Source organism: Gastrolobium bilobum, unplaced genomic scaffold, assembly GCF_033153095.1.
Source record: "Gastrolobium bilobum isolate Gb01-03AN ecotype WA unplaced genomic scaffold, APGP_CSIRO_Gbil_v1 utg3870, whole genome shotgun sequence".
In the NCBI taxonomy this organism is placed as follows: domain Eukaryota; kingdom Viridiplantae; phylum Streptophyta; class Magnoliopsida; order Fabales; family Fabaceae; genus Gastrolobium; species Gastrolobium bilobum.
The window spans coordinates 849,296-962,922 of record NW_026895180.1 but is presented as its reverse complement, the minus strand read 5'-3'; the positions used below and the strand labels follow the sequence as shown (position 1 = coordinate 962,922).

Here is a 113,627-nt window from a genome sequence, read left to right as displayed (position 1 = left end):
TACGCTTAGGTCTTAGACATAACTTAACCCTAAGCCTCATGGGCTCAAGTTTCACTGAAGCCCAATAGGACTTTAGTGACCAAAAGAGCATATATCCAACAATTATTTGGAAGTCAATTAATTACTTTTAACAGATGAAAAACTCGGTTTCTTCTTAGACATGTCATGCACGAAAATAATATGGTTGTTAACTTGTCATTGATTTTACGACGATCTAAATGAAAAACTATCTAATAATAACTGTATGTCTTGATTAACAATATAGTGCAAGTAAACATCAGAAAGTTGAGTAATGATACTCTTTTTCACCAATACTTTCATCATTTAAACCTTCATATAATTTTTTTTTTATCTATACCATGGTATTTACATAAGTTTTATGAATAAATGATCGCCAATAAGAACTGAATGTAAGACAACGAATTATAATCGAATTTACTTTTTTTGGGAAAAAATTATTAGAGTATATGAAAATATCTCATAATATTTCAATTGTATTTTAGACAATTTCTATATTTTATGATTTATTCCCTTATTTATTTAAGATTTGAAATCTAATATTAATATAAATAGGTATTAGCCTTTGTATTTTATATCACATCATAGCATATTACAATTAGATCAATACCAATTTCATATTATTCTCTCTTTTCTTCGTTCCATACTTAAATTTCTATAATTTGAACATAAACTAATCATAACTATAGCAATTATTGAAAACAGGATTACATTAATCATATTCTTTTAGGATGAGGAAGTGGAGATCCGTCTAAGAAATATTTGATCAAAGAAAGGGCTCTTGCTGGTTGGTAACTTGGCACTTGATGCCCTGCTCCTCTCACCGTAGCAAATGTTAGGCCTCCCTCATATACTTGTGTATAGCCACCAACCTGTGTCACACCAAAGTTCTTCTGAAAATGCATTCTTATACTAATAAGTAATAAAGCATGATTAAAAACGTTTGTACAGACACTTCATATGGTTATTCTTTCAATTCAATTGTTAAGTTTTTGTGTGATATTATTAGGCAATTACATTAGCTAACATTTATTTACGGGAAAAATTATATTTATAAACTTTTTGTTTATCAACTCTTACAAACTACACTAAGTATGACCGGTCATACTTCAATCAAGAGTGTATGACTGGTCATACTTAGTGTAATTTGTAAAAAAAAATTGTAAACAGATGCTTCTCCTTTATTTACAACAATTAAAAAAGGAAGGGAAAATTAACATTGACATTCTAGTGTAAGTAATAGTTTCTAAATTACCTCTCCATAGGCGAGCCAAGGGTACCAAGTAGTTTTAATGGGAAGCTTCATCTTATTAATGGAATACTTGGTTGAAGTAACAGGCACTCTTCCATCTATGTCACCACTGTATCATACAATAAATAAATAATTAAAATTTGTATATGCTCACATCTACAGAAGCTAAAGGATATATGTTTGGCAGGAGAAAAAGAGTAATGGGAAAAACAGGAAATAATAATATTATTATTAGAAGACAAAGGAAAAGGGTATGTTAGTTGCAAGTTTCTATAAATATTATATAAAGGGGGAAGGAAGAATTTACCTGAAAATCCAAACCCTAAGGCTATTATTTAGGAATTCATGTAAAAGGGGAAGGACTGTTGAAGGGGCATCAACCCACTTTGTAATGACATTACTGCAGGGTTCCCAGTCATATTTGAGCTTTGTGACATTGGCATGGAGGGCCTCTTGAACATCTTCTCTGTTAAGATATGCATACACATAATACTCACTACATGGATCAATCACAATCTGCAAAACAAATAAACAAGGATTCTATTCTTGTCAAGTTCATACAATTATGGATTTTCTTAAGTTAACTAGACCTAATATACCATAGTTGGAGAATGATCCGTTTAAAGTTTTTTTTTACAAATTACATTAAGTATGACCGGTCATACACTCTTGATTGAAGTATGACCGGTCATAATTAATGTAGTTTGTAAACAAAAAATTTATAAATATAATCTTCCACATTATAGTTATCTAAATTAATAATTAATGATTTTTTATTTTGAAAAAAGGGTTGAAATTTGAAGCTTACAGAGTTCTTCTTGGGCTGGGCCGTGAGATTGAAATTTTTGCATTGGGGAGCATAAATGTTGTATAAATCAATGAATGCAAGATCTCTGTCAAGTTCATCCGAGGCTGCCTTACATTCACTACTTGTCTCATTATGTGATGAGAAATCACAAGCTTTGTTGATATCATACGCTGCTTGGTCTGATATGATTGCATGGCTAGCAAGAAAATCAACCATTCCTTTCACGTCAGTTTCATCGTTGATCACTGCATTCCCAATCTGCACAGTGGAAAAAAGAGATGCATATTCTTCTTTGTTTTGCTTAATTTTGTTCTATTGTAATAAAATTCACATCAAACCTTAGTAAGAAACTTAAAAGCCTTTATCATTTGACTCTTTTGTGGTACCATCTTTTTTTAAGGATAATAGATGCTGAATTTGTTAAACATTTATTGTTTTTAGAATTTTTCTCCTACCCAAGTTTTTTTTTTCTTTTTTTTCAAGGGTACACTTACAAGGGTGAGTTTTTATACGTTTATTTTTTTTATTACATGATTAAGTTATTTTTAAAAGAGAATGTTATACTTACAACCTTTTTGTTTACAAACTACACTATGTCTTACCGGTAAGACATAGTGTAATTTGTAAGTTTATAAAAAAAAATTTGTCAATATAACCCTCTTTATTTTTAAAAACTAAAATTAAGTAAATTAAATAAGACAAAAATATTTCTGCAGTTATGGCATAAATACTTTATCTACAACAGACACAAAGCTATCAAATATGATGTCGGATCCTGATTTTTTTTTTTAAATAAAATAAAATTGGTGGGTCCCATTTTTTGTCTCCAAAATAGACACTACTTTTCTGTGACTTGCTGTAAAAAAAGTAATGCTCATTAAATAAGGGGGGAAATTTTCATGTTATTGAAGACATCTTGTCTTATATGATATAGATAAACATGTGGCGGTCACCTTTTATAAAAATAAAATAAAATAAAGGGATCCACATAATAAAATAAAGGGATCCACATATTTATTTTTATGACATGATTTTCAACAACATGAGATCAATAAGTATAGGTTATAACTATGGGAGATCCATACCCCTAGCACCCAATAATGAAAACTGAAAAGACATATAAACAAAGGGAGAAGGAATTCGTGTTGTAGGAGAACCCTTTCTCATGTTAGTGAGAGTTTGTTTTGTGTGCAATAATTTTTTTTATTTTTTATGTGTAGGCCTCACTATAAATTTGAGTGTGTAGAAAACTTTCCTCCTCTCTAATAACATGAGAAATTGCCCATAAACAAATGAACAAATAGACCATGGAGATGATTGTGGTCCACCAAATTACCCAAAAATGGTTCGGTCCTAATGGCCTTTACTCATCACAAATCCACAATGTCTCACTACCCATACTTGGGAAGGGACCACTTATCATAACTGGTCCTTAGTCAATAAAAGAAAAAGCCTTTATATCTCGAGAATCATGTAACTAGTGGCATGATCACCAAGACCCAAAAACAAAATGATATCATCACATACCAAGGATCATAATTCCACAATTTAAATTTAATAAGCCAATCATGAGCCATAAAATAACTAAAAACTTGGACCCACCCACAACTAGCTTGTAAACCCAGCTAATCAGAAAAAAAAATTTCTTCACCATCGTGAAAGTAACAAGAATTTTGAAAAAGCCTACGCACAGAGGCTATAATTATTGAGATAAGACCCATCAAATTATGTTTTAGAGCTAATTAACACGTGAGTTAATAATAGTTCTAATATTTATTAAAAGGATAAAGGATTTCTCCAGTCACCGGAGATAAAGTTATCTCCAGTGAATTCAAAACGACGTCGTTTTGGGGCGAAAATCAAGATATTTTTGTAATTATAATATATTGCAGGGTTATATTAGTCTTTGTCATTATAATTTTTTAATCTTATAATAAAAAATGATGTCGTTTTGAGTTCACTGGAGATAACTCTATCTACTCCGGCAACTGAAAATACTTTTCCCTTGTTAAAAAGAATAAAATAATAGTTCTAATTGGTAACCAAAGAGTAGGAAGAGGATTGCACATACCAAGATTCCTTTGAGATTGATGATTGTCTTATTTGCCATTTTGTTATGATAGAGAATGGTATGTGCAAGTTGAGGGACATAATGTCCAGCATAGCTCTCCCCACAAATATAAAACTCTCTATTCTTATATTCTGGAAACCTCTCCAACCAATTGACCAAGAGCAAATAGTTATCTGCAGCTGTTCTCCTATCTCCATTGGTATCATAATCTGTTGATCTGTTTGAATAAGAAAATCCTACCCCAACAGGTGACTCGAGGAACAAGACATTTGCAGCTTCAAAAATCCAATTAATTAAGCAATAAGTGACATACTTAAAAATGATAATTTCTTTTGTTGTAGTAAAAAGATTCAATTAAAAAAAAAAAAAAAAAAAAAAACCAAAAAGAGAATATGATTATTGGTATACCATAGTTCCACGAATATCTATTTATGTGTAGTGTTTTGCCGTCACTATTTACTCGAAAAGGTCCAAGTTCTTGCATTGCTCCATAGGAAAGAGATGAACATCCGGGACCTGAAATTAATTAAAGTGAAATCATAATTAATGTAAATTATCCACAATGAGATATTAAACAATGAAATTTATTTAATTTGTTTTCTTCTTGACTTTTTTATATTCATGCTTGTTCGCACATGCACCGTGCTACCCTACCAATTGAACAAGCACATGAGGCTCGCAATTGTTGACCCAGAAGAGCATCACATCATTATCCCTAGTGATGAACAATGTCTATATAAATTAAATGGGAAAGATTTGTTTACAAACTTTTTTTTTACAAATTATATTATGTCTGACCGGTAATACTCTACTCAAAAGTGTATTATCGGTCAGACATAATGTAGTTTGTAAACAAAAAATTTATAAATATAACATTCTCCTAAGTCGGCGTATTTTAAATTATTATAATTGTATCGCAAGCAAAGATTTTATTAACGGAACTACAGCTACTTGGCACCTTCGTGAAACCAATTATAAATAGTTGTATTGCATAAATATATTATGGTAGCTTTTTTATTTATAAATTTCTTTCATATGTTAATTTGTAATTCTTTTCGAGGAGGTTACAATATATGCACGCCTTAAATTACGGGATTTGAACACCTACTATCCGGCAAAACACTGGTTTTATAATTCGCCTTAAGAACCGTTAATTAACTGATTTAACTTAGTAAATAAAATAACCATGGCTAGCTGTTCATGTGAATATATAAATCATCTTGTCCCGCAAATTAATGAAATCAGTTTATACTAAATAAATATTTATATAACAGTTCAACATTATACGAAGTCATACAAAGCAAGCAATTATGAATTTCATGAGAGAGAGAGAAGAGCTGCTCCACAAGATGATGGGGGACAATTATATGTTAGTTGAACAACTCTTGTACAAAAAAAAACATATATACAATATTATATGTGCGGTTATAAGGTTGTGCAATTAGCATTGTGATGTTGACACCTTTGTTGCGATTATCATTCATCTCTAATTGTTGCACCACTTGCAACAAAATGAGTAACTTGTTGACAAGGAAATCAGATAAAATAGATCATTGCGAACTGGAAATGAAATAATGAAGGTAAATTAAACCGCTATAGGATGTATTTAGCTAGGTTTTTTGGCCAGATTCTTTAGGATTTCTTTTAGCATATTTTCAAAAAAATTTAATAAAATCCTATTCGGGAGACAATTCTATTCGAAGTGGGTCCAGTTTTTTTGTTTATCTATAGGTGATGTCTGGAAAAAAGCATTTACATGTGCATGCGTGTGGAAACTGGACACACTCTTTGAAAGAAAGTGTGTAAATGCAAGGCTTTCAAGTAATTAAACTACATAAACAGCTTTCATGTTTGGGTGTCTAACACTTCAACTGCATCAAACAAGATGCATTTTCTGCGGTTAGACCGTGGCCACATTAATTGTGGTTGAAAACAAGGACTAATTATATAAAAATTAATCATATTAATTAATGGTATTTTACCTCCATTGAGCCAAAGAAGAAGAGGGAGTGTTTCTTTAGAACGTTGAGCTTCAACAAAGTAATAATAAAAGGCACGACCAGCCAATTTATTCACTGTGACATACCCTCCATATTGAGAAAACTTCACTTGGGGCTGTCCTGGAAGCCTCAAAATCCTATCTTTCTCTTTCATGCCATCCTGAGAATGAACAATGTTATCATGCTCAAGCTCTTGTACCTCAAACTCACTCATATCAATTTGTGAACTTCCTCTGAACTTGGACTTTTGAAGATTCCCAAGAGCTCGAACTTGTCCATTTCCATGGATTTCAACCACAAAGAATGACAGAATGAGAAAGGATAGAAGAACAGAACAACTTGTTCTGCCCATTATGTTTTAATTGTACGTTGTGTCTTTCTATGGACACACCTTAGTGAAGGAGAGTGGCAAGGTATATATAGGAGAGTGAGAATAGATAGGTATGGGGCTAATGGTTGCATATATATATATAAGAAGGGTCTTATAATTCTCATCTTAGGAGAATTGAAATCTCATGTTGTATAGATAAAAAGCATATGAGATTCATGTGTTAGAAAAAATTATATGTAGGATCCGTGTCAGCACGGAAATCGAAGGGTGTGTAGGAAAATTGTAATTCTCATGTTAAATGAGAATTATAAAACTCGTATAAGAATCCAAAACTAGCTAGCTGTTTTAGATCAACATAACATATATCGTGGAAGAGAACTGTTACAAATTTTTAAGTTGCAACAACCAAGAAGCTAGGGGTTAAAAATATTGGGGAGCACAAAATATTATATGATAAGGATGCATGTGGACCAAAATTGAACGTTTATTAAGAGTTGTGTTCTTGGCCACCAATCATGCATGTTCGACCATGTGAGTGGATTTTTGGGTGCAATTTCAATTAATAACACATGCAATGAGGAGAATAAAAATTTTATAACAAGAGTCAAATTAATGACACCGCAGAAATGTTTTAAAAAGAAAATAAGTTTCAATATTTAAATGTTTCTTTATTTTTTTTTATCGTTACCTACCCTTAAGCTAAATATGGGTATGGGGGAGGAGAAAAATTGTTTTACCGCAGGAGAAGGTTAAAAACGAAACAAAAGTGACATAAGGAAGATTCCATATAGGAAATAATTAAAACATGTGAAACTTTCTGCCGTAGCTACTAGCTAATGATATCTAATCAATTTCAAATGACTTTATTTATTAAATTCAGGATTAGGATAATAATCATGTACACTTTTGACTTTTAATTGTATCATTTCAATAAGACTGCTTTTTATTTTATTTAATTAATACCAATTTGCTTGAAATAATTGTGTCACTTATGGACGACACAATAAAGAGTGTGAAAAGAAGGAAGTAGGAAGATTAAGAATTGCTGAATCATTGGTCATGCACATGCGAAGTGAGCCCCATTACATTAGAAATTCCAAATAGTCAACATTTGGCTTCTCAGTTTTGATGCCTAAAAAATGAACATATGAGCTCTTTTTAATTCCTTCTTTTTTTCTATAACGATCATATATAATTCAATTTAAAGTGGCTGGCCAGACAATGACATGCAATTTTAGGTTCCAAATCTTCAAACTCAGTGCTGTACATCACCTTTTGTATACATAAAAGTCAAATTCCATCAAAACAAAGAACTAAATTATTTCATTATCCAAAAAAAAAAAAGAACTAAATTAAATGGAATGCATTGATTTTGAGATTGGAATTAGGCGCCTTTGAGATTTGAATTATTAAAATGTACTTCAAGCTAAATTTATTGGATCCTTTACAAAAACGGACGGATTAAGTAGGTTTTCATTTTATAAGTATATCATTAGTAGAATGAAAGCAGTAGGTGAGTGATTCCCTTCATTTTCTCTGTAAGCTTCTCAATTGGCATTTAACAAAATTTTGGAGGATAAAAAAAAAGTGTGAGATCCCTTCTTGTCTATGCAATTAAGTATGAGACAAGTTATATTTATAAACTTTTTTGTTTACAAACTACACTATTTTTTCCCGGGAGAACACTAATTTCACTATGTTCTCCCGGGAGAAGATAGTGTACTTTGTAAAAATTTATCAAAAAAATTTGTAAACGAATCATTTCCTGTTAAGTATATATAGACATGAAGGGTGACACAATAGTGTATGTAATTATGTTTCTTGGGCTTTATATATAAACCGGTAGGTAGTTTCTTCTCCAACGTCTAACCAAAAATGCTTCATAAGATAACTCTGCTTCGCTGTGAATTGTTTTTTGTTTATACTTGATTGAACCTACATTTCCTGAATTTAAGTATCTTTGGGTCTAAAAAAAATGCTTTCTTCAGAAAGAAAGAAAGAAAGAAACAAAGAGTATGAATTAATTGAGCGAGCAATCGCTATCAATTGGTAATTATTAACATAAAGAAATATTCCACGAGAATAGCACATATATCTTACAAAGAGTTATTATCAACATAAAGACAAATTTCTTTGCCAAAATAAAAGATTAATTAGTAGGTGCTGGTTTATTCAATTTATAAATTTCTTTATAGTTAATTGTAAATATTTGAGATCGAATTCTGTCTTCACTAATGTTCTACTCTGAAATGTGTTAAATAAAATATACTTATTCCTTAGGATATAAAAGTTTTTGCAAACACTCTATATATATACCGGTAAAATAAAATAAACAAATAAAGGTTTTAATATTTTTACAGTGAAGGTAGATAAGTTATCTACATTTACTCTCAAAACGACGTCGTTTTGAGTTGAAAAATTAAAAAATTATAATGAGAAAGATTATTATATCCCTTAAATAAATTATAATTATAAAAATACCTTAATTTTCGTCCCAAAACGATGTCATTTTGGATTCAATGTAAATAAATTGTCTACTTTGACTGCAGAAAAAGCAAACCTATAAATAAAATGAGCCACACATATTATTTGTAGGTGGGTTCCATTGTTTTGTACGTTTATCAAAGGAGAATACTTGGTGTCATGACACAACTAGTGCTCTAAGTCGGGGATTTATTTTTTCTAAAAAAAAATAAAAAAATAAAAAATCGGGGATTTATAGTTGTCCATGACACTGGATAAATTGACTACTGAGCGTGAATCACGGGTCTTCAAAACTAATCAAACTATGTCCTCATTTAACTAATAACACAACTTGTGTGGAGAAAAGAAGCAAGGTTAGGGATCCTAGCTTTCCCTTAGAAAATTCTAACTATTTTATGTGTTTGAAGGTTAGTGTGAATTTGGTATTGGGATCTGCTAGAGTTTAAAAAAGAAGATAGCAATGGGAAGAAAAAATAGAGGACCTAATTAGTTGTGCACAACTTTGAGCGCAATAGACTAGTAGTTGCGCATAGAAACAAACACAATTAATTGTGCACAAAATACGTGCACAACTAATCCCTTAATGCGTTTAATTTTGTGCGCAAATTAATTGGATATTGCCATTTGACGCCAGTTTTTGAAATTATTTCAATTATAAAATAAATTTTAAACAGAAATATTTATTAACAAAAAATAAAAAATTTATCCGTATTTTAATTCAATTATTGTCATTATAACTGTGTTTAATAACATACGTAATATTAATAAATCAATTATAGAACAGAGCATTACAGTAACTATGTTATTCTATCCTAGGTCATTAATCATATTCTAAGTCATTATCTTATCTTAAGTCATTAGTCTACATACCTATTACTATAATTTAAAAACTTAAAAAAATAATTAGAAGAGTGAGAGTGCTCCAAGAAAAGAAATGCATAGAGAGGTTGTAGGGAGAGAATGAGCAATGAAGAATGAGAGAATTTTAGAAAGGGTTGAGTTTATATAAGACACAACAGCTAGTTGCACACAAAATGGGGCACAACTAGTTCCATTACATCTATATATAATTTGCAAACAGTATTATTTCCGTAATTTATTGTTTAAAATACAATATTTATATTGTTTAGCCTTAGTTAACAATGTTACAAGAGAATTCAAAAACCATGAAAGTAGGAATTTATTTTTTTTAACGTGAGGCTTGTGCAGTGTTGGGCTTCTTACTCTGGTTCATTTTAGCCCATCCCATGCATTACAATTATGGGCCTCTTCGTCTAATCTATTTCACGAAATTTGAACTTCTCTCTGGTGTGGGCTGCCCTGAGATTTGTGTTCCTTTGAAATCTCATATTGGACCACATGCCATCAGTTTTTAGCACAACGAATACAAATACTTCTGTAAATCTAAAGAGACATATTGTTATATGACATTTATTAAATGCTATATATATTTAATAAATGCATTTTATAATTTTTTAATCAAAATATTCAATTTATTTTTGATAAAAATAAACACCATTTTCAGTATAAAACTTACAACCGTTTACGATAGTTAGAATTACGTATTTGAATTTTTTTTTAAAAAATAACATCAAATATTAGATATAGTTTAAGTTGCCGTCAAAATGAAAATCATGGTTTTGGCTTTCAGATCCATGCAATTTCAGCTTAAGATATAGTTCAATCACCATAAATTTGAAGAATCAAAAAGAACATTTTTTAAGAATTAAGCTGTTTTGATCAATATAATTTTTTTTACTTTTAAGCTACACAAAAAAATAAGAAAATAATAATCAAGGACCATATTGTCATTTTTTGGGCAAAAATTTACCTGATTGCCACGTTTGGAAAATTTTTTGCCAAAATGTCACGTCACAATCTCGCTGGTCTGACAAGCGGGAATGGACTAGACACGTGTCAGCGTCTGAATGGTCACTCATTTTCGCTGGGCTGCCCAGCTAGAATGATAGAATGCTGACACGTGACAAAAGTACAGACATCCAGAGAATGACTGTACTTTTGCCACGTGTCAGCATTCTATCATTCTAGCTGGGCAGTCTAGCGAGAATGAGTGACTATTCAGACGCTGACACGTGTCCAGTCCATTTCCGCTTATCAAACCAACAAGATTGTGACGTGGCATTTTGGCAAAAAAAATTTAATTGAGACAATCAAGATAAATTTTTATTAAAAAAGTGGCACAATAATCAATGTCCCCGTGTTTACGTAGACAGACATAATCAAGCTTTGGTATTAGTTTGTAAAGCACACGGATCATGTGCGTGTTTGTTTTGTTGACTTTTTGCTGCTCTTTTTGTTTTTGGTTATTGCGCTGGGTAACGTGTTTGGCTCCAATCTAGGGTTGGTAGTTGGCACCTTCAAGAAGCAAACGCGTTTATCCCAAAAATCATATATCATAAGTTGTACGTAAGATGTGAACCATAATTGTTAATGAAAATAATTAAAGAACCGAGCTCTCATATATATAATTTATTTTTATTCAAATTTTTTTTATTTTATTAAAGTTACTTTTTATGGGATGTGCTACGAAATACGCTCGAGCTCCATAAACTGTTTTTTTATTGACATTTATCAATTACGCGTTTTTTTGTTGTAAAAAAAAAAAAAAAAAAAAAAACCCACACTTCAGAATATTTAACATTTGATAATTATAGACTATGGTGCTTACGCAATGCCTTACATAGAGTCATTCCACGGTAGCAAATGATCTCACTTTTTGTTCCTTTCCTCAAATGAATAAATGTAATTCTTTAGAATTTAATAAGTGATTTTCATTTCGAATTTGAACTTTGCTATTCTTTTCATAATAATTTTCCAGTCAATAATGTAAGCACTAACTTCATTATTCCATTTAATTAGAAATGATGTTCCGTATAGTATACAAGGATTAAAAAGAACTCTCATTTATGTATGCTGAACACGCTTGTCGCTTTGCGTAATTTTACACTTCAATGTTGAGCGGCAACACATTACATGTGTGATGTGACCAACAATGTCCCTATTTTGTGTCCCTCACACTTCCATTAAAGCTTGTCCTTGAAGCTCCATCCAACTAGACCCAATTGCAATTGCGGGTGTTTAACGCAAAAGCCAGTGACAAAATACTATACCGTATAATACTGAAGGAGCTCAATTTGTTAGAAATCGAAAACAGAAAAGAAAAAAGAAATAGAGAATAGATATAACCATTTATCCTGATTCATTCAATTAAGACTACGTCCAACTTGTCTGTACTATATTCTCCTCACCGCCACTCGTTACAAGTCACTCGGTTTACAAGAAAAATATAAAAATAGGATTAAAAAACCCTAACAACAGCTATTCATGGGCCCAATCGCCTTTCTGTTGACCCCGATAATTAGGGTCCTCATTAGCATGCGAAGTATGAGCCATACCCAACATAATTGACAGCTATGCAAATAAATTTTTTTTTTTAAGTAGATAGCTATGCAAATATTAAAGATTAAAATGATGATAAGTTAACTCATTCAATACTCATACCCTACCCAACAACCATTAAGAGAATAATAATATGAAAAAACAATGTATCAGATAACCACATTTGACCGCCGCCAAATGCCCCTAGTTTATGAGTTCTCAATGGGAAATTTGTATGTGGATCACATCCACAAGTTATTGGATTCCATCTGTTTTTCTCTTTTCTCTCCTTCTTTTAAGATCAAGTCATGCATTAAAAAACTCAAACCAATAATTCACACATCACATAAACTTGAAGTTATATTCAATAAACCAAACCTTCAAACCTTAGTATCTGAATTCTAATTGTCAACACACACACACACACACACCAACCCTCACAAAGTTATAGCGCTTCTCTTTGGGTTGTAAATTGCCAATGGTACTCTTGGTACAGAAATTTGCAAAACTCTACACCAAGCTGGAGAATCACCACCACCATCACACTCACACTCACAAAGACCGTGATCACCATCAATCTGATGAATTATCAGCTTCCCTGCAGGCATTTCGATCTGAAGTTTCAACATTCATTGGCCAATTAGCATTGGATTTGAAACCCGGATCAGAGATCCTGTCCTTGTCCTGGATTGAAAAATGTTTTGGTCTCTTATCTATCACAAATAAGGCTTTTGCAAAGCTTGTTGTGGATATAGATTACCCAATGAGTATATGGGAGGTTGATTCTATTGAAAGGTATCTCAGCTATAGCTTGTGTTTGGTGGAGCTTTTCAATTCCATTTCTTCTTCTCTTTCTCATCTTGGACAAGCTCGGCTATCTCTGTCTCATGGTTTGACACTGTTGGAGAATTCACCATCTTTGGCCACAAGGCATCTCAAAGCAATTCAGCCAGGTTGTTTTAGCAACAATTTTGGTAAAGAGTTTTACACAGAAGATGATAAAGCAAGTATTTTCTCTGGCAAGGAAAGGGTTGTTGATGAAGCTGTGAAGGAAATGAAGAGTATTGGGTTCTGGGTATGTGGGATTCTGTTGTCTGGTTTGTGCAGTGATGGTAAGCCATACATGGAGCTTAGGAAAATGGCAGGTGGGTTTGATGGTTCTTCAATTCTCACACTTGATTCCAAAATCTGTGAAGAGTTGATGGAGAAAACTCCTATGTTAAAGGAGGTAAAAGAGATAAATGATGCTGTTGCTGATCTTCTTGAAGCTTCAGATGAAGTGAAACATGATGCAGCCAAGGAATTGCAGACAAAGCTGCACGTGTTCGAGAAGCTATCCGATGTTGTAAAAACGGGGGTGGATGAAATGTTTAGCAAGGTAATGACTCAGAGAAGTGATTTAATTGATTGTTTTCGACAGAAGGAAACAACCCTGAAAATCCGTTGCTCGATTTCCCATGTGAAGATGAATAAGCCGTAAGTTTTGTAATGTTTTTAAATTGTATAATTCTCATCCAGTCATGTAAATACTAAATAGTGGTGATTTCTTTGTACTTTAGTAGTATAATGTCTATAAAGAATAGTCAAATATACGATTCAAAATGATAGCTTTAATATACTACTGCATATATTGGTTCCTTCAGCTCCAAGATGTATTTTGACTTGACCATCTTGAGCATGATTCATAATGATGTGAATCCTTCAGGCAGTTTTTTCTTAATTCATAAAATAAGGTAAGCATGATCCTGACTATAAATGATCAAGGTAAAAGGAAAAACATAAAGCAAGATGAATGTGCAACCATAAAATGAGCCTAAGCATCTTTTTAATGATAACTAAAAACAAGTTTCATAATTCAAGACTTTTCCAGCCCTTTACATCAAAATTTGGTAAAACCGGTAAATCTGCAGCTTGCCAATTTCCTAAAAGAGAAGAGTCAAATTCTAAATTTATAATTTCAGGGGTCACCTAGGATCCTACTTTTCCTCTGTGATCTAAACTGACACTGTGCACAACTACAACTGCACTAAATTTGTCTCAAGTTCTACTTTTCTCTGTTGAAACAAGAAAGTCAGAACTGGATCAAAGCAGAGCCATATGACTCTCTGAATCATTAGAAAAGGTTGCTTTCCCAGGTGCCTTCCTCTTGTGACGAACATCAGTCGGCAACAACCTGCAAATCAAGCAGCAAAATATGAGACTGTACAGAAGTTGGGAGTGTGAACATAAAAAAGGAGGAAGAACTTTCAAATCTCTGCATGTATGCTGCTACTCCATTCAAATCTTCACATAGCTACCAAAGTAGTCACACAGAAAAAATGTTGGGAAAAAGAGATTTAGGAATGGAAGAACTGATGCAAGAAAACTCCCATAATTTTAAGTAAAGATATGAATATTGCAACATCATAAGCCACGGTAGTATTCAAACAAAGTTGATTAAGTCTGGTTTAAGACCATCCTTAAACCAAATCATAATAAAAATATGTATCTTCCATGGCAATCAACAAAATGAAGTTTGCATGCAGTAAAATGATACAGCAGCAGGATTCTTATGCAGTTTAGTTGTGGGTTTGGCAATAAAAAAGCATAGTACCCCAAATGCAATGCGGTGTCTGAATCTCCTTTCTCATTTGCACAGTTACTGATCAAGTTGGGAGATTTAACACCATTAGCTATAAAGGCATTCTTTGTTTCCATATGCTGATACTGAAGATAAGATGGGACTACATTTTCTGTTAGTGGAAACAAACAACGAAGCTCCTCAACCTGTAATACATGATAGGCAAAAGCACAAAGTTATGAGTAACAAATATTATTCAATATAGAGATGCTGGAAGATAACTTGCCTGTCTCCGCAAAGTTTCATTCTCCAGCATAGCCCTCTGCTCCTGGAAAGAATAAATCAAACAATTATTATAACAAAGATATTTTCCCTTTTCCCAAGCTTCGAAGGAGAAATAAGTATATGCCAAAGTTATTTTCAATTCTCAAATTGACATCGATTTCTATTCCATCTATATCTTTCTTCCTGACTTACTGATCTGCTGATTTCAAAAATAAATGTTGCTTTAAATCAAACACTACAAAAGTATGGCTTATTGTTGTTGCACCACATCCAAGTTTCCATCCCTTCCACTTGCGTTTATATGTATGAAATAAACCCAGTGACCAAATTAACTACTAAAACAGACTCACAAATCAAGAAACTCTATATGTTATATTTGCATATCGAAAGATCAAGAAAAATACATATACTGGATTCTTTTTTCAGGAGTTAACAACAATCCATTGCAGACAACATGATTTCTTATTAACAAATACTGACTACCAAGTAGGCTTATGGTCAAATGCTTTATGGGTGATATGAGAGTCAGGCCTTTAAATAAGCCAAAATCAACTCAAAATCTCATCATTTTTTCACTATTTCCCCTTGGTTTGTAAATGCCGGGTATTCTAATTTCATAAAATTATGAATGTTAACTACTGATTTCAATATACCTTTACTCTAGACTGCTCCAGTTGCTCCATAAGTAACTCCTCCTGAAATAAGAAATGTCAAGGCTTAAGCAGCAACCATTAAATCACATTATACTAATGGACTCTAGGGAGGGGAAGGAAAGGAAAACCCTCTAAAACAGAAGAACAAAAAAGTAGAGAATGGGATAAAGGATAAGATAAAATGTGAAGGACCTTCCTCTCCTTGACAGACGATATCCCTTCATTAAGTTGCTGTTCTAGATGTTGCAGTTCTTTTACGCCCAACCCTGTCAGGTCCTTACCCAACAGCCGTCTATAGGACTCAAAATGGAAATATTTATAAGAGGCAATGCAAATGACAATGATGTATATATAAGTGTAAATGTAACAGATTGAAAGAACACATACAATTGCTTTGTTTCTAGCTTTGCAATTTCATCTCTAAGAATCTCCACCATCTTAGAATCTTCCTTCTGAAGAAAAAATTTGCTCTTAAACCATAAAGATCAAACAATGAATCTAAGAAGTAATGACAAGCGAGTAGCTAATCGAAGAAATGTTAGAATAACAGTTATGCAGGCAAGCAATTTGTAATTACTAGCATCAATGCACATTGTTTAATCAGTCAATAAGAAAAATCTTTTGCTGAGTTTACAATGATATACTTTAATGATTCGGATTATGGTTCTGCAACTCAGAAAATAACAGTCTCATAGACTATAAACTAAAACCTTAAGGAATGTTATATAGCTAAAGGACTATAACAGATTACCTCTGTTTTATATTCCACTGCTGCCGCCTCTGAAGAATCCATGCATTTGTTGTATCTTGAAAGTGTTCGCTTCATACTGCAAGTATAAAAAATTGGTATAGTAAGTAGAAAATGAGGCATAACATATATCTTCACTCACATAAGTGCTTTGAAGCACACAGTAAAGAAGGGAATTAAAAAAATAATAATAATTAAATAAATGTATCTATTTGGAAAAACAAAGTTGTTCATCTTAATTATATAATGATGTCATTCATCAACTAACCACAGACTTCATAATTTAAGAAAATAACTTTGCATATTCATGCTAAAAGCGGTGCACCTAACTGTGGACAAGATATGGAAAGCACCCTGGCTTAAAAGGAAGGATTAACCAAGAAGAAAGGGAAGTACAACTGTGGCAGCGTGTGATGTTTGCAATGTAGCAGGGGATAACAACACCAACTCTAAAAGGGGTAAGGTTTAAGAAAGTTCAGTTGGAATTATAAATAAATAAATAAAAAGTATATGAAAAGATACCATAGACAACATCCACAGCTTGTAACTCAAGATGAACGTTTATAAAATAGATAAGTTTCACACAGAAGATAAATTTTGTTTGAAATAGATGCAAAATTCAGACTTGTTTGAAATACCCCAGAAAAGGAGAAATCAAGTTAATTCTGGGAAAAATGGAAAAACACTCAGAGCATCAGAATTCAATTAATTAAATAAGATAAAAGATTCATTTTTTTCACATGCAACAATCAAACAGATGGGAATTAAAAAAAACTAGGGAAATATAGTTAATTAAATTGTGTAGGCCTCGTGAAACAGGCTTAAGCTCACAGAGACAGTAGTTGCATACAATCAAAACTGACATGCAAACACATCAGAAAATTCAGAGACACACCCAGAACTCGAAAACTCAAACAGTTTCCCTGTGTTGGAGAAGATGATAACAGCAACTTCGGCATCACAGAGAATGGCGAGTTCTTGAGCCTTCTTCAGCAACCCAGTTCGCCTCTTGGAGAATGTAACTTGCCTGCTGTTAGCATTCTCAATCCTTTTGATCTCAATCTTCCCCCTACCCATTTTTTTTTTTTTTGGCTTTATCAAAAACCCAGAAACCCAAGTGATCAAAGAAACAGAAACTGAACACCCAGTTGAGATTCAATTCAGATATCTCTTCTGGATGGCTCTCACACTCTGTATTAGGTGTAAAGGTGCTTCCTTTTCTTCTCAACCACCCCAAACACCACCCCAACCCCACCACCCCTTTGGTCTATGAGAGGGTTTTTCTGCACAAGTTGGGAACGAGGGCTGCTAAATTTAGCGGAGAAGATAAAGGGGCGTGAGAGAGCGTTTTACCCCAATTGGCCAGTGCCTGGAAACGGCAACTTTGCATGGCTTTGTATCTATTTAGAGTTGTGCATGACTCTTTTTTTTTGGCTACATTTAGAGTGTTTTGGTGCTATTGGGTGGGTCTTTCTCTCTCTATGTTGTGGTCCCACCCACCCCTTTCTCTTTTCTCTTCTTTATTATGGTTTGTTTTTGTTTTGATTTTAAGGATTTTTTTTTATTACCTCTTACAACTATATATTATAATCGTTTATTTTCGTCGATTAATGGTTATGATTTTCGCAAATTAAATTTATTAATTAATTATTAATTCATAATAAATGACAATCATTGATTGATGAGAATCAATGATTATAATATATGATTGTAAAAGATTATAAAAAACAGTTGTAAGTATAACCTTCCTTTTGATTTTATACTCTTTATTTCGTTATTATTTTACTTATTTTTTATTCTGATTCTGATTTTATCAGTTTACCGTATATGGCAGTCTATAACACCTACTTTTAGTATTAGGCCATTACCTATTTTGGGGAAGAACAGTGGCATTATGAATACTTTGCTGTTTTGGGGACTATAAGGTAGAGAGGTTCATTAATCTTCATCTTTTCCCTTATTAGTTTTAAGGTTGAAAATGGTGGGGCCCTCTTGAGTCTGCACACCCTCTCTCTCTCTTACAACATCAAATACAAAATAGTCCCTCTCTGTTTGGCTTTGCTACATTAAGTTAAGCGACTGTTTTTTCTTTTCTTTTCTTTTTTCTAAGAAATAAAAAATTGAAAAAATATATATAAAGGAATTAGAGGTAGTTCCATATTTAGAGAAGGTCATTGAAATTGGACTAGTCTTAGTTGTTTATAGGAGATATGGGGTGGATGGTCTTTGTCAAATTTTTCGAATTTTAGTTTCCAAATTTGGTGATATATGCCAAAAGTGAACTAAATGAAAGGTAGCAAGGACAGTTACTTTTTTGTGATTGTCCTTTTGCCTTCTGTTGAAGTAGAGGGCATGGTTCTATCGCTTTCTTTGAACTTTAAAGTCGATGACTTCGATGTTATGGAACTCATCTAGTATTCCACTATTCTTTTCCTGAAAAAGGAAGAAGAAAAAAAGTGAAAACTCACCACTTAGATTTATTTGATATCACCTATCAATACATTTCGTAAATTTTATCCTTACTTAAGCTTAAGGGGTAAAAAACTTCAACTGATCGTTAATTTATTTATTTATTTATTTGAATATAAAAAAATCCATTAAAACAAGTCTCCATCAATCTAACTCTTTTCTGAGTTAACTAAAATAGAGCTTTTGTTAAACTAAAGTACTTAGCTCTTTTTGAATAAAGAACATAAACAAAAACCCTGAATTTGGAAGCAAATAAGATATTATCTCCAATGTATTCAAACTTTTTCCCTACTGTTTTCAGATATATTGTAACGGGTGACATCATATAAAAGCTGCATGAAGTAATTTAGAGTGATGATTCGTTTCTTTCTATCCTTTTCCCATTTTTTTTTTAAAATACATTAGACTTTCTTGTGCTTATCTGCCACGAGGACCTACCAAAAAAAAAAAAAAAAATCTGCCACCAAGTTTTCCGATCCAAGCTAATTAATTTCATTTATTAAAAAGGTGGATTTGGACTTGGAATGGGGAGAAAGATGGTTTTGAGTAGGAAAGTTGAGATATAGTAGCTTTAATAAGATTTAATTCCAAGATCAAACACTTGTTTTTTGTTTTTTTTTTCTGGCTGAAACAAGATCAAAGTCTTAAAAAGATTTAATATTCTACAGATTAAGGCTCTTAAGGACTGAAGAAATTTGTTAACCTTTAAATTCCATAGAAAGCCTTAAACAATTAATTAGTACTCCAATTCCATGAATGCTTTTCTTTATTTCTTTTTTTTACCATTTTTTAGTATACAAGAAAAAAAAAGGAAAAGAAGACCAACTATTCATAAAGCCAAATCATAGGAATCATTGTGGTTAAAATCTCGATTTATCACTATGATTTTACGTTTTTACGATTTTTTTTCATCAAAACGATTTTTTTCATCAAAACGATTTTACTAATATTTCAAACGCTTTTATGTTTCTTTGATTTTTTTATATTACGATTTTATGTTTTACGATTTTTTAATCCCCTTCCGATTTTACTTAAGATCTCAATTTTAACAACATTAATAGGAATACAAATTGAACATAGGACACTTGAGAGGGTAAAAAAAGGAAACAGATTATACCAAATTTAAGCAAATTATTCAATCATGTTAGTTCTTTTGTGTGCTGTGTTATTATATTTGTTTGTACAGTTGTATTTGTTTCACGTGAGTGCATGTTTCTAATTTTAGTACGTGGAGGATGTGGGGTCATCATCCCTTCAGAGTTTTTGGCTATTTGGGGTTATCTTCGGACGATATCGGATTCGTATAAAGGGAATTGGTTATTTATACACGCTAAATGTTATATTTACTATTATTTTTTTAACCATTGATTTCAAGTTGATCTAAATGTAACGTACCAAATAAATAGGAATATTGAAATAATACTAAATATATAGTCTTAGGGTGTAAATAGGCTAGGCTAAGTTAGACTTTGACTTAAATAGGTCGGGTCTGTGTAAAAAATATTGCATTTGATCTGGCCTTCCAAATTACAAGTCTAGACTGACCTATATTTACTTTGCCTAAACATGTTAGCATGTTTAAGTCTGTTAAATATTCAACAATTAAAAGAATAACTAAAATAATATTACTTTATTATTCAAAATTATTAAATAATAATTTTATTTATTTTATTTAAAATAAATAATATAATATAGGCCTGACCAGTAGCCTTATAGACTCGATATGTATAAAAAAAATCTATGGTCTATTTTTCTAAATAAGTGTTTTTAAAAGTCTAAGTATGTTCTATTTTATTATTTATAATAGGTCAAATCTGACCTAATATAGGCGAGCATGTAGGACCTAGTCCATTTACACCTCTAATTATAGCCTCTTATATCATTGAGCTGTTAAACATAGATGAACATGCAATCTTCAGCTAGTTCTGTAAGCACATTGAAGAAACGCTCATAGGGAGACATTGCACATTGAAGAAACCCCAACTGCTCAGAACATGCATCTATCTGATGGAGAGCTTGTGTTGGCATTAAGAGTAGCCGGGAGAATCAAGGGGATCAAAACCTTGAATGAAGTTGACCATTAAATGGGTCTCGTTTGGAAACTATGGCCCCATCCTATAGAGTTGCTAAGAACATCAAGAAGCAACATTAAAAAAATCCAAAGAACGACAAGAACATTAAGATAAGAAAAAAAAAAAGGGAACAAGGGGTGCTAGATTGCACTACATAAAAGGGAAATTATTGTAGCTACAAAGCTATGAGTAACAACATCCTTGAAACTTTAAAGTCTCATTTTTCTGAATCTTTTTGTTTCAAGGACTATGCATGCTTCCCCATCCATTGTTTCACATATAAAAACAGCTTCTATTTACTTATTCTTTCTAAGAGTGATTATCTTTTTTCTCTACCTTTTTTTATATTTTTAAAATAGTAATTAAACAAAATCCTATTGAGGACGAATTTTAGAGCAACAATAAGGTTGCTTGAAAAGTGGCAGATTCGAATATGGGAAAAAACCGACCCTTGTCCTACCCTCGTAGGTCGAAAAACTTTGTACATCAAATTTGTCCTTAATTAAAGAAATCCTATTCATTTATTAATTGAAAAAGGAGTGAATAGGGGCAAGAGCATTCTTACACTTAAAACCTTTTTAACAAGAGAAACTGGCTTTAGCAGTTATCATTTGATATTTAACAAATGTTCCCATTTAGAGACAGGGCCTCCAAGGGCCTTATTTACTATAACATCTTTAGTACTAATGTTGTATTGAGCACCAGGTATAAATACATCGGTAATTCAAAATAAATTATAAATTATGTATTTTAATAAATATATAATCATAATATTAAAAAAAAAATCTCTCCTTAAAAAATATGTCGGTTGATATATTATGCTCCTATTGCTTAGTATATTAGACTTTTTCCTTATTTACCCGCTTCACGTCATTCGGTAGAAAACCAGGCAAAATTGATTTTCCCAAAGAGATAATGACAGTTTGTTGAAGAAGTCAATGTCATATGACACGTGTCGCGTTTGTTTTGTTAAGAAAGAACAGAGCTGAGTTGTCCATCATAACATGCTGATCTTGTCCGTGCCAACGGTAAAGCGCTACCATTGCTTAGATTTTCTACTCATACACTGTCGGGAGTGAATTCTCTGGTGTGAAAAAGATGTTATGTGGTCATGTTATTTGATCACAATCACTTATTGATGATGAGATAAGAGAAAAAAAGTATATAATTTTTAAATGAGTAGTTGTGATCAAATAACATAACCACATAACTACTTTTTCATATGAGAGAATCCACTCCCCCGTTGCACATCACATTGCAAATAATTTCAATTTATAGCAGTGAGAATGATGAGTGAGGGCATTTGAAGAGTATCATCATACGACACTTAACTCTTGCACATTCTTCCCTAACGCATTCAGGCCTAATGCCATATTCCTTAATTTCCATAGGCTTTGATAATATCTAATTACACATGGAGTGAAATTAAAATTGAATAGAATGAAATTAAATAAATTAAGACGAGAAAAAATTATCATACTATTTTCGGATAGTGTACGATGAAAGACAAAAAAAAAAATTATATTTCATTGTTTGAGAATCAAATGAGATGGTAAGAAAATAAGTAAATAAAAAATTGATTCCATATCATGGGAAATGATCCACTTACAACCAAAAAAATTTATCTCTCTTACAACCAATTTAATTACCGTTGATTTTCGTCAATCCAATGCTTATAATTTATTAAGAATTAATAACATTTTTTATATCACACTTATTAATTTCCAATAAATTATAATAATTAAATTGACGAAAATTAATGATAATTAAAGTAATTGTAAGAGTGGTAAGCCTTTTTTTTTTTGTAAGTATATCTTACCCGCCATATCATATCCTCCTAATTAGAAAAATTAAAAAATGTATTGGATGAAATGTAACATAATAGATTTCATCAGGTTCTATTTCATTGCTCCTTATTTTAAACAATTCAAACATTGAGAGCTAATGTCATTCTATTCCATCTCTTTGCATCTTCTCAAACCCGTAGCCTAAGACTTTGTTTGGGAGTTTGAAGGGAAAAGAAAGAGAGAGAGAGGAAAGAATAGGAAAGGAAGAGAAATGTCCTTTGTTTAGAAGTTAAAATCCCCCAAATTACGAGAACTTTAATTTTAAGAATAAGAAAGGTTTTGTAGGATTTTATGAAAATCTCTAAATCCTTCCCCTCAATTTTTTAAACTCACAAACAAAGGAAGAAATTAATAAAACATTTCTCTTCATTTTCTTTCCCTCCTAAAACTAACTCCCAAACAAGGAACCGTTCTTAAAAATCTCAGGTTAATGCAAGTATAGAGAATTAGGTAGCTTCTGATGTTGCAAACAGCAAATTTGAACCCAAGGAAGGAGGATTAGCTTAAACCATGGAAAATAACAGTGTAATCCTATTTGAAGTGTAGTAATGGATTTCCACAACTAATGCTAGGATAAGCTACATGCAATCAGAGGAAGGACAGAGAAGGATGGTTATGATCGAAGCATTATTATAATGGAATTCAAGCTTGAGGCAAAGAAAATGCCGTTTACATATCACAACCACAATTCACCCAGACAGATGCACAGGCAAAATAAAATAAAATGAGTATTAATCAGTCAATTTGTTTGATTTCTTCATAGATTTTAATAATATCAATCATCTCCTACAAGCTAACTTCATTACTCTAATTTATGAGAGTAAAATGCTATTACAAACATCTCATTGTTCGCGGTAACTTGTCCCAGTGCCTACAGATGACAAGAGCAACCATTGAAATGACTATGATGCACATCTAAGAGGATAAATACTACCTTCATCCCTGCTTCAATGTAAGTCAGCGCTATAAAACATCAGTTGTTAATTGGTATGTGGGTATGTTGTCTATCTCTCTATCATTTATCTTTCTACAAACATATATATAGTGAGAATCTGGATCTTCCAGAACTAAATCTGCCGGAAGTAAGCCCTTTTCAGTGAGAGGGATGGGCTCCAAGTATGATTTTCTCCATGAAGTACTACTTTCAGGCTTTTGAAATCCTGGTCTTGCTGCAAGGATTCAGAGAATGTGGCATGAGAAGAACACAAAATTAAAGCTCCACGATTATATGGGATAAGAATTCTTATGTATACGTAATATAAATTTATGAATGGCAGAATCTTTCAGAAAAGAATCATCCAAATCATAAAAAATAAATGAATTCATGTAACCAGTTAATCGCTCTATTTATAAATCATTCAATTTCCAAATTATATCCTGCAATTAGGTTAAACATTGCCTAAATTAATACATACCCTCCACTTTTCATTTAAACCTTATAATTAAGCTATAAATTGTTCTTATATTGATGACATTGTTAAATATCATTCCTCACTTGCAGAGTACATGAAAATTTAATTAGTTTTTCTAAATATACGAAGAAGAAAAGCATAGTCTTAACTCTAGAGCATTGAACATAACAGAAGACAATAATAATAGTAAGGAAAAAGAAATAACAGTCTTGGATACAATGTTTTGTAACCATCAAAAGAAACATTTATACCAAATATAAAGATTTTCTATCTTGCAAAAAGTCTTTGATTTTCACCTTGCTTAGTATATTATCCTAAAAAAAGAACAGAATCAAAAGGAATCTTATTCTAATCCTTTTTTAGTATACATTATGCATTGGCAAGAACAAAACTAAGTTCAAAAGGACAACATTATGGCTGGTCAGTAGGTGTTATCCACATTTAGTAATGAAGAGAAAGGCATTTTTCCAGTTCAGAAAAACATGAAAAGGGTGAAATCTTACGAATATTATACAATGTAACTTTCCAATTGTACGCAGGTCTGCTAAGATGAGGCATCCTTACTGTTGGATCACCGTATGTAATCTGCAAATGATAATTCAATCATTGATTACTAATCTTCCGAACAGATGATAGCACACTGATAAGAAGAAAGCCTTATCCATGTAAATAAGATTACCAACATATATGTCCCTCCAGGTTTTAGAAGTCTGCAAACAAGAAAATAGGCATAATTGGTGAGAATTTTGACATGAAGCATGACTTTTAAATACTTTTGTGCAAATCTCGATAAATTTATTCTCATTAAAATCTATACAACCTACACACTTCTGCAAGCATCTGAGCAGCACTAATTGGAGCATCAGTACCACACTAAAGTACATAAAAGCAAATGTGAGGATTAGAGCATGCAGATAAAGAATTGGATAAATTATGAGAACAATCAGGGAAGAACTGTACCATCAATGAATCAAGAGTTCCTAGATCAAGCATCAACAGAGCACAAGTGCAAATGTAATGGCAAGACCAAAGTAGCATCAGTATATAAATTATGAAGTACATATAAAATTCTAAATTCCACTAATTCGACAAGGTTTGCACAATAAAGGAGCAACTATACCTTTATCAATTACACCATCAAAAGATTCATCTGGGAAGTACCTCATATCCCTGACATCCATCTGCATGTCTATCAAGATTCATGAAGGAAACGTACAGGAGGTGTTTAGGGTTTTTGTATTTAGTTAAAAGATGAAAGATTATACAAACAAACAAGATAATATAATTGATAAGATACATTTTAATTGAGGGATGTACTCATATTTTCTTCTCATAATGTCAATTGCAACTGATGAAATATCAATATTCATGATGTCTTCATAACCATCTTTGACCATATCCTCTGACATGACTACAAAATACATCAGTTTTCTCCTTGTAAGTTTCCTCAAAAAGTATGAACTAATTCAAAATAAATCTCATTCAAGTAAGATAGCAGATGATAAGATATTGACAATAAAACTGTGCACTGCTCACATTCCATAAATTGTTTCTAAAATAAGGTAAGTACATCTCCAGTTTAAAATAAAGATAGAATTTACCACAATTATATATACAAGTAAATGGAGAATGAGGACTCAATTTTTGGCTTGATGGGAATAGAAACCGAGCCTAACACACCTACCCTCACCTAACTACTCAACCTATGCCCAAGTAACCTGAGTTTAGAAAGCAGGTCAGCAAGATTCTCATAGGACAAGGAATAGATCTACAAAATTCAGTTGGTTTGACCCAGGACCACCGTTCAATTGCCTAAAGTATTTTGAAACTCCTCAGATCTGTAAAATCTCACTTTTCCGAGGACACATATTTTCTTCTCTAAATTTAAACAGTGTCATGCAATGACTGCTGTTACACTACAGTTACACATTTGAAATATGCAAAGCTTAACCCCATTGAAATATTTCTCTGTTACTCAATTAATTAATGGATGTTTACAAGTTAGACAAATACAAGTTGTTTTAATAATGATACAAAAGTGCACATAAAAGTTTTGCATAAACAATTATATGAACACCTTCTAGTTGGCAAGCTCCGGGCAGCTACACATGTTTAATGACTTTGGTACCAGGTAAACCCACAAATCTATACAAAATTATAATGCAGTTTTCATCTTCAACCTATGCCATCTTGTGCTTACTAACAAGATTCATCCTCGTCAGACTAATTACTAAAATTACCATGGAAGTCCCTATCCCTCCACTCGTCTCTTTTTTTTCTTTTCCTGATCTCGCCTATCAATAGTGCAAAAAATGAGTTATGAAAGTTCAAAAATTTAAATCTAACCCATCATCATAGCTGAGCACTTTCAAAGTTGGGAATGAAATTCTCAGTTTCATCTACACAACAAGGAAATAAATACAAGGAACTTCCATTTATAAAACGAAGAAAAATGAAAGAGCTAAAAAGCTAAAAAGAAAAGAAAGTTCTCCCACTGCAATAAGGTGGGTTAAAGCTCTATTATTCTCTTCATTTTTAGATGAAGACTATTACAAAAGGTATAAGCAAACAGATAAATTAGATCCAACTTTTCTAAATGTATTGTCTCGAACAACAACTGAGTACAACACGGACTGTGTCGTTTTAAATTATTACAAACAATTGTATTCACATAATTTAAAAATAAAATAAAATCTAAAGTAACAGTGAGGCACCAACCATATGTAAACAATGAGTAAAAAATTAAAAATAGAATATACTATATACCAAATCCAAAAGGGTATTTAAAATATAAAAAAAAATATAAAAAGAGCTTTTTTTTGGGTTGTTGTGGCACTGGCACAAACATGAGGGGTGCCCTCCAAAAAAAAAGAAAAACCCTAAAGTTGAGTTTGGAAGTTAAAGTATACATGAAGAAGGGAATAATGGGAATTAAAATTTCTGGGTTTTGTTAGAGAAAAGAGAAGAGAAGAGGGGTTTTTGTTAGGAGGAGGAATTACCAGCATTGCCACAACCAACCATGAGGAGTGTAGAGGAAAGAGGGAAGTAATTACGAACAAAAGGTCTGAGAGCAGAGTAACGCTGGTACCAATCAAACGAACCTCCTTCTTGGATGTAGCGAGCGTCCCAATACATAGCGTCACCATAGTCGTATGTGTTGCAGCTTGACACGTCCCTATACATGTTTCTGTTTTGCTTCCTTCCTTCAACCCACACTGAATCTGCGTATGTGTGTGAGTGTGTGAGTGTGTGTGTCTCTCTCTCTCTCTCTCTCTCTGTGTTTATCAATGGAAAATGGTGGTTGTTGGTGTTGTGTTGGGTGTGTGGTGGCGACAACGACAACTGCTGATTTTCTTAAAAAAAAAAAAAAAAATGAAAATTGGGAAATATCAGTGAACTTTAATTAGGGCCCATTTAAATGGGTTTTCTTTTCTTCAAACATTATTTTTTAGAAAAAAAAAATTACTTTTCAAAAAAAATTATTTAGACACATGCTTTTTAAAAAAATATTAATCATAAAAAAAGTTAAAATTCTATTTTTTTTTTCAAAAGCTAAAAATTTTAGTTTTTAAATTAAGATAAGGTTATATTTATAAATTTTTTGTTTACAAACTATATTATGTCTAACTAATAATATACCCTTGAATAGAGTATTATTGGTCAAACATAATGTAATCTATAAGTTTATAAAAATTTATAAACAGATTTTTTTTCTTTAAAAGAATAGAAATCAAAAGTCAAATATTTTTTAAAAAAATTAAATAATTTTAACTTTTGTAAAATATACTTTTAAAATAAACAATGTATAAAAAAAAACATTTTTAAGAAATCAACACAATCAGGTTCTTGATACTTTTTTGCGTGGGCTTTGGTTTCAACTTTGAGATAGGGCCTAATAATTTTTACAAGGGTGTTTGTTTTAGGATTTTGTTAAATAATCCGGGAAAGTGATGCTGCATTATCATTAATTTATGTTTGGTTCACTGATTTTATGATTTTTACTCAGCTTTTCTTGTTTCTTATCTATCTTGAATTGCAAGCTTTTTGTCCAAAAATCAAGGTAACATTTTCCTTCCTGGAAGGTGGTATTATTTCTAAAAACTGGATAAGTTGCAAAAGCGACAAAAGTTTTATAAATCGGTGACCGTAAAGTTGGCAAAAGTTGCAAAGGTGATATTATTTTTAAAAGGATAGTTTCGTAATTTGAATTAGTTTCCCATCAATATTTTCTATTCAACCAAACACACTCTTCAGGAATTTCACATAATTTTTCTAGTAAAATTTTACTCAACCAAATAATTTTTTTTACATTTTCATACCAAACTCATTTTTTAATCATTTCTCTATTAATTATTTTTCCCTAATATTCAAAAACAATTTCTCAAGCAAAACGTCCGTAAAGCATTCCCTTCTTGATAAAGGATAAACTCTCGTGAATCCTCATCCTCGTTGCTTTTATGGAATGGATTATGGAGAATATTCATGTTTAATTTCTTTTTATCAAAAAATCATTTAATTTTTTCATAAGCAGAAAAACTTATCAGTGGAAGAGAAATAAAAGGAGTGCCCTCCTCATCCCCACTTTTTTCTCTCATTTCTTTATGCTTTTTCTCTCTATCAATTTGTCTATGCATAGACAAACTTTTCTGCTAAATGGTTTCCCTTTTTTTTTTTTATTACAAGAAGTAATAGATAGTGATTAGTGCTACAAGCCTACAATGTACTATTTGGTGTTTAATGTACAGTGTTCTCATCTATTTTGGATGAAATCTATTTCATGTATTAAATTGTATTATATTATTTTGAGACGTGTTAAAAATTTGTTTATTCTTATTTAAAAAATAATTTGTTACTTTTTATTTTTAATTTTAAATTAATTGTGCATATTATTATTTTTAAAATTTATAATTTCTTAAATTTAGTTAAATTAATTGTATATATTTTCTATAATTAAAATATGGATAAAGAATTTCTTCAGTATGGAGATAAGTTATTTTTGATGAACCCAAAACGACGTTGTTTTGGTGCAGAAATCAAAGTTTATTGTAATTCTAATATTATAGGTTTATGTTAGTCTTTATCATTATAATTTTTTAATCTTATAACCAAAAAATGACGTCATTTTGAGTTCACTGGAGATAATTTTATCTCGAGTGAATGGAGAAATACATTTCCCTTTAAATATTTTACTCTCTTAATTATGCTTTTATAATTTATCTAAGTTTAAAAATATTATATATATGTACATGCCGAATTAAGATTTTAATTTTACTTGTTAAAATTAAATAATAAAAATAGGTTATACTTATTTATTTTTTATTACCACCTCTTACAACCATTTTGTTATGATTGTATCAAAATCAAATTAATAAATCTAACGTGATGTTATTTTATAATTATTAAATTAATTTTAGGATTCATTTTTTTTTACAGTGAGTGTAGCTAAATTATATATATTGATACAAAACGATATTATTTTGCGGCGAAATCAAGTGTTTTTGTAATTATAATTTATTTTAACGTTATTATAGTCTTTATCATTATAATTTTTTAATCTTTCAATACAAAATGATGTCATTCTAGAATAAATATAGATAACTTATATGCATTTACTATTGAAATATGAAAGCTTAATTTTAATATAATAATAATCAGATTGGTTGTAATAGCAAGTAAGAAAAAGTAATAAGAATAACCTCGCATAAATAATATATATACACATGTATAAATATAATTTATTTTTTCTGCAGTGAATGCAGATAAATTATCTGCATTAATTTCAAAATGACGTTATTTTAGGACGAAAATCAATATATCTTTATAATTATAATTTATTCCAAGGTTATAAACTTATAATAGTCTTTATAATTATAATTTTTTAGTCTTCCAATTCAAAATGATGTTGTTTTAGGAGTAAATATAGATAACTTATCTGCATTCACCGTAAAAATATTAAAGCTATATATATATATATATATATATATATAAAGAGGAATATTTTGATTCCAGAATAAAATTTACAAGTTTAACTCTCCATCTTAATTGTTGATTTTTCTCATCTAGCAATTATAATTTAGAAAATTATACTAATTAATTAATTATTAATTACACTACAAATGACAACTGTTAATTTTTGTTCATCTAACAGTTATAGTTTAGAAAATCTTATTCTGGAGTCAAAAAAATCTTCTCATATATATATATATAATTGCATTATTTTTTAAGTTACCTCAACTTAAATATATAAGATATTATTAAATAAAATAATTCAAAGCGGAAGGAATCATGAATTCCACATGTTCTCCCTTACCGATAATCCGATATCACTAGGTATTGCATTATTTTTTAAGTTACCTCAACTTAAATATACAATATATTATTAAATAAAATAACTCAAAGCGTAAGGAATCACGAATTTCACATGTTCTCCCTTACACATATAAAGTTATGTGAATCGTAATTATATCAATAAAATTTACGAACACACTCAAATAGCCAAATCTGTCCCGTGAATCTGATTATCATATATACTGACATACATGTACACTTTCTGAGTTTCCTCTTAAATTTCCATTAAAAAAATAAAATAAAGTTGGAACGAGATTAGCATATTGAAATAGGCAAAACGACCATAGTACTAATATTTGGAGAATGTTTCTTCCAAGTGAAAGCATATTTGAAATGTATTTATGGAGTAAAGCAGTCAAATCCGTCAGTTTAACTAACGTATACAGTCCCGTCAATACTCTCGCTGTGACCCTCTGACACGTGAGCAGCCTCCATGAATCCCGTCATGTTCATTGACGCGTTCAATGACGTCATAAAATCTGACGGGACTTCTTTTTCTCTTTACTCACTGTTTCGTTTCTCCTCTTTTATTCTCTCATTTCGTCCATGTCCCTGCCTTCCCTTACCGCGGCGTTTTTGGCATTCCTTCCTCTTCATTGTTGGTGTCCTGCTTACTGGTATGGTGGAAAGAGTTTTTTAATTAAATTTATTTTATATATCATCTGTTGTAAATCCTAGGATAGGCTTTTATTTAATAAATTTAATTGTAATTAGTAATTATTTTATAATATTAATTGTAATTAGTAAATATTGAAACCAACTGTTTTATTTTTTTATAATTACTGTTTTAATTATTTTATAATTTTAATTGTAATTAGTAGTTACTGAAACCCTTTATTTATTGTTATAATTACCGGTTTATGATTCATGTTTTTTTATTTTATAATTTTATTTATAAATAATAATTATTGAAATATGGTCTCCATATGACTGAGGTGAAATCTAAAGCATAATTCACAAACAAATTTAAATATGGTCTCAAGTTTACACTTGCTAAAACCTCCGGTGAAAGAAAGCACAAAGCCTACTGATATAAGAATTAAAAATTTATTGGTGAAGCCTACTTATTACAACAGAAAGCACAAATATGGTCTTCAAGAGGAGGTGTCCGGTAATTAAAAATTATGCTTATTTTTAATTAAAAATTTATTGGTGAAGCCTACTTATGAGAGATCACAATTTTAACTAAATTGATCCACTTTAAATTTTTTATGGACCTCGAGACTATTTTTTTTTTTTTATAAGAGACTAAAATAAATATCATATTTTTTTGCTAAGGACTTAAAAGAGTATTTACTCTTAAAATATATATTGAATTAAGAGACAAATAAGGATCTGCAACTGAAAAAAAATTAAAATCCCAAAGTTTATGACCGCACTTGCCCGCAAGTGGGTCCGCGAATGCAATAGATGACATATAAAATAAATTTAATTAAAAAACTCTTTCCACCATACCAGTAAGCAGGACACCACCAATGAAGAGGAAGGAATGCCAAAAACGCCGCGGTAAGGGAAGGCAGGGACATGGACGAAATGGGAGAATAAAAGAGGAGAAACGAAACAGTGAGTAAAGAAAAGAAGAAGTCCCGCCAGATTTTATGACGTCATTGTACGCGTCAATGAACATGACGGGATTCATGGAGGCTGCTCACGTGTCAGAGGATCACGGCGAGAGTATTGACGGGACTGTATACGTTAGTCAAACTGACGAATTTGACTGCTTTACTCCAGAAATTCATTTCAAATATGATCTCACTTGGAGAAACATTCTCCAAATGTTAGTACTATGATCGTTTTGCCTATTGAAATAGCTTAAACTATTGAACAAAAGGCCAAACAAGCTAGAACAAAAAGGGAACACAGTGTTACATAACATTTCTACACGTACAAGCTTCCTATTGCACTTTTCTTCCACGTATCAATCCCTTCATTTAATAATGTCACCCCCATCTGGATTTTATTATTCCACCAATAACTAGATGTTAATTCTGGTAGGCTCCACTGTTGTAAGGACTCCGGTGGGATTAAATATAAAATTAATTATTACTTAAAACAAATGAAAATTTAGGCCAAATAAATCTAGACTAAATTAAGTTTAAGAAAGGAAATTAGTGTTTCTTGTATTGCAAAAAATATTTTTTATATTGCATAAGATAATTTTATCTCCTGGCCCTTAGAATGTAGGGATAGAATTTTCAGTGAAATCAGCTTATAATTATCTTATGGGGACCTTGCATTATCATCACGATAGAATTTGGAAGGTAATTTGGGCTTGGCCTGGTCCTGAACGTATTAGACAATTCTTATGGCTTCTCTACAGAGGTTATCTTTTAACTAATGTTCGTAGAGTGCATCGTCACATGGCTACAGATGCAGCGTGTCTGAGATGTCATTATAATCATAAGGATAGTTTACATGCCATTAGAGATTGTCCTGGTGCCAGGGAATTATGGGAGCATTGGGTTCTTTCTGATAATCGTAGTGACTTTTCTCCATGGATCTTCACCAATGGATTCAGACAAATCTAGGAATAAAAGGTCTGTTTCAAAGTGATAGAACTTGGCCTTTGTATTTTGGGGTAATAGCTTAGTGTTTGTGGGGAGAAAGAAATAAGGCTATCTTTGATCAAACTAGCACCTCAAAGTATGGTTTCATTAGGCTCATTACCTACACTTGTGGTAACATTCAATTGGCTAATGAAACTCGTATTAAGATTGGTCATCAGGAGCTTAGAAGAGAGGAACGTCTTATACACTGAAATTTTCCCTCTGAGGGTTATGTTAAACTTAATGTGGATGGTTCCAGTATAGACAGTGGGTGTAAGAACTCTCACCGTTAATTAAGGTATTTAATTAATTAATTATGCGAAATTAGAAAATGATTCCATAATTGACCCTAATAATTATTATGAGGCTTTAATAATCGTAATAAGTGATTAAGAATGATGAAAGTCGCTTTTCGGAAGAAAAGTGCAGATACCGATTCTGCTAGTCGATATAAATGCATACCGAAAAAGTATCCCGAAAAATTATAATAAGTGCATGTTAATTACTAGAATAATATGTAGGACTTGTAAAACGAGTTTCTAGTCCAGATAACGAGAACTGGTGCTAGAAACCGGTACTGGCTTGGAAAAGCGCGTACCGGAAAGGTGCTCAAAAAATTATAAGAAAAATATGATAAATCTTAGAAAATTATGTAGTTTCATAATCCAAAGTTTGGGATTAAAATGCTAAGCGTAGCAATTAAAGTTAATACTGTGTGTTTTATGGCTAAGTGGCTATATATATGCATTTTAGCACATAACCCTAGGCATACCAGAATTCCTACGTGAAGCACTTGGTGGGCTGAGGGTGGTTTACTGTTCCATTGCCTCCTTTCACCATTTTTGAACTCAAGTTGTCACCTTTACTTGATTTCTTCCCTCTTTGAGCTTGTATACACTTAAGAACACGCATGGCGAGGAAGTGTGAGGGTGTATTCTGAGTTTCCATCCTCTGTGTGTGGGTGAGGGTGCTGGTTTTGGGTGGTTTGGGTGCTGAAAGCCATAGTGATGGCATTTTGAGGTCCAAGTGGTGACCTTTGGTGAGAAGAACCAACCTTTGTGAAGCATTTTCGTGCATCTTCCTTGAGTCAGACTTGAGGGGCTGTGTTGAGCTCCAAGAGCATCTCCTTTCTCTGTTTTAAGCCTTTGGTATGTATACCAACCTTTGATCTTGAGTTTAATGCTTAAAAATGAAAGCTTGATGCATGTTAAGGCTTCAAGATGATAACTTGTTGTTGAGTAATGTTGAACACACCTAGAAATGCATGTTTAGGTGCTTTAAATCGGTAAAAACCCAACCTTGGAAGGATATCTTCATGAAATGCATTTTCTGCATTCTGTCGTGAAATATCCGGATATGTGCCCGATGAATATCCGGATATGTGATATCCGGATATGGGTTTTGAGTATCCGGATATGGGATTTAGGATATCCGGATATTGCATATCCGGATATGGTCCCGAGGAATATCTGGATATTCTGGGATTTCGCAGAACAACAGTTGTGCTGTGTGTACAGTAGGCTATTGGGGGTTTGTGAACCCTAGTTTGATGAAGTAGAACTTCTGGATTTAATGGATTAAGCCATAATCATGGGATTAAGGGCTTGTGGCTTTGTTAGAAGCTTTAAGACTTGAAAACGTAATGAAAAGGCGTTGTCTTTAATTTGTATGCATGTAGTACATGTTATTGATTTATATTTGGTCCATATCAGATTGTGATCTGCTGTGATTGGACTTTGAGCTTGTGGCCTTGGATAGCTAGCTTAGAGGTAAGCTTTCGTGTCCTCGGTTTAGCCATGTTGTGGTTCCACCATGTCCCATGGGGGTATGGTTTATGCATATTGTGTACATGCCTTTGGATATTTGATATGTTGATTGAACTTTACATGTAATGGCTTTTAATATGCATGTGTTGTTTCATCTTGACGGGAAGCCTGAGTATGTAGCGCCATACAAGATGGTGTACCGGGGTGAATGCAAGTGGTACTTGCACGGTGTGTAGGTGATAGACGTATACCTGCACTGTCTCTGGTCAGTAGATTAGTATTGACACACATGGCATGATTATCTGCTGCATTGCATCGTTTTAGAAATGATAAATGATAAACTGTTTTTAAACTTATATTGCACATGTAAGTGAGCTTGGGGTGGAAGATCCTTGAGGACTCACTGACTTACTGAGATTTCTAGATTAGAGATCTTACCCCACGTTTGGGGAATGCTTATTTCAGGATCAGGTAGTATGGGTACTGATGTCTCAGGCGGCAGGAGGCCGGAGCTTAGCTGATTATGTTGTTTCTGCTTATATGTTGGCATGACTGGATTTGGATGCTGCTTATGTTTCCGCTATTTATGATATGTTATTGTTGAGACTGATGTTGGGCATGTTGCCTTATTTGAGTGAGCATGGGGATTGTCCATGACACTTTCTGTTAGTACTTGTATTTGGAGTTGTATAAACTGTTAGATGGTCCGGTCTATGTTGTTGTAGTTCCGTGACTAGAGCCACACTTATATTATCTATGTTATGAGGTATTTCAGTTAGTTGTTTTATTGCAATTACATACAGGCGATGTTTTCTTAATTGTTTATTAAGCAAGTTGGTAATGTTAATGGCATCATAATTGAAAAGAAAAAGTAATTCCGCATTTTAATTAAGCGCATCTTAATACGATATTATGATAACATTACCGGATATATACGGGGTGTTACAGTGGGCAAAGGACTGCATGTGGTGGAGTCATAAGGGATGCTGCTGGGAACTAGTTAACTGATTTTACAAAATTCCTTAGGAGTGGTACTTCTACTTCAGAGGAAATTTGGGGGTTCTTGACAAGTATGGATTTGGCTTGACATAAGGGATTTAGGAGAGTCTTTGTGGAGGGTGACTCCAAGGTAGCTTTGGATTTTATAAGAAAAGGGTGTGAGGTAAGTCATTATCTTTCTGCTTTAATCATCCGAGCTCGTAGCATACTTCAAAGAGACTGGATTATTCAGCTTAGTATACCTATAGAGAAGGCAATTTTATTGCTGATTGGCTTGCTACTCATACACCTCATCAAGATGGACAGCTGATTGTGTTTGATGTCCCTCCAACGGCTTGTTTGGAATTGCTTCGTAATGACTTGAGGGGAGTTAGTCTCCCAAGATTGTGCCCAGTATAGAGCTTTTTTTGTTGTTGCTTTGGTTTTTATTGTATTTCCAATAAAAAAAAAATTATCTCCAACATATATATAAAAGTAAATATGTGAGACTCACATTTTTTTTCTCTCCTCTTTGCATGGTCACATGTAGGTCCCACACATTTTAATTTGTGTAGAAGATTGTTTTATCTCCTACAACATAAAAAACATTAATCACTTGAAAAATTAATTTAATCTTATTGAACTAACCTACAAATTTTATCACATTAAGATTAATTAAGCTGTCAATGGATCGCCACACTCTATCTACGGAGAGACAAATTAGTATGATCATGGTGCGGCAAAACTTTTTCAAACGGTTCATTTTGTTTTTGAGGTCTTCGTACCCATAAAGAGCATGAATGTGATAGAAGAACATTCTTAGTTAGACACTGCATGTGGACTTCTGAAAAATTTTCTTGTTGAAAACAAAGGGAAGTGTGTTATATACAATTTTTTTTTTTTATAAATTCTTTAAAACTACATGTACTATGGGTAGTACATATTATTTGAGCATGTACTACTCATACTACATAATATAGTTTGTAAGAATTTGTAAAAACAATAATAAATATAATTTATTACCGAAACAAAATAACAAAATATATGATTTATGTTATATGTTATATGGATAACTTCATTTTCACCTTGGACCATATGGTTATATGATTTATTACTTAATTTTTTGTTCTTTTAAATTTTTCATTTAAATTTATTGTGATTATAAAAATATATCATTTAACCTCTTATAATTTTAAAGTATCACGTATATCAATTATAGTTATATTTTTAAATCACATAAATCATTTGTGATTTTCTATGCACGCAAATATAATCAAGTCACTATAATTAATCTACTGGCAAGAAATTTAGGTAATTTATTTATAAATTCATATTTCAGTGTCAACATTATATATATATATATATATATATATATATACGCACATATATATATATATATATAATTGAATATTGTTAATCATATGCTGAAATTAAGGATTTATTTCAAATTTTATATAACCAGGAAGATTTAATTTAAATATTTTTTTTTTTGTAAAATACATATGACTACAAACATGAAACATGATGTTTTCTTATTTTAAAATTTTTGGATCTTGTGTATAAATTTAATCTGCCCCTAAAGTATTTTAATAGTACTCTAACAGTTATAAAGATCTAATTAAAAATTTTAAAATTATAAGCATTCAATTATAATTCAAAAATATAGTTAGTCACCAACATTGATCGATTGATCCCTTTGATACACGTCATTCGACCTACGAAATCTTAATTGTGCCCGAAACACAAAATTGATCTCATGAATCAAAAACTCGAGTACAGGAGAAGAACAAATACGGATCTAGGAATACGAAATGCTCGGATCTGATCTGTGAAATGCGAGAGTGTGAAGAACCACTCTCGCAATCTATCTGTTCTTCTATTACCCCATTTCTCTTTATTATTATTATTTTTTGTTTCCTGCAATATAATTTTGCGTTTTATGTTATATGATTTATGGATAACTTCATCTTCACCCTAAACCACATGGTTATATGATTTATTATTTAATTCTTTGTGCTTTTAAATTTGTCATTTAAATTTATTGTGATTATAAAAGTATATCATTTAACCTCTTATAATTTTAAAGTATCGCGTATATCAATTGCAGTTATATTTTTATATCACTTAAATCATTTGCGATCTTCTACGGCAAGAAATTTTAATAATTTAATTATAAATTCATAATTCAGTGTCATCATATTATATATATATATATATATATATATATATATATATATATATATAATTAAATATGCTGAAATAAAGGATTTATTTCAAATTTTTATAACTAGGAAGATTTAATTATAAATATTTTTGACTAAAAAACAAATGATTACAAACATGAAACATGATGTTTTCTTATTTTAAGATTTTTTTATTCTGTCTCTAAATTTAATCTGCCATTGAATTATTTTAAAACTGCTCCAATAGTTATAAAGATCTAATTAAAATTTTTAAAATAAAAAGCATTCAATTATATTTTAAAATATAGTTAGCCATCGACGTTGATCGATTGACTCCTTTGATGCACGTCATTCAACCTACGAAATTCTAATTGTACCCGAAACACGAAATTGAAATCGTGAATCGAAAATTCGAGTACGAATGGAGAACAAATATAGATATAGGAATACGAAATGTTCGGGTCTAACCTTAAATGTGAGAGTGTGAAGAACCACTCTCTCAATCTATCTTCTTTTATTTCCCTATCTCTCTCGGTTAATTTTTTTTTCCTACAATCTAATTTTGTGTTTTATGTTATATGATTTATGGATAACTTCATTTTCACCCTAAACCACATGGTTATATGATTTATTATTTCATTCTTTGTGATTTTAATTTTGTCATTTAAATTTATTGTGATTATAAAAATATATCATTTAACCTCTTATAAATTTAAAGTATCACGTATATCAATTGTAGTTATATTTTTATATCACTTAAATCATTTGCGATCTTCTATGCACGCACATATGCACGCAAATATAATTAATTCACTATAATTAATCTACCAGCAAGAAATTTAAGTAATTTATTTATAAATTCATATTTCAATGTCATCATTGTATATATATATATATATATATATATATATATATATATATATATATATATAATTGAATATTGTTAATCATATGCTGGAATTAGGGATTTATTTTAAATTTTATATAACTAGGAGGATTTAATTATAAATATTTTTTGTGTATAAAACAAATTATTACAAACATGAAACATGATATTTTCTTATTTTAATTTTTTTTGATCCAGTGTATAAATCTAATCTGCCATTGAAGTATTTTAACAATACTCGAATAGTTTTAAAGATCTAATTCAAATTTTTAAAATTATAAGCATTCAATTATATTTTGAAAATATAGTTAGCCACCAACGTTGATCGAATGACCCATTTGATGCACGTCATTCGACCTACGAAATCCTAATTGTGCCGAACCACGAAATTGAAATTGTGAATCGAAAAATTCGAGCACGAGAGAAGAACGAATACGGATCTAGTAATACGAAATATCTAATCTGATATTTGAATGCGGGAGTGTGAAGAACCACTCTCTCAATCTTTCTGTTCTTCTTTTTCTCCATCTCTCTATTATTATTTTTCTTTTTTCTTCCTCTATTCTAATTTTGCGTTTTACGCTATATGATTTTTGGATAACTTATTTTTCACCGTGGATCACACGGTTATAAGATTTATTATTTAATTCTTTGTGCTTTAAATTTGTCATTTAAATTTATTGTGATTATAAAAGTATATCTTTTAACCTCTTATAATTTCAAAGTATAAGCATTCAATTAAATTTTTAAAATATATTTACTTGATTAAAAACTCAAACAGTGTGTGGATTTACTTATTAATTTAATTAAAAATTCAGGAGCAACTTTTATTTTGCCAGTTAGTTGGTCCATCGATAGAATGATATTGATTTTCATTCTTTTTCTAATTTACTTATTGGGTTAATTTGAGCTATTGTACAATAATAACCCTTGCAATAAAAATATATGATGTAGTATACTATATATATATATATATATATATATATGAGATGGGTTAGTTTTTTTTACCGTTATCTACATTGAACCCAAAATGACGTTATTTTGGAATAAAAATCAAAGTATTTTTGTAATTATAATTTATTTTAAGATTATAATAATTTTTCTTGTTATAATTTTTTAATTTTGTAACCCAAAATGACTTCATTTTGGTAGTAAATGTAGATAACTTATCTACCTTTACTGTAGAAACATTAAAGTCATATATGATATATCTTACCCAAAACAAAAAAAATCACATTGATCAAGAACAATCCACTTTCTCCAACATGTTGGGTTGATGGCTCTTGGGTTTAAAATTTTGCTATATGGTAAGGTAATACATTGGATCGGTTTGGATTGGATCGATTTTCACCAACAAAATCGAAAATCGGTCCAATCCTATCCAATTAAATATTTTAGTTTTTTTTTGTTTTTGATTTTTCGATTTTTGATTAATTCTGTTATTGGTTTTTCGATTTGGTCACCATGGTTAGAATCGGTTGATGAACATTCCTACTAAGTTACCTTCATTTTTGCTTTATTTTATTTTTTGGTAAAGATTTCCTTCATTTTTAATTTGGTCCTAAGATGAAAATAATAATAATAATAATAATAAATCATAACACCTATAATAGTGATAATTATTGAGTGCACCGTGCATACATCCTATGACATGGTTTGTGTAAGGCTTGGGCTTTTATAGTGTATTTCCCTCTAATTAGATGTTATAATTTAAGGTTTAAAAAAAAGAGGTTATAATTTATGATGAAACTCACTGACACAACCTAAGCATGATAAAAAAAAATTGTGTTTAAGTCAATTCATATTTATTTTTGTTTCATGTTACGAAAATAATATGTTGTGTCTAATGTTAATATATGAACCCAAAATTGTCCCTTTAATTGTATAAATATATTTTTGGCCTCATTTTTATTTATTGATTTGAAGTTATTCACATAATTTTCATTATTAACAAGTCATATCATATTGTATTAATTCGCATAATAAACAAAGAGTTCGTTTTCTGCAGTTATTGCAGATAAGTTATCTGCAGTAAGCCCAATACGACATTGTTTTGGGACGAAAATCATGGTATTTTTGTAATTTTAATTTATTTCAAGGTTATTATAATCTTTATAATAATTTTTCTAATCTTTTAATTCTAAAACGACGTCGTTTTGGAAACAAATGCACATAACTTTTCTGCATTAACTGCAAAAAAGTATTTTTCTGATAAACAAATTATGTCAATTTCAATAACATGCAATACATAGGTACATAGTTTAGTAGATTATTCACATTGAATACTAACAATCACATAAAAAATAATTATTGTTCACGTCCAATGTTTTTATACAGATATATATTCATGTCGTACCAGGTTAATTATATATTCAGTGTCACGAACACAACTCGCTTATATAAATTGCTATCCCTATCTTCAACACCCTCACTTGCTTCCACCATCTTGGAGTCACGAGCCTTTGCAATGAATTTCTATTTCAACTTGTTTGATATATATTTTCTCTCCTTAATCTTAAGTTTTTATATTTCCACAACAACTACTTATCTCATTATGTTCCACTTTGTTCATCACTCACAAAGAAGCAGCATAAAAGCTTAATTTGGTTCTTGGTTCATCATCGAGATTATAGGTGTTTGCGGTTTGGATTGGATCGGTTTTTAAGCAAATTGTAAAGAATCAATTAAACCCAAAAGCTTAAGTTGTACCTACCTTTGCGAAGAAAGAAATTCCACTATAAAGAAAGTGGAAGATGGTGAGGATCAAACCGCTCTAATACCATATAAAGAACTAATTCAACCAAAAAACTTAAGCTGTTGGGTGAGGCTATGTGTTACGAACACAATAAATAAAAATGGGAATTTGGCTTTGCTGAGGAAGCCTGACCTCTTGCACAAGTGCCTTTTGGGATAACTTTTCTAATCTGATCTGATACTTTTATTCAAATACTTAAAGGTTTAAATAGATAATACAAGACAACTGTAAAGATAACTACCCATTATGTTCCACTAATAACTATGACCTATTCTTTAAGAAAGTTAAAATTCAAATAACAACCCACTACTTAAACAACCCAACAATTTAGAAAATAATAAAATAAAAGATCGTAACATTCCCTCCCTCTAAAAATAACTATTGTCCTCAAGAGTAAATTTAACATCAAGTAATTGAATCATCTTCAATATCTGCTTCTCCTTCACTTTCGTCCATCACCGCCTCGTCGTCGCTCTCTTTTGTCACTGCTTGGATCGTGAACAATTGTTTGCAGCGATGGCCTGGAGTGAATGCGATATTACAGCGAACGAGAGTCGTGGAGGAGGCGCCACTGCCGAAAGATGCAACGCCGCATGTGAGAGTGGATAAAGGTGAACCCTTGGTGTTGCTGACTATTATGGTTTGTCGCACATTCTGAGCATGAAAGATGATCTTCTGGTCGCGAGCCTCGTACAGTTTTGCCAGCCCAATAGTAGATGAGAGGGTGTTGGGTCTGTTAGCCACCAAAACGTCCAACTGGTTGGAGAATTGGGTGAACATATCCTTGAATTGCTCCGACAAAGACTGGACTGCGTCTTCCAATTTCTGAACGCGCTTGTCCATGCCTGAGCTTTGATACCTATTGTTACGAACACAATAAATAAAAATGGGAATTTGGCTTTACTTAGGAAGTCTGACCTCAAATGGCTTTACTGAGGAAGCCTGACCTCTTGCACATGTGCCTTTTGGGATAACTTTTCTAATATACTTTTATTCAAATACTTAAAGGTTTAAATAGATAACACAAAACAACTTTAAATATAACTACCCATTATGCTCCACTAATAAATATGACATATTCTTTAGGAAAGTTAAAATTCAAATAACAACCCACTACTTAAACAACCCAACAATTTAGAAAATAATAAAATAAAAGATCGTAACACTATGGTTTTATATATCTCAACATAGCTGATCCAATCTCTTCGATTGATCATTTAATCATCCATTTGGTTTAGATTTTTTTTGAAATCCAATCCAATTTTATTCGGTTTGGATTGTATCGATTTTCGAAAAATCTAAAATTTCAGTCATACAAATCAATAGCTATATCAAAATAAAGTCATTCAAAGTTACAAACCACTGAAAAATTCGAGTATTCGAACTAAAACAAGTCTTAAAATTCATGAAGAGTTAAAATAGATTAATTAGTAGACAATAAAAAACTAAAACAATATAATTTGCTATCGATACATTAAGATTCCAAGTCTACAAAACAACAAGATTCAAAGTCACAATCTTTCGAAAATAATAAATACATAATATATTATATTAGTTTGGATTGGATCGGCTTTTCACAACTAAATCGAAAATCGATCAAATCCAATTAATTTTTTTTTTGGTTTTTTAATTTTTTTTTTGATTTTTTAATTTTTTATTCGGTTATCGTGATTTGAATCGGTTCTCATGGTAATCGCATATTAGGAACAAAAGTAGCTCAAAAAAATTGGAGAAACCCTTTTACGATGAATAGATGTGGAGTAACATAGAAAGAAATTCTTATAGTTTTGGAAATATTTTTCACAAACAATAAAGTATAAAACGCAACAATAACCGAAAGCAACATTAAAAGAAATGGACACTGATTTTTACTTGAGTCAAAACTTGGGGTTTAACAAGTTCCTATGTCCAAGGGGCCAAAAGGAAGGTTGAACGCACTTTTTTAGTTATTAGCCATCACAAAATGAAAAACTACATTGTTTTATTTTGTGTTGCTAGAATAACCAGCCCTGGCATCACATATTACCACGACGCACTTTTTGGGCTTCAGAGAATAGATGTGTTAGTTTTATCATTTGCCCAGCACTAATGGACAAAGCCCAATAAGAGAGTACAAAGGTTAAACAATAATAAAAGTTCATGTTTAGGAAATATCAATAACATAAACATACATGAATGCTAAGAAAGATGAAGGACACAATAAGTCAATAATGAAAAGGTAGTGTTCTATTGCAAGATGATGTAGCAATAATGCTAGAGTATCTGACTATAAAGAAGAACATACAAGTGTTTAAGGGACATATGATAATGATGTGTAGGCTTTGTCAACCCAATATTTAACTCGCCGGTGTCTGGTTGGGTTGAGAATTTTAATTCACCAACTCGTTTGAACCTGTCGTGTCTCGCCACAAGTTTTTTATTTTTATTTTAAAAAATTAATTAGAGACATTTTTTTATACCTTTTACAAACATGAGGAGCACATTTTTTGAAAATGTTTATTTTTCTAATATATTGACAGGTTGACCAGGTGAAATGGGTTGGAGAAGGATCGGATTCAAAAATAAAATATGACAAGTTAGGTCATTTTAAAGCGAGTTCAAGACATGACGAAGCAGGGCAAATTATCTACTTTGCCACTTCTAGAACTTATCTATATCGATCTAGCCTCTTCAATCCTCTAATTTGGCTTAAGATTTATTTTAATGCCTAAGGAAATGTGCTTATTTATATCAACATAGGCTCTTCAACCTCGTTAGCGTAGTAAGCATTAAATTTTTTCATTTTAATTGTTTCTATACTTTTTGCTTTTTTAATTTCTATTCTCAAATTGGATAGAAAATATTATCATCTTTTCGATTTCACATTAAGGGACGAAATTAATTTTTTTTAGGGTTCAAATTAAAAACAAGTATTATGTAGTAAAATCAAATACTTAAGTTAGAGCAATTAGTGAAATACAAACTAGTATAATACCACGTTCGGTTAGTAATATAAAATGAGTAAATGCCAGTATTATCACAATCTATGTAACACCGATACTGACACGGGACACGTGACACGATACGACACGACACTCCGACACGTTAATTATAAAAAATGTTAAATTTCGACACGTTAGGACACGTTTTGATATTAAATAATATTTTTAATTTATGTAGTGTATATTATATTTAATATTCAATAATTTAACCAAAAAATGAATTTAAACTTATAATATTCATAAATTTTGCAAAGAAACATAAGATTCTCAAATATTTATATTAAACTCAATAAAATGGTAATCGTAATCTAACAAATCTAATAGTTGGAACTAAAAATTCAACGCAACACAACTTTTGAATCTTTTTTTGAATTTCTATAACGCGTGTTGAAGTGTCGGGGAGTGTCGGAGTGTCTGAGGGTGTCAGAAAGTGTCAGACACGACACATCAGGATTTTTGAAGTGTCGGTGCTTCATAGATCACAATAATAGACGTTAGAGAGTGGATTGAAAATAGTTTTGCATACAGGGATCGAGTTCAAAATATTTGTCATACAAGAGTCAAGTTAAAAACGTCGAATAAATTGCTATGTATATAGAGAAAGTTCGTAACTGCATGGGTAGGAAGGCTATGGCTACTACTAGCATTCATCCAACTCGTATGAGTTTATGGAAACCTCCAAGGCTAAATTGGGTGAATTTTAATATTGATGGGGCAGTTGAAAGGAATACTGAGGTGGCTGCTTGTGGTGGGATTATCAGATCTGATGATGGCTCTTGGTTGGGAGGCTTTGAGTATCATATTGGTGCTTGCACTCCTTTAATGGCGGAGCTTTGGGGAACTCTAAAAGGTCTGGAATTGGTTTGGCAACTGGGATTTAAGAAGGTGGAACTAGAAGGAGATGCTTCTGAAGTATTCTCTTTGCTGATTACAATGCAGCTTGTCAGCCTCGTATAGTGGCTAAGATACAAGCACTCATCGGTCAGGATTGAGAGGTAACGCTTTCTCATATTCCAAGAGAAGCTAATTCCTGTGCAGATTGGTTAGCCAAGTCTGCTCTTCACAAAGATACTGAATTCTGGAGTCATAGAGTTATGCCGTTTCACCTTGCTCAGTTATTTGATCACGATCTTCAGGGAATCTCCTCTTGTAGGGATATAGACCCTGGATAGTTATTTTTTGTTTCTGGTTGTTTGTTTGTTTTTGTTTGGGGCTTCGCCCCTTAATATTATCAAAAAAAAAAAAAAACGTCGAATAAAAAAGAATAATTTAACCTGAAATTTTATATAAATTTCCTTTTTTATTTTACATATATGAAAAAATCTCCTTATCATTTGAATTAGTGGTAGTTGGTTATTAACTTTCCTTAAATAGTCACAAACATGTTTGTGACAATTTTTAGAAAAATACAGATAATTTATGAAATTTTTTTGCAAGATTTAAAAGAAGGTTTCAGACTTTCACTCTATTTTTTATTAATATAATATGGGATTAAAGTATCTACTGTAACTTTAGATAAGGATCTCTTTTTTTTTGGTAAGCTAGATAAGGATCTCTACTATACAATTAAACGACATTGTTTTGGTTTTTTTTTTTTAATCAAATTTCTTATCTATATTTTTATAACTACAATTGATATATGTGATACTTTAAAATTATAAGAAATTAAATGATATATTTTTATACATTTGCGTGCATACGTACATAAAAGATCACAAATGATTTAAGTGATATATTTTCATGATTATAATTAATATACGTAATACTTTAAAATTATAAAAAATTAAATGATATATTTTTATAATCAAAATAGATTTAAATAACAAATTTAAAAGCACAAAAAAAATCAAATGATGAATCATATAAGTAACTATCTACGTGGGCCAAGATGTAAATGAAGTTATCCATAAAGTAACATAACTTTCCCCAAATAATAACATACGCGTCAGTCTCTAATTGGGAGCGGTGACATATTCACTATTGGGAGTGATAATCCGGAACAGTGACCATTTTGTCACGTCTGTCAAAATTTTTTACCAGATTGCCACGCCAACCGTAAATTTTGCCAAAATGTCATGCGGTATATTTTGCTACACTGTGTAGCGCAATATGTTTGCATATAATTCGCTATACAGTGTAGTGAAATATGCCATTTCAGGTTGCACAGTCAGCAAAAATGACACATGTCAAGCAAACAGAATCTAAGAATAATTCGCTACACAGTATAGCGAATTTCTGTCTGCTTGACACATGTTATTTTTTCTGACTGTGCAGCCTGATATGACATATTTCGCTACACTATGTAGCGAATTATATATAAACATATTTCGCTACACAGAGTAGCGAAATATGCCGCGTGATATTTTGACAAAATTTACTGTTAGGGTCGCATTCTGAAATTTTTTTTTGACGCACAATGGTCACTCTCCCGTATAATCGAGTGCAACGTGGATTCGTAAGCCTCTCTACATACCCTACTTAAACGGTTGTACGTTGCAGAAAACACCACCCTTACAAGTTACAAAGCCCAAACTGTGTCGAGTAAGTAAATGAGTGTATCTATAAACTCATAACAACGAGCCCAAACAAAGCAAAATTAGATTGTAGGAAAAAAAATAACGGAGAGAGAGAGAGGGGAAAAAAGAAGAACAGATAGATATAGAGAGAGTGGTTCTTCACACTCTCGCATTTCACAGATCAGATCCGAACGTTTCGTATTCCTAGATCCGCACTCGAATTTCCGATTCGCGATTACAATTTCGTGTTTCGGAAGCAATTAGGTTTTTGTAGATCGAATGGCGTGCATCAAAGGGGTCAATCGATCGGCGTCCGTGGCGCTGGCGCCGGATGCACCGTACATGGCGGCCGGTACCATGGCCGGTGCCGTTGATCTGTCGTTCAGCTCATCCGCAAATCTCGAGATATTTAAGCTTGATTTCCAGTCGGACGATCCGGAAATGCCTCTCGTCGCTGAGTACCCGAGCTCCGACCGCTTCAACCGTCTCTCGTGGGGGAGGAACAGTTCTGCCTCTGAAGGCTTCGCTCTTGGCCTTGTTGCCGGTGGATTGGTCGATGGGAACATTGACATCTGGAATCCTCTCACTCTGATCCGGTAATTGGAGCTTTTTCTCTTGTGATTGGAAATGGCATGTGTTCGGGGTGATTTAAGTTTAGCGGGGAAATATGGATACATTTAAAGAGTTTGGAACTTGGATGAATTTGGTTTTAATGTATTGTGAAATGAATGATTAGTAGTACGTTCTTGAATGCATGGATAGGTTTAATATTTAAACATCATTGATTCGGGGAAGGAGTAGTGGAAATGTTGATCGGATAACATGATCTTTATGTTATTCAAATTCAAATTGGAATTGCTGATTTCTTAATTTTTTGTAGTATAGTGCTGTTACACTTTTCATATAATGCTTAATGCTTTGATGTTTTTACTTAGAATGGGAATTTTAGTTAATATGAATATCTTATATTGCTGCTTTGTGTACAATTTGCATTTCCTTTTGTTTTTTTATTTAATGAAAATAAGAAGATCCTACTAGGAAGAAAAAGAACGAACAAATGGGGAGGTAAGGTATCCTCCTAAAACATCAAAATATGGTGAGAAAAAGAAACAATAAAAGGAATACATCAGCTCAAAAGAGCTACCCAACTCTTTGTTAAACGGATAAAAAATTGCTTATTCTTTTGGTAATCCTTCCTAGTTCTTTTGTCGCTGTTCAGTACTATTTGGAAGTGTTTGGATTTTGCAGCGTTATGTTACTGGTCCTTCATTTCCCCTAGTGAGTCTAGTGGTCTCTTTGGGTAAGAAAAATTTGGAAGAAGAAAAGGAGACGATGGTTTCTGATAAATATATATATTACAATGACTGAGTGATGAAATTTGCACCTTGTGCGCAGAATTCCTCAAATTTTATTTTGTAAATTTGATGTCATGCATGCTTTACACAATTATAACTTATAAGACACTTTTTCCTTTCAAATTTTCTAATTTGAGCAATTAGATTGATGGTGGTATATTGTCTGTTGATTTAAGTGAAGGATGATCTTACATTGTAAATATCTGATTTATGCTAACTCAAATTTAGGTTCCCTTCAATTTATAACACTATAGTGTGGTTGGCGTGAAAATGCAGAAAGACAGTAATTGCTGTTGGAGTAAACAAATGGTGCATTATTGCTAGTTTTGAGTTTTTCTTTTGTTTTGTTGAACCCTTCAAATTGTAACACTATATTGTGGTTGGCATTAAAATAGAGAAAGACAGTAATTGCTGTTGGAGTAAACAAATGGTGCATTTTTGTTAGTTTCAAGTTTTTCTCTTGTTTGGTCGAAGTTATGGATTAAATATTTAGTAATCCGAATATTTGGGTTCGTGGGTTGATTAATTTATGTTTTTAGTGTCATAAACAACTAGTCTATGATCCGTGCCTTCGCAGGGGACGGTGGTAAATAAAAAGTATAAAATAGAACTAAATGGGTTTATTTTCTTGATTAATTTTCTCAGGTCGGAGGCAAATGAAAATCCTCTTGTTGGACACCTTGTGAGGCATAAAGGACCAGTACGTTATTCTTTTCTTTTATGAGCCAACCCATTGAGTTTTTATTGTTCTTTGATCTCCAGCATATATGTATTTTTTGCTTACATGTGAAATCCTATCTTTGACATTTTTATATTTCAGGTTCGTGGTCTTGAGTTTAATGCCATTGCACCAAATCTTCTTGCATCTGGGGCTGAGGATGGTGAAATTTGCATATGGGATTTGGCCAATCCTTCAGAGCCTACTCATTTTCCACCACTAAAGGTTAGAGATTGTTCCCTTGAGAGTGTGCGTCTGTCTAATACCCCCTCCCTTTTGATAGATTAGTATGTTCTTTATCTTTAAATATCTGTCTCTATAATTTAACGAATTTTACAGGATGTTTAAGTTTGTTATATGATCGTTGTGCAGGGTAGTGGCTCTGCTGCCCAGGGGGAAATTTCATTCTTATCTTGGAATAGTAAAGTCCAACACATATTAGCATCTACTTCATATAATGGGACCACCGGTGAGGAAGGGTTTAATCCAACTTTTATATTCTGTTCTTAATGTTGCATTGCTTTGTGGAAAACTATATTGTTTCATTTTTGTTTTATTTTTCCAGTGGTCTGGGACCTAAAGAAGCAAAAGCCAGTGATAAGGTAATTTGGTTGATCATCTTTTGCCTTTTCTTTTTGAAGAAGTCTGGTATTCTTTTGCCAAAAGAACCTTATTGTAACCTCATGTATCCTATGTGAACTGACAGCTTTGCAGATTCAGTTAGAAGGCGGTCCTCAGTTTTGCAGTGGAATCCTGATGTTGCTACGCAACTTGTTGTTGCATCAGATGAAGATGGCTCTCCTTCTGTGAGGGTATAGTCACTGCAGTTTAATTATCTGTTTATTTTCAGGGTAATGTGTGTTGACCTTATATGAATATATTAATGCAGCTTTGGGATATGAGGAATGTAATGACACCGATAAAGGAGTTTGTGGGACACACCAGAGGTAATGGCACCTGTTAATTTGTTTATATTTTATAATTCTTATTGTAGTCTCTCTTTGTCGGCATAGTTATCCTTGTATCTCTTATTGTTGTATTTTTCTTATTCCTCCCCCCCACAAAAAAAAACACAAACCCCCCCACCCATTGGGAAAAAATTGTAGGAAACAGATGAGCAAGAATTGTTAACTGTGATACAGGTCAGGATAGATAATTAAACTGTTGATGACTGTAGATCGTCTTGTTCTCTTGTTTATGTAAGAATTTGTGTGAAATATGAAGGGAGGGTGATAGAGAGACTGCTAGGAAGCACGAATATGACATGGGACATGGATCCGATAAGACATGGACACAGGGATATAACAAATTTTAGATATTATAGGTCAAGGCATGACCATGGTACAATTTATGAAGTTGGTATAGAATTATCATAAAATCACAAAGCTTAAATTAAAACAGAGAATCAATGTTTAAAATTTAGCGTTATTTAATAAAAATACTATCATTTATAATTATTGTAATATTTCCATTTGTATTTGTATACAACTGTAAAAAAACAAAGTAACAAAAAATTGCAAAATGTAACTAGGAGTATTCCAAGTGTTGTCTGACACAGGTATGTGTTCTACATGGGCAAAATGACTATTTTGAAGTGTTCATGCTTCCTAGGATAGTGGGATTATTCTAGCTTACACCTTTTCTATAGCTTGTTTGGATACACTGTAAAATATATATTGGCTCCAGTGAATAAATTTGGTGTGGTATCCAATCAAGTACTTTGTATGTTAAATTTTTTTCTGTTCCATAGTAGATAGTATGGCAGACCTACTGGTCAACTATGCCCATCATGGGATAATTTACCCAAAAATAAGGTATTGTTAAGTGTTTACTCATTAAGTTATTCCAAACACCTGATAGTAGCGATCTTTGCTTTCATGCTGATACGGAGCAGATACCCTGCTATTAGGCATCTCATGTTGTTTATTGATCATTTTTTTAATTTTTTGTAATCAATGGTGTGCTCTTCTTTAATGCTTGTTTCTGCCTCTTGCTTTTTGATCTAGTATAATGTGCTGTGAGATTATTGATTTGTTCCTGCTGAATTAATGTGCAAATTGATGTTAGCATGTTTTGCTATGATTTATAGGCTGTCTGAGTTTAAATTTTATAGTTCTTTTAGCTTTTATTGTGAAGCTTCACAATCTCCATCACTGTTTTAAGTTAATTTGACTTGATTATGTTACCTGAATCTCATATATTAGGTGTAATTGCAATGTCTTGGTGTCCCAATGATAGCTCTTATTTGCTTACCTGTGGCAAAGATAGCCGAACTATATGCTGGGACACAGTTTCTGGAGAGGTGGTGTTTGGCCTTCTTTTACCCCTTTCATATTCTGTTTGACAGATTTCACAATTGCCCGATTGGGTCAACCTTTTCATTCAGGACTTTTGTTTAGTAATGACCGTTTTTCCTTTTTGGGTGGGGTGGGGCACAGATTGCCAGTGAATTGCCAGCTGGGACCAACTGGAACTTTGATGTGCATTGGTATCCTAAGATACCTGGAGTAATATCAGCATCTTCCTTTGATGGAAAAATTGGCATGTACAACATTAAGGTACATACATATATTTTTGGTGGTATTTTTTATATTTACATTTTTATTTTTGGTGACTTTCTCTGGATTTTGTTTTGCAAGTATATGGAAGTATGCTTTAACGTTGAAGGAATTCATTTGAGAGTAATTAACTAGGGATGTGATGAAGTGACATTGAAAATGAAAAACTAGATAAGTTATGCCTGAATTTATTTGCTCTATTGTCATTGGTCATAATTGTAATAGATAGTAGTTTTTATGACCTGTGCTGAAGTAGTGTCTTAATGTGTATAATGAATAGATATTTTACTCTACAAGTTCAAATTTCAAAATAACCATTTTCATATTGCCCTTCTATATACAATTCTAGGTTATCAATTGCACTGCTATTGTGCGCAATTGTGCTACAGATGTGGGTAGCAGCCCTCAGCTGCTGTTTCCGCTACGTAATGCTACAATTTGCTGTAGTGAACGCAATCGCATCCCTATAGTGAAGGGGGTCAAATCCCATATTTTCCCGTGTAATTGGGGGGATATAATTGACTTTTGACCCCTTTTTTCCCCCTGATAATGTTACCTTCAAAGTTTTGTACCCTATCTCTCGACTCACTTTCTGGCAAGCTACTGAAAGTTCACTTTGTCTTTGACTCACTTTGCTCTCTACCGACAGTGGCTTCTTGCCTCTGTTTTCCCTTTGATCCATTCCCCTTCTTGTCTCCTCTGTTTTGACTAGAAGTTAATGGATAAAATACATAAGCAATTGGAATAAGTTATGCCTATTTCTAATTTATTTTTGTATTTTAGGCCTAACTTGCTATCCTGATTCTCTTCCTGTTGATCTCTTTATTGGCCTTAGTATTAATGGTAACATATGTAATTGCCTGCAGGGTCACCGTCAATATGCTGCTGGAGAAAATGTTATTGGTGCAGGTGTGCATTTGTTTTCGACTTCTATCGAATAAATTACTAGATATTATATTTATTTTCTTATATATCATCTGCCTGTGACATGCTCAGACACTCAGTCTATGCATTTCCTTTATAAGCATTTTGTAGGCATATGTGTGTATTTGTTTTATGAGATGAGGAGGGTTTGGCAAGGCTTTCTTTAATGAAATCTCTTAAATGAAATCTGTCCTTTGTGTGCAGTACCATTGAGAGCTCCAAAATGGTATAAACGTCCTGCTGGGGTGTCGTTTGGCTTTGGAGGCAAGCTTGTGTCATTTCATCCCAGGGTATCTGATGCAGGCTCTCCTGCTGGGGCTTCTGAGGTAAGATTTTAGTATTTTTTTAATATTATTTTTGGCTCAGTTCTTAAAACTCTCAGTTGAATTCATCCTACTCGTAATTTTCCAGGTTTATGTGCATAACTTGGTCACTGAACACAGTCTACTGAGTCGTTCTTCTGAATTTGAAGCTGCAATACAAAATGGGGAAAGGTCTTTATTGAGGGTTTTATGTGATAAAAAAGCTCAGGAATCAGAGTAAGTTCTATCCATGAAGTGAAACCTTGTCTCATGAATCATGATGCTTGCTTTTCATCCATAGGCTAACCTGTGACTCTTGAATATGTTGATTGGTTTTTATTGTTGTGACAGATCTCAGGAGGAAAGGGGAACATGGGGCTTTTTAAAGGTTATGTTCGAAGATGATGGAACTGCACGAACAAAACTTCTCACACACCTTGGTTTCAATGTACCTAGTGAAGCAAAAGACACAGTTAATGATGATCTTTCCCAAGAAGTAAATGGTCTTGGACTTGAGGACACAACTGTTGATAGCGTAGGACATGTTGCTACTACTGAAACCAATATTTTCTCTTCTGATAATGGGGAGGATTTCTTTAACAATCTTCCCAGTCCTAAAGCTGATACTCCTTCATCTACTTCTATTGGCAACTTTGTTGCTGCGGATAATGCCAATGGTTCTGAGAAAATCCAAGATGATGAGGAAGTGGAGGAGAGCAGTGACCCTTCTTTTGATGACAGTGTTCAGCATGCTTTAGTTCTTGGGGACTACAAGGGGGCTGTTACGCAATGCATATCTGCAAATAAATGGGCTGATGCTTTAGTTATTGCTCATGTTGGTAGTCCTTTGTTGTGGGAAAGTACACGGGATAAATACCTTAAGATGATCAGATCACCATACTTAAAGGTAATTGATAATTAGGGTTGTGAATGATTCATGCCAAAGCCGAGCACTTGAAGCTCAGGTTTAACTTGCAAAAAAATAAAAAGATGAGCTAAAATAACGCCTGGGCTTGGCTTGTTTAGCTCGCTTATAGCTTGATTTTTTTCTTTTTCCTTATCAAATCTTTTATTGAAGTTCTTTAAGTTTATTAATTTAGTATTTAATAGGTTTTCTCATGCTAGAAGATGAAGTGAAAATAGGAAGAGAAAGAGAGTAAAAGAATATTTTAACATGGAAGTTAGGTAATTATAATTTTCTAGATAGAATTACAATTCACTAAGTTACCCCTTTTCTTATCAAAAATTGACATTTTTGGTCATCACACTCTAAAAAAAGAAGCTATTCATGAGCTTTTAATGTTTAGCCTATAAATCTTGAGCTTGTTTCTTTTATATGATTGAGTTTAAAACTAACTTTGAGCTTGTTTGTTTCATAAAACATACAAGCTTGTTCAAGCATTTAATGAGTCGAGCTCGAATAATTCACAAATAGCTCAGCTTATTTACATCCCTACTGATAATTACATCATACAATCTAACAATTTCATATCTGTCATAAATTCTATCCATTACCTACCAGATATTTGATTTTTGTAAGTCTTATTCATTTTTTGGTAATTTCCATTTTCAGATTGTATCAGCAATGGTGAGCAATGATCTATTGAGCCTTGTGAACACCAGGCCTCTGAAATTTTGGAAAGAAACCCTTGCTCTTCTTTGTAGTGTAAGTCTTTATTTTTTCTTGCTTGTCTTAGTTTGTTTTTAGTTAGTTTTTGAATTACTGACATCTTTTTAATGTTCCTGTGGTACATAGTTCTTAAATTGATGAAAAGGGAATGCAGATTTACGTAATGAAATTCTTACTATTATCCCAGACTCACTTGCTCTCCTCTTATTTTACCCTAGGTTTCTTTTAATAGTTTGTTATTTCTTGTTAATATATGGTCATGTCTTTATTTACTGCATTTTGAAAGCCTACATCAATTCCATTTTTGATTGCACTTTTTGACTATATTGTCTTCTTGCTATTGCTACTGATGGTCATAAGAAATCTAATATCATCATGAGCATTATGTCATTTATGTGGATGGATACTTTTAATTTCTTTTATTTTATTTATGATTGGATAAAGTTGCGAGACTAGAATTCCTCTTCTAGTATAAATTAAAAAATCCACATTGGACATGAATTTTGATGGTCTGAGTTATTATATTATAGTCATACACTAATTATTCTTATTATCACACATTAACAGTTTGCTCAGAGAGATGAATGGACAATGCTTTGTGACACACTCGCTTCAAAACTCATGGGGGCTGGTAATACATTAGCTGCAACTCTTTGTTATATATGTGCTGGAAATATTGATAAAACTGTTGAAATTTGGTCGAGAAGCTTGTCAAATGAGCATGATGGAAAATCTTATGTTGACCTCCTTCAGGTAAGATTGATACTGTGTCTGATATAAAATTCCCACTTACCAATACTACAACTGGAAAGTTGACAAAATTATATACTGTTAGGATTTGATGGAAAAGACTATTGTTCTTGCCTTGGCAACTGGACAGAAGCGGTTTAGTGCTTCCCTGTGCAAGCTTGTTGAGAAATATGCTGAAATTTTAGCAAGTGAAGGGCTTTTGTCTACAGCAATGGAGTATTTAAAACTTTTGGGTTCTGAAGAACTGTCTCCTGAACTTGTGATTTTAAAGGACCGAATTGCACTTTCCACCGAACCTGGTAAACCTTTTTCTTGGACTTTTACACATTGTACTAGAAAAAATTAAGGAAAATGGTGAAAATGGGATACTGATTATTATCAAGTGACTTTCGTTTTAACTACTAGCATTATCATTATAATTCTATAGTGAATAAACTTAGTATGGCATGGTTCTATATTATGGTTAAAAATTTATTGCATGGGAAATATTGACTCAATACTCTTAATCATGTTTTTCCTTTTTCCCTTCCATTTTTGGGAATACTTATCCACTAACAGCTTAAGTTTTTGGGTTGAATTGGTTCTTTACATGGTATTAGAGCTTCAGTGACCACGAGGTCACGAGTTCGATCCTCACCCCCTTCACTTTCAAGTCTAAGCACAAGGTAAACCAATATTGGGACTGTGCAATATCCACGCTTCAAATCCAAATGGCTCATACGTGAGGGTGTGTTAGAGAATAATATAAAGTTTTAAAAAGGCCCTCACCCAACAGCTTAAGCTTTTGGGTTGAATTGGTTCTTTACAGTTACTTATAAACCACTCTTTGAACATTGTTAATAACCAGTGGAGTGATTAATTGTTCATAAACTGAAAATGTTTTTACCTAGAGTTACTTTTTGGTAAATTCACATTAGGCATGTAGAACTGCAGTTCGCTTCAATAATTTTTTCATTGGTGGATGAACATAATTATTTTGTTATTACGAATTCTTGATTGGAAAGATCCACGTTCATAGTTTTTTTTTTTAATAATTAAATATTATCTTGTTATGCTTTCAGCTGTCTAGGGTTCCCATATTTGTCCAATATTGAAGCTTTCTGTACACGTATATTTTCTTAATTTTTCCCCTTTACAAATTATGGTTGCAGAGAAAGAAGACTTCAAAACTACTGCTGTTGAAGATTCTCAATCACATAGTGGATCCTTTTATGGTGCTGATAATTCCAATTATAATAGAAATTATTATCAGGTAGTTACTTTAACTTTTTTCTTTTGACATTTTCTTTTTGGTGCAAAACATTTTGTCTCGCTGCAATTTGAAATTATTCCATTTAATGTTTGTTGTTCAGGGGTCAGTATCCACTCAAGTGCAGCATGGTGTTTCTGGAATTCAATATTCTGAAAACTACCAACAGCCATTTGATCCTACATATGGAAGAGGATATGGTGCTCCTAGTCCACAACAGCAACCCCAACAGCCTAATTTGTTTGTTCCACCACAGACTACGCAGGTTCCCCAAGCTCCCCAGGTATATTATCATATCATGTTACATCATTAAAAAGGAACAATTGTAGTGTGTATGGATAATATTTATGTAGTTATTTCCCAGTGGTTGTTTGAGTTTGTTTTAAAAATATACAGACAATTGTCATTAGTTTTTAGGAAAACAGAATCTGAGCCTACGAAGTCTTTATCATTAAATTGCATTGTACTACAGTTCATGAAAGATATTAAACAGGTTGTGAGCAGAGGCCAAATTTCATCAGAAGTATTTTTTTTTTTTTTTTTAATTCGAATACACTTATCTTTGGCTATATTAGTTTTGAAGTGATAAGAAAATGTATATTTAGAGTACATTTGTTGCCTCAGCATGGAAATTTCATATAAGTAAACTTAATGATTGTGACAGAGAGGACGAGTTTCATGTGAATATTTTTCCCCCTTGATAACTCTTATCTCAGGTCAATTTAGTGCTGAAATACACCTTATGTAGCATATATTTAGTGTCTGAATTTTGACTCCTATGGTTGATTATTAATGGCAAATAAATTGTTTTGGGATTAATTGCAAACCCAAGCTGTGGCAGCCATATCTTTGAGATACAGGAACTTTGTTTGAAATTTCACCTCTGCTAAGACACGTCGTGGATTATATTAGGGATATGGAGTGTATTTTACTTTGTTTGAAATGTAATCTCATGCACTGGGTCACCCTTATTATTGTTTAGTGGCCTTTAGTAGCAACTCCTTCCTTGTTTAAGATTTTATGTATTTAATATTTACATACTTTTGCAACGATTATGTGATGAAGTCTGGCATACATCTTATAGGTTGGAGTAATCTAAATTTTATATTCCGAACTAAATTCAAATTATTTGATATTCATTTTTTCCCCTCTATTGCTTTTTCATCTTTAATTATTTCTTTCTTGTAGCTGAATTTCTCAAATACTGTTGTCGCCCCACCTGCTTTGAGAACTTTTGATCCTCAAACTCCTCCTGCGCTTAGAAATGTGGAGCAATATCAGCAGCCCACATTGGGTTCTCAATTGTATAAAGTCAGTAAATATTTTTATTTTCAAATTCGATGTTGTCAACTATTTGTGGCTACTTGCGGATTAAAACATGATTTTCTGTATTTCAGACAACCACCAATCCACCTTACCAGCCTACACCCCCAGCTCCAACACAAGTGGGAATGGTTCATGGCCAGAACTTGTCACAAGTTGTGGCACCTGCCCCGAATATGATGGGATTCATGCCAGTCTCCGGTTCTGGTGGTGTTCAAAGACCTGGGGTGGGATCAATGCAACCTCCCAGCCCTCCTCAAGCTCAACATGTGCAGTCAGTTGCAGCACCAGCACCAGCAGCTCCACCACCTACTGTGCAGACAGCTGATACTTCTAAAGTACCTGGTAATTGTATTTAATTTTTTAGGTATCTGCAAATTTTATATTGGACGAAAAGAATCTCTAAATTTGCTGGTGTTTATTTTACATTTGGGTCGGAAGACATAAGTCCTGAATTATACATTTCACTCATCATATTTGTTGCACTGATAACCACTTGTCCAACTTCCTTTCGGTTTTAAGTTTTGCTTGCTCTGACTATGCCAGTACACCAAATGCCTATTGTTACAACCTTGACAAGGCTTTTCAACGAGACATCAGAAGCACTGGGTGGTTCCCGTGCAAACCCAGCTAAGAAGCGGGAGATAGAAGACAACTCAAAGAGACTTGGTGGGTTGTTTGCCAAGTTAAACAGTGGAGACATCTCCAAAAATGCTGCTGATAAGCTCCTTCAGCTTTGTCAGGCTTTAGAAAATGGTGATTTTGGTACTGCCTTACAATTTCAGGTAAATCAATTGCGATCGCAAATTATAGTATTTACCTTATTGTTTCAATAACACGATAAAATTTACATTCTAGCTGTTTTTACTTTTGTATTGCAGGTTCTTCTTACTACTACTGAGTGGGATGAATGCCAGTCCTGGTTAGGTCCACTCAAGCGAATGATCAAGACAAAGCAGAGCGTCAGACTAAGTTAAAAAGTTATAGATTTCTTTTTGCTGATTTTGGAAAATTTTCATGTGATTAGCATCTTGCAGTAGTGATTGCTGATCATCTTCTCATCAATGTACACACAAGACTACTGCGATCTCTAGATTGCAGGTGCAGGGTTTTGATTCTATGCGGTTCTACAATTTCTTGCAGTGTCTGCAGCTTTCACATCGACTGTTATTAAAAGCTTTTACTGAAGGTAGTTTTCAGGACATGATCAGAAAAAAATTTAGCAGATTGTTTTTCAACCAATATTTGTAATATGGAGAACAGTGTTTTTATCTGTTGTTTGCTCTAAAAATTCCAGATGGTTTTTTCCTCACACCCCTCTGGTAGCATGGTGACGCTCCAAATTGTTCTAATGTCAGTTATAGATTGATGTTTCCTTTTCTTTTCTTTTCGTTTCTTTTCTTTTTAAAGAATATTGTATCACTCTAGTCATATAAGTATTGATTCGGTCGTCAATCAAGTGAATAATGTAGCTTCATGTTTATTAAATCGTCCATTATTTAATTTCTCAAAGATGTGCATGTTTGTGATTTAGAAGCACTGGTTTCTACCTGCGGTCAAGGTCATGGTGCTTGGGACTTAGAGCGATCTTAGTATTTCTTAGGTTAATATAAAATTTGTCAGTGGTTTCTCAGGAGTCAGTTTGATCGGACAGCCAGGAGCCACAATATATATATATTATTGTTTACTTTATAAATAAAATTAATTTAGAAGAGTTTTTCTCTATATTTTACCTGGAAACTAACTTACACCAAACAAAAGTGCTATGAAAGTGAGGACCTGTTTGAAAAGTAATTTGTACATGACAGTCAAAATTATTACGTGGATAAGAATTTAATATTCTTTTAATTGTTTAGAAACATAAGGCGATAATGTAATGTGCCGCTAAATATACCGACATAATATAGTTTTGTAAAATTTTTAGGATAGGCCATAAAAATATCCTTAGTTGATGTGCGGGTATGTTGATCGGTACATTACTTAACTCTAAATTAATTGGTCAGACTTTAATATCATTTCATACTCACCTGGTAACATGATATCAAATTAGTATCATTTTCCGTCACCTGTTATGTTACTTTAAAGTCCGGAACTACACAACTTAGCCCCCCCTCCCCCCTCCTCTTAATGTCTACTCATTGCTCAACATTCAGTGACGTCAAATATGTTGATATTATACTTATCTCATTTTTTAAATTGAAATATGCTAACAAGTAATTGTGGGTTTAAAAGAGGCCCAGAACACAAAAATCAGACTACACGTGTAACTTGAATAAAGCCATAAACAATTTATGGGAGGACTTCATTATTAATAGTCATGTGTTCAAAAATTTAATTTTTTAATTTGAGCCTTTTTAAAGAAGCTAGGTTTCTGTAACATTTTAATTTTTTCTTCTTTCTTCTATGAATTTTGTCAAAGTAATCACACATTAGCGCAAATCTCTAGACTACAACAAGGATTTTCATTGGAAGATCCTATAAAAAGTGATTCAGTTCACCTAAAGATGCCATTGAGGTACAGACAGAAAAGAACTGTCTCTTGATAGAATTGTTGGAGCCTTTTTGACGTTTTTCTTGGTCTTGGCAGAACCAAGCTTCCATTCCATTATGACCCTTTTCCCTCCCGGGAAAAAATAAAAAAAGTTGATTTATTAATTATTATGCGAGTACAGTTTTTCAAAAAGGCAAAAAAAGAAAGGGTTGAAAACAAGCTTAACAAAGGGTCCTAGCTCAATCAAACACAAAATTCCCACAAGAGATGGTTTTAGAGAATTAATTACATTAAAAATAACAAGACATGTTGAGTCAATTATTCATTATGCTTATTTTCCATACATCTCACAAGACAACTGTAGCACATGAAGCTTCAAAAGTTCAAAAGGGAGTTATTATCTGAGCTGTAAAGCCTTGATATAAGGAAAGGAATATAGATTTTCTTACCTGTTTGGAAAAACAGCTAGACAGTAAAAGACACTCACTTTCTTCTAGTTTCTTGGTTTGTTAAACGACACATTACACAGCCTCTTGCTATTTGTCTTCATATAGTGGATTCCATTGTCTGTATTAACAACGATTTTGGCTCTGACCCAGTGAGGATAACTTGGTTTATGTGTAGTCATTTTCTTGGGTAACAACAGTTGAATTCCGAAATATATATAGTGACCCTTTTGATTCCACTGATCTTGACCTCTCATACTGAACAACTCAAGTTTAAAAAGTACTTAGCATTCAAATAAGAGCAATTCCTTGCGTGTCATAAAAAAAGGAATAGACTATATTGTATTCATTGTTTGAAAGGGATCTTTGTATATAGACTTGGTGTGATCCTCTTAAGCCAATCCCATATCGCCATTCAAAAAAAAAAAATTCCAAATTTAAATGGATTTGTTGTTTGTATTGTTATTGTGAAACTCAAATTCAAACCACTTAGCTAGGGTGGTATTGTTTAATTGACTTACTCGTACCTAATTTAATGCACAATAATATGCATGATTTGCATATTATGTACGTATTGTTTGTATTGCCATTTCAGTGTTTTGTTGTGTATAATTGTCTTTCTTTCTTTTAATAGATAATAAAATCGGGTTATATTGTACTTTAAGATAAACGTGTTACATTATGTCAATTATACGCTTCCCTATAAATAATATGTTGGTTAAAAGAATACGTATCATGTATTATATTGTATTCAAAATTATCATCCATCCCTACAAGCAAGGAAAGAGAATTGATTTGTTGACTGTAGTGTAGCTTACTTGGTCATCATTATCATCGGTCTTCGGTGGTTAAGAGTGCACATGGTGATGAAGAAATAGACCAAAACAAAAGTAAAAGTAAAAGTCTGACCACCCAAATTGATTTTCCAAAGGGTTCTCTAATAATAGAGATACGAAGATGATTTTTACATAGCAATGTTAAAATTTTAATGATGCAATTTTAATTTAATTGAACTTAATTAAATTAAATTCATTTATAAGTGTACAAAAAAAATGCAGAAATTTTAAAAAAGCATATGAAAAACATTTCACCAAATGGTGGGTATTCCACTCGAATGCTATCATCAAAAGGAAAGCAGAAGTAGTAAAAGTATGCTAATCATTGCTCCATTCACTCATCGTCTCATTAGCTAAGGAAAAAACAGAAAAAGGAAAAAGAAAAAAAATCCATCCACTATATGTGCTACGTTAATTGGAGATTTTGACAGAAAGCGAAAACAAAATTTCTAAATTTTTTCTTTTTGCAAGAGTGGTTCAAGACCTAGGGACTAGTGTCTTTCTAAATAGCATTTTAAATAAATATTTAAAATATTTTAAATTAAATTCTACGACCTTTTACTTTTTAAAAACTAGTGTTATATTTCTTTCATCCAATATAATATATGTTATTCGTATTGTAGATACAATCATGTGTGGTGAATTTTACTATTTATTAAAAAAGAAAAAAAGAAAACACAAAAATAAGTGAATTTGTAGGAAGTTATTTACTCTCATGCAACATAAGAGTAATATAACACTAAAAACTATAGTATAAGTTCCAATAATAAAAGTTGGGATTTGCATTCATCATTTAACATGACACAAAAAAGTTTCCTACACACACAACATTTTGTGAGGCCCACATTTTTTGAAGCAAAAAAAAAATTATGGCACGCAAAACGAATCTCTATAACATTACAGAATCACTTTTCTTACAACATAACTCTTATAAAACCCATAAAAGTTTATAAATTCATAAAGGGATTTGCATCTATCATGTCACATGACACAAATTTTTTTTCTACACACACAACAGTTTGTGGGGTCTGCACTTTTTAAAGCAAAAAAATAAAATAAAAAATTAAGGCACGCAAAACAAATCTCTATAACATTACACAATCACTTTTCCTGCAACATAACTCTTATAGTTTTTTAGAAAAGTTTAATTAAGCCCATGTACGTGTAGGAACGTAACAATAAATTGGGATTAGAGATTCGATTTATTTTTAAAGTTATGGAGACGTGTTTATAGCTTTTAAATTATAGGGACATTAAAAATTCTCAAAAAAAAGGTATAGGAAATATGTAGTTAATTTAACCTTCAAAATAAGATTGAACATAATGGGATAAAGTATAAAACACTTCAAAAAGCATTTACACAGCAACAGAATTTTAAAAATTATTATAAAAAACTTCTGTTGCCTAAGTCCTTTTTACTATTTGCAATGGCTTGTTTTTTTATAAGTTTTCATTTTTATATTATGAAAATAAGTACAAAGTATTTTGTGTGGGTTTCAAAAGCTGTTTTGATTAGCTGAGTCAATTAGGATCAAAATGCTTCATAAATGCTTATTCCAGTAGATGAGGCCACATAAGCTTAAAAAAGAAGAAGCTGTTCTATCAGATAATGAAGATGCTAAATGTATTTTGGACTAAAGGAGAATGATTCGTTTACATTTTTTTTTTACAAATTACATTAAGTATGACCGATCATACACTATTGATTGAAGTATGACCGATTATACTTAATATAATTTGTAAAAGTTTGTAAACAAAAAAATTTATAAATATAACCTTCCTCGTATATAAATCTTCATACCAGTATTTGAAGTATGGAGTGACTACTAAGATTCATGATGAAAAGTTGAATTTGGCCATTGCTATGATGAATATAAACCAACAGAGAAAAACACAAAAAAAAAAAAAAACAAAAACAAAATGGACAGCTTCATATATATCCAGGGATGGTTGTCTAATATAAGAATCAAACACAATGGTTGCCAACTCATGCAATGTTGATTGATCTTATGTCACGTACATTTTAAGAACGCCAAAAGCTTATAGGAGACCAAAAGAAGGATTTTGTAAGTTGAAATATAATAATTAAGGAACATGACTTTTATTTGATTTGTTTCCAACCACCAGGGCCTCCCTAACTAACAGAAAGCCTTAATGAAATAAAAGTGTTGTTATTTACCCAAAAAAGTGGTTGCCAAAATAACAAAAAATAATTTAATAAACAAAGGTGTCAAAATAACCTTATATCTCATTACCTTTGTCATTTCAACCTACTTTTGTAGGTCTTAAAGCTCTCTATTCATTCTTTAACTTTTATTGAAATAAGATTATGAAATTTACCAAAAATAAAAAAAGATTATGATGTGCTTTAAATTAAATTAATAGTATATATATATATATATATTCTAACTTTCTCACTTTAGAAATAAATTAACTTTAAAGTAGTTTTTATTCTACAAAGAAGAAAATGAATAATATTAGAAAAAAAAGGCTTGTATTTATCAAAACACAGTCAATTTTATTTAAAATGACACAATATTTTTAAAAGGACAAAATATTAGAGATGTCGGATTAAAAAAATGTATCAGAATCTCGTTAGGTTACCTTGTCGTCCCCATTGTAAATGACACTCATATATCGCATTAGAAAGAGAGAATTCCAATTCCAGTTGAGAAAATAAACTTTTCAATATTTTTTTGGAGGTAATTTATATGAGTTCTAGAAATGTTTATTTGGGCCACTTGAGCTTATGTTATGTTGTCTAATAAAATAATAGCTTGAGTCTTAACCAAATGTTGAAGATGAAAGTTGGATTCCCTCGGTCACTAATCGTATTATCTTTTTTTGGAAATTGATACTAATTATCTCTTTGAGGTGAATCAGAACTCTCTGATATCCCCATGAGTTCGACTCTTTAAGCTGCCTATGAGACTAAAGGTGTGCATGACAACCATTCTATTCCCTAGCACTGTTTCTGAAAAGAACTAATTCTTTTCTATTTCTATGCCTTGGAGTAGTTTCTGAAAAAAAAAATGTGTTTGATAACATGTTCTATTTTTATTCCGAGAATGAGAATTGCATTTGATAACACAACAAATAATATAATAAAAAATATTTTCTATTAAATATAAATTTTTTTTGAATCATCACTTTCTTTTTCATATGGTGTGGTTGTGGTGGTGGTGGCGGCGGAGGTATGGTAATGGTGGTGGCAGTGACGTGGGGAAGATAATGGTGGTGGTTGTGACGACAGTGGCTGAGACGATGACGATGGTAATGGTGGTGGTGGAGGTGACGACAGTGGCTGCGACAATGGTGGTGGATATGGTAGTTGGTGGCGGCAACAATGGTAGCAGTGGCATAGTGGTGGTGGTGACTGCGGCAGTGGCGGTAGTGGTAGGTGACAGTGGTGGCGATGGTGGCAGTGGTGGCGATGGCGTGGTGATCGTAGTGGCGGGGGTGGTGTAATAGTGGTGATGGTGGTGACGGTAATGACTTTGACGATGGTGGTAGTGGTTGGTGGTGGCGGCAGCGGTGACAACGACAGTGGTGGCTGCGACAATGATAGTGGTGGTTGGTGACAGTGATGGTGATGGTAGTAGTGGCGTCGTGGTGGTAGTAGTGATGGCGATGGGGTGGTGGCAGTGGCGTGTGATGGCGATGGTGGCAGTAACGACAGTGGTTGCGATTATAGTGGTGGTGGTTGATGGCGGTAGTGGTGATGGTGGTGGTGACGGTGATAGTGATGGTAATTATGGTAGATGTAGAGAGTGATTGAGAGAGATAAGTGTTTCTCATTTTGTGTCCGGGAACAAAAAAGCAGAAATTTTTTGATTCTTTTTTCTGTTTCCCGGCACAAAAATTAAACCGGTTCATCCTGGGAACAAAAAAATAAATCGGTTTTATCAAACGAGTTTTCTATCCATTCCTGTTCCCGAAAACAAAAATTAAAAAAGAATTGATTCCGGGAAGGTTGTCATGCGCACCCTAATCTAACCAGTATTATCTAATTCCATTTACAACTAAAAATAATTTAAAAAAGGGTCTATTTTGCAATAATTTGCAACAAGGTACAAAACTTACAAAAATAGCAACCCACATCATACCATTATAACCAAGACTTTCAAATGGTGGGATAACGTAAGGTAGAATCATTCGAGCTTGCAATTGGACGACGTTGACCATATTGTTCCATTTTTTAATATAATATACCTGAATTTTATGGAGTTGATTTTTTTTTTTCAAATTGTCATGGTAGTTGCTAAGGTAGTCAGCTACTATAGACGGGACACGTGTCACTTCCCCAATGGGCTGGACACGCAACCCAAAGTCACTGAGGTAGTAACTACTTTGATTTTTTAGCCGTTGGGAAAATGACACGTGTCCCGTCCACAATAACTGACTACCTCAACGACTATGGTGTTGAGGCAGTTTGAAATTTTTTTTCGATTTTATGACATTTAGATATATTATATTAAAAAATGGGGCAGCACGATTAATGTCCTTGTAATTGGAGCCGTTGAACAATACAAATTGCCCCACATTTTCCACACTTGTTGAAATGACAAAATCATCATATAAGTGTAAAGAAAATAAGAAAAAAAGATACTAAATATAATTTACGGAGGATATACTTATAATCTATTTTTGTTTACAATTTTTTACAATCATATCTTAACCGTTGATTTTCGTCAATCAACGATTATTATTTTTACAAATCAAACTCATTAATTAATTATTAATTCGCAATAAATAATAGCTATTGATTGACTGAAATCAACGGTTAAGATATAGTTGTAAGAGGTTATAAAAAAAATAGGTTATAAATATAGGGATAGGATATTGTGACACACAAATAATGTTACGCACAATGTTACGAGCACATCTTAATCGTTGATTTTCGCCAATCAACGGTTATCATTTTTCAAATCAAACTCATTAATTAATTATTAATTCGCAATAAATGATAACCGTTGATTGGCGGATGGTTAAGATGTGGTCGTAACATTGTGCGTAATATTATTTGTGTGTCACAATATCCTATCCCATAAATATAACCTTCCTTGTATAATTTATGCAAAAATTGTATGCATCTTAAATGACAAAAGTTGTGTCATTTTATAGATACAGATACGTGTGGGTCCCATTGAAAAAAATAAAGAAAAAAATAAAAATAAAAGTGTGGATCATACATTTTTGTATTTATGAAATTACAGAACTTGTGTATATTTTTTCCGTAATATATATGATGAAAACTAAATAAATGTAGGGTTAAGTTAATCTCATGCAGCATAAGATAGAAAATTTTTCCTACTGACCCTTCGATATCCGTGCTTGCTTTTTTCTTTTTTCTTTTAAATCAATGGGGTCCACATATATTGAGTCTATGACATAAGATACCTATCACCTACAACATAAGAATAATAATTCCCATAAATGTAATGCAAGATGTACGTGAATAACATTGTTGATTGGAGACAAGTCTCGTGTGACTCCAAAGAGTCCTGTTACACAAAAGACATTGCTCATGCAACTCACCTGCTTTTCATTACATTCATCAATTTTTTTTCTTCTTCTCTCTCTCTGTCTCTACTTTCATTTATATTTATCTGAGGTCTTTAATATTTTCTTTCTATGTCATTATTAATTTTATCTGATTCCAAATTGCAGAATTTTTCTGAAGAGACTTCATCCTCTGTGTCAAAAGCATAATTTTGTTCGTCTTCCAAGAGTTGCACGTGAAATGGTAACAGAGTAACAGACATACAAGGATTGTACTATTATGCATAGAAACCGGAAGCTTCAAGATTTAAAATATTCCCACTTTCTGCTATGTAGCTGTCTCTATTACCTAAGCAGTTGCAATTTTTATGATAATGCAAAATTCTTCAAATAGTGACCACAACATGACAAATCGAAACTTTGCTATCAGGTTGGTGGAGGCCATTACACCACCAAATTACCAATATGGAAATGGTGTCCTCAATCTTTTGTCATTTTCTCTCTGTTTCATATAAAATTAGCATCATATGGCAAAGTGGCATATTAATCCACGCCACAATTTTCTGAAAGCAAACTTGACCTAAGGAAAAATGATATTTTCTTGATTGAAATATAATGCTACTTTAATGCAAGATGTGGACACCACACAAATTTCACAACTAACCGAAGAAATATTTTTCTTTCTAATATAACCGAAAACACAGTTGGTTAACTCAGATGAGATCGAAATTTAAGGTTATCCTTATTCCTTGTTCAAACTTAGATGATACTTTGATTGCTATAATATTTTGGTCATACAATATGTGGATTAAGAAATAAATACAACAACATGCATTAATTCAAACTCAAACTCAAACTTGAAATAAGCCTAGTAATTGACAGATTAAAAAACAAAAAGCTAGTAATGGAATTGCCAAAATGATCCACAGTCCACAGCTGTGCTTGTATTGAAATTTTATTTGAGCTACATACAAACAGGTTATTCAACTAACAAGCAATGGTAGATTTTTTTTTACAATTTTTTCTGCAGCAGCTTCATGTATGTATTACAGCAGAATGTGTTCTTGAATCATACATTGGCTTTTGCATTTGCTTTTGAGGGGGAACAAAAGGGGAAACAAAACCTTTGGCAAAGTTTTTTGAACAGCTTTAAGGGGACATCAGTAATGTGCCCTTCAATCAAAATACCTACTAAATGAAGAGGTCATTTCTGAAATCCACAAACAATGAACTAACAACAAATCTACATAATTTGCAAGCAAGGAAAGCTTACAAGCCTTTCAGCAATTAATTAGATAACCTCAGCTGCCAGAGAATTCAAATTTGAACCAGAAACCACATCCTGTTTTGAAGTTTCACCAACAATTTGGACTTTACTCAAACCAAATGCATCCTTATCAGTACCACAAGGCCGGTAAAGATTCCTACCAGTTCTGAAATATCTTCCACTGCCAAACCTTGAGCTAGAAACTTGTTCAGCCGATTTAGAACCATGTTCCACTCCATCAGCATCTCTTAGAAATTCAGGCTCCTCAGTGTTAGACATAAGGTCCATCAAATTGCTGCTAAACCCCAAATCAGAATACACTCTCCGTGAATATCTCATTGCAGATTTTGACAATTTGGCATCCAAAGCATCTTCCACGCCTTCCAGTCTTGAACTGAATTGGCCATTTCTTGCTTCAACTGGGCGTCCCACAGTCTCAACCATCATGCAAGGATTATTAAAACCATTCCATGAATGAAGAGGCACCAATTTACACAACCCACAAAGCCAATTAACAATATCATTCATGGAAGGCCTTCTCTCCCTGCAAGACCTCACACATTTTGCTGCAATCAGTGCAAACTGCTTCCTCACAACCGGATCCTTAGGAGGTGCTATTCTGGGATCATAAACAGCCAGCAACTTCCCTTTCTTTATAAGAGGAATAGCCCAATCCACAATAGATGGTGGTGAATATGTTATATCAATTGCCTTCCTTCCACTTATAATCTCCAACAACAAAATCCCAAAGCTAAAAACATCAGTCTTTGTGCTCAAATTTTTAGGAGTCACATAACAAGGATCAAGATAACCCATAGTGCCAGCAGGTGGAGTGGACCTGAGTCTATAGTCATCCACATGGCCCCTTAGAGCCAAACCAAAATCACCTAACCTGGCATTGAAGTTGCGGTCAATGAGAACATTTGCAGACTTTATATCTCTATGAATCACAGGTGGGGTTGAGGAATGAAGGGTATCAATGGCCTTTGCAGTTTGCAAAGCCAAACGAATTCTCCTACCCCAATTGGGTGGTCTAGCAGAAGAATGAAGAACATCATAAAGGGTACCATTGCACATGAATTCCACAACCAAAAGCCTGTCTTTTGAATCATTCGAGAAACCCACCAAATTCACCAATCTCGGGCTCTGAATTTTGGACAAGATGTCGATCTCGTTGTCAACCTCGTTGTTGATCTCAGGTGCGGATGAAGAAGAAGAAGAAGAGATGGGTCTGTGAAGAAGAGAGTGAGGTCTAGATGGTCTCTTCACCGCAACAGGACGGCCACGAACAACGGCTTTGTAGACATAGCCATGGCTTCCTTTGCCGAGAAGCTTGCGGTCAGAGAAGCCATTGGTGGCAGCTTCAAGGTCACTGTATTGGAACTGTTGGATCTTGATAGGCTTCTCTTTCTCTTTCTCTTTCTCTTTTGAAGAAGAGAGAGAATTGTTTGTTGAAACTGCGGATTCAGCTCTGCAAGACATGTTGAGGTACCCCATCAATTAAAGTTTGTAGCTTTTTGGATTATGTCAATGAATGAATGAATGAACCAGAGAGAGTTGAAGTTAAAAGATGAACACACAAGACACAACACAAGTTAGATGAGATGAGAATATGAGATGATAGAATAGAACAAAAACAAAAAAGCAGAGAGACTTGGGGTGTTGTTAACAACGTTTTTACATGTTTTATGGGATGCAAAATGTGCAACCGTTTCATCTTTTATTAAAATAAAATGGATTTTGAGGTGTCTGAAAGAGAAAAGAGAGAGAGAGTGAGGGCCCCACTTTTTGGAAGTATCTTATGTATGCATAAAGGGCTATCGCCTATCACTCTATTGAAGCATATACATCCAATGTAATTAAAGATAATTTCCATGTTTGTATTGCCTAATCTATGTTTCTTGTGCTTCTAATTCGGGTACTACAACTGCAATTTAAAAGATGGGTTGAAAAACTCAGCCTGTCCAGTCCCATTTGACGAGTTGGGTGGGTTAGCCTGCTAACCCGAGCCTATTTAATACTGACCTGCCATCAACCCGTTTGAAAATAGGCTGAAAAACTCAGCCCGCCCCGTCCCATTTGGCGAGTTGGGTGGGTTGGCCCGCCAGCCCGAGTCTATTTAACACTGACATGCCTCGACCCGCTATCAACCCGCCAAAAAATAAGACCGTCTCGCCCCGCTCCAATTTTGAGATGGGTTGAAAAACTTAGCCCACCCTGCCCCGTTTGACAGGCGGGTGTAACGCCTGACAACTTGCAAGGATCAACGACTGTCCCCACGCACTAACACGAGACTTTTCAGCGTGCTTTGTCCTCACTCGCACACTTCCCAGGAGGTCACCCATCTCAGTACTGTCCCAAGTCAAGCACGCTTAACTATTGAGTTCTTCCGTTCCGGGCTACCGAAAAGAAGATGCATTTTGTTAGTACAGGTGGTACTAATTAATTCTTATAAGTCATTCCTACTGTATTATCCCATGCCAGCTCAGTCTCTGGAATCCCTCTCTTTCGGGTGTTGATTCGATTCATTCATGTACCCCGTCGCTGGAAGCCTGCCAGTAGCCGCTCCTTGTCCATGCCTTTTCGCACTGGCGATCACTCTCCGTCCTCGTCAGCACCCGGGATGTTTCAGCGGGCGGGGCGGGTTGGTCCGCCGAACCGAGCCCGTTTTGACGGCTCCAGGTGTATTATTTTTTTTTTTTTCCATCCCCTGGATAGGTGTGTAAGTTGATATTTTCTTGTATATTTATATACTTGATCACTCCGAATTTATCACACGTTAAACTGGAATTATAGCATGTTTGTATAATTGTAAATTGTAGTTTGAATTAATGAAAAAGTAATTTGTTTGATTTATTTTCACTTATACCACGGAAGACATTTTTAAGTAGAGATTTATGATTGCTTTATATCTTAAGCACTGTATTTAATGATTAATTTGGATAAAGACATTCTTTAAAAAATTGATGTACTTTTAATATGAGGTTTATAACTTTACATATGTTAAATGAATCGTTTATGGGAAGCAATGCCTACCCAAAAATTACTTCAAACCATAATTTGAGACCAAATATCATATTCAAACAACCAATTATATTTTAAAACAAAAGTCAACTGTTATTTTGTCAAACATATTATCATGAATGAAGCACTTCCAAAATAGGTTGGTGGCGTGAAACTATAATCCACAAACTGTTATTCTTTTCCTCCTCTTCCAAGTCTTAGCTTGCATCATCTTTGTCATCTCTCTACCACCCATTCTCGTATTATATTCCACCTTGTTTTCCATCTACACCTTCTAGTCAGGACATGAGTTTAATCTATAATCTGTGTACTTATTTCAATAATTTCTCTAATTTAGTGAACTGGTAGTTCATTGACCACCATATTCCCTATGATATTATTATTATGAGTACCTTGTTTATTTCTCTTTTGCAAACCTTTTCAAGTTTACGAAGTTTTTCATGTTATAACATACATGAATTTTTTTTTTTTTAAAGTTATTGGTTATAGGTGGGATATCGGGCCCCTACACAAATTTTGTACTATACACTAAGAAAACCAACCCAATTGCTTAGTGGGCACCACACTTTGGTAGCCCAAATGGCTAAATGTGGGTACTGCACTTTACCATATTGGAAAGGCACCCCATAACCTCCCTATAGTGCTTGGCACTCTTACGTAGTCACGTGGGTTCTCCACCCACTTTATGCTTCCAAATTATCATCTTACAAATGAGAGAATTTATTTTTTTAAGTGGTTTCTTAGTGTAAATGAGAGGGTAAAATTGAAAAAGAAGAAAAATAGCAGGAGTAGAAAAGAAAAGAAAAAATTAATGTTGTGAGAAGGAGCACTAAATTATTGGGTGGTCCTGGAGCCTAAAAAATATTTCCCTTACAAATTCAGTCAAATAAAAATGTTAAAAGATACTTATTACAAAGAATAAGATATAAGTGTTTATGAAATTCTAATTTAATGAAATGAGTATACTTTCTAACGAAGAAAGTCCTTCCGACATTATATCTCCACTCAAATTTCTGATATGACGATTATGTATATGTGCTCCATAAAATTAATAACTTTTTTAGGTGCTATAGCACTATAGAAATATTTCCCGTTCAGTTGAAATAACATAGTTTTGTTAACAAAGTAATTAGACATCTTAAAATTTAAGTCCTAATACTCTGTATCATCATGTATACGTAATTTAATATTATAATATCAGATAATTTTTATTTATCAATTTCACAAGTTGTGAAAGTAATTGTTCCGTGTGTTTATGATATGTATTATGAAACTACGAAGTCACCATTTAATTATAGGGTTCGCTTTTTCTGCCGTTACTGCAAATAAATCTGTAGTAAGCTCAATACGACATCGTTTTGGAACGAAAATTATAATATTTTTGTAATTTTAATTTATTTTAGAGTCATAATAGTCTTTATATTTATAATTTTTTAAGATTTCAATACCAAAACGACGTTGTTTTGGGAATAAATACAGACAGTAACTGCAGAATATTTTCTCCTTAATTATATATATATATATATATATATATATTTAATATCATTATTTTTTCTAATCGTTTGAATTGAATTTATATAATATAGTAATAAAAACATTATGACAAACATGTAGATGTGTCATAGTAGTTAATTATGTGGGTTGAGAGATGATGTGTCCAAGGATTTTTCCGAGTCCGTAGCCATTTACATCAATCAATAATTAATACATTTTTTTTATAACAACCCCACAGAACAAAATGACAACAAAGAAATCAACAAATTCTAATTCTAAGAGACTTGCTTGTTTGAGTCAGGTCAGCAATGAGGAGAAATCTATGCTTAGGAGGGGGTTCTTCGAACCAGCAAAAGTTACCCTCCAAGGAGTAGTTCAAAGGATAATTAGAAATCGCACAAAAGTTTCATTCCACAGAGTTTGTATCTGCAACACATAATATATTTTTCGGAATACAGTGTAATATTTTGTTATGAACTCTATTGCAAGGAACCTATTCTATTTTTTGTGGGACTCATTTTTGTATGTGTGTGAAAATGATAGATAAATTTTTCTACTGCAGAAAAATTAAACCCTTTCCTATATATGTGAATAAGACGTATTTTTTTTTGTATTTTTGCAAGCTATGTCTGAATGCGAGTCATTAAATGAGACTCGCGTCACCTGATTTGATGAGAGAATGATTATGCATGCAGAATCACTTTTAAAAATAACAGATCTGCACCCTTTTCTCCAAGCATTTTTCAAACCCTTTAGAACTCCTCAAAGCTCTGCAACCAAAGCTGAATAAATGTCAATCTTATATGGGAAACCACCAAACCACCTACCCATTGAATCACGGAAGGTACCTCCACAAGCTGCAGCTCCCGGGTTCCCTAAAAAGTCTATAAATGGTCTCTTTTTTTTGATTAAAAAAGCAGAAGCATAAAACTTCATAACCCTTCTTTAATGTGAGGGTTAGAATTTTAACTAAAAATAAAATAAAATAGAATGTAGCATATGGACATGTTAAAAGGCCAATACCAACTACATGTTTGTCTGTCTGTTTTTTTAATACATTAATCCTTTTGAATGATGTTGCTACGTGGTAGAATTTGGGGAAGACATGCTTACCAAAAAAAAAAGAATTTGGGGGAAGACACCAGAGACATTACCACATGGTAATAAGTTTAATTTTTATTTTAGATAAGAGACATTATTCCAAGTAATATTGTGTAAAGGGTTATGGGAAATGATGTTGTATACACATGACATGCACATGTTTACATAAAATCTTCATTTTGAATTTATTTTTTTAAAATATTTGGTAAAAAATAGTTTTTTAAATATTATTTAAGAAGTGCCCAATAAAATAGAATTCCTGATTTAGGGAACTTAATGGTCGCTGGTCATGGAATATGTGATTACTCTAATACCATAATAAAATATTTTGGAAGAATTTTATATATCTTTCATTACTCACTGGTATATATATATATATATATATATATATATATATATATAATAGGAGATATATTGTAACAACCACTTAGTGTTATTATCAATGTTACTACCAATCAATTTCACCGTTAGATCGATTATGTTGATCTAACGGTTATATTTATTTTCATCTTTGTATGGTAATGATTCTTCATATTTTATATTTTATATTTATTTTCACATTTGTATGGTTAGATTTTCCATATTTAATGCGAAATCATTAAATATGGAGAATCATAACCATACAAAGATGAAAATAAATATAACTATTAGATCAACTTAATCGATCTAATAGTGAAATTAATTGGTAGTAACATTGATAGTAACACTAATTGGTTATTAGAATATCCTACTCTATATAATAATGGATTCTCTCATCTCATTTAACCAAATCATGTGAGGTGATCTCTATCATCTAAAGACAAATTAACAGTGATAAAAGACGAAAAACAATAAGAAAAATATTAGGATAAATAGTGAGAAAAAAACGACCGTTCATATGTTTAAAGATGAATGAGATAATTTCAAATGATCGAGTTATGTTAAATGAAACATGAGAAAATCTATTTCCTAAATATATAATATATGTAACTATCACTTTCAAAATAAGCCAAAAAAATAATATCCACAAATCAATTACTCATTATATAAAGAGAGCATATTTTCGGTGCTCACGAAATAGGTATTCTTTTACCTATAATAATAAAAAATTGGGAGTAATGTAATATTAACCATAGAATTATTGTAAATGGTATTAGGGTGATTTTTTTTTTTGTTTTTAAGTAAGAAATGTAGAGTACACGTTACGCAGTACTGAAAATACTATCATATTAAGACGTGATTTGAATCCGTTATCCACGCCGCGCAACTTTAAGCCTATATAGATTTTAATGTTATTTTTAAAGAAAAAATGTTTGTACTTTTAAATGACACAATTTATATCCTTTCATTCTCACAAAAAGGTTAGACACACATCTTTATATTTTTTTGTCCACTCTCTCCTTTATCTATCTCTTTCTCTCACTTAAAATAAAATAAATTTACATCCTTTAGAATGATACATATTTTTTCCTATTTCTAATCCAATCTCCAATATGGCAATATCTCCTCTCTTGTTTGAGTGCCAGACTTTTTGTCAGTCAACAGCTCCACAGAACTTTATAATTACGGCCCCCAGTTTGGGGTTGGGGTCTTCCTGTGGGGAAGATAGTTTCATTCTCTCTAACCTTACATGTCCAAAACCACCATTCGTCTCTTGATCTTTACTTAAGCATTTCTCTCACTCACAAATTGTTTGAGCAATTATGGAGGGTGACATGATCAATCTGATCAGGGTGTACCTCTCAGCTGTCATATCTTTATGTTACTGTTATTGGATCCGTAAGTTTGTCCCTTCGGGAACAAGAAGACTTCTCTCTGTTCTTCCCATCATATGTTTCTATCTCTTCATTCCTCTCAACTTCTCCTCTGTACATTTGAGAGGCAACATAGGATTCTTCTTCGCATGGCTTGCAAATTTCAAGCTCTTGCTCTTTGCTTTCGATAAGGGCCCTTTGTCTGCTGATCCATCAATCTCTCTAGGACGTTTTATAGCTGTTGCGTGCCTTCCCATCAAGATCCAACAAAAACAACCTCCAAGTCAACCCCCCAGTTCTAAAACTGCACAAAACAACCCAAGATTGCTTCCTTCAAACCCCATCCAACCCCATCAAAATGGCAAAAACCCACCTCCAGATCCATCACAAGAGTCCAAAAGTTTCCATTTTGAAACCGACCCATCTTCAATAACGCCCAATACTAGTTGCCAAAGCAAACAAAACTCATCTCCCAACTACCCCAGCAAAGGTCATCATACCCCACTTTTACAGTATGCCATAAAGGGTCTTCTTTTGGCGGTTTTGGTGAAAATCTATGACTACAGTGACCATATTCACCCAATAGTCATCATGGGCATGTACTGTTTCCACATCTACTTTATGATGGAAATCATCTTAGCCATTCTTGCAGCACTGGCTCGAACCATGCTTGGGATGGAGCTGGAGCCACAGTTCAAGGATCCACTCCTCTCCACCTCACTCCAAGACTTCTGGGGCAGGAGGTGGAACCTCATGGTCACAAGCATCCTGCGACCGACAGTGTACGAGCCAACCCTGAAAGCCGCCGGTAATGTGGTTGGTCCCCAGTGGGCCCCACTGCCAGCAGTGTTGGGAACTTTTGTGGTGTCGGGATTGATGCATGAGCTGATACTGTACTACATGGGAAGGTTGGAACCCACGTTAAGGATGACCTGTTTCTTTGTCCTCCATGGACTTTGCTTGACGGCGGAGATTGCGTTGAAGAAGACCCTCACCGCCAGGTTCCGGTTGCCGAGGTTTGTGTCGGGGCCTTTAACCGCTGGATTTGTTTTGGCCACCTGCTTTTGGCTGTTCTTACCGGAGTTCATCCGGTGTCGGATTGATGTTAAGGCGTTTGAGGAGTACGCTGCTTTAGGCGCGTTGGTCAAAAATCTTACTTCCTCAGTCAGAGGGTTTTTTTAATTTATACACGACACGACCACCGTTTCCAGTTTCCTCTAGAAGAAAAAAAGAGTTAATTGTCTTTTTTGCCCTCCTTCCCCAATAAATTGACCAAACATTTTTTTGCTACTTTTGTACCAATTTGAATGACAAGAAGTATATCATACTCGGGCAAAATTTTATTTTTTATTGAATTAATCATATTTCATTACATGCTCAATGAATCTGTTTTTATATTTGGAACATAGATCAATATATTGGACTAATTGTAAAATCAATATATTTTACAAAGATCATACTTTCATTACAGGCAGATCTTTCATTACCCTCAAGCTATACAGAGACCTTCTACTACAAGAATCAATCAAATTCTTACGGCACAGTTACTGTTAAATATCTGGCCTGTGTTTTGCCACTTGAATGTACTATAATTATTTAATTAAAGCACGTATATCGTGGCAGTTGCAGTTGAATCACAATGGATCCAAATGCCAGTTAATTTCTAAGTGAGTGCAGTCAAGTGAGCCTTTCACTCTATTTAAAGCTGCTTGCCTGTGTTGCAGCAGTGGAAGTGATGGATCTTCATTTTGCTTGGAGAGCTTGTCATTTTGATTTTTGCGGGGAACTCTCCTTGAGAAAGCTTTCCATTTTGATTCAAATACACAAGCTACATTGGTGAAAAAAAACAAAACAAAATACATCAAATGCAAAGTTATGACAAACTAGCAACGCTGAAATACTTAACAGATCAAACATAAAAAGATGCGAGAATTATACATAGGAAAAACATCCTACTCAATTCAGTAAAAGTTAGGTGAGGTGGATTCTAATATTTTGCAAGGATGGCCTCAGGGTATTGCAAAAGATGTTAAAAAAAAAAAAAATGAGAGAGAGAGAAATTAGGACCAGTCACTACTGGGTAATATTCGTGCTGCTTCTATGACTCAATTGCACAGAAAAGACTTCCCAAACTACCAATCATTAGTTGATTAAAAGGGCTATGAAATAGCCAACCCTGTGGCAAAGATACTTACAATACTAAAAAGATCTAACGCTCTGGAGCACAAATCAGAGTACTACTATAAAAATGAGAAATAGAAATCAACAATAATTATCATCTTATTTTGTCAGCACTTAGCAACAACAGATTCCCACGGTTGGAAAAATATCCCCTTCACGAATAGAAAGAATTATTTATATTCATCAAACTCATCCCACTAAGCCACAAAGTCAAAATGAACAACATTTACCATTTGTAAGAACACAAAGTATAAAAGTTGATCAATTAGCTCCCTCTTTTCATTTTCTCGAAGTCCTACTACTGAATAGTGGCAAGGAACCAACTGAATTATATGTTCACAGCACCTAAAAGGCATTCAGGTCCTTATATCTTCCCAACAATATAGTTAAGGATAGAGTTAAGGTATGATTTAAATTACAATGCAACTATATCAAGCATCAGCAGCTGACTTGTAACTATAGCACCCAAATGGACAAACATCACAAGGAAAATATTCTCAATTTTTTTTTTCTCCAGATAAGTTGAGCTTTTAACAATGGGAAAACAATCATTCAGTACCTTAATGTAAATAAAAGAAAGTTTAAAAGTAGACATATATACCTTCACTTCGGTCTGTGAAACCACAAATGATGCATGCACAAATCCATGGCCTTCCAGCACGGGATGCTTTTGCACCGCCTTTAAGTTCACCGTTATGCTGCTTCAAACTACACTTATATTAAGATAAGTATAAATCAAACATCTGTTTCTTTAACTCCAAGGCAAGTTTTGCAGACATACCATTGTAAAATACAAGATAGAGCAAAATTAGCTACTTCTAAAGAACAAAAAAAAAAAAAAAAAGACAAAAAATTTCCGCACTAATCACTGATAATTTTAAGAGACAAAAAAAAAAAAAAAACACACACACACACACACACACACACACAAGCATGATCCGTTTCATTAAAGAAATGAAAAACAAAAAACGAAAAAAGCCAAAAAATTTCAACACCCAATCGAAGGGGTCGTAATCAGAGTACAAGTTAAATTGAATACACAAGTTAATGGAGAGTAACCATATAGCTCAGAACATCGTAAAATTAAAGTTACCGGCGAGGGAAATTGGTTGTGACCCCAACGTAGGTTTTGATTGGATGGTTAGTGGAGAGGATGAGATAAACGAACCATGACTCTGATTTTGGTTTGGGGTTGAATTTCACTTCTGATTTTGTTGGAACCGACGATTTGGATAATTTAGGGTTTGAATTTGGGCGTTTGATGGAACGAAATGACCGAGACAGCGTTCTCATCGTCTACCACTTTGCCGTTGAAAACAATTTTCACAAAAATAATTTCAGTTTAAAAATAATAATTTTCTGCAACTCAAGTTATTTGATTTTTTTTGTTATTTAGGAAATTGAAATTTTGACTAGAAAATATGACTAAAATGAGTAAAATTAAATATAGCTTGCTAAATTCACAATTAGGAAAGTATCTTCTATACTCCCCTTTATTAAATTTGGAAAAATTAATGTAACTAACTTTTACTATTATACTCTCCTTTATATATATATTTTTAGTAATAGAATAGGTACTCCAATAATATCAAATATATACTCTACGGTAAGTAAATATAAATTTTAACCTAACAGTTAAATGCTTCTAGTGAAAAAGGTTTTTTTTTTCTTTGAATTATTATGGATAACTTTTTGTACTTCTAAAAAACATTGCTCATTTCATCCTTTTTTAATATTTCCTTTTATGTCTTATATCCTTGGAAGTGAATTCTCTCATGAAAACGGTTGTAAAAAATTGCAAAAAAAAAAAGAGATCCTAAATATAATCTCCCATTTTTTCTTAAGAAAAAATATTTCTGATTTTACTGTAACTTTAATTTTTTTTTTCTGTTACACTCATAAAAATAAATGGGTTCTATTATAAAGAAAAAGAGAGAGCAAATATTAAACCCTTTTCTCTTATATGTGCTATATCCTCAAAGTTTTTGTGTTGTGACGCTAACAAGTTATAATAAGATGATTTTTTTATTTAGATTTTACACCATCTCCAATTTAAAGAAAGCCATGTTAAATAATCGAGTGTTTTAAGCGTCAATCTTAAAGAACAAACCCTTCCAGATAAGAGCGCTCTTACTATTTATATTTGTGTGCATATTTACTTTATTGTCTAATGGTTATACAACCACATATGTAAACTATTTTACAGGCTCAAAGATTTTTAATATGATATCGGACCCAATAAACTTGATGTTAGACTCTTAAAACATTGCTTTCAAGTTTTTAAAGATTTTTTATGTGCTCAAGGAAAGATAATTTGACATGCTATACAAGTGTGTAATGGTTGCTATACATACAATCACTGTGTACGGTTTGCTTAATACAAACTAAATCATAGAGGACAACATACATATTTTTTTTTTTTTTTCTGAGGACGTCATAGTTCATTGAGATTTGGGTGCCAAATTCCTGAACTTGGAGCGAGGGTTGATGTAAGACCTTATCCTGTCCCAAAGTGTGAATCTGGAGTCTAAAATTTTTACCATCACTGATTTTCTTGAACCTTCTCTCATAAATTCTAACTCCCTGGCATTAGTGTGTTTCATACTGTCTAGGTCATCAAGCAGTGGCAATGAGATAGAACCCTTAGACTCTAGGTTTCTGATCCACCCACGTAGTAAGAAATTTATGACCTGCCAACAATGATATTATTACTTTTATTAATTATTTTCACGAAAATCATATGGAACCAAAGACTGAGGAATCTATATATATATATACAATCAATTTAATAACAAGTTCTTTTGACATGTGTTTACAATCATACGATAAGTGTATATAAAGAACTTTCTTACTCTTGCCTACTATCTAAGATAAATCAGTTCCCAATAAAATGGAAATTGAAAAGCACATTCCCCTATCAAACTTTCAAAATTGAAACTATAGAGCTTCAGTACTAGAGGCTAATTTTGCAGAATGTAAAAAAGGAAAATATTTGAAGTGCTCTTGTCCAACCCACCACTCGGTACATTCATCTAATACAAGACACCAGCAGTGACATGACTGAGGAGAGAGAAAAAAGGATACATTCACTAGTGACTTATTTATTAAATACAAGTATCTCAATTTGAAGGGCACTAGTACCCATTACTAGGTGCTCCCGAAGCACTAAAAATGCTCTCGTAAAGAAGAGGCAACAAAAAAGAACACTTTCAAGCTAATTAGTGAGAAATAAAAAAGAACACTTTCAAGCTAATTAGTGAGAAATTGCATACCTCAGGGACTTCATGATGAGGGCAGTGACCAGCAGGGCTAATCTGATAATATGGAGCTTCAGGAACCTGTCTTTTGACCTGGAGTCCCCAAACTGGCTTCACCCAGGGATCTTCTTTTCCGTACATGAGGCAGATTGGCACATTGTTTGTCCGGCATCTAAAATGCAAAAACTCTGAAAATCCTTAACTTGGAACCATAAATATAGATGGTATTCACACAAATCTAATACTAGATAGAAATGTAGTGATTTCTACCTAGATAACGATTCACTGAAAGATAATTCTGCCTGAGGAGCAAACATAATCGAAGCAAATGATGCTGCAGCTGCAGGATGCCTTGTGGTTTCAATTATGTTTGAAAACACACTATCTACATTTGTTGAACGATCTGCATAAACCTGATTAAGTATCTCAGCAATACTTGTAGGATCACTAATTTTCTCCCACCTAAAGAGGAAAAAAAAACATTATTTAACCTGAATGCAGTCTAATATTGATAGAAGCTGCAAAAGTCACTTTCTCAAAAAATGCATTAACAACGCATTTTCATAAATTTCCAACATCGCAATTCTTGTTGTAAAAAAAGTTCTGAAGTTTTGTCTTCCCAAATAGAACACTTGGCCAATTATGCAGAGTTTCTTATAGTAATATTACTCAAATATGAAAAGGATATCTGGGTTACATAAATGAAACGTGGCATAGCAGTTCATAACTAGAATATTGAAACATGTCTGCCAAAAACACATACATGAAGCAATGAATATTAAAGTAATACTTACACCAACTCTGTAAGCCTCCTTACATTAGAAGGTAGGGGAAATGTTCCTGCCCATGGAAATATTTTTGCTAGGCCTGGATTCTTTACAGGATTAGGAAGAAATCCCCAAAAAGGTGTTGCATTAAGCAATGTGACACCTTTCACTAAATGAGGGTTACGTGCCGCAAAATACAATGCAACATATCCTCCTAGAGAGTTGCCCACAACATAGACTGGTTCCCTGATGACCTGCAGAAAACCAATTTGTGTCATCACTTTAATCAAGGAGTCAATAGCCCACAAACAAGGTAACTCCTGAGTAAAAAACTACACAAAAGCATGCTAAGGAACAACAAAACATGGTATGTCAGATTAAAATATGAATCATATATCTTTTTCTAAAGTGGTAAAAGAACTCTAAAACTGAAGAGAAATCAACAAATGGAGACAAAAAAAGCAAAGTAAACTGACATGAAAAAACTAGCTGGCTGCTATCAAATAGCATTTCACTTACCTCTTCTATGAAGTATCGAACTTGATCTTGCCATAAATCAATAGAGTATGCAAGCTTTGTTGCCCACGGTTCCGTCTCATCTCCAAAACCCCACAAAGAAGTATTTCCATTCGATATAAACCCTTCCTTATAGTGAGGAGCTGGATCTTCAAAAGGCAAGGACATTCCTTGGCCTAGAAAATCCAGTGCCCATACTCTAGTGTCACGGCCCAAATCTTTCAGTTGCTTCTCATAATGGAAAGAGCCAACACCAAAACCAGGAAGAAAGAGAACATGCGGAGAATCTGCATTTTCACACCCAGCCCTCACATAGTGTACGTTAAGTTTAGGCTTCCATTCCCAAAAGCAACTACTTATATGTGCACCAGATTCACCATTTGACTCATCTGGCAGACCTGGAATGAGAACATTAGTTGCAGGCTCCTCTATCCCTGAAATATCTGTTACATCCTCTTCACCACCAATCACATAACCATCAGAACTTCCACTATGGACCTTAGAATTGATTCTCTTGGAGCCTTCAAGAGCATGATTTCCAACATCACAACATCTCACAGACCCAAATCTAGAAATGGTACTGGTACAATAAACCCCATGGTTTCCAACAATAGGAAACTTTGATTGACGCCAATTCAAGCTTTTGTCAACCAATTTCCACTTAGAGTCCACTACTTGACAGCAAGGTGCAGAACCATATGAGAGAATTTCCATACCCAAAAACTGAATTCTGCATTAGCTAGCCCCACCAAATGATTCAGTACAAATTCAACTATACTTTCTTTGTGATAATCGAAAAAAGAAAAAGGAGAAAAGAAAAAAAGTGAATTTGATAGTTTAAAAGTCGAAATTGAATTGTTTCTTCTCCCAAACAAAACAAGTAATGATTTCAATTGGTTTTACAGGTTCTTTCAGAAATTTAACATATTTTGTGGCAGGGAAACAGAACTAAACAGAAAAGCAGTTCTAAATTCGAAACACATCATTTATAGCTCTCTCTTTTTTCATGCATATTTAATTCCAATGAAAAAGACCATGTCTTCAAGTTTAATAAAAAATAGTCACTACCAGAAATTTTGTATACTAATTTCTTAGAACCTTCCTTACCTTTAACAAAATGAAGGAAGTGGCATGAGAATCTACTGAGAAACAGACATGCTCCTTGTTGCACGGAAGGCTCTTCTTCCTTTATAAGCCAAGAAAAATCGTCTTCTTTTATTTTATTTTTTTCTGAGTATTTCAGCGTCATCTCGAGAAGAAGGGAAAATGGGTAAAAATTACACGAAAATGTGAAAGACGAACGGAACAGAACAGAACAGACAAAACACGTGTAGAACAGAAATGGAAACATACACACGACCGCAACCACGAAGGATGCAGAGCTACCCCACTTTGTAACATTATTAACACATGTCAACATTTTTAATATAAAATATGGGATGTTATTTTTTATTTTATTTTTTTACTTATCATGTCTTACAACTAATATTATTATCCTTGATTTAAAATTAAATTAATGTCTCCCATTCAATATTATTTTATAAACTTTTATTTGATTTTGATCAAACAATTATAAGATGTGATAAATATATTGTTAACCTTGAATTAAAATTAAATTAATATCTCTCACTTGATATTATTTTACAATTTTTGGTTTAATTTGATCCAATAATTATAGGGTTCATTTAATCTTATGTTGAAGGAGAGATTTTCTCTCATGTTGACACATAGTGGCGGGGCCCGCCATTTAAAGAAAAAAGAAAAAAAAGAAAAATGAATGTCACGATTTTCAATAAGTGTGTAGGAGATAAAACTACTCTTATGCAACATAAGAGTAGTTTTTCCCATAATTATAAGACGTGCTACAAAAAAAAAGTATAACCTCTCTCGTACACACTCTTTTGTGTTTTATTTAAAAGCCCGACGCAATGTTAGTTCCAAACAAGGCAGAGTGTTGCCAAACATGTGTTTCAAACCAAATATTTTTCTATGCATTTCAATAAGTTTTTTTAAAAAAATATTTTTATGATATATATATATATATATATATATATATATTTTAAAAGATACTCTTTTATTTTGAGAAAAGTGTTAACAATTTTTTTAGATTTTTTATTTTATTCCGAAAGTTATATAATTGTTACAATTTTTTTAAATGTTTCTTAACTAAAAAATTTTCTTTAAGAAATACAAATAAACACCTGCTTTATATATTTCATTTTTGTCAGTATAATTGTTGTTCCGACATCAATTTTGCAGCTATTTAATAATTTGTTGGAATAATATATATATATATATATATATGAAAAAATATTTCTCAAGTTGTTTGAGACAATGTTATCTCTGGCCTCCCCAAAACTACGTCGTTTTATTTATTTATTTTCTTATATTAATTGATTCACATTTGAATGGTTATGATTCCCTTTCTCTCTCTCTTCCTTTATCACTATTGATCCATCTTTGTACGGTTATGATTTAGTAGCCGGAGATAATATTGTCTCAAACAGCTTGAGAAATGATAAACTCATATATATATATATATATATATATATACGAAAAAATGTTTGTTATTTTAAATGATATAAAGTTATGTCATTTTAAGGAAAATATTTTTTATGCTCCAGGACCACCCAATGATTTGGTGCTCCCTCTCACAATATTAATTTTTTCTTTCCCTTTTTACCCCTATTATTTTTTCTTTTTCCAATTTTTCCCTCCATTTATACTAAGGGACCACCTAAAAAATGGTGTTCCCGAACCATAATAAATTCTCTCCATTTTAAGAGAGAGATAGACATAAGAAATTATTTTTTTATTAAAAATTTAAATTAAAAAAAGAATCACTCATTTTCTCTCCCATTATTTTCATTTCTTGTGTCTATCTCTCTCTCCTAAAATGACATAACTTATGTCATTTAAAATGAAAAATATCAAACCCATATATATATATATATATATATATATATATATATATGGTTTGTTTTTTCTAAAGTTACTTTAGATAACTTTATCTAATGTTCATTGAAACGATGTCGTTTTGGAACGAAAATCATGGTGTTTTTGTAATTTTAATTTATTTCAGGGTTATAATATTCTTTATCATTCTAATTTTTTAATTTTTCAACCCCAAAACGACGTCATTTTAATGAACATTAGACAAAGTTGTCTAAAGTAATATCAGAAACTTTTTTTCCACATATATATATATATATATATATATATATATATATGAAGAATGTTATACTTACAACTTATTTTCGTTTACAACCTCTTAGAACCATATCTTAACCGTTGATTTCCGCCAATCAACGGTTATCATTTATTGTGAATTAATAATTAATTAATGAGTTTAATTTGAAAAAATAATAACCGTTGATTGGTGGAAATCTATGGTGTTAAGATATGGTTGTAAGAGGTTGTAAACAAAAATAGGTTGTAAGTATAACCTTCCTCTATATATATATATATATATATATATAGAGGTAGGATCCTTTGACACCGGTGTCAAATTTCAATTTTGACACCTCATCTGAGAGCCGTTAGATCAAAAAAGATCAACGACTCTGATTTGCAAGCATGTGACACCATTGATATTTTTTGATCTAACGGCTCTCAGATGAGGTGTCAAAATTGAAATTTGACACCGGTGTCAAAGGATCCTACCTCATATATATATATGGAAAATGTTATATTTACAAACTTTTTGTTTACAAATTACACTATGTTTGACTGGTCATACTTCAATCAAAAGTGTATGATCGATCATATTTAATGTAATTTGTAAAAAAAAAATTGTAAATAGATCATTTCTCTATATATATAGCTGATTGTGTAATTAATTTTTATTTTTGATATATTGACCCTAATTATTTATTTGGGGTGAGTTGATTACCACATTTCTTTAAGTTTTAACTATTTGAACGGGCTATTAGATTGATTTCATGTGGGGAGACTAGTAAAGCTAAAACTCTTTGTCTATATCTAATTTGGTAGAAATCAAAGTCAAATTTTCTCCTCACTTGGTCTGTCATCGCGCTGTAATTCAACTTTGTAAATCATGCATGGTTAACCAAAAATATGTTATATATTCTGTTCAGTTGAGTGTAATACATACTTGCGTTTGGAGAGTTGTCAAGAAAAGAGAAAAATAAATAATGTTTTTACGAGAGTATCCTACAAATATGTTTGGTGAGAGGTAAGGCCGGGAAAAATGAGCTCGGCAGGGTGGGATATACTGTTCATTTTGCCCCCTTTAGTGAAAGGTTAACTTTTAAGACACTATGACAATTTATATTACAGCGACATCGATATAGGACACGGGTCATAACACGATATAGGACACGGGTTATAACACGATATCATATTCTGACTCGTTAATTCTAAAAAATATTAAATTTTGACATATTAAGACACACTTTGATATTAAATAATATTTTAAATTTATATAGAGTATATTATATTTAATATTCAATAATTTAACAAAAAAATGAAACTAAACTTATAATACTTATCAATTTTGCAAAGAAACATAAGATATCCCAAATATTTATATTAAATTCAATAAAATAGTAATCTTAATCCAACGAATCTAATAGTTAGAACTAACAACGCAACACAACTTTCGAACCTCTTTTTTGAGTCTCTGCAATGCGTGTTGAAGTGTCGAATAGTGTCAGGCATTACACGTCAAATTTTTTGAAGTGTGATGCATCATAGATATCAATTACAATTAGAAGGCTTTTAAGGAAAAAATATTTGTCCTTTTAATTAAATTAGTAATTTTTTATTTAAAATTTAAATTAAAAATATCTATTTTCTCTTCCTATTATTTTCATTTTGTATTTCTTTCTCTCACTTAAAAGATATATATATATATATATATATAAAGAAAAAGATATAATTCTACGTACTTAAAAATAACAAACACAAAATATTTTTTTTAATATTTTAACTTTTGTCCTTTTAAAAAGTGTGGTCCTTGTTAAGCATGAAATCCAACTCTTATTGTCAATAAGTATCTTTATCAATACGTTATTCAAAAAGATAACTTAACGTAAAGGGTTTCTCTTCTGTTTGCGTACCCAGATTACAGGCTCGTAGTTGTTGCTTTCTGATGTTTTTTTATATATTTTAACTTCAAACTGTCAAGACAATGGCCTGTGATGCTGAAGGATACGAATCCACGAAACTGGTCAATGCTGCAAGTTTTTTTCGGTTCTATAGACGAAATTTGAACAAAATCAATTTTGAAAACCTATATTTTGATTTTATTTTATTTTATTTTTTTTTTGAAATCGGGAAGAATATATTTATCATATTTCAAATACTAAACACCTTAGAAGATATATTTTTTTATAAAAAAAATAGTACTTTCTTTTTGGTAAACAAAAAATAGTACTTACTTCTACTACTCAAAGGGTGTTAGAAATTTTTTTATTAAAATAAAACAAAATAAAATAAAATAAAATGTAGGGGGTAAGTAAAAGCCCCACCAAGAAATCAATTCAAAAGAACACGGCGAGTTTTACACAAGGAAATAAAGTCATCAAAAAAACATAAATTTAATTCCTAAAGGAGGCTCATACAACAAACAAAATTCTTCATTCTTTGTATCCAAAATAAAAAATAAAAAATCTTCATTCTTAGTATCTTTCACTAAAAAAGTTTGCCAAATCAGTCTACACAAGAATTTGCTTCAATGTACGTGTGAATGAATAATACATGTCAGTTCCTACATATCCATGCCTGTATTCTAATTGCAGGAACCAACCTTGGTGAGCATATTAATTACATTAACTTGAATCACTTCTTAGAACAACCTTCCTCTAGCCTTTGTTCCTCTTTTTCTTTTTTTTTGATAAACCATAGGTGTTTTTTTACGGGAAGTAATTATGTTCGAGGCAGAAACATTCACATTATAGTGGAATTAACTCTTTTAAAGAGAATTTTTTATTTCACAAAAACTTCAATCTAAGATTTTACCTAAGCGGAATTAAGTATATATTACTTGAACCAGCACTTTGATATCCCTCTAGCCTTCGTTCCAACTAACCTCCAATGTAATGAGCATTTGCATAAGTGGAATGGATATTTTGTGCACTCAATTTGATTTCCTGCATGGAGTAGTTAAGTTACATTGTATGTTTTTACATTCTCATGAATTTGATTGTTGCTCCACAACGAAATCTGTGAGATCATTCGGTGAGATCATACGTGAAAAATGCTGACAAATTGATATCCAAAAGTAGAAGAGACCAAATCCTATATGCTGGAGCTATGATGCACGGACACGGACACGGCACACGACACAACACGCCGACACGTTAATTCTAAAAAATTTCATATTTCGACACGTTGGGACACATTTTGATATTAAATAAAATTTTTAATATATATAATATAATTTATATTTAATACATATAAGAATCCATAATAAGTCATATAACCAATCAAATATTTAAATTTCATAACATAAATATAAATATAAATAATTTTTCGTACTTGGTTAATTTTTCATGTCAAATTTCATAATAGAAAAAAAATTAATTTATAAATTATTTCTTTTATATTTAGTTAACAAAATAAAATTAAGATTTAAAAAAAAAGCGTGTCCGAGCGTTGACCGCATGTTGAAAAAAGTTGACTGCGTGTCGGAAAAACGTGTCGGAACGTGTCCAAAAATTGACCGCGTGTCCCCAAATGTTGACCGCGAGTCGGACCTGTGTTCGAACGTGTCCGTGCTTTCCAGTGCTGGAGGGCAGTCTCTAAGCATGTGGATGATTGTCTTGTTGACTCGGTGGCATATAGAACAAGTAGCTAGGTCCCCAAGTTCAGGTGAGCTAGATATTCCCTCGTTGGTAGGGGTGGCAATTTGGGTTGACCCGTCCCGACCTGCCACCAACACGCCAAAAACGGGGCGGGATAGGTTGACCTGCCAAAAAATATGGGTTGAAAAAATGAACTCATCCAGTTTTATGGTGGGTTGGCAGGTCAACCCGCCAATTAGAAAAAAAATTAAAACTTAAAAAAAATTATATTTTATGAATTTTTCTAATATTATTTTATTTTATTTCACATTTCTTTATATTTTTTTGATCTCAATCTTAAATGTATACTAATATTTGTCAAACATTCTTTAGGAATTTATATGGGTTTTATTAATGTTATGTTACATAACATAAGTTTAGTTTTCAACACACACAATAAAGGAGAGAGAGAAAGTGGAATGATGAAAGAGAAAAAAAAACATGTGGACCCCACCTCTTTAATGTGTGTGTAGAAAAGTGAAGTTATGTTATGTAACATAATAAACATAAAACCCAATTTATATATAGATAACATTTGTCATAAATAAAATTGTTATTTTTTATTTTTTCTAGGAAGTACTAAGATAAAAAAAAATTTGGATATCACAAAAATTTAAAGACTAATGAAATACTACCTAATTGTAAAAAAAAAAAAAATTTATAACCCGGCAGGTCAACCCGCCCCGCGGCGGGTTGAACCCGTTTTGACCCACTTCTAGGGGCGGCGGGTTGAGGTGGGTTGGAGGGTTGAAAACCTCAACCCAACCCGCCCCGTTTTGGCGGGTTGACCCACCGTACTCAACCCATATTGCCACCTCTACTCATTGGCATTCGGTGGTGAAACATCTTCAATAAAAATAGCTTTTAACCTTTCGAGGGCTTTTCCACTTTCAAATTTTGCTCCGAGGATTGGTAGTGTTCGGTGAGTGTAAATCATGTCTGGCTATTGTCTAATAGTATCAATTATTTTTCTATTCAATTTAATCCACTTTGTGTTAGGTTAAGGAGCTTGGTTCGAAATAACTCTTATTTGCAGAAGCGAAGTAAATTTGTCTCAAGATGGAAAAATAAAGAAGTATAAGAAAAACACACAAAGAACACAAAATAATTTTAACATGGAAAATTCTGCTCAATGTGAGGAGTAACGATCACGTTACTGATTGGTCCAAGAAAGTTTCTATTATAAAAGTAGTATTACAAATATTATCTTTCTAGTGCAAGACTAGAGGTTTACATACAAATAATTCACTCACTAATGATGGTTTATAACAATTTTATCTCTCACTTGGAGGATTTATCTCTAACCTATGTGGTGGAACTCTATTTCTCTCTTCTAGGGAGGAACTCTCTCAAATTCTTGCTTGATTGATTCAAGGCTTCCCTTCAAACTCTATTTATAAATGAACTTTGAAACAATTTTTCAAAGCCTAGTTGAGTTAGGGACAAACTAGGTGTAGGACTTTTGACCAAAGTTGTTTTGAGCCATGTGTACACCTAGAGCCATGTGCACCTTGAGCATTGTGTAGTCTACCTTTAATTAAGGTGAAAAATCCTCTAACACTTTGTATATGACATGTGTGGTAGTCACTTAACATTACCATCGATGAGTTTATGTAAGTCTTTGCAGAATAAATAATTCTCTATCGTCGGCTTCCCAATCAATCAATTTGATCCATTAAGTTTAAATATGATATTCAAGCTACCTTTTATGTCAATTTACACTACAAACATCCACAACTACTAACAAAGACTCTTGATATCAATTTTTTTTTTGGGGGGGGGGGGAATAGATCAAGTGCAAATTTAAATAAATAATTTAAAATAATATGAAAAACAACAACAATATAATTGGCGCACAAGACATTAAAAGTGGGGGGAAAACCATGATATTTTAATTGGAGCCTACACAACTCTTCTACTATCACCAAATAATAATAATGAGCACACATTCACAATGTTCTCTCTTCATGTATCAATATTAAGATCAAATAATAAAAGATGGAAATTAAGAGAAAAGTAATGAAGTAGTCCCTTATAAACTTAAAAGGAGAAAAACATATCTATTACTCTAAAGATTCCAAAATCACAAATTGATAGTTGGATGTGAAATATTAAATATCATGAATACTCTCATAAAATTTGACTTTATTTTGACAAAATCTTAATGTTGGTTTGAAAAAAGTAAAAAAATTATGGAGAGAGATGTTCCTCTTGTAAAAAAAGTAGCAGCTAGAGAAAGCATGATGCAAAATCTGGATAAGGATGTTGAAATTGCATTCAACAATCCTAACAGTAATCGATTGTGTAGAAGAAATCATCAACATAGTGTGGCAATTCCCAGATGGGGGTCAATTGATCACACGTATACGGACATGTTTACAAAAATATTAGAGAATCAAGATTCGACATACCTATAGAGAGGATAATACATATGCCGATTAGATGACAAACTACATTTTAGATTTTAGGGAGGATTCTAATTGTGTCATTAGTACTCATCTTCCTCTTGGGATTCATTTATTGTATGTAGCTGATATGTCCTCGCTTGAAAGGGATAGACCTCTGGTAGTTCGTTAGTGTTTTTGTTTTTGTTTTTCTTTTGCTTGAGCTAGGCCCCTTTTATGTAAAAAAAAAAAAAAAATTAGTTGTCACGAAATGAAGGGTCCGGGACCCAACGCTGTGTGCATTCCCAAACCTTTTGCATCTAGTTGTCATCCAAAGAAACTCAAAGTTGTATATAAAAAAAAAAAACTCAAAGTTGAAATACAAATTTTGACTTGAATTCATGATAAAAGTAATGAAATAAAAGTTCTTCCTTTGACAATTGCACATACTATACATCTAGTTTTTCATGAAAGAAAAAACGTTTAATTCTTCTTAACAGTTTTGTCTATTAAATTAAGGGTTTATCATCTATCATTTAACATAATCACAAAATTTTTTCTATATACACAATATTTTGTGGGGCATGCACAAAAAAAAAAAAAAAAATTCGGCACGGAAAACGAATTTCTATAACATAACATAATCACTTTTACTACAACATAACTCTTATAAAACCCTTAAATTAAAGGTTTGATATTTATAGATGAAATTATCTTCCATAAATATATATAAATATATAGAATTCATATGAGCCTATCTGAAGAAAAGGAAGAGAAAAAGAAAAAATGGATTACGTATAAGAGGTAATTTTATCTCTTATAATATTAGAAACGTTAAATCCTTAAATTAAATGATTGGTTAATTATATTTATTAATTAATTAATAAAATGATTTGATGTTTATCATTTTAAATGACATAAATTATATCATTTTAGAAAAGAGATAGATACAGAAAAATGAAAATCATCAGAGAGAGAAAATGAATAGTTTTTTTTAATTTAAAATTTAAATAAAAAAATTCCGTGTCTGTCTCTTTCCTAAAATGACATAACTTTTTATTATTTAAAATTGACAAACACTTCTCCTGTAATAAAATATAAAAAAACAAATTAGTTAAAACAAATATGGCATAATGCGTTGCGGAGTCACACAAACAAAACAGATGTGACCCTTGGAACTGGAATACAAATAATTCAACTACAGTGCCTTTTACTTGAAGACTAGTTAGTAGAAACATAAAATCTGATATAATAAAAGAAAAAGACAAATATAAATATATTCCCTTTGAAAACACATATATAGTAAAACAATTAATTATTTTTAATCACACACTCACACACACACATGAAATAATTACTTAATTTAAATAAACAAAACAACTACCGGTGGTGTCCGGTTCGGTCCAATAAAACATCATCTTTCTCCTCGAATCTTAATCCTATCAACATCATCATTCACCGCAAATCCTCTTCCGGTTTATCAACGACCCGAACCCGAACCCGAATCCGAAGGGATGGTAATGGGTTTCACGGAATCATCACTGCTTCTCTCTTCGGGTACGAAGGAGGTACCGGAAGATAAGTGGCAATTGGCGTACATAATCTACTTCACCCTTGGCCTCGGTTACCTTCTTCCCTGGAATGCTTTCATCACAGCCGTTGATTACTTCTCTTACCTTTACCCTGATGCCAGCGTGGACCGCATCTTCGCCGTCGTTTACATGGTCGTCGGTCTCGTTGGCCTCTTCATCATCATCCTCTATAGCCACAAATCCGATGCCTATGTTCGGATCAACATTGGTTTGGCCTTGTTTGTCGTGTCCCTCCTCGTTGTTCCGCTCCTCGATGCCCTTTACATTAAGGGTCGGGTCGGGTTGTATGACGGGTTCTACGTCACCGCCGGGGCGGTTGGGCTTGCCGGTGTGGCTGATGCTTTGGTGCAGGGATCAATTGTTGGCTCCGCCGGTGAGTTGCCGGAGAGGTACATGCAAGCTGTCATCGCCGGCACTGCTGCTTCTGGTTTGTTACTATTTTTGGTTCATTTAATTTTTATTTATTTATTTATTTTTCATTTTGGGGTTTCGCAATTTTGCATAAAGATTGAGACTTTGCATGATGTTGTTGTGGGTAGCAGGTACAATAGTTTGATAGATGCATTGTTTGCTTTTTGTGGGATATGATATGGTATGAGAATCTTTGGGTTCTTTTTGTGTTAGAGGGTTGCCTAGGTGTGTGATGTTTAGTACTTTTACTAGGCAGAGTTCATTTTCATATGAAATTTTTATTTTTTTTTAATGGTTATAGTTTGTTGTCCCCATATCTGAAGCACATTAGTAAAATGATTTTTTAGGTTCATATGCAAAATAATTTGTAAGGAATCATTGATATTCACAAAAGCTGTTTTGACTAGTGAACTCTGGGAGGGTAAATGTTTTTATCTTTTCATTATGGATGTTTTGACTTCAGGGGTACTTGTTTCTGTCCTGAGGATATTCACAAAAGCTGTTTACTCACAAGATGCCTCTGGCCTGCGGAAGAGTGCAAATCTCTACTTTGCTGTGTCAATTGTAATTGTGTTCATATGCATGGTTTTGTACAATATAGTGCACAGGCTTCCTATTATGAAGTACTATAATGAACTTAAGGTTCAGGCTGTCACTGCGGATGAAGACAATGGTCCCATGACTGGATCTGTCTGGAGGTCAACTGTATGGGATATTGTGGGGAGAATCAAGTGGTATGGGTTTGGCATTGTGCTCATTTATGTCGTGACTCTGGCAATATTTCCCGGTTACATTACAGAGGATGTGCACTCTCAACTTCTTAAGGATTGGTATCCAATACTACTTATCACTGGCTATAATGTGTTTGATCTTGTTGGTAAGTCTCTGACCGCAGTGTATCTCCTAGAGAATGCGAAAATTGCTGTAGGTAGTTGCATAGCAAGATTGTTGTTTTTCCCTCTCTTCTTAGGGTGCTTGCACGGTCCCAAATTCTTCCGGACAGAGATTCCCGTGACAATACTGACTTGCCTGTTAGGGCTTACTAATGGTTACCTAACCAGTGTATTGATGATTTTGGCTCCTAAAATTGTAAAGTTTCAGCATGCAGAGACTGCAGCTATTGTGAGTGTATTATTCTTAGTTTTTGGTCTGGCTTCTGGGTCTATTATAGCTTGGTTTTGGGTCGTCTGACCAAGCAATTTGTATTTATTTAGGGACTCCAAAACTCAGATGTATTATGCTTCCACTCAAGCAAAACTGGGATGATTTCCTTAGTTTATTTCTTTCAACAAGTGAAAATTTGTAAGCTTATCTTTGTCAATTCTAATGAAGCTATTGCCGTAAGGAATATTTTGTTCTTCCTTAACCATAGGATATATAACTGTTACAAGCACGTTGTTGAAAAACTGTTATGATCTGGAGAGTCTACCTTTAGTATTTCATTTCTTTAGTACTATTTTTGCTAGTTTTGTGCGAATTTAATATAACTAGAGAATAGTTGTGACTTGGGAGATGTCAAACAACAACAAAAGGAGTAAATGCCCATGAACTGATCCCTAATGGTGGGGTTCCCCTCAATCAAACGTGGAGGTTCGGATAATCTGATCCCTCTCCCCTCCAAAGCGGAAATTGTAACATGTGAATGGATGCACTAATATATCCCAACCATTGTTTTCGGCCTAGAATATATAAATTTTAGGCCCACCAACCGAACATCAATTGTGAGATCTTTTGCTACTCTCAGCTGGCAAAGCTTACCTGCTACTTATCACACAATTAAATAACAATATTACTAAATTACAGGAATTCTCTATGAAAGACAATCTTGTTCGAGACAGGTTCAGGATTAATGATTTAAACTCCTTTCGAAAATAATATTGGAGAAGATGAAATATATGCTCTCACTCTCCTGCTCAGCTTTCATGCGCCAACTGAGTTACTATCGTTTAATAAAATATTACATTTTAGTTTGACGATCAGTATTTCAGGACACTACGCCTTTTATCGTTGAAAATTCAAACATTAACTCCTAAACAAATCACGTGGGTCCAGACCACCTTTACCTGTTTCCTTCATTGCAACTGACTAAGAAATATCCCAAGTCAACGACTCTAAAGTCTAAACACTTGAAGCCTTTATGCTTTTCCTTTATGTCTCAACAAAGCTAGAACACCAGACATCAATCATTACATTTCCTTCACTTGTTCACGTTGTTATATACATGATCACATTCACAGCATCATGGTTGTTGATATGCTAGGTTCATTCGTCTCTGCCTTCCTGCAAGTTCTGTTGGATAGGATAGCTGGTCATGAGCTTATAGACTTCTTCCGGGGCAACCATCTTGATGAGGCACTTCTTGTGAAGTTGAAGATGCTTTTGCTATCCGTCACTACAGTGATTAGTGACGCTGAGGAGAAACAGTTTATTGATCCCTTGGTGAAAGAGTGGGTTGATAGGCTTAAAAATGCTGCCTACGATGCTGATGATGTCTTGGATGAGATTGCCACTAAAGCCATGCAAGACAAGATGGATTCTGGTTTTCACACCACCTTAGATCAGGTAAGAGATTATGCTTCTTCTCTCAATCCCTTTGCTGAACGAGTTAAATCAAAAGTTGATAGGATTGTTGAGAGGTTGAAATCTATAATAGAGCATAAAGATCTTCTTGGTCTTAAGGAAAATGGTGTTGATAAATCACTCCATTTAGCTTCAGCCACAACTTCTTTGGTGGATGAACATCGAGTGTATGGCAGAAGTGGTGATAGGGAGAAGATAATTGATTTTCTGTTATCAGGCAACTCAAATGAAGAAGGGGTTCCTGTGGTTGCAATTGTTGGGATGGGAGGGGTAGGTAAGACTACTCTTGCTCAGCTTTTGTACAATGATGTGAGGGTGAGGAACCATTTTCAATCAAGATCATGGACCTCCGTTTCAGAGACATTGAACGTGTATGAAATAACCAAAAAAGTTTTTGAGTCATTTACTTTGTGGTATTCTAATATCTCAGACTTGAATGTACTCCAAATCAAGCTCAAGGATAGATTTACAAGACAGAGGTTTCTACTTGTTTTGGATGGATTTCAGAATGAGAACTTTCTTGACTGGGACATCCTCCAAAGGCCCTTTCTATCAGGAACCAGCGGAAGTAGAATTGTTGTCACCACACGTAGTCAAAGTGTTGCAACGGCAATTCGTGTTGATTTAACTCATTCCCTCTCGCTTCTGTCTCATGAAGATACATGGAAGTTATTCTCAAGTCATGCATTCAAATCAGGAAACCCGGATGAACATCCTGTCTTGACACAAATTGGCAAGAAAATAGTAAAGAAGTGCAATGGTCTCCCTCTAGCTGCAAAAACACTAGGGAGTCTCCTACGTTCTAAAGAGGATGCTGAGGAATGGGAAAGTATATCTAATAGTAGGATATGGGATTTACCAAGTGATAAGAGTAGCATTCTTCCTGCTTTAAGATTGAGCTACACTCATCTACCTTCTCATTTAAAGCGATGCTTTACTTATTGTTCCATATTTCCTAAAGGCTATGGAATAAAAAAGTGGAACTTGATCCATTTATGGATGGCTGAAGGTATCTTGCCACAACCAAAGACTGGGAAGCGAATGGAAGATGTAGGAGATGAATGCTTTCAAGAGTTGCTATCTAGGTCATTCTTTCATCAGTCATCTCACCACATATCGTGTTTTATGATGCATGACCTTATCAATGATCTAGCACAGTGTGTTGCAGGTGAATTCTGTTACAAGCTAGATGATGATAATCCAAGCAAAATCACTGTGAGTGTTCGTCATTTATCATATTTACAAGGCATATATGATCATGACCCTGAAAAATTTGAGGCCCTCGCTGAACTTAGGACCTTCCTACCATTTAGATTCTCAGACTTTGGTTACTCCTCTTCAATTACTAGTATGGTTTCAATTCTATTACCAAAACTGAAACGCCTGCGTGTGCTCTCTTTGTCTCATTATCCAATTACCAAGTTGCATGATTCTGTTGGAAACTTAATGCATCTGCGGTACTTGGATCTTTCTTACACTGCAATTGAGCATCTACCTGATTCTGTAAGCACTTTGTATAACTTGGAGACACTCTTGTTGTTAGGTTGTCGTCGACTCACCATGTTACCAGCAAACATGTCCAACCTTGTCAACTTGCGCCATCTTGATATTAGTGGAAGCAGGGTGACTGAGATGCCAGCAAAATTTGGTAGACTAAAATCTCTCCAAGTTTTGACTAGTTTTGTTGTTAGCAGTGACGGGGGATCAAAAGTTAGTGAGTTGGGGGAGCTTTCTGAACTTCATGGAACACTTTTGATTGTGAACCTGCAGAATGTAGTTGATGAAAGAGAAGCCTTGAATGCAAGGTTGAGGAGAAAGAAACATCTTCAAGAGCTAGAATTCAAGTGGACGACTACAACTCATGATGTACAGAGTGAAACTAATGTACTCGAAATGCTAGAGCCACATCAAAATGTGAAAAGGCTCAAAATTCAGAATTTTGGTGGTAATAAGTTGCCAAATTGGTTGGGGAGTTCTTCATTCTCTAGTATGGTGTTTCTATATCTTTCAGAGTGCGGAAGTTGCTTGTCATTGCCATCCCTTGGACAATTGCCCTCCCTCAGAGAACTCTATATAGCAAAGATGACAAGCCTACAGAAGGTGGGTCCTGAATTCTATGGGAATGCAGTTGAGCCATTCAGATCATTGAAGATCATGAAGTTTGAGGACATGCCCAACTGGAAAAAGTGGTCAACCATTGAACTTGAACAAAGTGGGGGGTTCCCTTCACTCCAAGAGCTTTACATACAGAGATGTCCTAAACTGACCAGAAAGTTACCTCATCAACTTCCTTCATTGGATAAATTAGTGATCACTGCATGTCAAGCTCTCACAGATTCAATGCCATGGGTTCCAAGATTGAGAGAATTAGAGCTAACTGGTTGCGATGCATTGGTATCATTATCTGAGCAAATGATGCAGGGAAACACATGTCTTCAAATCATGGCCATAAACAATTGCTCATCTCTAGTCACCATCCCTAGGGATGGCCTACCAAGTACACTAAGATCACTTGAAATCTATGAGTGCAGGAATTTACAACTAGTCCATCCTAAGAGTTTGATGCAGGAGTCTCACTACTATCATTCCCTTGAGAGATTACACTTAAAAAGTTGCTGTGATTCTCTCATCTCCTTTCCATTATCACTCTTCACCAAGCTTGAAGAACTTCATGTACAAGACTGTAGCAATCTCCAGTTGATTTCATCTGCTCCAAACAGTCTCCCATATCTTCGAAAGTTGAAACTGAAGGAATGCTCCAAACTGGCTTGGTTCCCTGAAGGAGGGTTGCCTGCTCCCAAACTTGAATCACTTTGTATCAGCAAATGTGGTGATCTCTCGCAAGAGACTGCATGGGGTCTTGAGGCAATGACATCACTGACTTCTCTTCATATCAGTGGACTTCCCAGTCTCACTTCACTAGAGCACACTGGAATTCAGTACATTGCCTCTCTCAAAATTCTGAAGATTAAAGCTTGTGATAACCTTGCATCCCTACCTTTACACAGATTAGTTACCTCCCTTTCTCATCTTACCATCAGAGCATGCCCATTGTTAACGTTGCTGTGTGGAAGGTACACAGGGGAATACTGGGATATGGTTTCTCGTATACCCTCTAGAGTTATTGAAGATTAGATGTCAAGTGCATATTCAAAATAAGTTCATATTGTATGAACTTCAAAAAAGTTCACTGATTTCTTTATGCATATTATGTTTATAAAAATTTTCGTTCATTCGTTTCTTTTTACTTTTTTAATTCTCGTCATTTTACTACTTTAACAGTGTTCAGGTGGAATTCAGTAACAAGTAGTTGAATTTACCTCAATTGTCTATAATTAAGACGAGTTGAGCCGAATAATAATAGGCTTATGTAACATCCCGAGCGCTGACGAAGGGGGTTACATGCATGAATGAATCAAATCGACACTCGAAAGAGAGGAATTTCAAAGACTCTGCAGGTATGACACTGCACAGTTTGGCATAACTTATAAGAATTAATTGGTACTACCTATACTAACAAGATGCATCTTCTTTTCGGTAGCCCGGAACGGAAGAACTCCATAGTTAAGCGTGCTTGACTTGGAGCAATTCTGGGATGGGTGACCTTCTCGGAAGTTTTTCCAGGAAGTGTGCGAGTGAGGAAAAAGCACACTGAAAAGTCTCGTGTTAGTATGTGGGGATAGTCATTGATTCTTGAAGCGGCCGAGCATTAAAAGTGGTATCAGAGCAGGACCTCTCTTCCAATACGGTGTGGTTCAAGGACGAACCAGGCGGAAGCTGGTGGGCATGTAACATCCCGAGCGGACGAGGGCGGGGAGTAATCGCCGGTGCAAAGAGGCATGGACAAGGAGCGGCTCCTGACAGGCTTTCAGTGGGGGGTTACATGCATGAATGAATCAAATCGACACCCGAAAGAGAGGGATTCCAAAGACTGTGCAGGTATGAGACTGCACAGTTTGACATAGCTTATAAGAATTAATTGGTACTACCTATACTAACAAGATGCATCTTCTTTTCGGTAGCCCGGAACGGAAGAACTCCATAGTTAAGCGTGCTTGACTTGGAGCAATTCTGGGATGGGTGACCTCCTGGGAAGTTTTTCCAGGAAGTGTGCGAGTGAGAAAAAAGCACACTGAAAAGTCTCGTGTTAGTATGTGGGGATAGCTTGAAGCTATAGGGAAAATTATCTTAGATAACGATCAATCAAATACTATATTGTTGAAACAATTTACTTACTAGAAATATCTGTTAGTTTTTGTTTTTTTTTATAAACTGTAATTAATCAATATGAAGGGATTTATGAGTCACTAAGTGATTAATTTGTGATTCCTATTTTCTTCTTCTTTTTATTTTTAAATTAATCTAAACAAATAATTATTTTGATATAATCACGTGCTCAATAAAAGAAGAAAAAAATAAAGTATCGTGTAAAGAATCAATTCAATTCAAAAATTTAAGTTGTTGGGTGAGACTATTCCCTCATACGAGAGTCCATTGAACTTGAAAATTTCATAAGACTTAATTAATTATTAATAAACTAAATGTGGCCGATTAAAACATTAAATGTGGTTAAAATATTGTAACGCCACTATTAGCCACATTCGTAAAAAGTGTGGCTGTCTTATTTAGCTACGTTTTTTTATGCAATTTAGCCACATTTTTAAATGTGGCTAAAAAATGATTTTTTTGTAATGTAATATTTATCCAGATCAGCTAGTAATTACATTTTGTTGATAAAAAAAAATTTCTCCTCTGCCAAACACCCCTCTAAGAATTTGCTGTGATTCTCTCATCTCCTTTCCATTATCCCTCTTGACCAAGGTTGAAGAAATTCATCAACAAAACTGTCGCAATCTCCATTAGAGCAAATTGTGATAACCTTGCAGCCTTACCTTTACACAAATTAGTTACCTCCCTTTCTCATCTTACCATCAGAGCATGCCCATTGTTAACGTTGCTGTGTGAAAGGGACACGGGAATACTGGGATATGGTTTCTCGCATACCCTCCAGAGTCATTGAGGATTAGATATCAAGTGCATATTCAAAATAAGTTCATATTGTATGATCGAACTTCAAAGTTCACTGATTTCTTTTTGCATATTATGTTTATAAAAATTTTCGTTCATTCATTTCATTTTTTGGATTAATTGTGCGTCGTTTTAAAGAATACAAATTTTAATGTTTAATATTATGTTATAGGGTTCACTTTTTTTGCAGTTACTGCAGATAAGTTATCTACCGTAAACCCAATACGACATCGTTTTCGGCGAAAATCATGGTATTTTTATAATTTTAATTTATTTCAGAGTTATAATAGTCTTTATATTTATAATTGTTTAAGATTTCAATACCAAAACGACGTCGTTTTGAAAATAAATACAGATAATTTATCTGCAATAACTGCAGAAACATTTTTTCCCTATTTCATATTATGTCTTACCAATAAGACATAATAATAATTATAATATGAAAATTTACTATTTTTCTCTCTCCACATGAGCTGAAGTGAATAAGGAGAGAGAAAATAATCACAACGTTTCATATTATAATTCTTTAAAAACACAAATCTTTTTCCCTTATTTTTTTTTTGGTATGCTTATTTTTTCTTTTTTTTAATTCTCGTCATTTTACTACTTTAAGAGTGTTCAGGTGGAATTCATTAACAAGTGGTTGAATTTACCTCAATTGCCTATAATTAAGACGTGTTGAGCCGAATAATAATATTTTCCTATATGATAAGCAAATTTTGACAGTTTGTTTCTCGCCGTTAATTACTATTTTAATGCATGCCCTATTTTCCTACTGATCATGTAAGGAGGCTTTCACGGATTACATTCTAATTCATCATCATTTATTGTATTCAATTTGTACTATAAGCAAGCTAATATGAAAATATTTGTTTATAATGATGTGATATTTTCTTGTTGACGGAATATAGAAAATTCTTACAATAAATTTAATTTCTAATTATTTGAATTTGAATTATTTTATTCTAAGTGTTCAGATCGCAACTAAACATACACGAAAGGAAAATTGTATTTTGTCTGAGGTTATATTAATAAATAAAACAGATTTATAGATTTAAATGTTGCTTAGAATTATTTTTTGCCTAATACTTCCATTATTTTTAATAATTAAACAAAATACAACTTTTTGAAACTGTAGTTACATTATCTTTTAATAAATCACACATGCATGCCCTTGAACTTTTAAAAGGGCTCAACAATAAGTGATAGGATAAGCTTTTTGATATCTCGATCCTGCATACCAAACCCATCACCATTTTGATAGAGTGTATGGGCCACACGAGCCGCATTTCTGGCCTGAGTAAGAAATGGTTCCACCGAAGAAGCAACATTAGTGGAGCAGTGCCTATTTATCTTTTTCCATGCATTGTTTATGATGCCTTGGATATGCTTTCTTGCTATCTCCTCTGAAACATCCATTTCATACATGTAGCATGTGATTGATGAAGCAGCATCACCCCTTTCTCTTTCAGCCTGTTGCATTTGTGATTGATTAATTCTATATTAACATTTTATAATTTAAGCAAAAAGAATGGAAATAATTAACAGAAAATATATATATATATATATATGAGTATGCGAGGCACAAAGTTACCACTGTGGTCCCTAAATCATTGCAAAGTCGAATTACAAGAGATATATTGTAGACCAAATCTTCATATGTGTGTAGAAAGTCATCTATCTCATCCGTTACTTCATGGATTGTGGCAAAATATGAATGGAGTAGAATTACTGGTCCCGAAGATGAAATCCAAGCATTGTTTAGATATTCTTGCAAAGATGGAATATATCCCTTTTTATACCACTCTGCTTCCATATATAATGCTTTGCAAAAATCTATCCACTGTAACATTAAGGGGGGAAATTGTTACAATCAAATCAACAATTGGTTAATTCGTTTCTATATATGTCTTTTACATTGATTTGAGTTTGAAAAAAAAAATGGTTATAATAAGTAGTAATGGTACCGCTTTCTTTAGGTAATGTAACACCATGTTAAAATTGTTTTCTCCAGCAATTTCATGAGCAGTTTCATTTGTCACATCTTTAAGTGCATGGAAGAGAATCCTCATGTACTCCGGAAGTTCTTCAAGTTCTTTGACATCCCATCTGCATGTGTATGAACATATGTAATGAAATTACTCTTATAAATAACCAGAAACATATAAGAGAGCTTAGCTTGTTGGAAGCTTTGCATTCAATCTACATCTTGCAATTTGGAAATAAACAAACCTATCAAATGCCATTGTGAACGGCTTCAATTCTTTAAATGAGGCATGAATATCATAAACATCATCAATCACTAGGACGAAAATAATCACTTTTGTGAGCCATTTCCTCATGGATTTGTACTTAGGCTCGAAAGCAACTCCGGCTGCACACATGAAGCTTTCGACCAATCTATTTCTTGCAAAGCTCAACTCTTTTTGTATGCCAAGATTCTCCCACCACCTAGATAACAAATTAAAAAGATAAATTAGTAGTCTTATAATTTATTTGTAAAATAAAGAATCATTTCAATTTAAAAGTTTGTGCAGTTAATCAGGTGAACACAAATTATTAATGATTTTATGTTTTATATTATATTTCTCTAACACGTCCCCTCGTATTAGAGTTTATTGGATTTGAAGGACGAACATTTCATATGTCCACTTATCTATAAAAAAAAACTCCATAATATATAATTATTTATTAATGAAATTGGATAGTAGAAATCAAACTCGTGGCCACTTGATCACTAGTTCTAATATTATTTAAAATATCATTTTAACCCAAAAACTTGAACAGTTATTTGAAAGCACATTAATGATTTTATATTTTATATTTTATTTCTCTAACATTATTTATTTTTATTTTTCAAAATACCTGGATAATTCCTTGACCTCGTTTTGAAGATTGGACTGAATGACGTTGAAGTTTAATTTAGCCAATTCAAATAAAACAGGGTTCATGTGTTTCTCCTTTTCGTATTGCATAACATGCCATTTGACTTCAAACCACGGTACTCTCCAATGGGACGGAAGCTCCAAAGCATGGACCACTCTGTCAAGAAGCATGTTATTGCTGGAAGTGAGAGTGAAAGCATTCTTCAGAGAATTGATTGCAAAAGTTTTGGCCTCATCCAATATATTTTCTCCTTCTAAGCTCAAGTGTGAGGCCTCAAGAAGCTCCATAACGTCTTTAACATCACCAGCAAAGGAGCTTTTCCTCAATATTATACCCTTTTCATCTAAGAAGTTACCTAGTATGCCTGAGTTTAATTTCAGAAATAACCAAAAGTTAGTTTGCAGGATCTCTATATTGTAATGATCAAGTTTTAAACGGAATATTATATTTACAAACTTTTTGTTTACAAATTCTTACAAATTACGTTATGTCTGACTGGTCATACTTCAATCAAGAATTTATAACCCATCATACTTAGTGTAATTTGTAAACGGATCATTTCTCTAAGTTTAATATGTGAAATATGCGACAAGTTATATTTACAAACTTTTTTCTTTACAAACTCTTACAAACTACACTATCTTCTCCCGGGAAAAGATAGTGTAATTCATAAAAATTTGTAAAGAAAGTTTGTAAATGGATCATTCCCCCGTGAAATATATAGTGAGACAGAGAGAGAGTTAGTTACCAGGCAAAACATTATGTCCATGCTGCCTTAGAAGACGGAAGCATAGTGCTGTTACTTGCAAATTCTGTCCTATAATAGTAGGATTGTTGCTGTTTTTGAAATAGACAAGTACAGTTTCGAGGAACTCATTGATTTCCTTCTGGAAGTGGATGGCAAGGCCTAGCTTTTGGATCCAATCAACAAACTCTAATTTTTGCAAAACGTCCACCTCTTGAACAAAAAGACCCTTTACTTCAATCACCAGCTTGTTTAACTGCGTGCTAAATTCTTCTTTCTGCGCAGAAATTGTGCAACCAAGTATAAATATATAAAAGAAAACCATATATGCTGACTCTGTTATTAATTAGTATTGTCTTACGAGGTCTTAACACATTTTTTCTTTAATTGGTATGATACTAAGATTAACTTTCCTTGCAAGTGCTTGTATTGAACTTGTCTCTTAGGTACACATTACTAAATCCTACTCTCTTTTCGTTGTTACTGAGCATAAACTTTCTCTTTGTGTACAGTAATCTAATAGTAATACCCTGTCTCTTCCGGATACAGATCCCATATTTACGACTATACAATCTACATTCATAGAATCATAATCATCTCGGATCGAACAGTTATTCATTGCTACAAGCTTAGTGTTTTATCACTTGAGTGCATCCTCATGAGTTATTTTGAAAAGTATCTAATTAACTTGCCGGATGTTAGGTAATTTTTTGTTAAAAAAAAAGAGAGGCTTTTGTGATTGTTTTTTTTATAAGTTACTTTTCAAGCTTAAAAAAAAACACTAAAACTATTTATTTAAAGTTCCTATGTATATTTTTTTTTTCAAAAAAACTTATTCTTATTTAAATTTTAAAAAGCATTTTCGAAAAACACAAACAAATTTTGTTGGCAAAATAATCCATGAATCTGTTACCCATCCAATAATTCATCTATATATAAATCTAATAAAGTTCATCTGATTATTATAATTACATATAACAATTTTAAAAGATTAGATCAATTCGGTCAAGTTATTTTCTTTAAGGGGTAATCTTATCTATCCATGTTTGGTATGAGATTTTTAAAATTTTTCCGAGAATCTAATTTTCTCGAAATTTTATTTTGTGTGTAATTTTTTTTGAAAATATCATCCAAGAATATCACCTTGTGGGTGGTATTTTAGGATTTCTATGATAAGGAAAATTTTAATACAATCAAACATAGTATCAAGAAAATTAAATCAATATTTTCAAAAATATTTTAACCTACCAAATAACTTTTTGATAATATTCTCAGAAAATTCATTTTCCAATCATATTCCTCAAAAACGTAATAACCAAAACTGCACCCCGAATGCATGCAAAGGAGAAATAATAGCATGCATACACAACATTTTTGGCTAAAAACAATCCAAAAAAGCCAAGTGCATATCTTCAATCACACTGTACATATTTTATTTAATTTTGAGAACTTTAATCCTAAGATCGAGTATACCAAAAGATTTGATCCATTATGTAAAACTTTTATACTATTTTTCAAATAACTGAAAAAATTTAGACTTCCTTGATAGTATTTATGATATTGTTTTTTAAAAAAAAATCATGCTTCAATGTACAGAATTCAATATTGGTATAAATAAACTTTATACTGATAATAGATCAAAATTAAATCCTAATTCTAAATATTTAATTATCATAACTTAACCTTTTAAGTTTTATTTTATATAAAAAAATTAAAAAATTAATATTGATGATTTGGATAATTATCCACTAAAATAAATTAATAGATGATCGATCGCTTACCAAAAAAAAAAAAATTAATAGATGATCGATATCCCTCTATTAAATAGATCACGGGGAGTGAATTTTCTAAGACATTTGGAACGGATGATAAATGACAAATTTTAGTTACTTTGCCAAAACAAATAATAAATGGAAATTTTTATCACAGATATATATGTCAAACTAAAGATTAACCTTATCTTGGTCATTAGGTTAACTAGTGGTCAGATTGCGGTCAAGTAGTCAAACTGAAAATTTTGAACAAAGAAAAAAATCATATAAAAAAAATACTTAAGAAAAAAATTATCATATAATGTAACAAAATTAATAATGATAACACCCAACATCATGTTAGAAAAGTTAAGACACTCCCACGTGATGTTTCTTAAAATCATTTACCCCAATTATTTTTTTTATCACTTATTTGGCATGTAATTTTTCCTTTTCAAGTTTATGTTTATCACTTACTTTGGAGTGCTTTAGTTATAGTTTTTCCCCTCATTCATGTTAGAGAAAATTTGTAATGTTGAAGAGAATTTGGTGCGGTAGAATTCTTCTTCCCAAAAAAGCTAACATTAAAATGACTGAAGCATAATATACCTGATTAGAATTGGGTTCAAGGAAAAGTCATGGTAATCTCTGCAAACTATAATATGAATGAAGAAAAAGACTACACAGAAAACATCAAATTGATTTTTTTTAAGTGCACAAAATGATTAAGGTAGCTAAATTTTTAACAGTGTTAATATGAATTTGGATGAAACAATTTACAAAGGAGGTTATTAGAATTCAAACTCCTCCTTCTCACCACCAAAGAATTCAGATTGAATTTCACCATCACCTATCAAGAATCTTATGGAACCTTGTAGAAAGTTATGGATGCTTGAAGAAAACTCACGGAAGCTTGTAGAAACTTGGAGAAGCTTGAATACTCTAGAAGAATCCAAATCTTTCTTGAATTCTATCGATTGTCAACCCATGATGAGTTGGAAATCTTATCCTATCATTATGAGTTGTATTTAGTGTGTGGTCGTTATAGGTTGTCAAATTCAATTTGAAGACTAGAAAGTTGCAAGAATGGTCAAGGATGGTGACTAGTGATTTTAATAGGTTATAAAGTTCAAGTTAAATTCTTCCATATACACACACACACACACGTAGTATGTTAGGTATTAGACTATTAGATGAGTGAATAGTGTGAGAAAATAAAGTGTTGAAACACTTGTGAGTTGAAACACTTAATTGTGAGAAAAATAGAGAGAAGAAAAGAGAGTTTGAGAAAGAATTATCTTGAGAGAGAAAAATTAGTCGTAATGTTGTAACACTTGTGTTTTGTTTTGTAAAAGTTTGATACTATAGTACTTAATCTACTTTTCCTATTTCATTTCCAACAATATAACTCTTATAAAATCCTTAAAAAAATATAAAAAATGCATAAGATAAGTGATAAGTGATTATAAGGGAAACTATTTTTCCCTTAATTTTAATATGGACTTCACAGCCACAATTGTACGGCTGCAATAGATAGTAGATACCACTACTTTGAGGCACTTCTTGAGCTGAAGGGGGTTCTCTACGTGACTTTCAGATGACACGCACGGAATCAGAAACTGTAACACAAACTTCTGAACTATCTAAGCAACTGTTGGTCCAACTTACTGAACCCATTATGAGAAGAAAATAAACGACAACATCATATATGAAGCCTAAATTTCAAAGAAATTAATTAAAAAAATAATGTATATTTTTGCTGTATGACTACGATAATATATACATATATATATACTCTGAAATAAAATGACTAAGTAAATAAAAACAAATATATGTATATATATAGAGAGAGGTAGGATCCTTTGGCATCGATGTCAAATTTAAAATTTGACACCTCATCTGAGAGCCATTAGATCAAAAAAGATCAATGGTATCACATTTTCATTGATCTTTTTTGATCTAATGGCTATCAGATGAGGTGTCAAATTTGACACCTCATCTGAAAGTCATTAGATCAAAAAAGATCAATGGTGTCACATGCTTACAAATCAGAGTCATTGACTTTTTTTAATCTAATGATTCTCAGATGAAGTGTCAAATTTCAAATTTAACACTGTGTCAAAAGATCCTACCTCTCTATATATATATATATATATATATATATATATATATATATATATATATATATATAGGAGCATATGTATCTCACATCATATTTACTGGCAAGGGACTGCAGAAAGTGGTGTTTCCAAATGTTGGGTTTATAATTTGCGGAAACTTTTTGAGACGATAGATGGTCATAGTCATAGTGATAGTGTATCTTCTTCACGTTGCTGCTCATTGTTTCTCTCTGCTACCAACTGGCCTCTTGATAGCCTTCTAGCCAAAGCTTGCTCCCTATATATAGGCCTCAAGGCTCAAGCCTCATACACAAATTATTGAATTAATTTTATTTCTTTTGGAGCTGCATAGTAATGAAGACGACAAATTTAAGGTTAGTAACAACAGTAAGTACGTGGGTCCTATGATTGTCACAGCTGCATAGTTGCATTTTTGGTAAAACTATAGACGACAAATTTAAGGTCAGTAGCAGCACGTGAGTCGGTCCTATGATTGTCAGAGTCACAGTTGCATTTTGTACATAGATTTTCTCGTAATATTTAAAAACTCGGCCCGGCTATCAATCTGGTCGAGGACAGGTATCACAAAATTATAAGTTCAATTGAGGGGTCAAAGGGTTATTTCGTTGATCCAGTTTATATATTAAATAAATATAAATATATACATCTTATATGAAAATATAAAAAAATAATTATCAAACATCTAAGATTTCAAAATATGTAATAAGTAATAATAATAATGTCGCACCTACCTTGTTGGATCGAATAAAGTTAGCTTGTGTGGGTCTTAAGTAGGAAAGCTTCCACCATCATCTTCTATGATTTTTACTGTTCTGCCTCTTTTGAGAAGATTTTTGATAAAGAAAAATTTAAAGGAAGTAAGAATGAGATTTTATTTTTCGTTGATAATCGTAAAGATTTCATTTGAATGGGTAAAATTCTTACCTTTTATAGTCGATCACTGCAGCGATGACCGATTGATTATAAGTTCTTGAAGATTCACGATAGCGAGGTGAAGATTGAAGACGTTTGGGTCGCTGGGAGAGAAGAGAACAATTAGATTTAGATTTGCAAACATTTTTTTTAATAAAACGACGTTGTTTTATGGAATTTAAAAAAAAAATATGCAGTGTGACCCCTCTGACCCGGGAGTAACTGAAATTCGGCGAAATTTTGGAAGTCGTATGAGTCGATGTGCATATAGGATCTAACTTGTGACCCTAACCCTCGGAGGGTCGGAGTTGATCCAGGTCAACCCGAGAGCGAGGTGGAGTTTTACTCATATGTAGTGTGAGATGGTGCATAAACAAAAAGAATATATATTTATTCTTCCTATTTTTCTCTAAATAAACTGAATTCAGATTTTACAAACCTCCTTTTTCCCCCTAAATAAATTGACTCATTTATAATAATTTAGAGCATTTATTACTAAGAATGAGACTATTATTTCGTATATTAAATATATCAAACATATAATTTTTAAAAAAACTGTTTTTATTTTTATTTTGATCATTAAATACTCTCATGTTATTATTGACTTTTTTTTATTTATCCGTTACAAATAAAATATACTTAAGCAGTTTTTAAGTTTGCTTAATTAATTTCTTTACTTGTCTGTGTACTTTTTACTGATGTGCTTAATCTGATTTTCATAAATCATAGGATAAATTATTTTATTTTTTAATATACCGACGTTAATTATCTTTTTACGACGATACTCTGCCTTGAGCCGACTATGGCCTAAGGGACTAATCTTGAGTCAGAAACTAGTCACAGTTAAAGCTTTTTCTCTCTCTTTAAAGATATATTTGATGGGAATCAAATTTAAGTTTTCTTCCTACTCTTCTTAGCTACACTTATTGTGTAAGATAAATTATTTATTTATTACCATACTCTTTGTCGTTTTTTTAAAAAACTTCCATGTTCATTTAATTAAAATAATTAATTTACTTAAATTGTATTATTACAATAACTAAAGATATATATATATATATATATATATATATATATATATATATATATATATATATTAATTTCAAGAAATTAATATCTCTATTTCCCAACTCACTGTCAACCAATGTTGTTAAAATCGAGATCGTAAGTAAAATTGGAAGGAAATTAAAAAATCGTAAAACGTAAAATCATAATGTAAAAAAATCGTAAAAGCGTTTGGAATATTAGTAAAATCATTTTGATGAAAAAAAATCGTAAAAACGTAAAATCGTAATGATAAATCGTGATTTTAACAACAATGCTATCAACCACTTTGCCCATCATTGTCAGTTGTCACTGTTGCCATCGCTGCCACAATAGACTAGTGAAAAATATTTTTGGCATTAAATTTGGTATATCTTTTTTCAAATAATTTAAAAAAAATTCACTACTTTTGAATTTTTAATTTTCTACCACGTTACAAATTTTTCCAAATTTGTGAAAAAAATATACCGAGTTCGGTATATCTAATGTATCCAAAATATTTTCGGACCAGTGATACGATTTTTCATTAATCTATTAAATATTAATGATTTTATGTGAAAACTGGCAATTGAAGCAAATTAATTAAATAATTAAGCTGATTTCAACTAAATATCCTTTCGAAAATGTACAAAATTTTGGGCTATGCCCATTAGTTATTTCCTCCATCATCCCAAACTTCTATGAAACCACTAAAGTTATACCGCTGCACAAATAACGCCCCCATCAACATCAAATTAAAATTTAAAGAATATAGTCTCCAACCATTTTTTTTGATACACTGTCTCTAACCATTTTCTGTTGCATTAGTTAGGCTTCTAAAATACTTATACTTACAGCTCAAGTAACTCAGGGGTCTCTCTCGTGTTAGAGTTAAACTCTAATTCTTCTGATTTTATCTGTTCTCTCCCTCTCGTCCTTTTCTTTCACATTATCAAATGAAAATAATGGCTAAGATGAACTACCCTATATAATTGGGTTTAATGTTTTTATATTATAATAGATAAATTTATCTCTTACACATTTATCAGAGCTTCACATATTTTTATATATGTATTAAAGATAAATTTATCTCTTACAAAATGAGAAATATTAAATATGTTAGAGAAGTATCATTGATGGGCCTTCACTCAAAAACTTAAACTTTTAGGTTGAATTAGTTCTTTATATAGTATCATAGCTTCGGTATCACGGGTTCGATCCTCATCACCCTCACTTTCTGTTGGTGAAATTTCTTAATACAAATAGGTAGGTATGTGCATTATCCACCATTTATGCTCAGTGGCTCTTATGTTAGAAGACGTGTTAGAAAAATATATAAACTATCGATGAACCTTCACTTTACCACTTAAGTTTTTAGGTTGAAATTGTTTTTTACAAAATCCCATATAATTACACGAAAACTAAGAACAAACAAAATTTGAGCAAAAAAATGCAAACAAAAAGGAAAAATCAGAGTACGAGATAATATAGAATACAAGAAATTATTTCCAAAAAAAAAAAAAATAGAATACAAGAAATATTTTTTTTTTTTTTAAAAAGACACAAACTAAAGATACTTGCTCAACGCTATCTACATAGAACTAATTATGCTAAGATCCAAATTCATTCCATTAATATGTGATATCACTTAAAACAAAAAACACTAATTAAAAATTTATCGCAGATCTATCTCCAAAAAAAAAAAAAGTTTATCGCAGATCTCAATGTTAATCTTGCTTTACTCATTTTCAATTCAAAATCCTTCAGTTCATCAATTCACTTAAGAATCCGCTCAAACTTTTACTAAACCTGAAATTAGCATGCTCGACCCACTCAAAACTTTCTCTTATGTTTCTTGAAATAAGCCTTCTCAATCATCCCCAAATCAAATCCTTCAAGGCCTTATAAACTTCATACTAGTTGTTTATGCAACTATTGTGGGTTTAAGACGTCCATGACGAATTTTATTATATTGACATTGATTTGACGGTAGCTTTTTTTTCTTTGGGGCAGCTTCACTCACCTATCAACATTCAGTATTCAAAGGCGGCACCTTAATCTAGCCTATTAGATAACCTTTCCGTGTTTTCAATTGTCAATGAAAACACTAATATAAAGAATCTTGAGATCATAACTCAAAAGTTAACTCAAAGAGCGGAAGTGATCAAAATTTTATAAACCTCGTACTAGTTGCTTATGCAACCAATATGGAATCTCTAACAATGTAAGGTGATAATGAAGTCTTGTATATTTATAGCCTTACATGACATTTAAGCTGCATACAAAAAATATTTCAATCATTTTTCCCTTGCCTATCTTTTGTTTTCTGAAATAATACGGCTAAACAACTTTCACAAACAATGATAAAGTTGCAGAAACCTCTCACGAAAATGCACTATTTTGTAAAATATTTGTCTTATTTGAAGATAGACATGGAAGAAATGAGTGAAATATTTACTTATGCATTGTTTTTGTGTACATGACATGCAAGGCTATAAGCCTATAAATATACAATATTTGACTATTATCTTACTTGGAAAGAAATATAATAAGAAAAGAAACAAATTGAAAAAATA

The 113,627-nt window shown here is 32.7% G+C and overlaps 12 protein-coding genes across 12 annotated transcripts; 5 read left to right on the top strand and 7 right to left on the bottom strand.

Moving 5' to 3' along the window:
* Positions 1–647: 647 nt before the first annotated feature.
* LOC133297514 (serine carboxypeptidase-like 40) lies at positions 648–6,523 on the bottom strand. Its single transcript, XM_061496682.1, has 7 exons — positions 6,132–6,523; positions 4,558–4,665; positions 4,150–4,424; positions 2,079–2,336; positions 1,578–1,786; positions 1,274–1,379; positions 648–890 (listed from the first exon to the last, which is right to left on the bottom strand). Exons 1-7 carry the CDS (start codon positions 6,499–6,501, stop codon positions 735–737), a joined length of 1,482 nt encoding a protein of 493 aa, XP_061352666.1. The 5' UTR covers positions 6,502–6,523; the 3' UTR covers positions 648–734.
* A 6,192-nt stretch (positions 6,524–12,715) lies between these two features.
* On the top strand, positions 12,716–13,967 carry LOC133298542 (UPF0496 protein 4-like). The gene has a single exon (XM_061497854.1). It carries the CDS (start codon positions 12,842–12,844, stop codon positions 13,841–13,843), a length of 1,002 nt encoding a protein of 333 aa, XP_061353838.1. The 5' UTR covers positions 12,716–12,841; the 3' UTR covers positions 13,844–13,967.
* Positions 13,968–14,354: 387 nt separating this feature from the next.
* LOC133298493 (agamous-like MADS-box protein AGL15) lies at positions 14,355–17,686 on the bottom strand. Its single transcript, XM_061497792.1, has 8 exons — positions 17,505–17,686; positions 16,613–16,688; positions 16,249–16,313; positions 16,054–16,153; positions 15,862–15,903; positions 15,210–15,251; positions 14,957–15,129; positions 14,355–14,536 (listed from the first exon to the last, which is right to left on the bottom strand). Exons 1-8 carry the CDS (start codon positions 17,684–17,686, stop codon positions 14,446–14,448), a joined length of 771 nt encoding a protein of 256 aa, XP_061353776.1. The 3' UTR covers positions 14,355–14,445.
* A 6,064-nt stretch (positions 17,687–23,750) lies between these two features.
* LOC133298417 (uncharacterized) lies at positions 23,751–27,657 on the bottom strand. Its single transcript, XM_061497693.1, has 8 exons — positions 27,409–27,657; positions 25,707–25,820; positions 25,530–25,598; positions 25,370–25,389; positions 25,230–25,282; positions 25,089–25,119; positions 24,913–24,994; positions 23,751–24,166 (listed from the first exon to the last, which is right to left on the bottom strand). Exons 1-8 carry the CDS (start codon positions 27,590–27,592, stop codon positions 23,961–23,963), a joined length of 759 nt encoding a protein of 252 aa, XP_061353677.1. The 5' UTR covers positions 27,593–27,657; the 3' UTR covers positions 23,751–23,960.
* A 19,761-nt stretch (positions 27,658–47,418) lies between these two features.
* On the top strand, positions 47,419–59,666 carry LOC133297504 (protein transport protein SEC31 homolog B). The gene is made up of 22 exons (XM_061496673.1): positions 47,419–47,964; positions 49,369–49,423; positions 49,544–49,666; positions 49,814–49,910; positions 50,007–50,043; positions 50,148–50,253; positions 50,331–50,388; positions 51,646–51,743; positions 51,880–51,999; positions 52,866–52,908; positions 53,128–53,249; positions 53,335–53,462; positions 53,577–54,132; positions 54,799–54,891; positions 55,423–55,608; positions 55,691–55,904; positions 56,757–56,857; positions 56,958–57,137; positions 58,043–58,165; positions 58,252–58,522; positions 58,724–58,962; positions 59,059–59,666. Exons 1-22 carry the CDS (start codon positions 47,648–47,650, stop codon positions 59,152–59,154), a joined length of 3,363 nt encoding a protein of 1,120 aa, XP_061352657.1. The 5' UTR covers positions 47,419–47,647; the 3' UTR covers positions 59,155–59,666.
* Positions 59,667–68,381: 8,715 nt separating this feature from the next.
* Positions 68,382–70,342, bottom strand: LOC133298209 (serine/threonine-protein kinase-like protein At3g51990). The gene has a single exon (XM_061497467.1). The coding sequence runs from the start codon at positions 70,214–70,216 to the stop codon at positions 68,744–68,746; it is 1,473 nt and encodes a 490-aa protein (XP_061353451.1). The 5' UTR covers positions 70,217–70,342; the 3' UTR covers positions 68,382–68,743.
* Positions 70,343–75,653: 5,311 nt separating this feature from the next.
* LOC133298007 (probable long-chain-alcohol O-fatty-acyltransferase 2) lies at positions 75,654–77,263 on the top strand. The gene has a single exon (XM_061497250.1). It carries the CDS (start codon positions 76,021–76,023, stop codon positions 77,251–77,253), a length of 1,233 nt encoding a protein of 410 aa, XP_061353234.1. The 5' UTR covers positions 75,654–76,020; the 3' UTR covers positions 77,254–77,263.
* Positions 77,264–77,487: 224 nt separating this feature from the next.
* On the bottom strand, positions 77,488–79,564 carry LOC133298015 (structure-specific endonuclease subunit slx1). Its single transcript, XM_061497255.1, has 3 exons — positions 79,346–79,564; positions 78,854–78,960; positions 77,488–77,899 (listed from the first exon to the last, which is right to left on the bottom strand). The coding sequence occupies exons 1-3, from the start codon at positions 79,543–79,545 to the stop codon at positions 77,706–77,708; spliced, it is 501 nt and encodes a 166-aa protein (XP_061353239.1). The 5' UTR covers positions 79,546–79,564; the 3' UTR covers positions 77,488–77,705.
* A 959-nt stretch (positions 79,565–80,523) lies between these two features.
* On the bottom strand, positions 80,524–84,118 carry LOC133297886 (pheophytinase, chloroplastic-like). Its single transcript, XM_061497118.1, has 6 exons — positions 83,900–84,118; positions 82,796–83,522; positions 82,304–82,530; positions 81,780–81,971; positions 81,525–81,681; positions 80,524–80,942 (listed from the first exon to the last, which is right to left on the bottom strand). The coding sequence occupies exons 2-6, from the start codon at positions 83,504–83,506 to the stop codon at positions 80,694–80,696; spliced, it is 1,536 nt and encodes a 511-aa protein (XP_061353102.1). The 5' UTR covers positions 83,507–83,522; positions 83,900–84,118; the 3' UTR covers positions 80,524–80,693.
* A 9,382-nt stretch (positions 84,119–93,500) lies between these two features.
* LOC133298235 (equilibrative nucleotide transporter 1) lies at positions 93,501–95,321 on the top strand. Its single transcript, XM_061497493.1, has 2 exons — positions 93,501–94,001; positions 94,449–95,321. The coding sequence occupies exons 1-2, from the start codon at positions 93,503–93,505 to the stop codon at positions 95,174–95,176; spliced, it is 1,227 nt and encodes a 408-aa protein (XP_061353477.1). The 5' UTR covers positions 93,501–93,502; the 3' UTR covers positions 95,177–95,321.
* Positions 95,322–96,226: 905 nt separating this feature from the next.
* Positions 96,227–99,700, top strand: LOC133297773 (putative disease resistance RPP13-like protein 1). Its single transcript, XM_061496970.1, has 2 exons — positions 96,227–99,358; positions 99,431–99,700. Exons 1-2 carry the CDS (start codon positions 96,227–96,229, stop codon positions 99,698–99,700), a joined length of 3,402 nt encoding a protein of 1,133 aa, XP_061352954.1.
* Positions 99,701–102,651: 2,951 nt separating this feature from the next.
* On the bottom strand, positions 102,652–105,868 carry LOC133297533 (alpha-farnesene synthase-like). The gene is made up of 6 exons (XM_061496704.1): positions 105,228–105,868; positions 104,459–104,843; positions 103,826–104,044; positions 103,561–103,702; positions 103,188–103,436; positions 102,652–103,066 (listed from the first exon to the last, which is right to left on the bottom strand). Exons 1-6 carry the CDS (start codon positions 105,547–105,549, stop codon positions 102,776–102,778), a joined length of 1,608 nt encoding a protein of 535 aa, XP_061352688.1. The 5' UTR covers positions 105,550–105,868; the 3' UTR covers positions 102,652–102,775.
* Positions 105,869–113,627: the final 7,759 nt, after the last annotated feature.

What these genes read in the sequence shown, in the direction of transcription:
- LOC133297514 (XM_061496682.1), bottom strand. Translation starts at nt 6,501, where the DNA reads ATGGGCAGAACAAGTTGTTCTGTTCTTCTATCCTTTCTCATTCTGTCA. An exon ending in TAGATATTCGTGGAACTATG is followed by an intron (nt 4,425 to 4,557) that starts GTATACCAATAA and finishes GGATTTTTGAAG; the next exon opens with CTGCAAATGTCTTGTTCCTC. An exon ending in CCCAGCCCAAGAAGAACTCT is followed by an intron (nt 1,787 to 2,078) that starts GTAAGCTTCAAA and finishes TTTGTTTTGCAG; the next exon opens with ATTGTGATTGATCCATGTAG.
- LOC133298542 (XM_061497854.1), top strand. Translation starts at nt 12,842, where the DNA reads ATGGTACTCTTGGTACAGAAATTTGCAAAACTCTACACCAAGCTGGAG.
- LOC133298493 (XM_061497792.1), bottom strand. Translation starts at nt 17,686, where the DNA reads ATGGGTAGGGGGAAGATTGAGATCAAAAGGATTGAGAATGCTAACAGC. An exon ending in CAGTGGAATATAAAACAGAG is followed by an intron (nt 16,314 to 16,612) that starts GTAATCTGTTAT and finishes TTTTTTCTTCAG; the next exon opens with AAGGAAGATTCTAAGATGGT. An exon ending in TGGAGCAGTCTAGAGTAAAG is followed by an intron (nt 15,252 to 15,861) that starts GTATATTGAAAT and finishes TATTCTTTCCAG; the next exon opens with GAGCAGAGGGCTATGCTGGA.
- LOC133298417 (XM_061497693.1), bottom strand. Translation starts at nt 27,592, where the DNA reads ATGTATAGGGACGTGTCAAGCTGCAACACATACGACTATGGTGACGCT. An exon ending in GGTTGGTTGTGGCAATGCTG is followed by an intron (nt 25,821 to 27,408) that starts GTAATTCCTCCT and finishes TGTATTTTGTAG; the next exon opens with TCATGTCAGAGGATATGGTC. An exon ending in GAACTCTTGATTCATTGATG is followed by an intron (nt 25,283 to 25,369) that starts GTACAGTTCTTC and finishes TATGTACTTTAG; the next exon opens with TGTGGTACTGATGCTCCAAT.
- LOC133297504 (XM_061496673.1), top strand. Translation starts at nt 47,648, where the DNA reads ATGGCGTGCATCAAAGGGGTCAATCGATCGGCGTCCGTGGCGCTGGCG. An exon ending in GTTTGTGGGACACACCAGAG is followed by an intron (nt 50,389 to 51,645) that starts GTAATGGCACCT and finishes CTCATATATTAG; the next exon opens with GTGTAATTGCAATGTCTTGG. An exon ending in TTGGCATGTACAACATTAAG is followed by an intron (nt 52,000 to 52,865) that starts GTACATACATAT and finishes AATTGCCTGCAG; the next exon opens with GGTCACCGTCAATATGCTGC.
- LOC133298209 (XM_061497467.1), bottom strand. Translation starts at nt 70,216, where the DNA reads ATGGGGTACCTCAACATGTCTTGCAGAGCTGAATCCGCAGTTTCAACA.
- LOC133298007 (XM_061497250.1), top strand. Translation starts at nt 76,021, where the DNA reads ATGGAGGGTGACATGATCAATCTGATCAGGGTGTACCTCTCAGCTGTC.
- LOC133298015 (XM_061497255.1), bottom strand. Translation starts at nt 79,545, where the DNA reads ATGAGAACGCTGTCTCGGTCATTTCGTTCCATCAAACGCCCAAATTCA. An exon ending in ACAACCAATTTCCCTCGCCG is followed by an intron (nt 78,961 to 79,345) that starts GTAACTTTAATT and finishes ATATAAGTGTAG; the next exon opens with TTTGAAGCAGCATAACGGTG. An exon ending in TTTCACAGACCGAAGTGAAG is followed by an intron (nt 77,900 to 78,853) that starts GTATATATGTCT and finishes TCACCAATGTAG; the next exon opens with CTTGTGTATTTGAATCAAAA.
- LOC133297886 (XM_061497118.1), bottom strand. Translation starts at nt 83,506, where the DNA reads ATGGAAATTCTCTCATATGGTTCTGCACCTTGCTGTCAAGTAGTGGAC. An exon ending in TTCGATACTTCATAGAAGAG is followed by an intron (nt 82,531 to 82,795) that starts GTAAGTGAAATG and finishes GGTTTTCTGCAG; the next exon opens with GTCATCAGGGAACCAGTCTA. An exon ending in TTCAGTGAATCGTTATCTAG is followed by an intron (nt 81,682 to 81,779) that starts GTAGAAATCACT and finishes TTTGCATTTTAG; the next exon opens with ATGCCGGACAAACAATGTGC.
- LOC133298235 (XM_061497493.1), top strand. Translation starts at nt 93,503, where the DNA reads ATGGGTTTCACGGAATCATCACTGCTTCTCTCTTCGGGTACGAAGGAG. An exon ending in CGCCGGCACTGCTGCTTCTG is followed by an intron (nt 94,002 to 94,448) that starts GTTTGTTACTAT and finishes TTTTGACTTCAG; the next exon opens with GGGTACTTGTTTCTGTCCTG.
- LOC133297773 (XM_061496970.1), top strand. Translation starts at nt 96,227, where the DNA reads ATGGTTGTTGATATGCTAGGTTCATTCGTCTCTGCCTTCCTGCAAGTT. An exon ending in TCCCTGAAGGAGGGTTGCCT is followed by an intron (nt 99,359 to 99,430) that starts GCTCCCAAACTT and finishes TGGGGTCTTGAG; the next exon opens with GCAATGACATCACTGACTTC.
- LOC133297533 (XM_061496704.1), bottom strand. Translation starts at nt 105,549, where the DNA reads ATGGTTTTCTTTTATATATTTATACTTGGTTGCACAATTTCTGCGCAG. An exon ending in TTCACAATGGCATTTGATAG is followed by an intron (nt 103,703 to 103,825) that starts GTTTGTTTATTT and finishes ATACACATGCAG; the next exon opens with ATGGGATGTCAAAGAACTTG. An exon ending in TACATTACCTAAAGAAAGCG is followed by an intron (nt 103,437 to 103,560) that starts GTACCATTACTA and finishes TTAATGTTACAG; the next exon opens with TGGATAGATTTTTGCAAAGC.